Source organism: Eutrigla gurnardus, assembly GCF_963514095.1.
Source record: "Eutrigla gurnardus genome assembly, chromosome: 6".
Lineage (NCBI taxonomy): Eukaryota > Metazoa > Chordata > Actinopteri > Perciformes > Triglidae > Eutrigla > Eutrigla gurnardus.
The window spans coordinates 9,714,973-9,842,965 of NC_139920.1; the positions used below are offsets into that span (position 1 = coordinate 9,714,973).

The following is a 127,993-nucleotide window of genomic DNA, read 5'->3' on the forward strand; positions in this document are numbered from 1 at the left end:
TTTAAAAATGGTTATAATGAAAGTTTCACTGCATGGTAAAAGGAAAAAAATGCTACTGTTGTATATTTAATGTTCAGCTTTAACCCTCATTTAAATGGTGGAATAATGATGCAGAATGCTTGCTAGAAATGCATTATTAATACTGTCACATGTTTTTTCTTGCACAAGTGTTATTTCCATGAATCCGCAGGAAAACCATCAGGCGTTTTGAATCTCATCAGTCAGGGGGGAGAAAACTCATGTCAGCATGAATATGTTTTCATCTCTTGGAACGTTTCTTCTTAAAGTTGTTGGTATTTTCTTTGCTTATAACTCAACATGATTCCCCCTGAACAACTGTACACGCATGGTTAACTTAATTCCAATCACAATGATGAACTGACATGTTTCCTGTCATGCCTAACTGACCCTCCATCTCATTAGAAGACATTCACATAGATACATTTTCATGAAACTGACTGGAAAGTGGAAGCATTGAAGTATAGAAATATTGCAATTTTGCTCGGTGCATCGAGGAAACATTGTGTACGTGTGTCTGTAGTGGTTGATTGGACTTGTAATTCTCATATACATATGAAATATTGATCGGATTAAGAAAACAACTAACACATCTTTGAATGTACATTGCTCCAGTGACTGCTATTATCAACAAGAGATATTCTGCAAGACAACTCTCCAAATCTGTTGAATATTTATAGAGTGGGCAAAATATGACTTATTTATTTTTGCTAAATTATTTAATGTGTGGAATGCAGATCATTAATCATTAATATTGATGTATTGAGAAACTGTAAGACATAAATATTTGTGCATTAATATTAATCCACTCCATGCCAGTGTGTATTAACCATCGGTTTGGTTCCTTATTCAACAGAGATCTGTTTCTTTCAAAGCTATTTCCAAGTCACTTACTGTATTTGTGCTTGCCTCGCTGTGATCTGAGCTCATCATTGCACCCACCCAGATGGCAGAAAACACAAAGCAATCCCGAGGAGTGCGTTGTCTTTTTTCTGTGAGATATAGGGATTGACACAAGCCCTCTGTTTTCAGAGCATGAAGTAATTCTTTTAATGGCCTGCCAACAGTGCACTCCAAAGTTTGATTTTGCTCTGCAAAATGAGAGCAAAAATCTCGAACAATTTATTATGCTGTTTGTGCCTCGCTTCACTAGTTATCGTCTGCAATTTATTTCCTACCTTGGGGTACTGCAAGCCATTTTTCTCCATTTTCAGTGGCTCACTTTTTTTTTCTTGATCGTGCATGCTGCTGACTAAACTCCTGCCTCCAGCCATGATGTTGGAACATCACAGAAAACTACATCATTATACTGAAGCTAGTTAACAAAGAGAGGCAGAGAACCAGTTTAAATCACGGGGGCACAAGACACTATGAGGAATTACCGAGTTCACTAACTCAGACGTGGCTCTCCATGGCTGTCTCTCTTCGCTTTCACAGGTGAAATGGCTCGCTAATGAAGGCTGTTTCAGACCTCGGCTGGAATTCAAGGTCGCCAGGACCACTCTTCGCTATTTGAAATTCAGTTTTTTTTCTCCTACAATAAATTATGCCTCAGTTCAAACGTGAGTGCCATGTCTGCATCAGCTGAGCACCAGCGATGACCTTTTTACATTTCCATCCATTGACATGTGATTTATAATACATTATTTACACCTAGTGTGACATGTCCTCATGTCCGTCCCTACTTTAAAGATGATAGACATGTTTTATTTCAAGGTGATGAAGTCAAAGACTTGAGAATAAGCAGAGTAGCTGTGGCTGCATATTAACACACAAGATGATATACCTAGTAGTGAAATCTAATTATTGATTCTACAACTGAAATCAAGCAAAGAACTTGTGCACCTCAGAAAATATAACCAGTATCCTTCATTCAATAAGTTGCATTGGTGGAAAAAAAGTATTCAGTCTGTTTACTTAAATGAGACATATCATCATGTTTACAGGTTTTTATGTTAAAAAAACACATTATTTTTCTCAAACTGTCTGATTATACCTGTATTCACCTTCTATCTGAAACGCTTTGTTTTAGCCCCTGTCTCTTTAAGAAAAGTCCAGTCCGCCCTGATTGGCTCGTGAGAGTGCACCTGCAAAGGTAGGCCTATTAATTGAGCCTTGGGGGGGACACTCAGATGTGGGGGCGGTTTTATTCTAATGAAACAAGTGGCCGCCATGATAAGAGCTGTTCGGATTCTCTAAATTTGAAGGAAAGGAGCTCCAATGCTTCCTTTCAGAGCTCCTTTAGCATAGGATGCAACGGACCTTCCTATACGAAAGGAAAGGAGATTACGCCGACCCACAATTCTTTGCGAGAGCAACATTTAAAGTGCCGCACACCTCGGCCGTTCATGAAAACAAACGATATGTGCATTTGCATATTTAACAGTTACTTTCATGCAGACATATAGTCATTGGAATAGTGTTGATAAATGTGTGTGGACAGTGATAATAATTGAATGGTATTTTTTATTTATTTAAATCATGTTACAAACTTGACAAAAACAAAAAATAAAACCACAAATGAAATGTAAATACAGCAAACAGGAAGGAAGAGCTGCTTGAAGCCGGTCGGTGAACGAGCTAAAACCAACAACATGGGGAGAAGTGGACGACATGCTTTTTGTAGTCCATTATTGTAGTTTCTCCAGCACTGGTGTCTATCATCAGCTGTCAATCATCAGCAGCATTATAATGATGTAGCTTAGTGAAAGTCTGGTCTGATTCTCTGATAATAACGCTCTAAACTGTCCTCCTGAAAGCAGCTTCTGCCAACATTAGTGTGTTATAGGGATATCCAGTTATGTGCCTACTGTGGTTGCTAAAAGATTTCTCCTCCGGAGCCACAGAGACGCTATAATGACTCCTCATGCGTTTAATTATGACTTTAATTATGAGTTTAATAATGCAACTATAACATGAGCCAGATCAAGTATCTAGTGTGTCAAAAATACGAGATGTTTTGAACTCCCCTTCACCCCTGCAGAAACACAAGCTGACCACAAGGTGGCAGACGGAAGCCTGCTGTGTCCATTCCTGCTCTGCCTTTTGAAATGAGCCTTAGTAACTACCATTTAATCACTGCTCACAAATTGTATTTTGATATGCAAAACGCTTTTTAAACGCATATTATATGCTGTTTTAATCCTTAATATCAGTAAATATGGCATATTAGGGCTTTTAATATTCTTAAGAGATTACCAGGCACTCATTGCCTGTGTGCTTTATGCCGGGTTTCAGCATTATCAAATATTAATTCTTCTAAACTTGCTCTTTTAAGAGGACTTCTTTGATGTTGATGTAATTTTTCATCAGCTAAGCAGATCTCACACAGTGGTATCTTTTGGAAAGCAGCGGGCCATAATTCATTGATGAGCCACGTGGAGTGCAGATATTCACATCCTCATGCTTATGCAAGATGTTAAGCAGCTCTGGAATGGATACAACAGAGCGGTTTGCCGCATATTTAAGGGCTAAGTAGAGGGCGAGGAAAACTAATCTGTCTGTAACTTTGTATCCTGTTAAAATGCTTGAAAATCGACGTTGGGAAAGATTCACTGTGGCCTCACTGACAGGAAGCTTCCTTTGCAAATCTGTTAACAGCTAAAGGTCAACGTCATTAAAAACAACACTTTTTTTGTCATCACTATGAGATAAACAAGCACTACTTTGATTCCAGTCATGCGTCTTTGGCAGAGAGAAAAAAATCAGGAAGAATATTACAGAGGCAATTATGGCAAAACAGAAAGTTTAAGGTTATCGTTATTAAATTATTCATTTTCGACAATGTCGGCCCTCAGAGTTTGGGAATTGATCTCTCTGTAAACACGCTAAAGCAAGCGAGATTGACATAAATTGCAGAGACGAAGCCCTCTGCTTTTCTCTTTCATGTTGCCTCACTGTGGGGGCCGAACACTGCTAATAATAAAAAAAAAAGGAGCGGGAAGACCTTGGGGCGAGTAACACGGGCTGATTAGTTTTGTACACTGGAGACGAGAAGTGCTTTGGAGTCTGCGATGATATTTGTTTGCTTTTCACAACATATCTGAGGAAAAGAGAAATAAAGAGAATGCTTAAAAGTTTCACCGACGCGTTTGTTCTCTTCAAAGCGGCGAGAAATCTTTGTGCGTCCGTGTCAGATGTTGGATGCGCTCGCTCATTATTGCAATAAGCCCATTTTGCCTCCCGTGATTGCTCTATAAAGAGAATAGGGGATGACCCCGACTCTGTTGTTAAGTTAATGCTTTAGCACACACACACACACACACACACACACACACACACACACACACAAAAGAGTGGTTTGGGGGAACAGTGAGGTCTGCCTCGTTATCCTGGACTAGATGAGAATGTGGCCCCTTGGAAACGTGCTAGTCTGCTCGAGTCGGTAATCACACAAGAAAAACAAGGCCCTGTTTGTAAAGTTTCTCCACTAATGGGATAATTGATTGACAGTCTTTGAGCTTTCATGCAGCCGATTTATTTGCTGTTACACTTGCATGCCGCAACACTTTCAGTTTAATTGAGAAGCATTTGGGTATAAGGGGCAACACCGCCATGGGGGCAAATCAAGTGATGGGGCTGTTTTTAATGATTCCCGCCCCGTCCTCGGTCTCTTTGCACTCTGATCTCACAGTGACAGCACGTTGCCAGTTGTTCATAGCCATATCCCTGTTGGATATAGATTTATATTTATATATGTTGGCATCCAGCCGGCCGCTTCATGTCAATTTCAATATCAAAGATTAACTCTTCGGTTTTCAAGACAGTTGTGGTGCACTTGTTTTTAGCGTGGCAGCATCTGATGTCCTTTCTTTTCGCTTCGAGGCCTCGGACAGATATTCCCCAACACTTTGGCATGATGAAGCGCCACGAACGAGCCAAGCAGCTTCCTGTACATCCAGCTGCTGTAAAAAATGTGCTACAGTACTACGGACTGCACTAGCGCTGCCACGGAATGCAGACATTGGCTCCGAGTCGCAGTCTGCTCTCCTTCCTCACATCCCTCATCTTCTCTCTCTGCACAAGTGTCTGTCTGCGCTGGAGGGCTTCCATCAAGTTCAAAATGCATCTCAAAGTACACAACTGGTTTTAAAGCAGTCAGTCAGAGACGGCTGGGTACACGGATTCAAAGGGTACAACCATGGTGAAGGCACAACCGCCTCATTTACTGTTTGTTGGCTAAAAGAGAAAAAGTTTGACTTTCAAACAGAATTACATATCATAATTTGTAACTTTTCCAAGTTCTAAATTTAAACCATATATATATATATATATATATATATATATATATATATATATATGAAGTGGACTTAGTCATCATGTCGTCACCCATTGGTTTATGGACTACAGTTTTGAAGCTTTGAGTTCGGTATTTTGGCCGTCACCATTTTGGATTGTTGACCATATTTGGACTGTGGAGGAGCGACGGGTGGATCTGACGAACACAAGCTGCAGAGCGGCAACCTTACTGGATCCATCTGGATTCTGGTGTGAAGCTACTAACAAAGTTAGCTTCATAATTCAAGTTCAACTCTACAGCTACGTTTTTAAATCATTTTAGTCTAATTGCATTGATGGTGTGGTAGCAACGGTAGCGAGGCCGCGGTAGCAACCTGTCAATCACAAGGTAGCCCCGCCCTAAAGCATCCCCTGCTATTTGACCCTAAATGCGCCATAACTTACTAAATGAACATCATGCCGTATTGAAGAAGATTTGAAAGTTTAAGGGACTTCAGAATTGTCTTCACGTTTCAGAACCAGAGGTTTGAATGGACGTCTTTTTTTTTACCAGATTTGTGACACAAATAATATCTTGACACAAGGTCATATATAATATAATTATGTAATGAAATTTGAGATGAGGCCACCATAACAGAAACCCACTATAACTACGAACACTATCATTATGTATTTACTTGTTTTTCATTAGTCTGTTGTTGTTCATTGCTTTGTATTTATGTTTGGTCTTTTGTTTATCTGGTTTTATTCTTTTTTTTTGTACATGTAAGGTGTCCTTGAGAGTCCAGAAAGCCACCCACAAATAAAATGTATTATTATCCATCCATCCATCCATCGTCCCGCTTATCCTGTATTCAGGGTCGTGGGGGCTGGAGCCGATCTGACATTGGGCGAAGGCAGGGTTCACCCTGGACAGGACGCCAGTCTATCGCAGGGCTTGTATTATTATTATTATTATTATTATTATTATTATTATTATTATTATTATTATTATTATTATTATTATTATTATTATTATTATTATTATTATTATTATTATTATTATTATTATTATTATTATTTCTTTGTGGGGCTGCACGGTGGTGTAGTGGGTAGCACTCTCGCCTCACAGCAAGAGGGTCCTGGGTTCGATTCCCGGGTCGGCCCGGGTTCCTTCTGTGTGGAGTTTGCATGTTCTCCCCGTGTAAGCGTGGGTTCTCTCCGGGTTCTCCGGCTTCCTCCCACAGTCCAAAGACATGCAGGATGGGGATAGGTTAATTGGTGACTCTAAATTGCCCGTAGGTGTGAATGTGAGAGTGAATAGTTGTCTGTCTCTACATGTCAGCCCTGTGATAGACTGGCGTCCTGTCCAGAGTGTACCCTGCCTTCGCCCAATGACAGCTGGGATTGGCTCCAGCCCCCCCGTGACCCTAAATACAGGATAAGCGGTAGAAAATGGATGGATGGATGGATTTCTTTGTGGCTCTTTCATCAGGTATTATTTTGACCATCCATGCAATAGATGCGTATACGCGCTATTTTTACTCATACAAATATATTTACACAAACACATTTTACATCTTCATTGTTATCAGAAAATGTAATCCTCAGTGATATGTTCATATGTTGAATAACTGTTGTCTTCTTTGAGTAATAATAAATAAGTTATGTATAATTTCCCACAGCTGAAGAATTTCCTGTTGTCCTGCTGTAAACGCTATTGGCGTTGTATCTCCACTAGAGGGTGCTGCAGATGAGCAAATTCCTCGCAGTGACTTCTCTCTGCTGCCCTTCCATTTAATGGTTACCTGAGCAATAGATGAGACATATAGAGCTGACCTTCTATGACGTCACTAATAAACGTGACATGTATTTTCTAGACAGTTTATAATATATAATAACTTGTGCATCTTTGAATTATGTCTGCACACAACCAAGTCTGTTGTTTCAGTGTTTGCATACGTGCACAAATGTACTGTATGCTTTATGGTATGTGCATCTGGAAAACATGTGTGTGTGTGTGCAACTACAAAGAGTGGGCTTGGTGCCAGTGTGTGTGTGTGTGTGTGTGTGTGTGTGTGTGTGTGTGTGTGTGTGAGAGTGAATCTTTTGGATTTATAGTGTAACTACTCTGACCTCAAAGAGAAATATTACGTTGTGTGTTGTCTCATCTCACACTTTGTCCCGAAGATGAGCTCATTGTTATAGTTCCACCTCTGAACAATCCCTCCTACTCTCTTGTAAGCATCCACACGTGTGTCCTCCAGTTCCAGCTCCTTCTGACAAAGTCTCTATGACAAAGTCGGAGTTGCACTCCACTCATCTCCTTGTATTAGACGAAGAGTTGGACCCGTCGTCATCTGGGATATCTTGGCTCCCCTTCCCGTCCATTCCTTTCGAGCTCCACTTTGGTTGTTTGCCTGCGGCTCCCCAGTCCAGATATTACGCAGGGTGAGCTCAGCCTAGTGTTGTGCAACCCTCTCTGCTGGTTCCTGTCCAACACAAACCTTTTCTGCCTCTACATTGTGTGGCCGCGGCCCAACGTGGTGCCAACCAACACATCTCGGGCAGCAGCAGAAACTACACTGTGTGCCGTGTGTAATCCCGAGGAGGGTTCCTCTGAGCAAGCAAGAACAAGCGATGGCTTCACTGCCCCGATATAATTAGCAGATTTAAATGATCAATAAACAGGACTTGGATTTGTTTGTGTTGGAATCTGAGCCGTGCTCCTCCACGGCCCTTCATTATGTGCTGAGTAGTGGACACCAGCTGTAGGCTTATTAAGAGTTATGGGATCATTTGAGGTGTTGAATGACACCACACCTCTTTTTGGAGGTTGACCAAGCACAACTGGCCTGATGGAAATGTTGGTCCTGAGCCAGGACTCAGTCAGAGGACTACATCTCCCAGCTGGCCTCTGGGAGCAGCTGCAGGACGCTGCAGGAGAAATATTGTAGGTCCACATATTAATCAGATAAGAGCTTATTCCCGTTTTCAGATACCTGGATACACTTTTATTTATTCTGATGTTGGAACATGAGACAGTTTCCTTCGCCTCCCTTTAGTGCTTCTGACGGCATTTACAAGCTTCCACTGCGCCCAAAGGAAACGACCAATCAGAGGCAAGGATGAGTGTCAAACGCAGCTATCGATTACTGCTTGTCAAGCTTGTGAACATTGATCATACTGTCAAAATGTGAATCCAAAGTCTGCTTCTGCATTGCTTATTCCTCACCTCAAATGTTTTCAGGAACATATTTTAGTGAACTGTTTTGAGTCACAAAATATTGAGTCAAAAAGAAGTAATATGATCTTCGTTCATATTTGATCAGCACGGCCTAGTTTGATTGGACCTAATCTCGGAAGGAAAATACGTATGGTAGACGGAGATCCCGTTTGAATTTTACCACAAATTACACAAAGTCTCACTTTGTGGTAGGTTTGTAGTATTTGTAGTATTTTATTTACACACAGACATATCCAGAAACATAATTGCAGATTTTCCTTTGGGGTGATTTCCCTTCTTTCCTAGCTGTGGAATAATAAAACACATTTATTTCGTACTTTGCCACTCATGGAAGTCATTCAGGCAATTTGTTATTCTCTTAATCAATTTCCTGTTTACTGGGCTGAATGTGAGGATACATGTGACAGTAGTCTGCCTGTGAAACTGAAGACAGCTGAGGTAACTTCCTTAACTTAACACCCTTTAAGTCACATGAATGAAAAATGGACTCAACCTGGAAACATCTGGCTCAGATAAGACGGACTACACGTGCACGTTCAAATCACAGCAAGCAGTAGACACAACTTACTGTGAAATCACAACTGCAAAATGTGCTGTGAGAGCACGTCACTGCCACGTCAGTTAGCTTGGTTTGCTAGCTAGCCAGCTAACTTAGCTACGCTCCATCACTTTTATCCAGCAACTCTTTTTATCAGCCGGGGAGAGAAAGAAGGAGCGAGACCCGTCGTCACTTATGCAACTTTTGGTAATAATATATACCTTTTTGTAATATTTCTAATGATATATTTTCTGGTTGTATCATAACGTATCCTCTTATACACAGTTACCTGACAAAATGCAACTTTTTTGCGTGTAAAATTATCTTAGCATCATATACTTAAAGGCAGAGTAGGTAATTTGGAAAAACCACAGAGACTTTGATTTTGAACGCATCGCTGAACCGAAAAGTCCCGCCCCCTTGGTTCAGACCTGTTTAAAGCCGCTCCCCCAGAACAACGAGTGCTTGAGATCAACAGAGTGCAATCAGGAAGTAAGCGTTGACAGACAAGCAGGCCGTCCAGTTATTTTCTCCGGCCTGACATTTTTGATTGGACGTGGTTTTTACAGTCAGAGCATTTAATTTATTCATTGCTATCAGTGTTTTACGAGGATTTCAAGTAATATACCAGTAAGTGTTTCTGAATAGAATCACCTACTCAACCTTTAATTCATGGCACACTTAAAACGGAATAAAAACGTTGTTTTCTCTTGTCGTTAACGACCATGTACACACTTTTTCCAAAATAAGGTCCCATGGGAGACACTGGAATGGGCGGGATCTCTTAAGAGAACTGAAAGGAGGCATAGGAAGCAGGTTTCTTTCTCATATTATGTCTCACACACTACTGTCAGGATATAGTAAATAAGAGTTTGATCCAAAGATGACAAAAGGTTATATTATTTGAATAAAAGTTGCCAACAGCAGCTTTACTGTGCTCTTTGGCTTCGGACATCTTCTAACTGCAGTGAGGTAGTCAGCAAGACGTGCTAATAACTGCACTTTACATTGGAGCAAATAAACACGATTAAAGTTTTGCTCTTGTGGTTTTGATTTAAGAAATTTGGGAAATGATTCCCTTCAGCTCCTCCCGTTGTTTCTTGATGGATGCAGCTCGCTGTGTCTGAGGCTGACACCAGACAACGTCCTCAGCAACTCTTTGGCCCAAAACGCGAGCAGAGTCTGCAGTGCGCACGCAAGGATGAATTATTCCCCTCCGTCCCGACACCACTCCTCTGGGAGTCGCTTCCTCCACACATCTGGATCCCTGAGCATTTCCTTCTCCTCCTTGTCCTTGTGCTAGGGTTATTAGCATCAATCTGCAAAGCAACATCTGTGAGTGCCTCTTTATTCTCTTTCCCTCCCGCTGCCCTCTATGATTTGGTGTCTGCTCACTGGGCTTACTCCAGGCAGCCACGTCTCTCCAGGTCCCAGATGTTTTTGCTGCTCTGTGGTGAAGAGCAGGTGGCTGCCGGACCGCAGGTATATATATGACCACAGCTCCGAGAAGAGGAGCAGTCTGGGGAAACATAGATCTCAACAGACATTTACAAAAATACAGAAACGTACACAGAGAAATGCTTTTGTGGTGATTTTCCTCACACTTTTTTTAATCGTCCCAGTTAGTTGTGGAATAATAAAACACATGTATTTCATACTTTGCCACTCATGGAAGTCATTCAGGCAATTTGTTATTCTCTTAATCAATTTCCTGTTTACTGGGCTGAATGTGAGGATACATGTGACAGTAGTCTGCCTGTGAAACTGAAGACAGCTGAGGTAACTTCCTTAACTTAACACCCTTTAAGTCACATGAATGAAAAATGGCCTCAACCTGGAAACATCTGGCTCAGATAAGACGGACTACACGTGCACGTTCAAATCACAGCAAGCAGTAGACACAGAATCAACGTTTTTAACAGCTACAAAAGCTGAAGGACTCTGATAAGGCAGACACTTGCTCAATCTGTATGTTGAATGTGAACCAGGCCGAGGAAAACATGTGGGAAAGCTAGCCAACATCCTAATTGCCAGTTGTGGCTTATCTAATGGTCTAAATATGCTTTATAAGAGCAGGGCGAGCTTTTTTGTGTGCACGCTGCATTTTTTCATCGCAACAGAGCCTGAATCTTAATGATTGGCCCATTTCCCCCTGGGAACGGAGATTTGGTGGGCCAGCTACCACACCAGCCGTCATTAACCCCGCACTTTATAGCAGAGAAGGTCCCAATCCGCCACAAGCACGCGGTCGGCATTTTTACACAACATTTCCTTGGCACCACAGCGTATCAGATGCTGAAATCAGTCTGTGATGCAGGCTTGGAATAAACTGGCATAATGGGAGCGTTTTTTAGGCCAAATCCTGTTAATGGTTAGTTTTATCAGTATCCCACTTAAATATATCAACCAAAGGCTATTTATTTTAGAACCTGAGCAGATAGCATCAAATGTCTTTTCTGAGCTCAGTGCCCTGCAGGCATGCATGTACATAGAGAAGAAAGAAAGATTTTTTCAAGTCCTCGGGGTTGAATTATTGGTGGTTGGCACTGCAGAGATTACTATAATTATGCAATATGCACATCAAGACCTTTATTTCTGCAGTTTGTGTAAAGAAATGTTTTAAAGCGGCCACTTTTAAGGTCCAACAACAAAAAGTGTTTGATCCAGGCCATGACAGAGGGCTAACATCAGTGAGTGAAGTGACCGCTGGAGTCTGTGGATCAACAGAGTGAGAGATGAAGAGCAGGAGTGATGCATTTAGCTCCTGCAGGGCACCGATGGAGCTCTTGAAGGACTGGACTGTCCAGGTCCCCGCTGACGTGGACAACAGAGACCAGCTCGCCACAGCCTCAAAGGCTGCTTTGAATTCTCAGACAGTAGTCGTGTTTTAAAGAAATCCAAGAAGATAAAAGGAATAAAAAGAGAGATACAAATAAAAATGTGTACCACTCAATAATTCCTTATGTTTTTTAATGGAAAAACAAATGTATTTACAGTATAAATTCAATTAATACCAAGTTGATAGAGAATATTTAATTGAAGGAATCGTGGTTTTGCTTTAGGATAGTCAATGCTGTCTGTTGGCAGATTAAGGAGTTCCAGATCAATCTTTGACAACAGAAGAGAATGAACATTTTATGTAATAATTCCTAATTTCACTCTTTAAAGGTGCAGTGTGAGGTGAGATTGCAACCAACGGAAACATGTAGGTCGACGGTGGATGAAAACACAAACGACTCTCTGGAGCCGGTGTTTGGTTTGTCCCTTCTGGGCTACTGTAGAAACATGGTGGCTGGCTCCGTATGTAAATATGATCAACTCATTTTAAGGTTAAGCAAAACAACGATTCTTATTTTCAGGTGATTAAACACTAAAGGAAAGACTTATATTCCATTTGTGCCAACTGATGCCACACTTGGTCATTTAATAATCAAACAAAGGCGGTTTAACTTGAAACATGCATGCCACAATAAATAACAACACTGTGAGAATGTGTACATTTAACTATTAAATATTGATTATATGCCTGTTCTCTTGTATAGACACAATCATTATTGACAATAAAAACAGTAATAATCGTATTTTTATACTTTATTTATCCTTATCTAAGGACCGTCTGGCAGTCCGTCGCATGCAACACTAAGGGTGTTGTAATGACCGTCATGTGAGATAAATGGCTGTTGAGCCATTAATTGGGTTTCTTTTAGAGAAAGCTCTGACTGAATTACAGTTCACTCTGGTAAGCAGTTACACATTGTATATGTCTCAGGCTTTTATTGTGAAAGGTAAGAACAGAAGGAGAAGATCTGGCCCGCTCTTCCTTTGTCAAGGTTGAAAGAGTAATACAGTTTCTCATATTGGTTCAGACGATTGAGCTGACATGTTTTGGTTACCATGTCAGCGATGTGAAAGCTCAAAAATATCGACCTTGTTCAAAGACTCTAAAACTACTCTGCAGTATTATTTTGAAAGAAATGAAGCATCTTTACATATGATTATTGAATGGTTGCAGGGCTTAATCCCTTACACACTGCAGGAGAACTAACAGTCAAATGTAATAGTGTTACATAATGATATTGCTGCATGCAAAAGCTAATTATGTTGGGCTCTTTTTGTGGCTGCATGTTTACAGGAAATAGGCCAATTTAAAATGAGACTCATTGTGGCTTTAACGTCATCAGTAACACCAGAGTTTTACTGTTTCACGGCAGCATCTGGAGATAGACATCACACACATTGGTAATGGAGGTAATCATTAAATAAACGGCCACATTAAATACAATCAGATCCAGTTGAGTTCTGTACAAACAGAACGAATACAAGAGACGTCTGTGGTCACATGACATGTCTATATTAACAATCATGGAAAAATGAGGAGCTCGAGCACGTCGGCCAACAGGAAGTTAACAGGAGTCCTTCCTGACAACGCTTGTGGTCCCTTTACGGAGGAACAGCTGGAACAGATGCTGAGGGCTGAGCGTGATGAGTGCAGCACCGACAACAGCAGGAAAACTGTGGAGCGAGGCAGTCAGCACTCACACAGCAGGAACAGTCGGACAGAACACATGAAGGCAGGCTCCGGCATTAAATACATGACAGAGGAAGCACCAAGGCTGCACGTTGACAAGAGCGGTGTGAGGGAAACTGAGTGTCCTTCATTGTGGACGTATCGCTGTGGCCCTGAATAGAGGCATACAGGCTAATATGACCTGGTTGTTGACCTCGTTTCTGTGGAATCAGGAGGTTGAAGGTCACAAAGGCAACTTTACAACGAGAATGACACCTTTCATGGATGAAGGTGAAAACAAGCGGTACAGCTGCTGTGTCTGGCTGAAGAAGAAGGCCCTCCCTCTTCCTTATGACCAGAGCAGTGGTTATACAGTAAAGCTTGGGTGGGCAAGCATAAAGCCTTCCGTACCATATGAATAATTATGAAACACGAGTTGACTTTACTTTTTGTTATTTAAACATCATTTTGTATCATCATTTCCTGCCAGTGGGCGAACCCTTGCTGCTTGGTAAGCAGAACAGTATATATATATATATATGTATATAAATATATATATATGGGTTTTTTTGTACATCTAGCTTGAGCTTTTGAATAGTTTTACTTTGTGTTATAGCACAGTTGATCATTACATGCCAAGCAGATGACCGCAATGCAACAATGGAGGTGGGATGAGGTACAGGTGGCAGGAAAGCAAGGTGGGCTGGGCTCATTATGAACCACAGGGCTGATGAAGGGAAGTGGAAACAGGTGAGCAGCCATGAGAGTCAGACAGTAACTGTTGTTATTGTTGTTTGTTTTAAAATGACCCTATCCAAAACTAGGACTTGCAGTTAATTCCCACTGCATGAAGGGTTATCAAGCTGAATGTATTAATCCTTCATGTATTATATATCTCATTTTGGCTCCATCCGGTGGTCGTATAATGAATGACATGATGGCAAATAAAAGGTATGCCATCATAATAAACTTAAATATAGAAAATTAAAGGTTGAAGTTCTACACATTCTACACATATAACAGCATATGAAACCTGAAGCCTCTATATGAACTACAGAAGCTAACGAGACCATTCTTGGTTATTCTTACCGCTTGGCATCACCAGGTCCAGTTCTAGAGAAATCAGACGAAATCATGCATGTTCACCAGAGACCCAGATCCAGCTCTGCTGCCTGGAGGAGGTGGAGAGCTCCATGCCTGGCAGCTCTCTCTCCGGCCGGGAGCAGAGCTTCACCTAGCTGCACCGCCGGTCCCCGGTGGGGGTCGACACCACACTGAAAGGAGGCCATGGTTGCATTGCACGGCCAGCTGGAGGGGAAAGGAGGCATGGGAGAACCAGAACCAAGACTCCTCCAGGCAGACCTGCAGCAGTAAATGGGAGGAAACACTATCACTTTTGTTGACAGGGACCGCCAACATCAGCACAAAATGAAAGTTCCTCATAGTCGCATTAACTTTAATATATTTCAAAAACAGAATATGATATGTGAAAGTATTCACTGGATACTTACTTCACAGTAGCAACTTTAATAAGGCCAACCCTCCAAGGCCACTTATACAAGACATCCATAATAAGAGAAGGGGGTGGGACCAGCTGGGGAACCCATTAGCAGATCTACCCAAACACCGTCTGTGTGTCCAGCAGCTCCCAGAGATCACAACTCTGACCTATTGATGAACCATCGATGATAATGGATTTGTGACATTGAGACACGCTGTTGAATGTGAATGCACCCTTACTACCGTACAGGAGGTTAACGTTTCCCTTTCCTCTGTTTTCAGGGTGAACTTTTGAACAGCTGGTCTCCAGCAGACGACAGGGACCTTCACAAAAAATGTGAAACCTCAAGACGGTGACACTTCCATAAACAGAGGTCCCCGTGAGTAATTTGTTTTAGGGCCTAACCCTGAGTGTTTTTACTATGCTGACCATGTAGGGTGCAGACTCTCTCTGCAGGGCAGCGGAGCGTGGCTGGGTCTGCAGAGCGGGGACACCACTGTTTACACCAGAGCAATCAGGCCAGCAGGACTTTTCGAAGAATCAGTGGCTTTCTTTGATACATCAGCGTGCCTGCCGCCCCTCCACTCCCGACAGCTTCCAGAGTTAAAGAAGCAGATCTCTGGGCGTGAAGGGTGCCGTGGCTGCAAAGCTTGCAGAGTTGTGATGCTGTCTATCGGGGGCCTCATCACAAGAGCTGTTTATGTAACACCATTACTGTTTGCAGGGTGTTTTTGATCCTCAGGGGAACTCAAGAGCAAGTCCTACTGTCAGAATGGATGAATTCACCAGAAGGCGCTCTTCGGATTGCACGACTCAAAACACCCACAGTCCTAGAAAACAAACGGCAGCCGGCTGGAGATTGTGTTTGGTAGGAGGAGGGCTTGCAGACGTCAGGAGAGAGGAAGAGACAAACCATAGCCAGGTCTGACCTGACTGTGACTGGGCTGCATGGAAGAGTCTGCTATTAAGATTGAGATGAAAACTCCTCGGGGAGTCTTTATGGTAACGTGTCTGTGGAATGTAGTTCACTTGAGCCAACATGGAGGCCCCTTTAAGGGATACCTTTGACGGTTGTACTCTCATATTTTTCTTTGCCGGGCATGTGACCAACATTAGGAAAAAAAAAAGTCTCCACGTTTGTCCTTGAGCTACCCTAAAAACAGACGTCAGCTTCTACCTTTGGGGCTGATCGGCACCACTTGCTGCAGGCTCCTGCCAACTGCTTTTAAGGCCAAATATGAGCGATACAATTCAGAGAAATGACAAAACAGAGCCCCTCTCCCCCAGATATTATATCATCCTCCCCCCCAGCTATTATATCATCCTCCAGTGGGGCAAAGTCACAGCTTTGGAAGTCTTGGCAATCAGGTCCCAAGCCGCTCCGCTTACAGTTATATGCAGTTGGTCAGACCCGAAAAGAGAATTCAAAACCTTAACTTTTGCCTCTTAAACAAAGGCAACACAAATACAAACACATTGTCTGCTTTGCATGTCGGCCCTGTGATAGACTGGTTATCTGTCTGTCTCTACATGTCTCCCTGTGATAGACTGGTTATCTGTCCAGGGTGAACCCTGCCTTCGCCCAATGATAGCTGGGATCGGCTCCAGCCCCCCCGTGACCCTGAATACAGGATAAGCAGATGGATGGTCAATTCCAGAATCAGTAATTTGTATGAAACAGCCGTTTAAAAACAGCGAAAAAAGAAGAGTGTGGATAGCAGGCAGAAGACATGAGCTGTATGAAAATTCATGGTTATTCTGATAATCATCAAAATATGCTTGAAATGACAACAAAACATCCTGGTATCACTTTACATTCAGTTAAGAAACGACTACATCACAAGTATAAGTCACCTATTTTTTATTATGAACATCCTTTTTAGCAAAAAATAGTTAAATAATTTTAAATGAGATAACCATAAATAAGGTCTTCCTTCATAAGGATCAATCATAAAAATGTATTTTCTGTATTTTTCTATTTTCCACTTCTCTCTGACAGCGAGTTAGACAGCTTTTCAAGTCACTTGTGACCATATTTATGATTATCACGATCATTCACAATAACAATAACATCCTATATTGTCCCTAGTTGGTAGTTTCAGGCCTCACATTTACACATAATATGTTGAATACTCTGTATAATGATTGAAAGCCACTTGTGTGGGCTCTGGGCTCAGTGAGGCTCCAACAGTAGTCCGGATCAGTTCAGGTCAATTAAACCTAAAGAGGATTCTTGATCCAAGAAACGTTTTCTTGTTGACAGATCCATCAGTTCATGACTTTTCTAACCAAACCTGTTTCCTCCACCTTTCTGGTCCTCTTCTCCCAATATCCGCTGCAGACTTTTTGCTTTAGCTTCCCTTTCCACACTATATTTGACTATTTTCTTTAACTACACATCCATTCACCTTTCAGTGCCGCCTCCGGCTGCGAGCGTAATTTCTATGCACATCTGGTTTTTGGGTGACAGCGCTCACTGATCAGCTGGGGCTTTCTCTGGACCAATAGTAGGAAAGGTCTGTATTTTTCTCTGGTTATTAGTTGAGGGCAGACATCTGGTTATGTTTAGGAGTGGGTACTTGGAGCTGGCTTATTTGGTTTGGTTGCAGTGCAGATTTGCACTCTGGAGGCCTGGAGCGGTGGTTCTCCATGCAGGATTCTGGATGGAAAAACAAGTCTAATGAAGTCTGCCCTCCTCCTGCCTCTTGTGCTGTGTGTCGCTGTGACGCCAGAGAGAGTTGTGCTTTCATCAGGAAGGTCGGAGCAAAATCCAACAGTAATGCAATCGTGTGTGATACTACAGGCAAAATCATCACCGGTCAGATTTTGGGTTATTCTGCCTCCAGAACATGGAAAAAACATCCAAAATACACATTTTACTACTTTGACTCTTTGTTTCTGTGGATTTCTATTATATTAACCAAAATATTGTGTTAGATAATGCCTCATTATCAAGACTTTTTTATTATATGGCACTATAAATAACATTGAATTAAATATTTTTAAAGGCCGTTTCTCAGAACAATTTTTTTTTCTCAGATGAAACTTTCATTTTTCATTCCTATTTCTGATTTATATAGCATTTTACTCCTAAAAACATGGGAAATTATGTTATGTTATTAAGTAAGGGGTACTTTTATTGTGAAGAATTTATAGGAAAAACATTTTTTTAATCGCGGTACAGGAATCCTTCCTAGCTGATGACAAGCGATAACAACTGCTATACCTTTGATTATTATTATTATTATTATTATCATTATTATTATTAATAATAATAATAATAATAATAATAATAATATTAATAATAATAATAATAATTAAGGCCCCCTGCTTAAACAGTGGCCTGGCTGGGGTTATATTTTGCGTTATATTTCCCCGACTGAATGATTGTCCAAGTCCGGCCCTTTTTCACATGACATGTTAATTTACTGAATATCCTTCAACGACTTACTTTCTTACATTCAAAATGCTTGTAAAATGTTAAAGTAGCAAGCCGTCTGCTGGAAGTCATCTGCTCCCCAGCTGATGTGCTTGTGTTGGCACTCGTCCAAATGAGCGCTGCAAATGTTCCTTCTCTTACAAATAAACATCGTCCGTCCTTCTCTCTGTGTTTGGAGTCATGACAATCACTCAGAATGCTTAAAAGGACAGTTCACTCCCAAATCAAAAACACTATTCTTCTTATTTTCTTAACCATATTTCCATGAAACTGCTCACAACGAGCTCTATGGATAATCATAACTAACTTGACTTCTGGAAAGAGGCATAACTGTGTAGTTTATCACCACAAGCCGAGTACTAGTTATCTGAAGCACACAATAGTACATTGGTAGTTTTCAGGGCTAATTCATACTATTTAGTCGTATGTTTGCTATTTTCACAGGAGGAATATTTATTTGCAAACTAATAATTCCATTCTGATTCATGTGTTTATGATGACATTGCGATTATACCTGGTGTGTTCAGGAGGGCCGAGGTACAGTGTCGGGTCCATGGGTTCACAATTCTTTGAACAGTCCCAGAAACACATGGGGAGCTCACATTGTAAACATCAAGGGGCCCATGGCCCTCTTAGTGTAACTGCGAGGGGTCTAGGGCCCCTAGTGGTCAGCTCACGCTATAAGAACCCAAGGTCAAGAGGGCAGCTTTTGCTATGCACACTTAGGGCCCTGGCATTCAACTTCCTTAGGAAGTCTTGGGCCACACACCAAGCGTAACCTGAGGCTTGGGAGGCCCACTGCATTCCCTGGCCCTGGGGCCCTGGGGCCCTGGCCCCCCGCTGGCCCCACTGGCCCACTCCATAGTCCAGACCTGGGAAATATTCTAACTGACCTTTTCTACAACAGGTCGAACTTTATATAGTAGTAGAAGTAAATAAAACAACTTTAACAAGGTGACTTTTAATTGAAATCTTTACACTTTAGTTTACAGCGTTCACGACATCACAACACTCACCTGAGCTAAACAGCAAACACCTGCAGAACAATCGTCATGGCGACAACACCGTCACTCAGAACACACTGAGGGAAAACACTACCATCACACCAAAACACAAGTTAGACACTTTTCAACTTTACAGTTTGAATCAGTTCAGGTAGTTCACACAAATCAGTGTTTTCTATAAAGAAAAGAGTGAAATTCTTTCACATGAACATTTTTATTTTATAACATACCAGTTTTTTAGGTAAACAAGATGGAATGGAAATCAGCAGTTCGCTTCAATAGATAAATATTTTTATTTTGTTTGTAATATAATAATGCTGTTGTTGACAACAACCATGTCAACACCAGTCCCCTTCATCTGAACATCTTCCTCCTGTTACCTTTGGGTCAGATTGAAAAAATATATTTTACAGTTCTGATCTTATATATCTGTGTAAATATTTTATAATTGCAATACAGAAATCAATTCCTGTAAAGTTTTCATTTATTGTAAGGATGCAACTCTCGCCTTACAGATGCAACTCTAAATATCTGCAGATTGGGTTGCACCTCAATCCTCTCTCACTTGACAGCACGGTCGAGAAGTTCAGCCCATATTTCATCGGCAGTTACAGCTCTTTGTCTTCTTAGGTCTTCCATCAACCTGTCTCCCTAACAGCTCCATCTCACCTGTGTTGGAGGTAGACGGCTCCATCTCACCTGTGTTGGAGGTAGACATCTCCATCTCACCTGTGTTGGAGGTAGACGGCTCCATCTCACCTGTGTTGGAGGTAGACATCTCCATCACCTGTGTTGGAGGTAGACATCTCCATCACCTGTGTTTGAGGTAGACGGCTCCATCTCACCTGTGTTGGAGGTAGACATCTCCATCTCACCTGTGTTGGAGGTAGACGTCTCCATCTCACCTGTGTTGGAGGTAGACATCTCCATCTCACCTGTGTTGGAGGTAGACATCTCCATCTCACCTGTGTTGGAGGTAGACATCTCCATCTCACCTGTGTTGGAGGTAGATGGCTCCATCTCACCTGTGTTGGAGGTAGACGGCTCCATCTCACCTGTGTTGGAGGTAGACATCTCCATCTCACCTGTGTTGGAGGTAGATGGCTCCATCTCACCTGTGTTGGAGGTAGACATCTCCATCTCACCTGTGTTGGAGGTAGACGGCTCCATCTCACCTGTGTTGGAGGTAGACATCTCCATCTCACCTGTGTTGGAGGTAGACGGCTCCATCTCACCTGCGTTCTGGGGTCACACACAGTTTCTTGGCAGGCTGACCTCTTCAGATGTAGATGCATATATGAGTTATTGAAAGAGCGCTACAAAAATGAAATGAAAACATTCAGTTTAATTAGAAGGTGAACTAGAGCTCAGCCTGACAACTGTCACTCTGACTGTTCATACATTGTTAATTCATCCTAATAAAATAATTCATATGAGCTACAAGACTGTCCAGCCTCGTCTTCTAAATACTTCTAAAATGTGTAATTTTTCTATTGGAGTTTTGAACTGGAACAGCAGGGGAACTGCTGGCTGCTGCACTCGGGACCTGAAACCCGACTGGCAGGTTCTGTGAAGACACAGGGACGGTCAGCCAGCCATAAAACACCAACACTCATTTGTTGTGTGTTCTGTGTTCAATGATTTCTGCCATTCCTCTGGGACAGATATGCTCTAATTCCATATATATGATTTGATTTGAATTATTGTTTTGCATGAATAATATGCTCAGCCAAAACACATTCATAAGACACTGGTATTGATAAAAAGAGACCAAAAACCAGAGTAGTAACATCACTTACATATAATATAAAAGAAACAAAACCTGACATTTCTTGGGCGGCTGTGTCTCAGAGGTAGAACGAGTCGTCCTCCAATCGGAAGATTGGCGGTTCGAATCCTGGCTCCTCCAGTCTGCATGCCCAAGTGTCCTTGGGCCAGATACTAAACCCCCAATTGCCCCCGATGCTGTGTGTGAATGTGCATGAATGAGTTTGATAATGTTAGTTCCTGATGTGCAGGCGGCTCGTCTGCCATCAGTGTGAATGTGTGAGTGAAAGGGTAAAAGTGGTCCACTTACCATTTCCTAAACTTTAGAAACAACGTATAAGCATTACAATCAAACAACCACTCTGTCATGTTGTGGAAATTAACTATGAAAGTTTGACATTTAGAATAAATCTCATTTCAGAGAACATTTTCTTTTCCCCTAATTTAAAATCACAGTGGGGATTTCCAAGTATAATGGAATCTTTTTTTATTTCCACTGAACAGCTTCACTAGTGAGCACTCTTGGATTACTTATGATTATATATAATATACAATTCAATATGTAATTATGACTAATAGGCAGTTATTAAGCTAATTAATAATGTTATTATCGATTCGGCCAATGAGTGAATCTTTGGACCTTGTCAACCTTTCATTGGTGCCTTAAATCCTCTATCTGAGAAGCAGATGTATAAACAGCCAACGCAGATAAGACCGTTGTCCAAACAGTACACCCAGTGACTGCTGGCTAATTTCTTCCAGTTTGTTTTTGTTTTCACTTTGGATTTTGTGGCTTGGGCATTAAATCAGTCAGTACAATTAAATGGCCCGAGGAATCTGTTTGGTGTGTGAATGTGCATGCAAAGACCCGGCTTAGAAATGAAGGAAAAAGCTGCACAGAGAAAAAAAGAGGTTCACATTAATTGAGTGGGAAATGTTTGTGGTATAAAGCTAGTTATGATTGCACTTTTTCATTATGAGAAATGTAATTTTAGGCTCCAGATTTTTCTTCCCTCCTTCCTGCTGGAAACACTTTTCCAGAAGTAACGACGAAGGCCTCAGATGTCTAAAAAAATAAATAAAAATACAGACGTTGCACGCATGTGCCATGATGAAAACAGAGTTTGCAATTCAGCAAAATGAGACTGTTTTATGGATTCTGGCAGCAACATGAAGACATGTCATATTTTGGTGCAGCATAGGAACCAGCTGTGTGAAGCTAAAGTTAGCTCAGGGGCTACAGATTCAGCATGAAACAGACACCCCAAACAGGAAAAGAGATGCTAACTGGATCCCATCAGATAAGCAGATACGCTTAATAGGTAGTTGAAACTCAAATTTGAGGAAAATCCCCAGGGAGCAGTGTGCCTGCACTGTTTCTTGTTCCTTTGGCTTAAGCCACAAAAACAGATAGCCGGGTTAGACAGACTAGCGTTCAATCAATCCAGCCAGTGAGAGAAGAAATCTGTCATACCTTTGGAGTGCTAAACAAATGCTGCGGTTCTGTTCATACATGTTATTTCCTTTTGGAATACACAGTCCTTTTATTGAGGACTATAAAGTGAGCTCAGCTGTAAAATGAAAACACACTTTCGGTAAATCTTGGAATTGCAAATGCAGAAATATACACAAATATATAGAAATATACACAAATATAACAGTTTGCATTTTGCAAAGCATTAGTGTGATTTCTTATTGGGCCTCAGCATAAGGCCTTTCTGCTTGATCAGGCCAGAGGACCCTTCAGGGAACGGGAGGAACAGGCCTCTGGTGGGCCTGATCCGGCCCTGCTAGACTCGACACTTATGTCGTCACAGGCCGATTCCTTGGAGTTCCCAAGAGTTTCCCTGGGTCAGTGTTGTCGGCCGTAGACCCCCCACCGCCATGCAGAGTCAAACACCGTCAATCAGGTTGAGCAAAGGAGAGAATGGTGGAAGTACATTTACATTAGGAATTGCTGACTCATGTTGAACCAGTCCCACACCAGCACCCATTTACATGTACATTTAGGTCATTTAGCAGACGCTTTTGTCCAAAGCGACTTACAATAAGTACATTTGTCAAAAGAAGGAAACAAAGAAACCACAACGTATCATTGCCAGCACCCTCCTACAAAACGGACGCTGTCGCAAACAACGGCAGACAGGAAGCTCTGCCCGCTCGCTATCCTGCTGTCCACGCCCAAACAACACGTCCCGAACACCAGCCAGGAATGTGAGGAGATGTTGTGTGCTGCATTGCCCGAGGCAGCATGATGGTGGAGAACTCCTTGATTACCTAAAGCAGCAGCACAGTGTTAAATTACCACCATGCTGGCCAGAGACTTGGACTATGGTCTGCCGGCCAACTATGTTCCTGCCTCCCTTCTCCTCTTTGCCAGATTCATTTCAGCTTCGTTCACAAAAACGTTCTTCATCACTCCTTTTTTTCCGCCCTGTCGTCTTTGTAAACTCTACCGAGACAGAAAGGCGTGATAGAATATTACTCCTCTGAGGCGGCAACGGAGGTCGTCACAGAGCCGCATCAGAGGCATCAGCAAAGTGCCAAACAAGGTAAAGTTGTTTAAGCTTTTACCAAAAGATCAATTCAATAAATGGTTTAGGCCACATGACCGTTTGTTCAGAGACTGGGATTTAGTGTTTCAGAACTGTAATGAAGAAATTCAGTACTTTATGCCGCTCTGCTCACATTAAATATATTATTTATTGTGGATTTTTCTCATGCACTCTCAACCATCGTCCTTATGTAATTTTTCCTTCAGTGCAATGCATGATGGTATACAATGACCCTTGGTTTTACTCTACGTTTCAAGATGAATTGTGGGAGTCCACTGTATCTTGTATATTAATTCTCACGTTCAACATGGAGAACTTTCTATATAGTCAGTGGTTTCTGACACTGGCAGAGAGACTTTAGAAGCAAATACACATAAGCATCAAAAACTTGGCCGCCAACGTTCAGCATGAGGACTTAGGCCTGAAAGCTCCCACTGAAGGTTGTCAGCAGTCTGGCAGCGCGCATGGAGCCGGGGTTTATATACTGTTGTTGATGAGGCTGATGGAAGGCAGGTGTGCTGACTGGGTGGAGGGAGGGGCTGACGAACCACAGGTGAGCTGAGCGAGGAAAACCACACACACACACACACACACACACACACACACACACACACACACACACACACACACACACACACACACACACACACACACACACACACACAGGAGAGGGTGAAAACAAAGGAGAACACCAGGAAACCTCCTTCCGGACAGTTCTGAGATTTCTGTTTCACAACTGAGAACACTACATAGAATAAAGCTCATTTTGGTGTTTAAAAAAGGCTGCTGTTATGGAAACATGTATGTTAATAATGTGAAAGAGGATGATCCTGGCCTATCCCACCAATGGACACTTTTGGCCATTTTGACATGTCGGTATCGTTTAATATCGTTAGTATAGAAAGTAGACGAGAGTAGTTTCAAACAGCCTTCAAAGAATTTACAGGAAGTCATATAAATAGTTACATCCTGTTAGATGTGATCTGTAGGCGAGCTGCAGTTTGCACCCGCTCAGATTTATTTATATTCGTTCGTAAATCCATGTGGAAATGTGTCTCTGGCATGATATTCTCCCCTTTGATCTTTTCTGCCTCATAAAGCACGTTGTGATCACTCGTTTTGAGCAGCTTTTTGAATAACCTAATATTTGAACACGTTTGTTAACAGATTAACAACAATAAAAGTGCTAAATATTAGAATTACATCGAAAAGATAGCATTTTCTACTTAACCTGGTATTTGATGTCAAAACTTAGAGCCAATCAGCTCTTAGATGAGGCGACTGCCAGGCGTTTCCCATCATGCCCTGCTCTTGCAGTCGGTGGAGAGCAACTGCGGCGCCTGGCTCCGAAAACTGCGGCCCCTTTGATGTCGTGAATTTATTGTTGCCCACGTGTGCATGACGTCAGAGCAAGCCGGACACAAATCTAACCAGCATGCATTGCGTGGCGGTCTGTGGTGGCCTGGCCTGGCTGAGAAAAGGGCCTATTAGAGCTGTAACTCAAAACACTGCATTGTTGTTGTTGAGAACGAAACAGTCGTCAATAAGTGCATTTTGCTTTATCAGTTTCCTCAACAGGGGCATAAAACATAGCCTGTAAATCGCAAGTGTTTTTCTTCAACATCCCCAGGTCAAGACTTTTAACGGTCTATATACAGTCTATCATATATATTTTATATATATATATATATACATACTGTATATTGGGTGTGAATAGTGTGAGTTCATCATGCTGTTAATGTTCTGACTTCGTTACAGTTGATGTGGTCTCATCCCGTTCTGATGTTGTAAAAGAGCCAGAAAGAAAAACGTCTCTATGAACATAATTCAAGTCATCAGGTTTAGGAGCAACGGTCTGGTCTAAATTAGTCCGGCCTCCCCAGCGTTGCTGTCCCGTCAGCTAAACAAAAAAGCACTTTTTAATTTGATCCTGTATTTGTCATGCACTATTGTCTGGGACACATGCAATCAGTGACTAAACGGATTAGCTGCAGAGTGTAAAAGCCGAACACTAAATCTGTGTCCCAGGTACCCGAAAGGGGGGATGCTGGAAATGAAAACAGTGACATCACAGCCTCCTCTGTGGCTCTTTGAGGTGCGTGAGCATTCCTCAAGAATTCAAGATTAGTCATCCGTTTGGTCGCAGCGTGAGGAGGGTTGAGGGCAGTGTGGGAAAAAGAGATGTGACATCACAAGGGTCTCAAAGGGCCGACCCAAGCTGGATTCTCCCTCATCTATGATAATCACACTCCTTACTCAGGCACGCCGCGAACAGGCGTCTCCAAGGAGCTCTAATCAAAAACAAAGATGGAACAAATGACGGGAGGGAGGGGAGGGAGGTAAGGACTCATTGCACTCCTCTCATCTCAGCTCCCCCACAACAACAAAAAGCCTCCAGCCAGCGGTCCACACGGTCTGTATCTTGTTATGAGCTCACCAGAGACGAGTCATGACTTCACCGCAACAGAGCCAAGACCTAGCACATCATTATTACAGCTCATTGTTCCAAACCAAACCCACTCAGGAGGAATCCACACGGTTCCCCCGCTCACCTCAAGGCCAGAGAAATCACCCAACAACACGCGTGTTCATAATTAGACATTTTATTGGACATATTGGGTATACAGTTATCATGCGTATTTACAGCATATAAAAAGTTTCAAAACCGAAGGACATAATAACGCCTTACCCAAGTTTTACACATTTACAACAAAAGAAAAGGGGGGGGAAGGGAATCTTGGCACCATGCGGAAGTTCAAACTCTTCATCGTTTGCTTTGAGATTTGAAAAATTAATGTGAAACTGCAATAAAACCACGCAGGGGCCCCAAATCCTCCAGCTGCAGTAAAATCTACGAGCATTTTGAGTTCAAACATACGTCGGCACAGAAAACACGCACACACACACACACACACACACACACACACACACACCATCACACACATAAAACACAAATTACACATTCATAGAAAAACATGAGGTAGTCAAATGGTTAAAAAAATACAATCAATAACTACTATATGGATTTGTGCTCCAATTACATCTGTTGTCAGTTCAGCATTAACTACAAGTCTTATAGTGATTTACTACTATAATAACGCTCTTATTATATTGCATTTACCTATACACATTCGCGGTCATGAGAGGAGCTTTCTCCCCCAGCATGCACTGGGGCACAAGGGGGCATGGAGGACTGTTGATATTTTGAACAACAATCCTCATGAATTTTCTTTGGTTCGTTTGCGTGAAAGAATATCCCCAAATGATGTCCAATGAGAAGATTAGATCGGGAACATAACTTGAGGCTGATCCATTTCCCAGCGTGACACGGGGGGGTGGAGGAGATAATTACACCTGGGAGACGGATTCACCACGGTCGATAACAGAAACTAGGAATGTCAGAAAGCCGTAATCCCAGAATGACCGCTGATTATAGGCCACGCATTTCCACTCAGCAAGACCCCCATCTTTACTACAGGGATGCAGCGTTTGAGGGTTTGGCAGCGGGACAGATAAAACAAACGAGTTGTAAGGTTGCTCTCAAAACAAGTGGTTGTAATCCTCAATAACAATTATTCCTCAGGTGTTACTGAAAAACAAAACAACCCCTCCATTCCAACACAATACACACACACTCATTACACGTTCATTTGGGTTGATTTCACTTTACAGGGGTTCACCTCACTGTTTTGTTATATGACACTATAACTGAGGAGGACTTTTAAAAGGGAAAATGTGCCATCCTTTATGTAGATGTACACATGTAGCTGAATGGAGCAGGCAGTTGTGTGGAATTAACTCATTAACTGTGTTACAAATATAGTTTAATACTACAGCTTCTCTCCAATGATGTGACATTTGTATTTACAATATATTAATTCTGCAAGGTTCTGTAATGCGTGATTTCTTTACTTCATATGAAAATATTTGAGTAAAAACATTATCTATACAATATAGTAATCACATGATGACTATAATAATGTTTAAACAAAAGATACAGACTTGAAAACCTGCAGGTAATGCTTTTCTTTAAAAAGCATTCATATATCATAATTATTACAAATGTTTTATGACACATTCTTGAAATTAATCTTTAAAATGTCCACTGGATGTTTTCAAATGTATGTGTATATAATAATAATTATTATTATTATTATTTTATTTTCATCAGTTAACGTGTCACAAAACACGAGGCTTTTATGAACAGCACAAATCACCCACAGACGTGTGTTATGAGCACAAACACAATTCACAGTACTTACACACATAGAAGACAATAAATTTCTCTTGGTAAATATATTCCAAAATATAATTTTATACACAAATATATATATTTAGACTCTGTTCCCTCTGTAGAAAGCTTTACACATGTTTACATAAGAAAGTAAAAAGAAAGCAAAAGCTTTGAGATCATATACATTCTGTTTTTCTTATTGTGGTTTAAAACGTTACGGGGAAAGTTCCCTTCTCAATTTCAAAAGGCAAAGTTAGTCCCACGCGGTCTGATAGAAACCTACAGCTCAAAGGAAGGCACTGCAGCAAACATTCATATTATTCTGAGACGGTGGGGAAGTCATGGAGTTGCAGGTTAAAAAAAAAAACAAACAATGGGAAAATATAAATGTAACAATGAGCTTCGGCTACAGCTTATTCAACACCCTGTCAGTGCCAAGATTTATACAAAAAGATAATAAAATCCAAACACTGTCTGGCTTTACAATGTAACACGTCTTCTCTGTCTGATAAGAGCACAATCAGCTGAGTGTGTAGAGAAATAATCATCATTTACAGCTGGGGCTGGAGTACGGAGGAACGAGCAAGAGCATGCTAGCTCAGGTTTCCAATTAAAGTAGCTGCTCGCTACCAACGTGGCTAAAGCTAGCGAGGAACACTGACAGCATTTTGATCATAAAAAAACAACTATTGTTGGTGCTCACAAATGTTACAGATACGGGATCCTTTCAGTTTGATTTGTCAGAACATTTGATTTGATTTATTGATTGCAGATATACTGAAAAGGACGGACCGTAAACTACACCAGCTATACTTGGTCATGATTTAGAAGATTTGCCTTTAAATTATAGTCTAAATTGAACACCATTAAACACCATGATTCTTATTTTGTATTTTAAAATGATAAACTGATAAACTTGGTGTAATCCAGAAGTACAAGAACAGCATTTGAACAGTCTCTGCCTCATAACATTCGAGTATTTACAATATTAACAAAAATATACAGATGTTAAAAGAATTCACTTAGTTTATATGTGATGACTGATCGCACTATGAGGTCTGTATGTGGAGTATGGAGCGAGAGCCAGAAGAAGATTAGCCTAGCTTAGCATGAAACAGGCTACGCTTCTAGTCTGCATGCTAAGCTACTGTGATTGGCTGCTGGGCCGGCTGTTGTCTTTTAGCTCTGTGTTGCAGATTCCATTTTGGCAATTGACATTTTTAGTTGTTTTGCGTTAGTTTCCAATATAATAATGGTTTTATGGTCACCGCCTACGTTATTTGTCATGACGTTCACCTCCTGTGTCAAGCTCAGTACTTAAAGCACAGACATGAGAGAGGCATCGATCTCCTGGTCTAACATTTCCTAAAGTTTTGACCTATTCCATTAACAACGACTGGTAAGCGGGAACCCATAATGCCCCTGTGAAGTTGTAACAAGTAAAACTCAGACCCCCCAGATCGACTGAAATGCATAACTACAACTGTCGTATAGAAAGCACTGATAAAATATGTTTTACCTCCCTGTGTGTTATAAATCTATTATGAGGGAAGTATGAGTACATTACAAAACGTGGCATTTTATCAGCATGTCTTTCACATTTTTCTTTCACATTTTTTGGCGTTTACTCTTCTGTATACATTCAATACCTACACTGTCTGGCATGTTTAAAAGGCCATTATATCTCTCTGTGTGTCAAGATGGTGACTTGCGTTCACACTGCACTTTTGTCCGCATGTTAATAGTGGTTGCGTTGCTCCTTTGCCACCTTCAGGGTTGCATGTTGTGAAGTGTTACAGTCCAGCCATTAACATCTCACTTACTAATACTGACATCACTGCCGCCAGATTGCGCTCCGCGCTGTCGGAGGACACCTGTTGTTGTTACGTACAGCCTAAATCAAAACAAGAAGCAACACTTGGTTTGGAAAGAGATGCCTGGTTTGAACTCACTTTTGTAGTTTTTTTTTTTTTTTTTATAAAATATGAGGTGAGGCTGCCAAGCTAGGTCTCACTGACTACTACAGACCAGTAACACCAGGACAGATTATTTGTTTGCACGCACTTGAAGTAGCACAAAAGGAATTTACACAAGGACCAAAGGTGTAACTGTGTTTTTTTCAAATCATGCGTTTTTCTTCCTATCACACCCCCCAAAATAGTTCCTTTCATGGAAGAAGATCAACAAACCGGTCCCTGTGAACCGCCGGGTTCTTCCTGTGCCACGGCAGGGCTTTGCCTCCCGCCGGGTTGCGTCCTGGGCTACGCCGTGCTGCTGCTGGAGCAGGGTGTGCTTTGTGTGCTGCCGATGCTGTGGGCCGCGCTGCTGTTCTCCGAGGCCGGCTGGGACTTCTGGACCTGCTGTGTGCCAGCTGTCTCACCTAGACAGAGAGAGACAGACAGAGAGAGAGAGAGAGAGAGAGAGAGGGCAGGAGGGGGAGTGGAGAGAGAGGGAAGACGGTATTGGACAAAAAGGAGAATGAAAAAATGTATATATATTACAGAATGCCAGAGGTCGGCAGGAACATGACACACTGATTTGGTTACAGCTACATTTTGCTGAATCCTCCTTTTGTGCTCCTCTGTGCTCTACAGTTGAATATCCTAGTGTTTACTATGCCTGCCACTATATAAACCTTACACTTTAGTTGACATAGATTCACACATTGTTAATCTCAAGGAGACACCATCTCGTTTTCAGTACAAACCACTGGACGTGCAAAGTCATGCAAGAAGAACTCTGGACTTCATATGCGCTAACTGTTACCATCTTCCATCATAATCTAACACAGATTCACAAAGTGTTTTTCAAACGCTGGGGACGAGAGAAACTTCTCCTTAGAGAGTCCAGAAACAACCAGCCACATCCTATCTGACAAATGGCAGTTTGAACCAAAAGAGACGAGGAGGCTTCCCGTCCATGGAGTTCATTTCTTTAGTTATCTGGATTCAATTAGCCTGGCTTTAGCAGATACAGCAGAACAAACATAAGACAGGACCTTCTGACTGGAGCTCGAACCACTGACGGGTTTATTGCTCTATGTCTAAATAAGCATTTCAATTGGTAGACTCTCAGGATCCAATGCATCAAATGAAGAGGGAAATAAAAATGCTTACATCTGTTTACAAAAACAACCCTGACAGACAATGAACAGCTTTGTAATAAAGCCAAGTCTGTGTTTAATTTGAGTGTTTGTTAAAGTTATTACTGCAGTCTATTCCCTCCTTACTTTACTTCAACCTGAAAAATGAAGAGCACACAATAAAAAGTTGTCTCTTAGATAACGGTTTTCCAATCCATAGTTTGTTTTTTTACTAAAAGTTGTGTGTGTATGTATGACAGGCATATGTGTCTCCCGGCGGTCCAACTTCCCGCTCCCTCTTTGGGGCCCCTTAGTTCTGCTAATGTTTACCAGAGCAGAGCTGCCAGCAGTCTTTCCCTCGCAGGACCAAGAGCTCTACAAAACAATGGGACTTGTATTCACCTCATCGGTCTGAAGAAACACAAAGCCTCAAGTCCAATATGATCTTTCAAGACAGGAGAGATAAATGCTGTTCTTGTGTCACAGAGACACGCTGTGTATGAAAACTCTGCATCCAGTTGTTGCAAAAGATGTCTGACTCAGGGACAATTTCCCTTCACCTCAATCACAAACACGATCTCAGTATCTATTGGCACAGTCAACGCTCCAAACATACAAAGTCTTAAACAAAGTGTCCAAACAGAAACCTCCTTCAGAGGCATGGACTGAAAAAAACACAAATGTAGGTTTCTGGCCATTGCCATCTTGGTAGTTACGACAACAGCTAATCCAACAGCCTGGCAGGAAGCCTGGTTGCTGAAACCACCTAGCTCCAAGCTACCAACCTGAATCTAGCTTGTATGCTACTCTGTGTTGCTTACCGGCTAAAGTTAACCCTGTGGACTTGTTGCTAACGTTAACCCTGTGGACTTGTTGCTTAGGTTAACCCTGTGGACTTGTTGCTAATGCTAACCCTGTGGACTTGTTGCTAACGCTAACCCTGTGGACTTGTTGCTAATGCTAACCCTGTGGACTTTTTGCTAACGCTAACCCTGTGGACTTGTTGCTAATAAATGTACAAATGTCAATCAAAAAATAATTTGCATAAGAAATTAAGAATTAGAAAAACAATTTGGTTATAACACCCGTGTATAGTAATGAATTTGACCAAGACAGACGTAACACAGGTTTCCATTTGCTAAGTAGCACTAAAGAAAAAGTGCAGCTGAGGCTGGAATGTGGTGAGTTTTGCAGGTCATAAAATAAAGTATTGAACAAACTGTAGTTTTGACCCGATAGATAGACCATAGAACATAGATTTAAATGGTAAAACATTCAAGTTAATCCATCAAATAGCAGTTGAGATAGTTTAGTTTGAAACCGAATGGAGGAACGACCAACCGACATTAGCCGCTAGCATGGCTTATAATTGTAGCACTATTGTGCAGCGTGCCATCATCATTATTTTATAATCTTGCAGCGTATGTTAGCATTTAAGTGCAGGTAACATGAGTTGATCAGCTTCTTTCACAACTTTTCATTGGTGTTATTTGATCAGAGGTGAAGAGCAGATCTCTTGGCAGCCATGACGGCAGCCCTGGCAGAACACAGACCCACTCTGCGTGCCAACATAATGAGCAAAATGTCAAATAATATATTGTGGGCTGGTTTTTAAAGCATTTACACTTCTAATTGCCTTATATGGAATGAAGCTGTAATAGAGACAAAACCTCAAATATAATGCCAATGAGTATGTATCTTAAAAAAGATTATTTCCCAAGAGACTACAAACATTGTCCTCGACCCAGAGGGGATGTACCGAAATCTGTTTTCATGTTTCATCCCTCTGTACACCAGTTTAAAATACACTCTTACATGATATTTTTGGTGGTTGTTTTAGGGGATCTACATTCTTGGGGTTTACATGGAACTGCCAATATTGCCATGTAAGGTCATTTCAGCCAAGAGAGTTTAACACGCCCACCTAAGGCCTATTTTAATAACATCAACAGAAACAATATTTTTCCAGAACTACACCTGTTTCTCTGTACATGTTTACTTCTAATATCTTTAGAAAACCAGCCGAGAAGGAAACCTGTGAAGCTTACATTTCTAAAAAGGACTCAATACCAATATTGTGATAAAGATAAGCACTAAAATCTGACAGCTGATCTTTTCTGCTACATGAACACTTGTTCCTTAAACACTAAAATATGTGACTTAATGACTGGGACAGTTTAGTTCTGAAGTGTCAGGATCTTTGCTACATTCACAAATATCATTTACTGATCACACCATTGAACACTGGCCAACTGTGAGCTTCTTCCAAACATTCAACTAAGCGTAAACTTAAACACTCACATTGTACTTTCTAAAAGCCCCGACTTCCAAACTGAAACATCCTGAGCCCGTTTATGAAAGACCAACACATCAGCGACAGGGCACCGGGTCAACGGCATGGCGGATCACCAGTCAAGCAGTGAGGCCAATGAGAACAGGGCAGCTTTATGCAACGGTGAACTGAGAGGGCTGCTGGGAGCACACTTCCTCCCAGGGGTCGGCTTGGGTCGGCAGGCTAGGGACGATGGGGAAGATCTTGGCATCTAATGGACAGATTGTGTGTCTTTTCCTGTGAGGGGCTGCTCAACCCAACAAGGGGAATTTCCAACTCGTCTCCAGCCATTGTCCTGAGAATATTCGCTGACCACCCCGCAGCTCCCAAAACACTCAAAGGCAGGAAAGAGAAGAGCCCTTGCTGCTGACCAACAGGATATATTTACAGTAGAGGAGTCAATCTGTTATTGTGAACTGGCCTCTGTCAGCAGCAGGATGTTTGGCATTCCCAGCGGCACATTTCTGGCACTGAGACACTCGGACATTCCTCTGCATCTTATCCTTTCATTAATGCAGAGGGGTGAGTTGGGGCTGCGGAGCAGCAGGTGAAGCACCTACCTGTGCGTGAGTAGATGAACCACAGGGCTCCGGTCAACAGGGCCCCGATCACAAAGGCTGCAAAGGCGATCCCCACCACTGTCGGGGTGTCCAGCACATACAGCGTTTCTGGGGAACAAAGCGGCACTCGGTTCATTCAAGGTGACTTCATGATAACTTTGAAAAGCTTTCAAGCACAAGTCTAGAGAGCCCAAACCAAAAGACACTATTAATAAATAATAACCGTAATAAATTGTGCAACGAGCTAATAATAAATGGTTAAATAATAATAATAAAATAATTAAAACTTACATCCTTTCTTTAATAATTTCAGAATGTATTGGTTCATCTTTAGCCATGTTTCCATTCAACTGTCAAGTGAATTTTAAGCAAATTATACAAGGCTGCGTCGTTTTGTCAGTATTTGGCACTCTAGGCTACACTTTACATGTGGCTGTAATCTGCCAGTAAACCGAGTATAAGAAGAAGTCGAGACTGAACTGGAAATAAAACAAGTTGACTTGGCTGATCTATGAGAGAAAAATTAGGTCTTCAGGAATTTGTTTCAAATCGGAACGTTGATTATATTAAAATCAATCAAAAATCAAAGTTAAAATCATAAGACAATATAAACCCATGAAGACGTTGAATAGCATCGATTTGACGAAGGCCAGATTCCATTTAGCGCATCAACAAAGCGAGCGTAAAAACTGCACAATTGAGGAAGTTTTCTGAAATTTTGCCGTTTTCATACAGCTAATCTAATGTGATACTTCAAAATGTGTATAAAAACACAAAAAAACATATACATGTAAAGAACAGTGAGAATAATGTAGCATGAAACTTACCGTCAACAGGAGGAACTTCTGGCTTTTCGGGTACATAGTGAGGAGTAACTGCAAAACAAAAACAAATAATGTCATTTTAATTTGTTGACCATCATACTGTATATAGGGATGCCCAGTGTACATTATTCATTTTGACCATCCAACAAGTCAGCCTGTCAGCTCCGGTTCAGAGGACCAGCAGATTACTGGTATTGTCCTGTGTTGATAAGCAACGTGAGGAATGTGAGACAGAAACCTGAACCAGGAAAATGTTGGAAGAGTGGTAGTTATTCTGTAAGTCCACAATGATGAACCCACTGCAGTATTTCAAGCCATCTGGAAGACTTTCAAAAGTGAACTTAGATGTAATGATGACTTAACAAACAATACAAAGGCGCTTGTGTACGGGAAAACTCAAGAGGCGAGCCTGGTACAGGTCCAAGACTCTGGCACAATGGGTGCTATTCTTGGACGGAACACCTTTGAGTTCTCTATTTCGCATAATGGGTGATGACAGGTCATCAGAGAGGACTTTAATTTCAGAGGGGACGATGGCCAGAGGACGTCCTCTGTGCCACCCTGCACCCCCACCACATCGCTGCAGTGTTATCGGCCCCGTGTGACTTGTGCCAGGACTGCAGAGACCAGTCAGTATTATCGGCCTGAAAACCCGGTGTGGCTTTTCAAAAAAGCCTCGATGTCAGTGGAGAACAACACTCTGTAACAAACGTGTGTCAGGTCCTCACTTTAGTTCACCATTGTAACAGAAACAGCATCTCAGAAGTTAAACTCCTGACTTATGTGTGCAGCTTTAAGCCGTAGCCAGAGTTGGAGCGGTCTGATATCTCTATGAACGTCATTGTTTATGTACGGTTTTCTTGCTATGGAATGAGAGAGCATGTTTTTGTTCAACTCTGACCTCTCCTCCCACTGATGCAGCCTGCTTGTTCATACTTATAAAGCTTATTACTGCAGGAATGAGTCCCAGAACACAGACATTTTCACTTTTTTGTCAATGGGTTTTTTGAATGGGTTCTTGGTGAGATGCCTGAACTGTGGTTAAAACGAGCCGAGGAGATTCAAACGTTTTGTTCTACGATATAAAAGACGTCAGTAAACACCCCACTAGTGATTGAAGCTTTGAAGTGTCTTTAAAACGGCTAACAAGTGGCTAAATGAGACTACAAAATGCCGAACACTAGTCCGCCTTTAGCTTTGTGGTGATGTGAAGTCACGTGACCGTGATGTTGTTCATTTATAGCCTAACGTTATCTTTTCACTCTTGGCCAAGCATCACAAATCATAAAAGTGGTTTTCTTTTCTGAAGATTATTGCTGAACAAAATGTTTAAGTATCCACAAACATTTTTTTGCCAAAGAGCTTTTTTATCTATAATCCAAAAGCCAATGGAATAATCCTCTTGGCTTTTTTGTCAGAACCAGTAACTTGCAGCTCTCTCTCAGCGGGGTCCATGAGGCCAATAGCACCACGCACAACTGATAATATACAGTTGTTTAAAGGATTCTCATCATGCTCTGTTCTCACACATCTCTCTCTCTCTTCATAATACACTCTCAGTGAATAAGGTAGAAAAATACTTTTCTTTTGTTTTAAAAAGATAGATTGTGAGTTTTAGAATACATCTCTAATATTAAGAAGAAGCCCACAGGGAAAACAAAAAGACCTCATTCGACATATATCTATCACAGAAATCATATTTAAACACTGCAGTTTCAAGCTGTCCAACAGACCCTGATATTGAAAGTTTTCTTTTGAAGCAGATTAGAATCTAGTCATTGCAGTATAAATAAACCAAACTTATTAAAGATGTTCTTGCTTTGCTCTTTGCACACTAAAAGTGAAGCAATACTGCTTGTGCTGGTGCAATAAGATAAACTACACTGCCAACCGCTCGGATAAATGATACTTTTCAACTTTTCCTGAACATTACCAGATCCAGTAAAATTTATTGTGAAGCAGTAAATCTACTTCTGATGGCAGGGCTTTTGAGGCTGTTATGTTTTTCCATGCACCATGTTGGCCACAAGTGGCCCTCTTTGATTTGTAGATCAAGTGGAGCTCTTTGGGATACTGTCCAGTGCTGAACTGTGGCCCTTGAAAAGGCTGCTTGTTTTGTTTGCCATCCTAGCATAAGAGATGCCTTTGTGTTATAAAACACGGCCTTTGAAATGGAGATTTTGTTTTTTCACTGTGTTTATTGCATATTTGTGTTTACTCGATCTGTTCCATGGAAAATAAACCCGCTGCACTGGCTGAGTGGTGAGGGCACAGCCTACTCTGGACTAGAGCTCACTCACTCATCACTGTAAGTTTCACCAATAGCTTCAGCAGCTTCTCTAACATCAACACTGCAACGATGTGCTAAACAGTGACTACATCTCTAACTCTGCCCAGCCGTGGAACCCTATGTCCAATTAAAATGTAATAAATCCACCCACGTCTGTTCAATTTGTCTGAAAGACTCCTTCACTACCGACGCCAGAGCCCGACTGAATTCTTGATGTCGATACTAGAGTATTAACATGTTTTAAAGAAAAAACAAAAAGACAACACATTTTTAAAAAGATCTTGCAAGCATTACACAGTTGGGTGTACACAATACGTAGATATGGCTGACATTAAAACAAATTCTGGGTCGTGTAAAAAAAAATGGTGGTCATTATTGTCGGTAGCTATTACTATTTAAAAATGGCGTTTGTGCCAGTTGTGCCGTTTCCTGTTCTATCGGACCAATCAGCGGTCTGCAGCGTTTTAACTTTCACCTTCTAATATCGGCTGAGCTCGCTTGGGACCTCGACTGAAGTTGTACCAAAAAAAGTACCAGTTACCAGGTAGCTGATGGAAAACCCATGGAGAGCGAGTCCAGTTGAGTCGAGCCGTGTCATTCTCTTCACATGTGGCAAGAGAGTACCAGTATTTTATTTATTTATTTTTACAATTAAGCATTATTTCTTAATTGCTGCCAATTACCTTCCAGTCAACTGACTAATAGCTGTTGCTGAGCGAGATGTTTCATAGATGAAAAATAAACATGTCAGCAAGGCTGGCTCCAAGGGGCCAACTGTGGATCGGTCATCCCAAATCCCAGAAAATTGGCTTCTGCCTCCTTGGTTTGGTGTTCAGCCCCACAAGTTGTTCCTTAGTAGGAATGTTATTTAATCAGGATTAAATAATAAAAACAATCCTGGAACCGCCACGGTTTCTCAGTGATGTCTGAGGGGCCATACTATGCGTTAAACTTTATAGTTTTGTAATTTCTTGACCCATACAGTATATCCACAAATAAGCCGAGATCATGGCCAGTATCGGCCATGCTGATATATCAGTCAGGCCCCAGCTCACATGGTTAAATGATGATGATTTATATTAAAGCAATGAGTCAATGAAGTTGACTCAAACTGACCATAGGTCTCTTATTGACGTCATTGCTCAGAGGGGATGCTGATTTGAAAGGTTCTGGCAGTACAACAAGTATCGGGCACTCATGATATCACCCCATCTCAGTTTAGGTCATAATTAGTAAAATGTGACCTCAGGCCTCCCCCCCACATCTGCAGGCTGCCTCCTCCCTCCGATCACACTCACAAGCCCCGAGACTGCGCAATACAGCGAGTGAATGAATGAGCGCCTCAACAAGTGATGATCGATGGGACTTTGGGGTCTGGCTGGACTCCCAAAGCCAACGAGAGGACCTCCACTTCCCTCACGCACACACCCTCTCCCTCTCCAGTGGAAAGGGGAGGCCACAGAGAAGGCACTAAGTGAAAACAACTGGAGCTTGGTGCTGTATGACTCCTCTTTTTCCACCTCTTCCTCAGCATGGACCGATCCAGAGCAACCGAACTGGGCCTCAGTGTTTGCACACTCCCCTTTACTGGAAGCATGTCAACCACATGCCAGTACACACACACACACACACACACACACACACACACACACACTCACACACACACACACACACTCTCTCTCTTGTGTACAGATGTTACAGACACGTGCACGTAAAGGCAAAATGTGCATTCACACACACCTGCACACACAATCACACACACCGCAGTTAATGATGACCAGATGTGGGGAAGTGATGTGCAGTGTTTTGTGGTTTTGGTCTAATCTCCAAGAATCGCACTGAGCTTTCTCTGGCAGCTTCGTCCCCAGTGCTGCTTCTCCCTTTACTCCAGTTTCCTTATCACACTTTATACTCAAAACAATGCGAGTCAGAGCTTCATTCATCATGTGTAGCGCTAATACAGCCAAACTATGGACGAGAGCAACAAGAGCTTCTAGGATCTACGTGCATGTTATTCTGATTGACCTTGTAAAATTGGTTTTTTTTACCTGTTTCCTGACCAGGTCCATCCACCACGACCAGCGGCTTGGTAGACGTCTTGGTGTTCATCATCATCGCTATGATGTTGTCCAAACTAAGAGAATCGCAGGTCTCACCGGGTCGTAAGCACTGTGTGGACAGAAAGGTCACTCTGTAAAAAGGCATTAACGACCATTTTTAAAAGCACATACAAACATTCACATGTCTCAACCTCAATTAAATGTCTTCTGTCATAACTAACCCAAAGTATAAACTTGGAAATCAAACAAATGACAAACTAGTTAGCCGACACCACACCCTGATCGGAATCACAATATAACAATTAGCTTCAATGCCACAAGTCAGAAACAACTTTGTTAAGATGAAAAGAGGTAAAAAAAACAGAAAAGAAAAAGTGGAGAAAAAGCCTGCAAGAGATTGTTTGAGTTGGACAAGTAACACAGTAAGATAACAATAAAACTGTGGCTTGGATGGATGCTTATTTTATTCTGCAGCTGGATACTTGGCAAACATTGCGTTGATTCATGTTTCCTGCTTAGCTTTGGGTGCAGAGCTGATACCGAACGGCTCAGCCAGCATCAAGACGGTGCACCACTACACCAACTTAAAATCCTCTCAAACAAAAACACGGCTCTCAGTATGTACCTCAAGAGAAAATCATTGCACATGCAAAAGACAAAAGTCATATGGACTGCATACCGGCGGCCTCTGGTTGCTCTGGGATGTCTTGGAGCACAGAGACATCTCACAGTGCAGGAAAAGCAGGGACATGTTGAACTTTGAGTCGAAGGTGAAGCTGAAACTTTTCTTCTGCGCCTGTGTGTGAGGATAGTACTTGACGGAGTCGTCTGTGGGGCAGACTGTCTCAATGAGGGTGTAGTCTGAAGCCACACTGGGCTTGGAGTTGGGAGAAATGAAGCACGATACGATGGTGAAGCCCAGCTCGGGATCTGATGCGGCTGAGGTGACCTGGAGCGCGTGAGAGAGAAGCATTTATTCTTTAAACACATGGTTCACTTGTCATTTGCAATGATAAGCTGCTTTGTTTAAGTGAGACCAAGTCATGACCGATAAGTGAAATTGTTTCTTAATGACAAAGTTGAAGAGGAATGCAATACTACGCTGATAAACACGACCACCATCATTTCTGCAAGGAGGTCATCTGCGAGTGAATGAGTGTGCACCTCAGTGTCTGTCCACAGCTAATCTGGAATTAGGCTGCAGCAAACTGCATTATATTTTTTGAGTTCAGTAACGGCTGCATGCTCAAGGATCTCCCGTGGACATACCAGTATACACACTGCTGAGTACCTCACATCCTACATTTAGCCGCTGCAACGCCGACAGACACCTTGGTGTTGGAGTTCAGTTTGTAAGATTGTATGAAATGTCTTATACGACGACTTCTAACTGATTGCCTGCACACATTGCCGCTTGTTTTTGAGTTTGAATGAAGTGTATTTTACAGGGTGCATTCATTTAATCCCACAATACAGCAGTGGTTGTTGCAGAAACACCGAGGGGAGAGAGGGAGATCTGCACTCTACAAAGGGCATCCTTCTATTTTATACTGCTCTCATACTGTTGCTATTTTATAAACACATGTCGTACTGAACTGTATTGATCATCTAAATCTTAGCAAGAAAGCGCACTAATTCATCCCAAAAAATGCTTTTAAGCATCTTCCAGCTCATCGTTTTGGTTTTACAGCCACAATTTAAGCACTTGGTTCACTCCCATGAACCCACTGCACACTACCTGTGCAACACCTTTCCAGCATCAAACAGTAGACAGACAACCATAACAGACTGGCTGGTGAAGATAGTGAAGCATTTAGCAGCTAAAGAGCCAGATATTTGCCTCAGGGGTTGGTAGAAACCAGACCTGAGCTTAAAAGAGAGTGAATGCTAATGTCTGTTTGATGGGTTACGACTGTTTGCTAACACATGTATCTATTTCAACTGCAACGCATTTCGTCGAGTATTATTTCAGTTCAGATGTTCGTCATATCTTTCCATCCACAACCATCCCTTGAGCTTTCTTCTTTTGGATCGTCCGTGATGTTTCCTCATTTAAATGGTCTTGCATATGCATTCACAAAAACCCTTTGTAACCAACTGGCTCTGCGTCAGTGCTCCCAGCCAAGCACCTCCCGCTGATTTCATCATAAATCATTTTATCAAATGACCTCAGTCTAGGAGTCTGCCATCTCTTACATGATCTCCATAATCGTGTTGTGAAACAACGATTTTGAGGCATCCAGACAGGATACACAGACACATACAGGAGATACAAATAGAACGAAGGGGTGAAAGTGAGTGTGAGCTCTTTAGCCCCAACTAGACTAAATACTAATTGACCTCGTGGATGCCACACTAAGAGATCAAAGCAGGAAGAGCTAAAGTCCCAGACAGAGAGCAAACAGAGCAGGGTTCTTTCTAAAGTTTTCATTTAGCAACAAAAACACACGTTACATAAGACACTGCATTAAACTGCTAAACACACGACATGAACTCTGAAATAAATGATTCATGAGACATGCAAAGCATACCTCCACAAAGACTTGCTGCTTTTGTGAGACAGTGTAGAAGGCCTGGCGTGAAGGGTTGCTGAAGGGCCGTGTGTTGTACAAATCCATGCTAAACGTCATGTTGCTGACCGGTTGCCTTCCCGGTCCTGGTACAATCCTGGGAATTGTTGCTGAGGTTTCCTGGTTCTTTCGGTACGTGCAATTGAACTGGGAGGAGAATAAGACGAAGCCAACACAAATATCAGCACGGATCTGACATCTGATTCCCCTGCTAAGCAGTTTCCCTCTTCATGACTGCGTGTCAGTGTTTGACCACATTAATATGGATCATAAAATGGGAACATAAGAGATGCTGTATGAACAAGAACAATAAGTGGGAGATGAGGAATGGATGAGACAAAGGGAAAATAAGTCTGTATGGGGATGAAGATGGAGAAACTTTAAAATGGAAAGAGGTCAGGTTGAGTTTATAAAACAGACATCATGGAAAGATAGAGACATTGAAGGAAGAGTCTTTACGTGCACCAGGGGACTATGGGAAATGGAGTTTCATCCAACTCAACATGATTTACATAGAGATGTTGATGAGCATTGGTCTTCACTTGCCAACTTTTGCCCTGAGATAACATGCATGGACCCACAACGGCTCCACTGTCTTACCATGACGACGGACTGGTGCTCCGTGGGCTCCATAAACGTCCTCTCTAAATCCACTGGGTCTCTTGGGAACTGCACTTCTCCAGATTCCAGATCCTCGTACTCCAGCGGCCTACCACTCCCATCCTTAGTCTCGGCATGACTTATCAAAACCTGAAAGCCACAAAGGCATACATTACTCACAGCACCGAAGCAACATCAGTTAGTAAGTGGAAGGAAAACGTTCACAAAGTCCTTCCAGATCCAGTTGTGAGTAGTGTTGCTTAAATTAGGATGTTCAGTAAGCCAAAGGCACAGAGATTCAAATGTATGAGAGGAGTTGCCAAGAAAACATTCTGCAACCAATAAGTTGGATTTAAAATGTGGGAATGTCCTGTGGCTTCAGCAGTGGGACTCATCCTGGACAAAAACATGAAACATACTTTTCATTTCTCAGTAGAGCAGAAGAAAAGAGGACGCCCATCTTCAAGAAAATTCAGATTTAATGAGGTGTGAGGACAATCTCAATGACATCAACTGTGTTTTTCTTCAGGCCGAACCAAATTAGTTTGTTGACCTGCCAGTTGGTGCCACTGCTGAATGGAATCAACATGCCACAGAACAGCAGAAACAACAGCCAAAACACACTATCAACGATGTGTAGGAACCGAGACAATGAAATTAGATTTCAGAGGTCAGAGGTTAACCCTGCATCCAAGAGCAAACACAAAAGACAACCTTGGACGTGTGCCCAGGTTTTCAATCTGCATTGGACAGAAAATGTGTTGTTCCAGATTTCCCCCACAAAAGATCTCAGAAGGTTGGGGAGGAAGTGATTCATTCTTGCTTGTTAGAACAAACACGCTTCATGAATGCATTCCATAATAATGAAGACAACTGGAGATGTCAGATGTCAGTGCTGAATCCCATAAAAGACTCCCACACTGTACACCATTACATGAGAGAGTGTATTTTAATTTGGTCACATTTTTCATTTTCTATTCATCCAAAATAAAGAGGATAAAACGATTTGTGGAAAAGGCATTTAAGCCTCAAGGCTCTGAGGAGGCGTTTCATATCAGCTGTTGACATCTGATAACCGATGTTTCGAGGAAACATGTGGTCAACTTGCGATGCTCTGCTGACTGCCGATGTCTTTTCCAAGCCCACATAGCCTTGGTTATGTACCATCAGACGTTTAAAACATTTGTATTTCACTCAGAAAGAGTTTCCATCTTGTTGTTCTAGTAAAGCAATGGCTGAAAAAAACGCTGGTCGAACTGCTTGTGTTGGGATTAAGGTGATATTAGGGACTTTAATTTGTGGGTAATTAAAATGTTGCCCCAATAGCTACAGAAATGGAAGAGGACAAGGGACACACAATTAAATGAATATATTATATTACATTCTGCCAATAGATCCTCTAAATCCCACACACTGGCCCTTTAAAACACTTTCTCTGTGTTTACATTATAAACTAGGAGTTCACTTTTCATGGTTCAGGTAAAGCAGCTGTGTTGTGATGACTACTAAGATGTAATAATAGGTGCAGTACTCACAGAGTTGATGTGGAGGGCCATCGGGCTTCCCTGCATAGGATATATGGTGGTCAAGCAGCCAGTCAGAGGAGTTTCCAGCATGTAGTGGGTGGCATTGACGGTTGCTTTGCAAGCTGGGTCTTGAAGTGTGAGGTTGGCATGAGTAAAACCATTCGCCTGAGGAAATAAAAAAATGGCAACTGAATGAAGATTAAAAAAAAACTTTTCCTTTATTAACTCACTTTCAGAATAAAAAAAAAGCTAAGCGGTTACGTGAGACTTTGAGTTCCCAGGAATAAACAAATCCCACAAGGTGGTCTAGCTCCAGCCCCAGCTTATCCTAATTACAGTCAGTGCCAGTTTCCATTCTGTGATGTGGGCTGACAGAGCCAGGCCCGCATCCAGACGCCAAATGTTGGGAAACGTGCTGCTTGCTTCAGTGTCAGCCTGTGTACGAAAGGCGTTTTCATCCAAACGAAGAGAATAATGGCAACATTTCTCTTTGTCGTTACTTCTACTTCTTTTTATTTTCCTTTTATTTGACTTGAAAACCTCTCGTCTCTATTTGCTATGATTACAACACCATATCAAAGGATTTGATTTCAAAATCTAGCAATGTGGAGGTTTGTGTTGGTATTTTCTAATCACATCGGCATTCATTCAGCCCCCTAATTGGTCCTGACACTGGCATTCTTCTTGGGTGTCCTTGTGTTTATTGTTTTCTGTTTTTCATGTCACACTTTGTCACATCAAGTCGTGTCGCAAGAGCAGAGATGAAAAACACCTGAATGCATGAAAGTGATTGATCAGACCCTGAAACATTTTTCCGATATGCGACTTGAATTCATTTTAAAATCATCGATGACACTGGATTACGTTTCTTTAGTTTCGGGGGTTATTAAACATTCAATATGCGACACACTGATCTGTCGGTCTATTTCACAATCGAGGGGAGCGTTCCTCAACTGCTTCTGTGCTGTAACAATTTGTTGTTTAATTGATTAGCTGAGAAAATGTATTTATTTAATTAATTTTTTTCCCCGATAAAATACCTATAATTTGCTCTTAATACTTTTGGAAGTAAACTTTTTTTTTTGCCGGGCACTATATGTTATATTCTATTTACCAAATGTTGTCTTTCTGATTTTAAGTTCTGCTGTGTATATTTGTACGTGTGTTATACTCATTGCACATCATAAAATCAAACTCAGCTGGTACAGTATATGATCATTAGTTGTTCTCACTCACTTGCAGGCTTTTTTTATCGATGCTGACCACCATCCTCGTGTCCTCACACTGCACACTGAGGCCAACACTCAGAACGCCCTGAGGCTCCTCGGGCTCGGCGTTCTCCCAGGGCCGCTCGTCGGGGGACGAGGGCAGACGCAGGTAGGGCAGGTCGTCGGACGCCGGGGGAGGGAACAGGAAGGGCAGGCCGGAGCGTCGGGCTGTAGTTCCCGGTCTGGGGTAAGGACTGGAGTCACGCAAGATGGAGAGCTCTGGAGGCAGCATGCTCTCCAGAGGATCCACCACATCTGGAAATCACACAGTCAGAACCTCATGAGGCTGTTTTTACAGGTGAGGAAATACACAGGGCTACGACTACAAAACAATTTCAGGGTTTCTCTATTAAGACTCTAAAATCTGCATTATTGTCTTGCGTGTGGTGTTGGAGCTGGAATTTCACTGAACACAGCATTTCTACTTCTGCTTCAGTATAATTGAATGATGTTACTTCGGTTTACCTGGCTCTCTGAGTCGGATGTTGAAGTGGTTGGCCACAGGAGTGCTGGTGTACGACGTGACGGGACTGTAGCCATGCTCCCCCGCCCACTTGATCAAGGCTTGTGACCCAGATGGCAACGGTTGCTTGGGGGATTTTGACACTTGCAGTCTCTCCGTATTTGAACTGACACTCACAGTATCAGAGGCCTGTGGAAAAGAAAGCAGAGGTGTAACTTATCTTATTGTGATTTCCATTAGAGAGGAAAGAATGCATCATTTCTCAAAGACCATATCTTTACATAGGCTCCTTTAGGATCCTCAGAAACAAAAGATTGTTCTGAAAAGATGATTTACGGCGCCACAGGTATCCAACTTCAAGTACAGTCCTGCTCTCATTCTGTGTCAAGTGTGAATCATGGGTGTGAGGTCATGGGCTTGTCACCACTCAATCAGTGCTGAGGAACCGACATGTTAGTTTGCTCCAAGGATTCATGTCCCATCCTGCTGCATACCCTCCCTGCGTGAGGGATTAAACATTCGTTCTCACAGTCGTTTCCCACACATTCAACACTCTTGAGCAACGCTGTGGAGAACCCGGTTCCTGACAGAAGGAAGGCCTCGGATTTACGATGTGATCATATCACAGAAATTGTTGTCACTCTCCCAAACATTGGTTGCACAAGCTCAGCATCCTGTGTGCCACTGCTATGAAATTAAGGTCAAAATGTCAGCAGGAACATTTCTGAGCTAAAAATATAGATAGATAGTGATCAGCTTTCATATTGTGTCTATTTTTTCCACGAAGAACACCGTCTTCCTTTGTTAATGTGCTTGTACCAGACTAAATGCTGCGATGGCCGGTACTCTCAGCACGTTGCTAGGCATTATGGTCTTTGTAGTGTACAACTACTGATGCCACTGTTTGTTTTCTTTACATAACATGGAAATATTGTTAAAATACAAGCTTATAACATTGTCCACTCCATAGGACCGTGCTAAGAATGATCCTCATTCCTAACCCAAACTATTTGTTGTATGAAGTCAAAGTGTTAATTGGGTATAAAAACACACAAATCTGTTGGGAACCTCCACCGGTGATATTAGTATCAGTTTGTGCTGACGTACGTACCGCAGGCTTTGACCTGGCGTCACACACACAACCTGAGGGAGGCAGCTGTACAAACACACTGCGCCTGGCAAAACTGCAGCGTCATGGCTGCAGACGCCCTGCCGGAGTGTCAGCATTAGACGGTGGAAACAGAGAACCACATGTGCACCTCCAGTGAGATCCGTTGAGGGCGAGCAACACTGAAGTGACGGGGAACGAGAGTCCATCACTATGCCGTGAATACCAAACGTCACAAGACAAATTAGTGCACAACATTAGTGAGACTCAGCCTCAGTTTCAAAACGCTGAAGACAGATGTGGTTTAAAATTCCATCCCTGGAGCAGTTATGGCAGTCGGATGACATGATCTACAGTCAAACTATTCTCCCAAAGTGTACATAGGTGTCAAAATATTATAGCTCCTAAGGGTTGGGAGAGACTTGAGTCACAATAATGAAGATTTAATATCAAACCTGTATACTTATACTCACTGACATGTATAAAACCACATTTCTACGTAAAGGGCATTCTGAAATATTGCAGTAATTTGCCACTAAGTTTGTCTTCTGTGTGTGGCAGCAGGTCCTCACAGCTCGAAGCTTCAGAAAGAGCCCGAAGCAAGCACTGCTCATATTTCAGGTTGCGACTGATGGAAAGCAGCTTAGGCTCTATGTGCAGCTGAAGCACTGCAGTAGCCTTGGCTCTGAAAAATATGTGTGATGCCCCCACCACTCCAACTCCCGTCCCTGGTGCTTTGAATGTGATGACAAGGCCTGGAGCTGCCACAATGAAAGTTCACAGTTCCTCCGGACCCGTTATCCCCACCCTCTCCTGCAGCAGGGAACGGGCGCCAATTCAAAACACGTTCTGGTGTGACAGATTCTTTAGTCATCGGTGCAAAGTGGTGACATCTGTGTCTGCGACACGTCTTGGTGTGTGATAAGACCACATTAAATCTCAGTGGTGCAGTCCGTTAAGGGAAAGAAAGGAAGATGTTCCTGAATGGAGAGATGTTGGGTGTGGTCATGCTAGCTCACCACTACATCCAGCTTGCCGATCACACTGTGCGCCTTGATGACCCAGTTGACAGACTTGGTGCACTTAAGCACCAAGACGACGTCACGATGCAGAGGACCATCGTCGTCCAAAGGTCGTAGATCTACGATGACATCCACCTGGAAAGCACTGCACCGAGGGAGGGAGAGAACAAGATTTTAGCAAGGTTGTGTCTCCGTGGTGTTATCGGGCAGCCTGCGTCTGGCCAACTCATTAAAAAGCTGGAAGCCTTCCTAGGAAAAGACATATGAACTACAGAGCAGATAGCTGGAGTGAGATACAGTGGCGTTACCAACACATTCCCAGATTTGCAGCCTTTGTGGGCAAACAGAATTATCACTCCACAAGGGGAATGAGGAGATTATCTGGCAACCTGGACTTTTAGACACAGTTTTGAGATATCTTTCTAAAAGGAAAAACCACTAAGTGAACAGCAAACCCCACCCACCTGCCTTCATGGGAGTTTCTATCCAAAACAAAGTCTACAGAGATTAGTGAGAGCATCTTGACCTCAAAAATAAACTATGACAACATGTTTTCTTGGCTTCGCTCACCTGCTGGAGTTGGGGGCTTGCAGCTCGATGATGTGGACTTCTTGGTCTTTGTCAGGTCCAGACAGGATGCAACCCTTTGACGTCTGAGGCTCCACGTAGCCGCCCAGGTAGTTCAGAGACAGGAACTTGGTATCAATCTGGCAGGTGTCAGAAAACAGTGGATCTGAAAGTGGAGAGATGTTTGCGTTACTGGTTGGGGGTTCAGTAAGGAAATACGGCTTCTTGTTAACTCTACTGCTGGTGGGTCAGAGCACCAGGTCGGTGACAGAACAGCACCCGTGATCCGCTCCCGGGAGGAATTAAATGTCTCCGGGAGACTCCAGTACGGTGGATGTTTGCTTTGATTGACCCAGCTGCTGCAGCTGAACCACAGGCTCCTTGCTCACTTTACCACACAGCCCTGCAGCCGGTATTCCCATTGTCTCAGCACTAACTAGGCCCAGACCAGCGCTGGATGAGGTCTGGCGTGCTCCCATTGGCATGGTCTTCTTTTGTATTTGTATTTTACGTGAGAAAACTAACCAATGGTTTTCACCATAATTCTTTCATCATAACAGGACAATAATAGCCCTAAACACATTTTTATCGAACCTCCTGCTGCTTTTTCCTGCAAACTTCGCAGTTTGCTAAGAAAGTTCTTTTAGAAAATGAAAAGCACTCAACACTCAGAGAAAACACGAGACAGCTGCTTCCTTATTTGGCAAACAGAGCCTCGGACAAAGTGAGAACTGAAGGTTGGCACCTTCCTTTCCGGAGCCCTTGTGGCACTTTAAAGAGATGAGGGGAGACCTTGAGTGAGAGCCTGGTTAGGAAGCACAGTGAGGATCTGTCCGTCTTCATGAAACACTACTGACGATGTGAAGGAGTGGAAAACTACAGCTCTTTGCTTGAAGTAAACATCATGGCACTCTGGGCTTTTGCCAAGCCACAGCCCCCTAATGACACAAGCCAAGCGCTTGCAGGCTGAGCAACCACTCTGTTCTCCACGGCAACTAACAGAGACACAAGAGAGAGAGCTTATCGGGGACCGTAGTGGAGACATTACTTCTCTCCAGACGTGAGCCATGTATTTTACTGCCGTGTGGTGAGAGATGCTCATTAAAGTCAAGATGTCCTGTGTGAGAGCTGATGCATTGTGAAGTTGGACGTGCTGTCGCTTCACTTCGTGGGCCGGCCAGTGGCCAGATGCAGAATTGAAAGTCCACGGCTCAAACATGTGTGAGGTTCAACCCCCGGCTCCCGTGAGAATACAGCAGCGCTTCATCACTTCACCCACACTCCCCCCTCACCTAACTTTATGGGAACAATGTGAAGTGATGATCTATCGATAGATCATCGCTTTCACATTGTTCCAATAAATCTCCTCCTAACCTTTGATTTTTTTCCATCTGACATTTGATCAGCATATGTAAGCCCTCCAGCAGATTTGTACATTTCTTATCATATCAGTGAAAACTATGATGGTAAAAGATACAAATCATATATTTATCAGATAAGTATTGATATCAAGGTTACTAAACCACATTATCACGCATACATAATAATGAAAAAACAAAATCTAACTTCTCTAAAGACAGCATTGGACAGTTGGTCAATCAATTACAGATTACAAATGATGTTGAACAATTAGTTAACTAGATCCAGGACAGACGAGGACAGAAATAGCAGAAGATCCTGCTCCTCTGGGACACTGCAGCTTGGCTATTTTTAGCATCGTGCTTGAAAAATGAGTTTAACGATCAATTATGTGGCACTGGGGGCCTAAAGGCTTGTGACCTGCAGTCAGTCAGTTCAACTCAACAAGGCCCTTTACCCCAACCGCTCAGATCCTGGTTGTACCAGACAGCTTCCAGGTCAGACTGTGTAACGGTGTGAATGTTGAGAAAGAGAGGCTTCCCTAAAAAAATTAAACTAATAATTTAGTTGCAGATACATTTTCCATCAATTAAAAATTAAATCAACTAATTGAGCTCTGATAAAAAGACTACGAGGTGTCTCAAAAAGAAAAAGTATCCATCAAGACATTCAATTCAGCCAAAATAAATAAATAAATAGTTATATAACATATAAATAGTTTTTTATATTTGTGGGCTCCAGTAATTGTTAAGGCTGTAAGCAGCTCAGTTACCACGGGCAGCCTGTTAAACAGTGAAAGGGTGAATGCCCGTTGAGGGAAGGAGAGTCTTTTCCCAGAGTAGTGCATGTAAACCTCCTGTCAGGGTTCAAACACAATAGCTAAGTAAAGTAAGGAGCTGAAGGGGAATGGGGAGGAATGCCTCAGGGCAAAGAGCTATGTTGGGAATTTTAGGCATCTAGCTCACACCTTCTCCGACTTTGATGTAGATGTCTTGAGTCATCCTGAGCTCAGAGAAGGAGGTGACTGCCCTGTACTTCTTCTGGGCCCAGCTGAGGAGGTGCTCGTTGCCATGGGGAAGGGTCTCCTTCTGGATCTGGCAGGAGAGGGAGAAGTTTCCCGGCTGAAAGTGGACCTCTGAGCCCTCGGGTACCTTGAGGAGGGGAAAACACAAGCATTAGAGGGCAAAAGAGCTGCTGTTATCTCAGTTCTACACGATGGGATAGTAAACGATAACTGCATGTTGTCTTTTCAGTTTAAGTAATGTAGTAAAACAATGTTGGTCATGTAAAGTAAAAAAAGTATTCTGTATTTCACAGCTACACATTTCAAGAAGTCAGTGGACTCTCTGTTGAGGAGGATATGCACATAAAAGTCAACTGAAGAAGAAGAAGAAGAACCTGCAGGCGGAATGAAAAAAGGAGGAGCTCGGCCCTTCCCAAATTAAACGTGCTCTCTAAACATTGGTGAAAGCCATCCTTTACACTCAGTCCCAAAGCGTTATTTCAAAGCTTTATACAAATATGCTCTGCGTATTTTTACACATGTTCCTCTGCACAATAAGGTGTCTGGTTTCCAGTGTTTAGACAGCGTACCGCGTTTGTAGTGCGTCATCACAAATGTGTAGCGCTGCTGCTTCAAAATGGCCACGAGGGGATAACAGAGAAGACCCGACATAGACACACAGGACAAGTAGGTGGGCGCGCACACACACACACACACACACACACTCACACACACACACACACACACACACACACACTCATGAATATAAACAGTCAAAAGGGAGGGAGAAATCTTAAAAATATGGAGGGCACACGAGTGTTGATTGACAGGGAAACTGAAGAGGGACCACCCCTTTAGCACTTAATGGAGCTCGGCCCATACGCTTCATTTCAGAGGGATAAACATTCACATGTGTTGAAAAACCTACCGAACCACCAAAATGAGAAGCAAACGGTCTAGACAGCCTACCTCATTTTATCTCCGTGCTTGTTTTTCTTCCTCCCTAGGTATCCTATCTGTATGCGTGAGCTGAGACAGAGCTGGCAGGCCCAATTAAAACATCAAATCCATTTGAATCCAAGAGGAATACGTCAGACCACTTCCTTGTCGTGATGTTATGAAGTTGTCCCCAAAATGATAATGGAATAATATGCCTTTGGGGTGTTTAGGTCTTTTTAGACATAACTCTTCGAATCTCATCATGTGCAACATCTGTCTGACCTCTGGATGGTCCTCTCCATATTCCTGGCATCGTCACCAGAGGCCGTAAATACTGAGGCCTAGGAGACAAGACTCTGTCGAAGAAACCGGGTTGATTTTATTTTTAGTGTGCTCACTAAGGCGAGATGCAGCAGAGAGGAAGATGGCAGAGAGGTGGTACCCTGAGCCAGGGAGGAGGGTGTTTTGTTTACCCTTGCCAAGCTCAGCAGAGTTGATCAGTTTAATTGCAGGAATACGACCGTAATTAGTCGCAAAGAATTAGAGGGGAAAGCCTGAAAGCCAAATTAGCTCCAGGCCTTCCAGAGCACTGAAAACCTCAGGAATTTGAAACAGGGAAGTGCGGGACCCACTGTGGGCTTTAACAAAGTCTCTCCCCCTCCTCTCTCTCCCCGACTCCCTTGTTGCATGCACAGTTGACAGGCCCAAAATACTCTGGGATCTATTTTCCTGGAGGGGCAAAGCTAGCGTGAGGGCATGTGCGGTTTTTATGCAATTTTCCTCTGACTCAAATCAATATTTTTTGTGTCTGTGCCTGTTGGGTAGTTTCCTGGCACCAAACGAACATGTTTGCGCCGAAGTGGGAGGAGAGACACGAAGCTAGTTATGCTGATTAATTGCCATTAAAGCTGCGTCTGCGTTGGAACCTGTTCAGACCACCTCTTTGCAGATGCGGGAGGGTTGAGGTGGCTTGAGTTGGCAGAGGCTCCCACGAGTTCATCTCGATCAAACACGCTCCATGTTCGCTGTGGATGAAGCTCACTTGTGTTTCCTTCTGCTCACAGCTCCATGGCAGAGGATCACATTCACACCCCTTTAAAACACAATGTTGACCAACCTTGTGATTTTTTTTTAACACTGACCAATTCATCTCAAACCCTAATTTCCATGTGTTTGTTTTAGGATATGATGCCTGTTCAATTCTTTCCCACAATGGATAAATGGACGGCTATTTTGTGAAAAGACTTCATGTTTATGTTCATGTTTATTGGACTAAAGACATCTGGATTGAGAGGAGGGGAAGAACCACATATTATAAATGTATTTATGAGCCTTTATTACGGTTTGAACAACTATTATCCACGCCCATATTCTTTAATACAGCATGATGTCAATTTAGTAAATTGTGGTCCATTTAGAGTCAAATAGATGAGAAAGCAGGGGATGTATTAGGGCGGGGCTACCTTGTGATTGACAGGTCACTACCATGGTGTTGTCTGGTCTGGGAGTAGACCATGTTTTCGTCTTACAACTTTAACCCTTTAATAGTGTGTTTCTGTCACCTGACTTAGGTAATATTTAGCCCCACCCTCTCGTGTAACTTCTGTTTTGCTTACATGGTGATGGGTCATTCCTCAAACCTTCCCTGACTCCACCTTCATTCAGTATTCCTACTAATAATGTATTCAGCCTCTTTTCCATGTTGCATCCAGCTGGTTGCGCCTGATTTGCGCCAACGTCTGTGGTCAACAAAATTACAAAAATTTGCTGGTCCCACCCTACTTCGGAAAAATAGAGCCCTTAATGTGCACGAAAGGAATCATTCCTTTCATGGGCTTAAGTGGAATACATAGTGTAAATATTACTATTTACATATGCTTTAACTCACCCAATACTGTTACTTTTGTTGCTGATGCATTCACATTAAGCCAAAAGCTCCAAGAGCTGAGAGCAGAGTTCTTCTGAACTGCAGAAAGCAGCCGACCGCCAACTAAAGCATAACAGCATAATATGAAAATAGAGCTCATCTCTTATGAAGCAATCTGTTGCTATTACTGCCAGAAAGTGTCTACAATGTCGATCCTGTTGGCTGTGAATGGCTTGTAATGTGTTCTGAAGTTGAAAAACATGAAATCGGGATCTAACCTCAATGTAAGAGGAATTCCTTGGACTTGGCAGTTGAGTGCAAACAAAGAATGTGGAGGAGAAGTTAGTTATGTACCATGGGGACCGAGACTTTCATGTTCCTAATGGTAGAAACCTGCGTGCTTGTGTTTGTAATGGCAGTTGCAGACAGGCATGTTGTCTCCACTAAAAGAATAATCACTGTTATATCAGTTTAAAGTACTTTTGTACTATCATTAAAACTGCAAGATAACACCTCCTTCTTTATTGTGATAGAAGCTCATCTACCAGTACTGAGATCCCTGCATGAATACAATATTAACAGTATATTTCCTGCCATTTCTGCCTCCAAGCATCAACATATTACGGCCATATGAGCAGTTAAATGGAGAAGGCATGCCAAATGTTTGAGCTCAATTATCATAGAGCTGTAATCCTCCACGGAGCAACACCCTGAGTCTGGGAAATGGCAACAGGCTGTTTGGAAATTAAGAGGTGTTGCAAGCATATGATGGGGGTGCAAAGTGCACGAGGGGTTGATAATATGAGCGTGCAATAACTCTCTGGTGATATTAATGTGATAAATGCTTTTGCTTTTCATTTGATCTGTGCTGATTTGAATTTGCTCCCTGTGTGTGTGTGTGTGTGTGTGTGTGTGTGTGTGTGTGTGTGTGTGTGTGTGTGTGTGTGTGTGTGTGTGTGTGTGTGTGTGTGGAGAAAACAATACCATATGTCTCAGCGCCACTCAGGAGCGTTCGTCTGCTATAGCTGTCTCCAAATACAAACCAATAGTGGCTGCCCATGGTTTCCATTAACAGTTATGCGGAGGAGAGAGCTCGTGCCTGACAGCGAGGAGAACTCGTGCTACGGACATTAAACTAATGAAGGAAACACGGAAGCCAAACGGCAAAGAGCTTGGCAAACAAACAATAGGCAACCAAAGCCAACAGCATAGACTTTACAGTCTTGTTCCATCCAGAGTCACAAAGATCCAGATCGAACCTTTCAAGCAGAGATGCAACACGACCAACCATCAAAAAATAAATATTCCGTTGGCCAAAAAGGTCAACAAAGCTACTCTGCACGTGCATCTCACTTGGAATCTATGTGTCTGTTGGTAAAATCAAATTTGGCATGTTGTCAAAATTCTTACTAAATGTCATTTAGTATAATGTTGATGATTCCTGCCTGCTGCTGATTGACAAGCAGTGCCGTGGAGAACATGTTTTACAACAAAAGTCTGGATTCTGGCACTTTAAAAGGTGGCAGGGTCCAGTGACCAACAGCAACAGTGTGCTCAGCGACTCTGAAGCTTTTCCAGGCAGCCCATCTGTGACCACGGAGCCCAGAGGACTGGGACCAGGAAATAAGGACTGGCAGGCCCGAATCAGGGTCCAATTAGCCCCAGGAAACAGCCTCTCCAATGGAAAGGCAGAGTGAGGGAGGTCTGGCAGAGGGTTTCTGTTCTGAAGTGTTAAGCTCAAAACCAGTTCCTCTTGACTCTGTTACTCTACGATCTCACCACAGCGGCTTCTCCACCTGAGACGGGGAAGTGTGGGAATTGGACATGGTCACTAATACACGCAGACTTTTTTCATCTGTGGTCATGGTACATATATACCTTTGTAGCCCGATGTAAGTTTTTAATTTAATTGGCTGAGATTCCGCTACAGCCCTCCCAAAGAAGATTGTCCAATCACAGTTCGTAGTGAATGTGACTGCGTGCTGCTGTGCTGCCAAGCTTTGGATTTGACCATATGTTGGAGTGTTCTGCTTAGACTGTAGAGACTCGGTGGTGGTTTTAGGTTGAGGAAGGAATACCAGTGTGTTTACTGGTCCAAATGTAACATCATTAAGCAACTGTGTTAGTTTGTAGGGTTAGAGGTGACAATAAATAAACAATTATTGTGTTATCAGAGTTCAGACTAACAGCTCTGTCCTGCTCTTTATTGGATTTGGGTAAGTTTACACTTCCAGCCAACCCCAAAAAGCGTTAATTTGCAAAAAACTCACGTTTTCTCTCATAAAAAAAAAAAAAAAAACATACTGTTTAAAAATATGAGTATGTAAGCTCAGCAGCCAAACATTTTCTTTGGGCCTAACTAGCTCTACAGTGCAATACAATAATCAATGTTTCTTCTACGTCGATCATTGATTATCAGTCAGCATCCTTACCAGTCATAAGGATGATGACTACATAGCCTTAAGCCACAGACTCAGTGCGATATAATGACTGTAGTCATCAAGTGCATATTTTAGACTCCTTTTACACAGTTCTCATTATGAAAGAAGACAGGAAACACTTACAAAGTCACCCAGAGATGTTGTTTGCAACCAACTCGTGGAGCTAACGCTAGCTTAATAGGCGGGCGGTGGTGATGGTGGCGGGGGGGGGGGGGGGGGGGGGAGACGTGTTCAGGCTACGCTAACAGTGTACACACAGTTGTTTATGCTCAATGTGTTGTTCCTTGCAGTGTCCCTATTAAACACCAGGGGGCGTACAACTAAATATGAAGCGGGATGTCAATGAGTGTTAGCGGAAGCCACAGACCAAACATGCAACTGCTCATATCGCATATCAAATATTCATGGAATACTTTATTGCCTTCATACAATCAATAAAGGTAAAATATTATTGCTCAAATGTCGATTTTTAAGATCTTCTGTTTTTGAGCTTTTAAAAATGAGTCGACCATCTTTCTAATTCAAGTGATTTGCTTTTATCAGTATTTCAGTCATGTCCAAAAAGCCTGGCACTAGTTGCAAAAAGTCATAATTGCATGAGAAAGCGGCGTGACAACTTGCGGACCCTTTGCGCAAAATACGTGATGACATCATTGTTGGCTCGGTGGCTGTTCTCCTGGCAGGATGTTGTGTGGTATTTGAGCTGTGTGGCATGTTAAGGAGGTGTCACTGTGGAGCGAACCTGAGAACCAGGGACTCCTCTGGGTTACGGCCATGTGCAGTCAGGCTGGAGGATAAGATACGGACAGCCCGTACCGCCAGAAAGCTCAGGGCTGTCACTCAAACACAAAATACTTAACACCTTGTTCAGCGGGGGCCTCTGCAGTCAGTCACAGTTATTAGCTCAGCTTTGTCTGACTGCAGAAGCCCTCCTTCTTCACCGTTAACGTTCCCTTTATCTCTCCTCTCCCCACTTGAATATCATCATGTGTCAGACACGTATCACACTGACGAGCCAACAGAGGAAGCTAATACCTCAGTTTTGTCTGAGAAAACATAGTTTTGTTTCAGCAAGATAAACATCTGAGCATGTGTTGCTACTGTAAATTATTACATCCCCCTTATACAGAGATGTAACGTGTATTCAGGGCAGCCTTCAGGAAGTTAAAACTCCTTGCTCTGCAAAAGCACTGATGTTCCACATCATTAGACAAACAGCAACAGCTCTGTCTGGACTTCTGGACAGGCTTTCATGATGGCTGTCAGCTGTTTTCTGTCTGCCACCACTGACAAGGGGAGGCATTTGCTGTGATGCTGACCTGCTGGTCTCCACAGAAACACCCATCTCACTGGCCACACACTATCACAGCTTAGGAAAACACAAACAGGCCAGACACACATCCATCTGCATGAAACGCAGCCATTTCCTTTGACATGAGAGCATTTATTTCCATTAGTACGGGATATAATAATTGAAAGGAGTACTTAGGCCTCATGTCTTCATGTAGTTGTCTATAGTTGAAGTTATCTTGAAGATTTTCTTCTCTTAAAAATAGAAATTTGCTTTCAAGATGAGTGAAAGTCAGAAGCCTATGCATATTTTTAGTGTAATCCCAATGCAGAGGTGATTATTCACTAATGTATCCACTTGAAGTCACATGTCAGATAAGCTCTGTGGTCTCAAAGACATATTATTAAGCTATGACAAATAAGGATTTCAGAATCCATAAATGTTTTTCTCCGACTCACATTGGCTTTCACGACGGGACGCTTTGCACGTGAGAGGTAAGCAGGAAAACACTGCAGCGCATATGGGAATCATTCGTGCACCTGATACCGCATTCTTCGAGAATGCTGTGGTGTTAACATACAATTGAAAATGATTACTTCTGGGAAGCCAAAAATACAGAAAAACCTTCGGAGCATATAAAGGCTTAGAAAAAAAGTTTTCATTACAATATAGTATAGTTAAGCCAAGGCTGAGGCTTCTGGGTCTTATTTTGGCACGATTTTCTCATGTGATACACAGGCTTTGAACATGTGCACTGAAGGAGTCCGGTTTTACATTTTTTATTAAGTTTCCCAGCGAGGCCCCCTGGTACCTTTACTAAAAAAGGCTGGCTCTCCAGGGGACCGGGCTCCAATCACAGATATGCCTCTTCCTCCCACATGTGTACTCTGGTTCTAACTCTGTTGAGCTCTGCTGGTATTGCTGACAACTTTAACATGAGACAATGTCATTTATAAAAGAACTAGTAAACACCCGGTTTCTCTTATAAATTAAAAGTTGAATTTGTTGACAAAAGACACTTTTTTTATCAATTTAATACTGCTACAGCCCTTTTTGGTCTAGTGTAGCTTATGATGGCTAATATTAGCAAACTTGACCTTAATGGGTCGTATTGCTAGATGTTATACTTATTCTATCCATGTGCTCCTGTTACATTATATATTAGCATCACAGAAAAGTCCCATGAAGAGAATTAAGGCAGATTGAATGTGCCATTTTCCTGTAACTACCATGTGTGGCCACAACGGCTGCTGTTTTGCAGAAGCTACGTAGTCTCACTTTAAGTCAGCGATGACAATTCCTTTTTCCAATGAGTGTCTAGCTCAGTTTCAAATTGGACATCAAATGTAGCTATTAAGATTATCATTATTTACAAAAAAAATTGGCAATACAATTGTGGATTTCAGCAAATATCGGAGGGTGAGGGATCGACACCTTACTCAGCATTGCTTCAGTGGTTTAGTGTTTGCTACCACACATTCCCCGTTGTTAGGGTTTTCGTGGTGTACGGATACGCCCTGTCTGATTTGAACAGCTGCCAAGCTATCAACAGGACTGTTAACAGGCGGGAGGCAGGGAGGCGGCGGGGATACGGCCCTGTGGTTATATCGTGTGAATAAAGCTGACCGAGCACATAACATTTTTTTTTACATCAATTCATTTCACGCCACAATGCGAGGGACTGGTATTGGTTTGAGTTTGGCAAAATAATGATAGAAAGAAGAAGAAAATGAAAGCAAATGCTAGCAGAAAACTGCCGTGGCTAAATAAGAATGCACTGATGAAACCTTGTGAACCACTGTATGTGCATGCACATTATTCACCACAAAGACCGTGAATGCATGCACCCTCATCACGGAGAGACTTCTTGTGAGGAGGCTACTGAAATGGAAATACGCTCTCGCCTGTGAGGAAATGAAGGCACCGTTTTAGGAAGTAGGATTTCAAGGCTTTTAGTGATGCTGGACTCACATGAAAGGTGCGTTTAATGCCCAGGGCCAGGTTCTCGTTCTTGATCTTCCAGATCAGTGGCTGGGGGGAGTTGAGCACTAAGACCAGTGGCTTCTGGTGACGCAGCAAAGACTGGATCGGCTTCAGATGCAGCTCAACCTGGTGAGGCAAAAAGGAGGGGGATTGAAGTCACAAAAAGGGATAAAACAGCGGTTAAGGTTCGATAGGGTGAGGAAGAGATTAAGGCAGAAACAGAGAATTCACAGAACATCACATGACTGCATTTCACACAGCTACACTGCCGATGCCAAAGCTTTGATTTCCTCATGTTCGCTGACACATATCTAAAAATACGGTTACTATCCTGGTGGAATTGCAGTGCTATATTGTTGAGGATTGTTCTTCTTTATCAGGCTTTGTGGTTGTTTATGTACTCGCTTTGCTGATAAACTCACAAAGGCGGCCTGCTGTGTTCTCCCTAAAAGGCACTTGCATAGCTCTGATATGTAGCCTCAGCGGGATCTGAACTTTCACACAGTGGAGTCTTTGTTAGTGGAGGAAAAAAGAGTAAGTGGCGGTTCTCTGTTACCATCTCTACAGCATGCAACTATGCCTTTGGTTTTCAGACTGCTATTAGAATTGATTTTCACAGTCTGGTAGTGAGACGGCGGAAAACAAACTTGATGTTTTGGGAAACTTGTTTTCTTGTTGCCAGTGTTAGACGTGTGTGGACCATTTGGAACAAATCTAGTCAAGGTGGGTCATGGCCTGAGCATGCTCTGAACTCAGAGCAAGGATCCTGCTTTCCATCACCCTGCAGATGAGCACAACTTTTAAACAGAACTTCTTAATTGGTAACATTGCCATTTACGTAGAAGTTGTTAAAAATTCTCAATTGTTCTCTCTCGCTTTGATGAGACGTGATTCTCCGGAGGGTTCAGTGATCTGTGTGACACTCTTCTTCAAACTTCCTCCCATCTGTATTCCCAGACTAATCATATTAGCCCCGTCCTGTGTGTCACCAGTAAAAGCCTGCACATCACTAATTCAACCCATAAGGATTCAAATGATATGATAAAACAAACCCTATGGTAACTTAATCAGTCACAGCTCGTGAAAACATTAGCCCTTCCCCTTTCCCAATACATACAGCCTTTGGCCTTCCAAGCTAATAATGAAACCAATGATCTGGAATGATCATGATGGTGATTGTAAAAATGTGTCGACAGTTTCACATTAAGAGTATCTGAACCATGAAAAACCGTAGAGAACATTTACACTGATACATTTTTGGATGTGTATGAGGGGTGATTATGACCAAGATGAAGATCTACGGCGTTAATAGAAACCATAACCATGTTTCTGTTACAAGGAATTACTGATTGTATAGAAGTTTATGAGAAAATGACCCTAGTTCTCACTAGTAATAATTAATAATATCATTAAACATTGTTAACATGAGTTAATGGTCTCAATCTCTAGTTTCAAGTCTTCTTACAGCATTCAGTTAGTCAGACAGACCAAAAGCCCAGCACCTGCGTGAAGTCGATCGGATTGATGTTGCTGACTTCTGTCACCAGCAAATAGCAAATGTAGCCACTGAAGTTCATTATTATTAATTCCTGCAGATGATGAATGACATTCCTGACTGTTGCCGTAGATACAGCGATAATGCCTAGTGACTCTTTGTTGGAATAATATGTTCTTGTGTTATTATTTACACCACAGAATGTGAATCCATTCTGTATCAGTACGATGTTTAAAAGAGACAAAGACCAACAGATTGGTGAGTCGTTACCAAGATAAAGTACATGACCTGCTCGTTAAGTAGTTCATAATGTGGCTCATAATGTTGATAATGCTGCTGGACAGTAGTCTGAATCTTCCAGTCAATTGTTTTAAGTATATCATATCATTTTCGGAACTTGTAACATTAAAATCTCTTGCATCCAGGTTTTGGTGACGCACCTCATCCTGTTAGTGTGTGAAGCTCAAGCAGCTGCAGAGCAGAGCTGTAAATGGTATTAATAGCCATCTTCAGATATACATACATACATTTTATAAAATAGGTTTATTATAGATTATCTTTAATCTACCTATTGTGGGGTTGCTAAGAAAGAAGCAGAAACCCCTGGAGTCTGTGGCTGGTAATTCCCTACAAAAACCATAAATCGAGAGACATTATGTTATTCATGTTAATGTGTGAGTTTCAGAGGTGCTGGTTGGGCAGGTGGACTGAGCCAGGTGAGCTGTTTGACCCTATTTCCAGTCTTTATGCTAAGATAACTGCCTGCGGCTTCATAGGAATAATCCATCTCCAAAAAAAGCAAACAACCATGCTTTCTAAAATTAACATTTAATTGCTTATAGAATAAAAAATTCTAAATTATGTACAAAAATGACAACTGCTGCTGCTGATGTGATACGACTGGACGCTCCATCAAAGCTACCAAATGAACCTTCAGGTGAGAGTTTTTCTTTCAACTACTGTTCCAAGGTTAAGAATGCACTTCAGACCTGAACATGCCCACAGTACTCTGAGCTACACAGAGCATAAACACAGGCCTGCAGTTTGATTCTTAGACAATAGCTATAATTCAAAAGAAAAAAATGCAATTATGTTGTCAGTCAGAAAGATATGAAAAAATATTGCTCAGTGTCTCTCTCACACACTCCCTCCAAGCCAACTATATGCCAGACTCCCATCCATTCTTTTCAGCAGATTGTCTGAGTTCAAAGACTTGTCACTATTGATTCTGCATGAAGCCATTTAACCAGAGACAGGCAACATAGACAGAGAGAACATGAAGCATCAAAGCCTAATTAACAGGCCTCCACAGATGTAAGCCCCGGAGGAGAGCATCACAAACGAGTGTTTAGTGATGAACCCATGAAAGCCATTAAAAAATCCCTCTGAGAGAATAAAAGTGGAAGAAATTACTCAATAGGTATTCATGAAGCAAACTGGATGGTGATCCAAACAAACAGAATGATTGCTTTCTCTCTTTTCTTTTTTTTTTTTAGCATATTTGCTTCCTCCTTAGTCCAGACTGGAAAAAGCATGTTCATCGCTCCTCTGAGAATAACAACAACCAAGATATAATCATACCTGGCTTGGCTTTGAGGCCCTGGCTTTGAGTGAAGGGAGAGAGAGGCTGAAGAAGAATGAGACGGAGGGAGAGAGTTGTAAAAGTAGAGGAATTTTAAAACCAGACAGAAACATTTCCAGAAGACGTGAGTCACCTGAAAACACAGGAGTAAACAGAGTGCAGAGAAGAGGAAGCGCCAAGAGGCACTGATGGCCAAAAAGAGAATTACTATGGTAATTATCTGCTGTTATTCAAGGTTTTAGCCAGTAAACAGTGATAACCCGAAGCTAGATCAGGTCTGACCGGAGCTACGTTGCACAATGTGAGCGGGGGTCAGGACTCAGCAGCTGGTGTGCATCTCTGCCCACGGAGATGCCGTCATGGTAAGAATGGCAACAGACCACGGCCATTGTTACACTTGCCTTTTCAATGTTGATTCTGAGATGAGCCAGATCAGAGGTGAGCTGTGCCCGCATATGTTCACACTTCAGTGCAATCTGATGGTGATTGACTATGTTACATTGACAACAGTGGGGCATTGTCATGACGGCATCATTCAGCCAATAAACATATTTTTCTCTAACTTATTCAGAATAAAAGTCCCCAATTATTTTGCTATTTAAGATCTTTTATTTTGAGGCAACAAAATCAGGAAATCTAGGGTTTTCATCCGTAGTAACTTAACAGGACTCAGGCTGTAGGTCTCAGCTGTGCTCCAGCCCCGGTTTTCTTCATCTCTTCCCTTTGCTCTCATTCCTCTGAGTGTGTGTGTGTGTGTGTGTGTGTGTGTGGGGAGGGGGGGTGATGCAATAGTCCTGATCGTGCACAGGCTGTCCACACTTCAATGAGATACAAACTCAATGCGAGCCAGACCACCTCCACATGCAGCCTGGCTGATTGGATCCCAATGTGAGCAAAAGCCGATGTTGGAGCACACAGACAGTGAGGCCTGGCGTGATCAGAAGACAAAAGTTGCATTGTAAAGACAAGTGTAACCACGGTCTCCCTCACACAGCCATGGTGTGGAGAGAAGAGGTGCAGGAACACCAGGCATCCAAGTGCCTCTAATGGGGTTTGCTGGGATCAGGTTGTCCCTCTTCTAGCTACCTTCATGGGACCCTGCGGAGACGGACTGCTGGGACCAGGAGGCCACGCCTGATTGATTATCAGAAGGCTGGCACAGGGATTTGAGGGTCCAGTGTCCATTACAGTTGTGGGGTGCATTTACCAGCAGCCACGGATGGAGGCTTGTCTAGACCTATCACGTTACTGGAATTACACTCCACACAAGGGACGACAGCTGTAGCAGGATAAGCGAGACCCGTCACAGAGCATACCATTAGTATTGGAAGCATGTGTAAACAATGGAAATGTTCAAAAAGAAACAATACTGCCTCAACTTTAAGCTCTAAATCAGCTTCAGAGTCAACTGGAAAGACAGCCCAAATGATGAATCACACACAAGCGTAATTGTACAACAGATGGTTAGCTGTATAAAGTACTGATGCCCATGACACTATAATTGCAATGCTTGATTTGTTTGTCCTGCCTTGAGCATGTGGTGGCAATTTCATGACCTTTCAAGTCAACTAAATCACGCTCAGGTTTTGCATGCGCTTCATAAACAGCGTGCATACACATTGTAATGCAACACTTTCACAATATTGCTGCCCGACAGTATAACCAGCAGACGTCATGCAGTCAGTGCTCAGTATCAGCGCTGCTCTGTGTCCTTGCAGCTTCCTTTATTGACAGAGCTGATTAAGAGCCTGATGATCCCTGTTGATTCAGAGAAAACCCAAAACATCCTTTAATTAGCCAACAAAGTAGGACCAATCTAGGAGCACGCTCTCCCTCCCAGGAAATAATAATCACAGAAAGGGCAATGTTATTCTATGGCATGAAAAACAGCAATGTCTGAATAACAAAAACGGGCTTGCATGTTTTAAATAGGACAAAGTTAAAATAGTTCTTGATATCCAAGATTGTAAAATTTGAGAACAAAGCGGGCCGGCTGAGAGCTGAGAAGTCATGGCTCCAGGAGGAGAACGGCTCGCGGCCTGGGACCAATCACACGGTGTTATCTGATGTGCACGTATGTGCGTACGTCTTGTCTGTCTGTCTGGATCTTGGTTCTTTCTGGATCACTGAGGGTGTACATAGGGGAGCCGGACCAAAACCCTGTTGGCCGCTCTTATCAGTGCCACCCACATATTTGAGTGCGATGGGGATGCTACCTGGAGCCTTTCCACTGTGATGGTAATCAGTCTGCACTCGGCTCAACGCCATACTGCAAGAAAAGAGGCCTGGAAAGACGTCAAAGTGAGACGGGAGCTCTGGATAGCAATCTTTGAGTGTTATGGCAGAATGGCAGGACATGCTGAGGAAAATAACACGGCATGGAGGCGGGGTGACGGGGTGACGGGGTCGCGAGGACGGACACAGATAACACTGATGAAATGAACAGAACAGAAATGCAAATACATTTTTGCAAACATAAATGTAAGTTTTACTCACTTATTTGGATTTTATTTTAGATTCATTGATATACTAATGTTATGTTAGGGTATGAATTTGGTTTGAACTGATGATGCAATGTCATTGGTAATATTTGTGTAGGCAGGTACAAGTAATGGTTTGTAATATCACTTCAATTTCACTGAGCAAGGGCCGATGTTTTTGACTTCTGATGTTCTACCTTTATTATGAAATGTATTTACACACCAGGAGAACCAGAAGAAGAAAGAAATGTCCTGCTGAGCAATAACAGTCTTGTGTGTGAGCTCCACTCTTATCTGACACTGTGCTCTCGCCAGCTGTTTGTGCCCAGTGAGCTCCTCCAGCTAGTCACTCATACAGCGAAAGATATCCACGAATTCCAGCTGATAAAACAATCATCTGCTCTGCCTCACCCTGATTCGGAGCCAGTGGCTGTGTTTGATGTTTGCCTTTAGTAAGCTGATTAGAGAAAGATGGCAGATTTGGGATATCACCGTCCCCGTATGTTTATTTTCTACCCTATCACCCGACTGTTTCCCCAGACAGGCCTCTTGTTTCCAGCTGCTTACTTTTGCTCTGCGGTTTGCAGTGGCTGGGGAACTAGGTGTCTTCCATAATGCCAAGCTCTGCGTCAATGCACATGTGTAGGTGGTGGTTTGTTATCACGGTGCAAAAGCCACTTCAGCATGTGACAGAAGGAACATATGGAAAACTGTTCAAACTTGATACCTACACCAGTGAACCAAAGCTGGGGGAACAGCAGAGAACACTTTGGGATGAGGTCATTGTTTTGGTAGAGCTTAAGTGGCAAAACACCAACACCTTCAGGTCAATAGCCAACCGACAGAGAGATATTTTGCCTTAAAACCCCAAGGGGTTTAAAGCTTGGATGAAATTTGAGCAGCAAGGCTGGTCTACAGCACAGCTCCCTCTGACTGCAACTCTCATTTGTTCTCTTGCTCGTCAAATTTTTTTTTTATATTGAATTTTGTGAAAATGATTCTACCATTCTACCTGAAGAAATCACTACCAGACACACAAAGCCCCAACCTGGCACTCCAGGATTTACTATGACCTGCCAGCCCAGAACAGTCCGTTTACTAGTCCTAATCCAGCATCGGCTGTCTTTTATTTAGAGGCCCAGCTGGGTAAAAGAGAGAAAAGTGCTTTTGTTGCTTTGATCAGGACTACGGGAGCTGAGGAAATCATCACTCTATTGTTCAGGCAAATGTGAATAACATAAGGAATAAATTATATATATTGTTCATGTGAGCGGTGGAATGAAAGTGGAATGCAGTTATTGTTTAAGACATTAAATCCATCTGTGCTTTTCTAACAGTTATTTGCCGTTAAGAGTGCCTATGCACCAGTGACTAGGAGAAAAACTACCCCGGAAACATTATACTCACTGATCAGACGTTTCTAACAATGACACAGCAATGAGAAACCCTCTGATGTTAAGCAAATATAATTTTTATCACGTACGCTATCTTAGTTGACCGTGTTGGCACGCTAACATTTGCTACGGCTGAGGCTGATTGGAGTGACATATGTGCATTATTTGGTCGTAAAACAAAGTATTGCAATAATTGAATTTCTAACCTGAGGAGGACCTGAGTGAATGTGGAAAATGTCATAACACGTCATTCAACAGCCTCGTGGTGGAACTAGAGCAAAAGTCAGGGGATCGCCAAAGTCATTATGACACATCATCTGGGAAGCATAAATGTCAGTACAGCATTTAATCACAATCACTCCAATAGTTTTTGAGCTATTTCAGTCTGGACCAGAATGGTGGACTGATCAACCAACTGACCAAGAAACAAACTAACCAACCAAACATAGCAATCCCTTGACTTCAGTAAAAACTAAGCTGTATGTTTGTGGCTGCCGTTGCCAGCTTTATCATTTTCAAATATATAAAATAAACTGACTTGATTAGACTCTTAAGTCTCTTTCAAAGCTTGCAGCTTAACATGTGCAACCTTTAAAACGAAATTAAACTTTAGGTTGAAGTAATGCGAGTTGAGAAATTGGTCAAATGTACATGAAATAACAGCAAAATGTACCGTAGAGGGGGAAGTAAAATGAGACTGAAGGATGATGTGATTTTCTGACTTCATCAGGGTGTTGCATCAAAACATAATTTGCTTTCCTACAACAATGTTTCAGTGCTGCAATAATAAAGGCGGAATCGCTCGCTAATTGGCTGCAATTACCGTAATACTCTATTTGAGCCCAGTTGTTGGGAAACTGTACTTTAGTCATTTCATTTCTGTTGAGGAATGCTTGCCAAAGAAGTCTGAACCCGTTTCCAAATTCAATATTTCATGTTGATCCAAGAGACTGACAGCTGTTTCTCATTCAATTAAATCAGCAACACCTTTATTTAATAAAAGTGGTACTAAAGGTCATACTTTAATTAGGGGTGCATCAAGAACAATAAAATGAAATTACACTTTTCCAGGACTCCGTGTTAGCCTCAACCATACAGCATTAAACACAGACTGACTTTCACCTCAGCAGTTTTGAGCACATGGCTTGTACATCACTAGAGTAATGTCCAAAATATTATTGTAGGTATTTCTAGGTTAAGGCTACTTGAATGACTAATTATCATATTTTCTCCTTCTGTCGTATTATTCTACGGTGACTGCGAGCCCTCTAAATGTGAGCACATCCCAGGCGTAGCTCCATGCACAGTCACTACTGAGGTGTTCTGTTGCACTTAATAACTCAGCTGTGCTGTGTAGATTGGCCGGGAGCCAGAGTGTGTATTCTGAGTCAGGTCCAGCTGTGCATTTCTTTCTGTGGATAACAGCTCGTACCCCTTAGTTAATACCCACACTGAATGGGTTCACTGGTGCAGACAGGAAACAATTAATTGCTCTCACGTCTTCACTGGAAATACGGACTTTCACACATGGATGTGAAGGAGATGTGAAGCAGCCCTCACAAGTCGTAGCTGCAGGATATTTGTGTGTACGAAGTCTGAAATAGAGCATGTGATCCCCTTTGTCCGCATTAGTCCATGTTCACAACATGTGCGATGGCAGATTGATGCTCCTACCTGGTCAAGGCTTGTGCTTCCAGATCCTGAGTAGGGAGTCACTGGTTGGTTAACCATGTCGGTTATTTTAGCAAAGATATGAGTGATTGGTATAAAATGGGAGAGGAGAAATGGATTATGATTTTATGTGAATGTTTTATGAAACTGGGATGCATCCACTCCTGTGAATCTAAACTGACTACTCATATTTTCCTTTGCAAAGCAGCAGGATATAAAGTTTTCAGAGCCAACAGTGTCGCTGAGTGTGAAACTCATTTTAGTGGAATATCATTTAAAGAGAAGTATAGCTGTCAAGTTTCATAGTTTGTTTTTAGAAGGTACGTTCAAGAAACCTTCCACTGGAAGAGATAAACCCTCCTTACTTTCAACTTTACTTGCTTTCAATTTGTTCAGTTTCATCCTTTAGACTCACATTGGTCAAGGATAAATGGTTGAGCACTATGTACCTTTTTCACAGCCTGTTGCCCAAATGTGCCCAAGGATGTTAAACGTTTTCACTGGATTATCACCTCCTGCTGATGAAAGACGATCAGGAGCAGGATGTGTCAACGAGGCCACCGTCTGACGCGCTGCTTGGCCTCCAACAGTCTCGTTGAAGGGTAAGGGCTTACTAAGAGGAAGTCAGAACAGGCCGATCTGTGCCCACGACCCAGGTGGGACACAATCAAGGACCAGCGTGGGGATCTTATCTTATCACAACCTGCACTCATGGAACGGTTGCTAATCTCAACCAGAGCGAGAGTGACCTTCAGCAGCCGAGGCTGTAGGCAGCCGAACAGACAGCTGGATGTCTGCCTCCTCCGCAAAAGTCCTCACTTGACCATTGAGGTGATGGGTTACCAACAGCTGGATAAATTGACGTGGAGAGATGGATTTCACAGAAGGTTTTACAGGACTATCTATTACAGTTATGTTGTGAGTTGTCATTTACGGAGCTAATTATTCCAGACATCTGGTAAGACGGAATACGATTAACAATGTAAAAAATTCAGATCCAAAGTCCAATTATTTTACTAAAATCCAGAAATATAAACAAACTTTACAAAATGTAAAAAGCATTAAAAAAACAGTTTTGACCCATTGACTGTATTCTTGAACCATTATTTGGTCCACAAATACCAGCAGAACGGTCTTTTGAGGGAAGTGAAAATAAGATTGAGACAGCCAGTTTCAAGGGTTGAGACAGCTTCAACAGTAGTATAAATCTGGTCCAGATTGTATGACTTCCTCTGGCGCCCAGTGGAGCGCATACCATTAAGGCTGAGTCCTTTCTGCAGCGTGTCGGGTTCAAGTCCAGCCCAGGGACCTTTGGTGCAAGTTATCCCCTCTCACCTGCCTTTTCAGTCAGTCTCGTAAAGCAGAAATGTCAAAATAATAATAATAATAATAATTGTTTGACTTTCTGAAGCGTCATTTCTAAGTGTCAAAAACAGAAAAAGATCCCTAATGTATAGACTGTATTGTCTTTCACTTGGTGATCCGTCCCATAACTGGCCACTCCATTGGTCTGAAAATAAAACCCAATTCAGTTTGTATGTAGCTACTTACTGTCGATGAAACACAACGAAACCTTCCGACATGGCAGGAGTTTGCAAGTAGTACGTTGGGCTCAGAGGGACTGAAAACATGCAGTGATGTCATACACATTAGCCCTGAATAGGAATAAAAACATAACTTTTTCCTCTGATAAATTCCGTGGGTCCAATTGAAAATAAAGAGTCCCTGTTTTATTGTTCCAAATCATCTATAAAACTAAAATATTTTTCAGTTACATGCAGAATATAATAGATGCATAACTGTATGATTTTTTCCCTTGTGTGTGAAACAAATCACTACGTGTCTGTCAGACAATGGAAAGTAAACTTTTACTTTACATCAAAGAGGAAAAACAACTTAAAAGTGGTTACATGTACGTTCCTTTTACAATGCATCTTTTGCATTGTGTCTTCTGCTCTCTGCAGTGTCAATGCTGAAATAACCTCCAGTCCTATTTGATGCCAAAGATTGTAATCAAATCTGTAATCACATCTGTCAAATCTCAAATGTAAAACGGCTTCAACCCCTCGACAGTGGATTAAACAAGACGGATTAACAACAACAGAAGACAAATCCTTCTCATTGTTTTGATCCCAAAAATCTATCATTTAAGTTGAGAACAAGCAGAGCCACTGAAACCAGAGAGTCTCTCTGTATTTACCTGCTGATGCAGCATACTCACTGTGTTTCTGTATATTTGGCCTTGGCAACGTTTAAGCCTACATCAGCAGCAAAATTGCAATGGCAAGTTCATACATGCGGCTTTTCACACTGCTGTGACTGAGGGAGATGGGAACATGGGACAGTTTAAAATCCAGATACAGCGTTTTTGAAGGCCGTGGGCCCATGATTCATCTTCCAACTATGGCTATAACTCAGAGGAGTCCTGCTCTGAGACGTGCTCTGTAATACCTGAAGACAGGGAGCGGTTTCAAAACTGACATCAACCTTTGGAACACTATCTGGAGATGTGCTGACAGTTTAAATGAGCGCTCTGAAGAGACCTGCTCAAAACAAATAAGTGGTAGGAAACACCTCTCTAAACGACCGACTAATCACCGCCTTGTTTTTCACCCTCTAGAGAGTTGTGTGTCAAGTAAGGTAAGCCTGTCTGATCAAGAGGTTTGAAACAGTTTGATTTTACTGCAACTAGTGGAGAATCCGAAGTGTTGCAAAAATTGCAAAAAAAAAAAAGTGAATTAGTCATATTTCCATCAGCTGGTTTGGAACGACTAAACTAGGTTGTGTGATTTGGAAAGAAGTTGTAACTAAAGGCTCCACATGTCTGTTATCTGCCATAAAACGTGTGGAAGAAGTAAGGGTTGGGAGCCTGAAAGAAAATAATAATCTTAACTAAACCCTCTGAAAGAGAAAAATGGAGAGGTCTTGTGAAAAGCAATCCAGTGACAGACATCTCAAAGGGAAATCCAACTTATATTTATGCTGTGTTAAAGCTCGGACACATAAGCATTTAAAATGGCAAGGTTTGCTCTCTAAATGAATGCACTTTATGCTTGCAGGATAAAGTAAATCTGCATATTTTTCACACCGAGTTAAAATTTGGTGAATTTTGATGGGCAAATGTGCACTGTTGACCATCAGCAAGCCGTCCTGACAATGCTTACCTTTAAGGGAACGGAGAATTGTCGAAAATGGACCCGTAGCATGTTAGCTGTGTTGCACCATTCTCTTTTATTTATAACCCTCATCTGAGTATCAACCGCTCCACACAAGAGGCATGTATTTTAGACAGGAGTTCATGGTGCAAATACTTCTCTTGAATGAACGATGAAAACTCTTGCAAAAACTTGCTCGCTGGGAGAGGGTTTTTTCAACGATTTACAATACTGAAAACAAAATGCCAGGGGCAAGTAAAAGGTGCAGCACAGAGAAAGCAGAAAGAACCTTGAAACAAATATGAACATGTTCCTGCCTTGTAGTTTACCAACCAGCCATGTCATAATCCATAGTCAAAAAGCCTCTGGTGCCGTCTATTTTGTGCCAATCTAGTGTAAACAGGGGAAGGGACTGGCAGCCATTATCAGTCACTGGTTAAAAATAGTGCAAGAGGGCGGTGGAAATATCTACTGCAGCAGATCTCACACTCTTGATCAGACAGAGCAATAAAGAAGATGAAACGACGTGGAAGGACTGGACTGTATTCTTATTGTTGATGAAACAATACTTAACTCTCCGTCTGTAATGATGGCTGAATTCTTCATTTGTTGTTTCAAAGTCTAATCCTGAGGGTTTTATTGAAGAGTTCACTATGGTGGTAGTATTTAACTCCAGGTTAGTTTATTCTACTGAGGGTGACTCACTTCAGCCGGGGTGTTGTCTGGACCCTCTGGACCATGTCCTCTCAGGTTGATGATGTGGACCTCCTGAGGGAGGCTTGTGGTGCTCCTGCTCGCGCAGCCTGACAGGGCGGTGAAGCTCCTCAACGTGGCCTGCACCGGGTGTCCAACCCCCACCGGCAGCAGCTCACATGGGCTGCGAAACAATGGCCCTGCAGCAGAGAGAAGAACACTGTGTGATTCATGTGCTGCGATACGTGCAGGGATGAAAACCATGACGTCGATTTGTGGATGTGAATTATGTCTGAGCACTAGTGTTCACGGTAATATCCGATGGCTGAAATAATCGACTCCAGTATACGGCCATTTGATGGGAATTTACATTTATTTTGATATCGGTATTGTTATTGTGCATGAACTTAATGATTCAGCAAATGCACCTTTTCTCCTCTTCATGTAGGTTCTTCCTCTGGACAATGAAGCGTCTCTCAGTCTGACCAAGCTGGTTTGACATGTGTGATATAATAAACACACTGCATTCCAATTATTATTCTCTAAAGGCAATTTCAACCATTTTTTATTTTCCTTTTATGGTCAAATCTGACCTTCTTTAAATCACTAAGGAGGGGAACCAGACTTCACACTCAAAGTGCACTCTGTCTTGTAAAGTCTGTAACTAAACATTAGCTGTTGGCTTCATTGGTCCCCTTGGAGATGTGACAAGATCCTGGACAAAGCATGGTCTACACTGCAGTACAGTGGGAAGAGTACAGTACACTTCCTGCCCACCTTTCTTTGGGTCTCACTATACAAGATATCTGAACTGGAACCAGATCTTAACAAATGAGGAAACTGCTGTTATGTCTAAAAACAACACGTCAGAGGATTTACGCAGTTTTTCATGCATTTAATACATTCTTTGTTGCCACAAATGTCAAGTTAACGGTTATCAAATCTGCTAACTGTTCGTTATCTGTATTTGCCATGAAATTCCATATTGGTTCCACACTAGAAAAACTCATAGGGATGGACGCCTATTATCCCATTTGCTCTCTAGCAGGTGCTCTCATTTCAGTCAGTGACATCACAGCAGCCACGACTACAAAAACAGTAACTGAGCTCGGTCGATCAGGCAAAGCAGCACTCAGCAGGGAGCACGGACGCTGCAGTTCAGTCGGTTGGCTCTCTATCAGTGTTTTGTCTACTTCACAGTCAGCTGGAATGAACAGGTCAGTGATCTGTGAACGTCTGGGCTACTTGACTCAAACAAAGATTCACTCATGTTTACAGGATGGCACTTAACACCCACAGTTGCTCTTGCATGATATGGAACTTCCTCTTCAGCCACAAGCTTTTAGATGCTTAATATGCTTCGCCACATCCTGACATCTCGCTATTGTCAACTTTTTTTAAAGTTTTTACATCTGTATGACCCACTTACTCACATTCAGGGTGTAACTTGCAAACACACACAAGTATCCACCCATCTCAAGTGAAGCCAGGGTGGCACATTAGCACAGCGCTGAGGTTCGAGTGAGGCACCGAACAGCTCGCTCCCATTACAGCGTTGTGTAAACCATGAGGGCGTCCGTGGCCGGGTTTTCTTTCACTGGGTCAGACCTTGTGTTTTAACCCCACCGCCTGGTGCCAGCCAAGGCCCCGCTCACATTTCAAACACTTCACCTTAAACACGCAAGTGTTGCCAATAGCAATCAGATGGAACATTTGGAAATCATTAGTCCGGGTGAAAGACAGTTAGATAACAACGCTCCATTCTCCCCCGTCTGACTCCAAAAACACGGTGCCTCAACAGCGGGGTACAGCTAGGGGGAAACCTTTTTTGTTGTCGCTGAGAACACATCGCTATTGTTTTCTCTTTGTTTTCTCCGTGCTGTGTAATAAACCTATGGTACATGAGCGTAAAGCCAGAGATTATATATGGCATAGCTCCCCTCTCCTTGTTCTCAGAAAAAAAACAGAGGCATTATTGTTACCTTATTTGTCTCTTGAGACAAACCCAAGCCCTTGACAGATGTCTCAACCTGAACTTTGTGCTGTCTCTCGCTGCTTGTGAATCACTCCAAGCCCAGATAGATTAACTCTTATTGGGGACATACATATATTAAAAGAATGGCAAGGTCTTTTTATGGTGATAAAAGGACGAGGCTTAATGGCAAAAACCTGTGGTGCATCAATATTTCAACCCCTGCTCAACCCCCCCTCCCTTTTCCTCCCAGAGGACCGAAGTCTAACCATGTCATCAAGCCTCACTCCCACAAGCATGTCGAAGGGCACTCCAACTCACTTTTCCCCCCTCACATATGGAGAATAACAAACAACTGCCAGACAAACAAAGAAAAAGCAGTTCTTTCTGGGAGACTGCCAAAACATTACAATACGTGTGGGGCAATGATCTGAGTTTTTTATTGCTTAAAGACACAGCAGAAAAGGGAGGTATGTGGGAGAAAAAGGTACCACATGGATAGAAAAGTAGGGCATTCAAAGTTTCATGTTGTTACTAAACTGAACAAAGGAAAGTATCAATAATTTGCAAAAATCTCAACAAATACAGGCTTGGGTTTTTATGACAATCCTTTTATAGAAAATCATTGTCCCCAGAAGATGATTCCTGAGGATTTTTGTGACTTCCCTGATATGGCCACCACTGAGGGTGCACTGGTCTATCTGTTGATATTCATTCGGAGTAGTTTGATCAGTGGTTTCTATAAAGGCCGATCAAAAGAGCAAATCTGATTACGCAAAACAAGCCAAAAATATGTATATGTGCTGCTAAAATGGCTTTACCTGAGCTGTAAGTTATGTCTCCATGAGCGAGATTGACATATGTTGCACATGATATCTTCCAATAAATAATTTTAATACTCGATACATTATTATAAATAATAGTTAATTCGATGAATAATGCTCTCTCACATTGCTGATCGGCATCGGATGGTATGGCTTCCAGCGATAGTAGATGTGCCTCAAAAATCCTAATTAGAGCACCCGTACTTTGTTTTTTTTTTATGCTGTAGTCATTCAGTCTCATGACAAACCGAAACTGACAAATAGTTGTGGTTTTTTACTACTGGTGGTTCAATCGATACTTCAGGATTGTGGGGTGTTTATTGAAGACTGCAGCCTCTAGGGACAACTAGTGGGGATTTAGAATTATATACCGATATATATATATATATTTATATAAATACACTATATTGCCAAAGGTATTCTCTCACCTGCCTTGACTCGTGTATGAACTTAAGTGACTTCCATTCTTAATCCATAGGGTTTAATATGACGTCAGTCCACCCTTTGCAGCTATAACAGCTTCAACTCTTCTGGAAGTCTTTCCACAGGGTTTAGGAGTGTGTTTATGGGACTTTTTGACCATTCTTCCAGAAGAGTATTTGTGAGGTCACACACTGATGTTGGAGGGAAGGCCTGGCTCTCAGTCTCCACTCTAATTCATCCCAAAGGTGTTCTATCAGGTTGAGGTCAGGACTCTGTGCAGGCCAGTCAAGACAATTCCTATTATATTTAAATCCAAAATCCAAAATGCATTGTGATGCATCGATAATCGTTTAATAATCAAATCTTGACCCTCTGAATCGGAATAATAAATGGTATAAACCATTATAATAAAGATGTTACAAAGCTGATTAAATTGATATAACTCTCCATCACATGTGCTCTTATCATCAGCCTCAACAGTTCCAGAGGAGGAGAACGTTTGGCCTTGCCACAGCTTTGTGTCTTCTATCAGCTTGTCTGTCTGCCTGTCTCTCCCATTCCTGTCTCCCCCTCCTCTCCCGCCATATTCCCTCAGTCATCGATGGAGTACAGAGTATGTCCTGTCCAGCTGCTACTAGTGCCTTTAGCTTGCCAGGCCAAACGCCCACAGCGGGGGAATGAGAGACGCTGTTGTTCAATGCGCCTGAAAAACAAGTCCAGCCAGACACTCTGCAGACTCGGCCACAAATACCGCCTTAACCCAACAGATACAGCAAGATCTGGTGTTAAATCTGATCCTCCAGCTGTAACAGTAATCTCTCAAACGTCGAGAGATGACAGTACCAACTGTAGAAAAGATGAACGGCCGAGAGCGTAACCTTAACTACGATGATATAACAATGAAATATGCAAAAACTATCTGGACTCCATTGTAGCTTGCAGCTCACCGCTTTTAGTACCTCAGTACTAAATTATTGCGGTAGATTTATTGAACAACTCCATTGTGGTAAGCTACAGACAAACCTCAGCTGATTACATTTAAATGATGTATTAGGAAAAGGTAATTGCAGTGTACTTTCTGGGTTTAATATTCATTTACAACCAACAACAAATGCAGATGGAACCAGGAGCCTGGTCTGCTGCAGATTTCTGCCTAAAAGCCACTGTCATGCTGCAATGCTTGCTCCTGGGTGATGATGGGACTGCTTTTCATCATCTCTGAAAGGCATGAGGGTGTTATAGTCCTGCTCTATGTGTAAAGTGTCCTGAGATAACATTTGTTATGTGACACTATAAATAAAATTGAATTCGAAACACTGGAATTGAGTGGTGAGATGAGATTTCCCAAGATTGGGGAAAAACTGATGCATGATTTTCAACTGTATCATCTGTTTTTTTTTATTATTGTATTTTAAAGTTATAAACATTTCAATTTGGGTAATTTCAAATTTCTTGTGGAGAGTCAACACACTTGTCTCACATGTTCAAATCTGCTTTTTCGGCTCAGCATGCTGGGAGCTGTGACATTGTTTTAATCGGGGAAAGATCTGAAACTCTTAAAGATGATAAACCCAACGTGAACTCGACTGGGTGCTGCCCCAATAGAGTGGTATGCGTTGGAAGATGTAACAGTTTCTGACAGCTGGCATCGAGCAAACAAACAAAGGATCAGATTTAATTTAGACAATGGGTTAAATTTAAAAAGATGCGTGTTATCGACCACTATCCAGAATCCTGCAGATCAGATGGGGACATCTCTGTATGTCCACAATCCAACTATAAGGTGCTTCAAACAGTAAATGCTCTTCTTGTAAAGAGTGAAGTGCAGAGTTTCAACAACTCTCTGACAAATGTCACAGGTGTAAAACCACATCTGGTGTTAAAGGGGTCTGCGGCTTTGGCTGTGAAAGTGAGAAGCTGGAGGGAGATTTCTGGGTGGAAGATTTGACACATGCTGCTGAAAATTTTCAGCTAAAAGATTTGAAAAAGTTGAAATACTGGAGTGGGAATGGCAGTCAAACTAGGCTTACTGAAGTGAAGCGAAGCGCTGAAAGAAGATAAGCTCTGAATAAAGTTGGCACAGTGACACTTTTTTATTGCTGGACCGTTCCTACACAGTTCACGACCTGGCTTCCCCGCAGTGTGACTCATTCTATACAAGAGGAAAAGGACATGAAAGACTTGTTGCTGACACGCACCTTGATCACCCTCTTTTTCTCCGAACCACCCCCACTTACAGGTTTATTTCTTCAGTTATGCCTTGGGGGGGGATTAGCAATAAATATACAGACTGATTCTAAGGGCAACACTGGATATGGTATTACAAGAGAGGAGTTTATTTTCTGTAACACGATATTAATGATAGTTTTGTATTATTATTTACTTTGCCTAAGATGCATGAAGGCTTGACTGTGATATTGTTAGAGGTAAGACAGGAAGTGAACATAGTAAATCCAAACTAACGCGGGAGAGACTGTATAAATACTCACTTTTGATATATTTAAACAATGTGAGGTCCAGACAGACACTTCACACAATTGGCAGCCTCCTTTTGGACTATAGCCTCTTCTATGATTTAAGTACTAATATTTCTTTTGTGTCTGTTGTATTCCAGACTATTACAGCATGTGATATATGGACGGTGATTGGCAGTGCTTTTATTTTTACACCTTACACAAGACTATAAGCTTTTCAAAGTGCAACTTCATCGTATTTCAACATTCTGCAGACTAGTGGTCGTCAAGAAGTTTTCCAAAGGGTTTCTGTCTGGTCGGTTGTTGACAAGGGGTAGAGAAACAGTGGAATTGGAAGAGATAAGAATTAAAGGAACAAAATTAAAGAAACAAAAGGAAAATAAATAATGCCAATGCATTTGTTCTGCTCCAAAGTGTTCTGTGTTTGTGTTTCTGCTGGATTTATCCTTATGAGCACCAACATTATGAAGTGAAGAGCTGATGTCATATTGTCACACATTTTACATTAGTCACGCAGTATCTATGATTACTCCGCCATTATGGATGGAACAATAATTATTCACTAAGAATTTGAACATCAAAAAAAAACTGAAGAATGTATGTACTGCTATCAGCATCAGATAATAAAAATATTTGTCTCGATGTCTAAATATTAATAGACAAATATTATCAAAATGAGGGTTGCAACCAGCAAGCAAAATACAGACGTCTGAGACCCCCTGAAAGCCTCGAATGTTGAGGGTTCTCTGAAAAAATCTTTAAAATATTATTTGTGATTTAAAATCTTGTTATGTCCAGTAGTATTCAAATTGCATTTGTTCACAAATATCAATACAGACAACCGCGGGGTCTGTGGTGTTTCTGCGGTGTTTCCTCTTATTTTACCCAGTTATTTCTGGTAAGGCCTTCTTCTATAGGTGGCGCTGTTGCAAATGGGCCGCAATGTTGTGCAAATGTTGTGTAGTTTAGAAAACCTAACTAAGTTTTTTCCATCTCTGCTTCGACATCATGGTTTCACTCAGTTCAAACTCTGGACTCAATATGCATCAATTCTGGGAAAGATGTCAGAGAGAAAGCATATGGTATTTCACACACTGGGTGCAACTGTTTCATTTGATCTATAACATGTCATAAAATACAGAAGAATGCCTTTAAAGTCTCTTAAGGCCAGGGTGACATCTTCAAATGCCTTGGTTTGACTGAACAATAGTTAAAAACAATAGTTTACACCTCAGACAAGAAAAAAAATACAATACATTAAAACATTTTAAATATTTTAAATATAAAAGTAGAAATAGAATAAATCACTTATGATCTAGACAAAATAATTATTCTCAAAGTTCTGGTCTACGACAAACCTCCTTTTTCAGCACATAAAAGTTGAAAGTGAACCATGTATTTTTATCTTTACATTTTAAACTGAAAGACTTCCAAAAGGAGCATTCATCAACACAGTGTTCTGCTATCGTAGCAGAGATAAACACCTCTGTTTCCAAAGAAGGTTGTGGCCAATGCGGCAGGGAGCCAAGATTTGGGTACAGGAAGTGATGTCAGTCTGTGTGCCAGTTAGGGACAAATCTGATATTCCCACAAAGCCATTTCCGACGATAAACAAACAGAGCCTCTCCACTGTGTGTGTATACACATCCTTACTTGTCGAGTTCCCAGTATTAGCATGCAGGACAATTGTGTTTCTCCAGAAGCAGGAGAAAGTAAAAGCAATGAAGTTTACCTCACACATGTCAACGTATAAAAGTCAAAGTCCCCCATTAGATTAAAAAATGGAGCAGAGGAAGACAATAATGAAACTTAATGCATGTTCAATACAGTTGTCCAATAAATACAAAGCAGTGGCCTCTTTGTTTCTATATATCCCCTCCCTATATCTGAGATATCCCACTTTCCATATGAACTACAGGATTAAATGAATCCTCTGGTCTGCTTTCTGTTTTACTGCAGGGTATGATTCCCATGGACCATGAACCATCCAGTTTAGCGAATGTAATATTCTGCCCGCTGTTGTTTTCCTAAGGGGCTTTGGACTAAAGAATCACTAGCTCTGCAGTGTTGACATTAGCGCAGCCCACTCACCCCTGAACCTTGAGCCACTACTACAGGAAGTGAGTAAAGCCTTTCATAAGGGTGTAGGTTCACTTCATTGGCCTGCCTATGAAAAGGATTTATCTCTTGGAGGCATAAGAGGACAATGCTGGAATGGGATGAAGGGAGGAGGGTAGGGGAAGAGCACGAACTCCACAAGGGATGTCGTAAACTCCCCCATCAAATCGTGAAATCTGAAGTCACATATCCCGCAAGACTGCCTAGAACTTAATATCACTCAAATGCACTTGAATCGTCATCGGCCATAATCTCGTTACCTGGGATATAATTGAAAAAACATCTAAAAGACAGTTTGAATGGATAATCTTTTTTCTGTATGGGAGATGTGGAGCAAATGCAGTATGAAGTTTTAAAGTATATTAACGGGTGTTCAGGCAAAACATTACATCCCTGTGCATGTAAACACATCAGCAACAGTGAAGGCACAGAATGTGAATGAAATATATATATATATCTCTCATTGCGAAGGCGTAGGTTTGGGAGGGGCCACAATAAAGGAAACAGGTGACGGCTCTTTCCTGCATTTGAAGTGGTTATCGTACTTTCCATGAAGACAATAGCTTCCAAAAACAAGGCTAAGCATCTACAGACAAGCTAGTAGCTCTCTGCATGCTAACATGCTCACAACCACAGTGCTAACATGCAGGATACATAGCAGGCATGTTTACCATATTAGTACATCTTAGCTTTGCATGTTAGCATACCAACATTTAATAAGTAGCATCAAACACAAACTACAACTGAGCTTGATGGGAATGTCATTATTATTGTGTCTTTTGGGAAACGTTTAAAAGTGAAAGGATCAAAAAAGGTGTGAGGATTAACTCAGTGGGTGTACTTTATTCTAATATAATATGACATTACTCTGGCTGCAATGACAAGTAGTTGAAGTACTGTTCTGCTACTGACAGTGAGCCTGGTTATTATTCATCAGCCCTGACAGATGATGTGAGCACCTGTTGGTAAACCATCACCATTAGTGGAAAAGAAATACTTGACCAATTACAAGCGGCATAAGAAGCCACGGGCAAGTGGAGGAGCTGGAAGTGGGTCCATTTCTCTCCACCTCTAAATGGAGACATAAATCAGAGGGGCTTTGAAGAGATGGATGACGAGGCTCATTCCCAGAGGAACACAGGAGCCACTGTGTAAAGTGAGACAGCTGAGCATGTGTGTGCATACGACTAAAGACTTTACTAGCTGTGCTGCCACTGTATGCCTTTACTGATGGGTGCTGACATGTGCTGTCTGGAACCATAATATCAAAGAACAAAAAAGTTGTCAGCACAGTCATGAAGCAAGAACTGGCTGTTTGTGTGTCTTAAAAAGAGAGTCAAACGTAGCACCAACAGCAGGGCTGGGTACGATGCCAGTACCAATACCAGTACCCTTAAAGGGATACTGATAAAGTGGCAGAGTGCTTAACATAACCATCATGTGAATGGAAGCTTCGTGTGTGTCCCTCTAGCTGGCTTATCGCCTTATCGCCATCATACAGTGGTTTTAGAATGAGACTTTTTTTGCCTTTTATAAAGGGAATTTGCTTTAAAAGTCTGTTGACAATCAGACATTCGAGTAGCACTCTGAAAGAGCTTATCAACAAATAGGAACATCACAACAACACCACAAAAACATCAGTCTGTTTCCAATATGATCGATACCTTGAAGGTTCTCGTTACAATATTCAGAGCATTAATATAGCAGCAAACAACTATTAGCTATCTAAAGATACAGTGGAATAATATCTAATACGGCAGATCATAAAGTTACTTTCCCTCTGTGTGTGTTGTTAGACATGAGACAAATAGACTTTTTTTTTTATTAAAACAGCATAAAAAATACACTTTTAATTTATGTATCCTGTATTTATGCAGGGAGCCCTTATGATTCATGATCATCTCATTTAAGATTATTTGATTATTTTGCACTAAAAAGGGTGTTCATTTAACTCATCTGTGACACAATAAAACTATTTGTTTCTTAAAAAATGTAAAAAGATTAAACTATGAGTTCCAGAGTTTTGGTCATATTTTGATGATTATCGGGATAATATTGTGAATCACAATTATTTTGGCCAGACATGTTATATTCATATCATCTGATGCCGAGTTGAGAGGCAATCAAAATACTCCTAATCTGGTATTATGCCCTCTTAAAGATACTGAGATTGAATACCCAGTCCTAACCAGCAGCATTATTACAGAGTGGTTATGTGAGAAGGTTTCAGTCACATATGACTTTGTTGAGATACCGTAAGTAGACTCCATCAGCCACCAGTGCATTAACTGGTTAAACAGGGCAATGGAGAGAATAAGTCTGACCTGCTGCTCCGAGGGCAACTCACTCATCAATCATAGATGCCTGCAAAAGCCACATTCTCTGACAGCAGCTCGGTGGGGGTTCAGGAGCAGCCACTTCATCTGCATTCACAAAGATTCAGAGCCAGCGGGTGTGGGGAGCCGTGCCCTCAGGTCACTTGTGTTTCCCAACTTGATATCAGCCTCTTTCCATTTGCTTCGTCAGAGATCCTCAACATACGGTGTTTAATATCATCCACCAGGAGTGATGGAAAGTCAATATGTCAGACGGGCTGAGCTAAAATGTTGGAAGCTTGAAGGACGTTTGAGAAGTTACTGTCTTTATGTCCGGAAATTCCAAAAGTCACAGAATGGAAATACGCTTGAAAACATGTTGTAGACACAACGCCGTAAATCACAATGCCTCATAACGTCATGTCAACTAGATGATCTAGATCAGAATGATCGAGAAAACAGAATACTGTTTCTGGGTATCAACAATTCAACATGCAAGCTGACACAAACTGACACACACCCTTCCATACCAAAGGACTGCTTCGCCAGTGGCATGTGAAGAAGATTTAGCTAAATCAATATCACCAAGCACATTTGGTGCACGTTTTTGTGTTAAACATCAATCGCACAGCAGTCCAAAAAGATGTCCTTCCTGTGATATTTTACAAAAAACATCATCACTCAGACGCCATAACGGGGGCATTGAGAAGCAGCAGGTTGCCGTCAAGAGAAAGCAAAGAGTGAAACAATGGCGGGCCTATGAGCCCAGTGTGAAGGAACCAGAGAGGTGAGAAAGGGCAAGGCGGACAGCGATTTCACACAAGCTGGAGGCGACTACATTCCTCTGGGGTTCTTCATCTTCAGGAAAGGGAGGGCAAACAAAGAAGAATGACTTGTCAAATGCCATGCTGCCTCGTGTTTTAACACGTACAGCGGACGCTGGGAAGGCCTCTTTACTGGACAGTTCACAAACGGAAAGTGTGATGAGTGTATATATAGAATGGGTTTGTTTGAACAGTCACCAGACAATAAATACACTATGAATAGAAGCTCAGAGAAAAAAATACAAAGATATTAGATCATAACATGATGTTGACGGAATGCTATAAATGTTAGGGGTATGTGATACCAAATTGTCACTTATATAACTGTTTGGGTTTTTTTTTTATTGTGCAGATGCTTCAAATAATGATGGGGCTATATTCCAGCTACTATAACAGCTCGTACTTTTTAATGGGTATACCACTGCAGCTAATAGACACTTAATTCCTCCAACAAACACGCCACAACTACTGTCACTGCTGAAATCAAATTAAACTGAATAGAATGTTGAAAAGCAAGTGGAAAAAGAGAGTATTTCCAAGGTTGTGAGTGTTTGTGATCTAACCAAAAATGTTTGTCAGGTCAAAGTAAAGGGCCTGCTGTCATTTTTTGGACAGACACTCCTGTTTTCCGAAAGGCCATTCCAAAATTGGGACATGGACTTTCAGCAGGACTCATCTGGTGGAAAAGCAGTGAGGAAGGTGAGGCCCCAAGAGGGGCTGGACTGATGAAAGACACCACCTGGAAGCCTTCAGCTAGAATCCCATATTAGGACTTATTTTCAGATAAAGAGTCATGCACTGAAAAGTTGGCACCTTTGCAACATAATTATGCAACTGAGGTTGTGTAAACACACACTGGGTTATTGCTAAAAGGAAATTAAAATTACACCTCAACCAATAACACGGGATAGAAACACATTTCTTTATTTCACGCTGCTTCCGAAGGTTATCTGAATAGGGGGAGTCCAATTTTGTACAATTACTCTCTCTTTCTTCAATGAAGTCACACTGTGCGTAACTCTCTTACTCTAACTCTCCCCAGCTCCAGTAGCTTTTTTTTCATATGGATTTGAAACACAATGGAAAACGCACAAATGCCCCAGCTGTCTCCCATTACTGGCTTTGACCGAAATTATTTATACGCCTGCTTACTGGAACTATGAAGAGAGAGGGGAGGGTTGGGGGCGGGATTCGGTTTACTCCTGCAGATTTGCGTAAGCGTCCTCTTAATGGGAGGCTGGCCAGATATGATGGAGCGGGACGAAGATATGAGTCTATCTGAGGTCTAAGAGCTGTCTGCTGTCTGAGAGGGAGAGCCTCAGGCAAACACAGAGAGCAAGTAAATCAAAGTGCATATTCCACAAACTAATTTATACACCAATTAAAGTGGGTAATATTAGGGTGACCTTTATTCAGAAAGCAACAGATATAAACAGGGCCCCTCCTTGACGGCGCTGTTAAGATAAAGGCCTCACCGTGGGGCAGAGCAGACCTGTAATTAGACACACACGGGACTCCCGTTGCTATGTAAACATCCCAACCACTGTGCCTAGCAGCGCTCTGCCTCTGTGCTGTGCTGCTCCTCGCATGAATCACAGGGCAACATCTGGTTTAGCACGCTGGAAGGGACTTTGTCGGTTTGGCACGCTGTATGTGTGTGGAGTGTGTCGATCTGGACCAGGCGACCCACGCCTGCCTCTCTCCTCCCCCTGGCTACCCCACCGCTCACATTACAGCGGTTGCACAATGCATTTTGGCAGTCCCCCTCCTCGCTGGCCCTGTGAAAGCAGTGTGGACATAGAGGCGAAGATTTTGCTCGGCTGTGGGGGGGGGGGCAAACGACTTTAAAACCACTTTTGGCATCACGTTGACTATTGTCTGCCAAGAGAATATAAAAACGCAGACAGAGAAAGTTGTTTACTTTACTGTAAAAAGTTGAACGTATGTGCTGTGAATACAAGCACAATTCAATTCGCCCCTTTTTCCAGTTATTGTTTTATTAACAATCCCGTTGTAAGACTATTTAGTCTCACAATGAGTAGCTGAAGACATATTTGCAGTAAAAGGTCCATTATTCATCAAGTAAAATCCATAAGTAAAATCAGGGAAGGATATGGGAGGAGGAGGAGGAGGAGGAGAAATTATTCTGCAATCATTGATGCTGGTGTGTTTTTCAGTGAGTCACCATCCAGGCGCAGTGCCTCCAGTATAACCAGCATCCTGCCGGCGCTGTTTCTGGCGAGTGCCTCAAATTAATACCTGGCGTGGCTCCTGCAAGACTGTATTTCACAGCGAAACCCAAACTCGGCCCAAATGTCCGTCATATATCCCTCACAAAACAGACGTTTGGCAAGCCGGGGAGAGGTAACCACAAAATGGTTGTAAGGATATGGAAGAAAAAGTTATAAACAGCAAAATAAAAAAATAAAAAATAGCAGAGCAGAGCCTTGAAATATGGATGTCAAGGTGCTCTCAGTCTGCCTTTATAAAAGTTATGGGAGGCCCAGTTCCTGGATAGCATTACGCTGAGAGAAGACTCATTGCAGACTAATCTAAACATTACGTAAGAGCTCTCCTGACTAGTTTAGAGGGCAGATGTGACTGTTTACACAGATGCTGCAAGATGAGAGAAAAAGAGAGAAAAAGAGAGATATAGAGGTGAAAGATAGGCTGGAGTAGGGGGTAAATAAGTTTGATAAGTTTACAACTGAAAGTCTAAGTTAATTTGGCCAAATGGAGGTAAAAGAATGTCTTTTAAAGCTGGAAATGTGTTTATTGGACTTTCTTTTACCTGATCAAAACTCAACTCAACACAATGTGTAGACTTGTCCACGAATCACTGATTGCGCTTGCTGCCAGTACACTTTAGGGGAAAGGCCACTCGGTTGTCCAACTGTAAATATCTGTCCCTTGTGACACAGTGCAACAATGCGTTGTGTTGCATGAGGAAGAATTTAGAGGAAAACTTCATACGTGACTGCATTGTGTTGGAGATCCTGGCATTGTGGGAAAAATGATGTTTGCTCTGCCCACAGCGCATGCTGACTACTCTGTTATTGTTTGCGTAGAAGTCAACCCTCTGGAGTGCGGTTCAAACCTCCGGAGAATAGAGAAGAACTTTTGAAATAATGACCTATGGCGGCAATCAGACTGAGAGCACGAGAAAGGCGAAGACTTTTTTGGAGCGCTCGGCTGTGTGGCGAGCCTCCTACGGGGTAATTATTCCTGTGCTACCACAGAAAACACAACACGGGGATGTTGCAGATTAAAACTCAAGAGTTCAAGTCTGAAGCCGTACGTTGTGAAACCGGCCTCTGTCAACAAGACGTCTCAGGCTGAGAAGGAGGAATGTTCACCAGATTCTCAGTGTGGTTCGTGCCAGACTGTTGCCAACTTTTCTCATCATCACACAGCGGGACTTAGGTCACTAAATTGAATATTTTGGTCAAGCGACGAAAACCACTGTTGAATTTTGAAGCCAATGTGGACAACAGCAAAAATTCCACCAATAAACATCGGCCAACAACTTGGAACTCCACCTACTTCTCACCAGTAGATATTACTAGAGGTACTCATATCGGATAGCAGTGTGATGCTGACTCAAATAGCTGGACTGGGTGTCAGTGACAACGGGCCGATCTGCTTTTGGAAACCACTATCAGTAAATATTTATTTGTATTTATTTGTTATATTTTGTTTAACAGGGTTAAGAAGTAATGTTTAAAGCAGGTCATGTTTTGATTCAGAGTGAAATGTCTCCATAAATACTGCAAGGCTAGCCTTAGATTTTTCTATAAACATTCATGGTCCTCAGATCTGGTGCCGTCATCAGGTCAAAAGGTCAATCCGACTTTTGGTGTGTCCCACATTCATAGGAGATACTAACCATCATATGCTATATACAAATTTAGAATTTACTATTATTAGTAAGCAAAAATGAACACTATTTACTGCTTTATGCTAACTGATACGACACAATATGTGTGCCGTGGTACGTTAACGGCAACTTTAAAATGCTCCACTAATAAAGGCATTTAACACACACTCAAAAAACAAATGAGGTATACACATTTTGACACTTTTCTATAATGGACAATCTACATCCACAAACATGTTCAGATGAACTATGGAGGACCGTATGGAACTGGGTCACAGCTTTTGTGTTAAGTGCCAATTACTAAATGTTCAGATGTTAAAAGGGTGGTGAATATGGTCCAAAATGATACCTGCTGAACATCGGTATGTTCGCTTCGCGTCACTGTGGTGATGTTAGCATTTCACTGAAAGCTCCACACGCCTCAGGGCAACCACACCGACTGGTGCCGCTGCAGACTCTTAAGTCGTGACTTCCTTTGTGGCAGCAGATGTCTCTAGGTGTAATAGTCCTACAGCAGGTGTTAGAGGCAGCAATTTTAAAAAGCTAGAATAAAGTGAGTGAAATTACTAGTTAATGATGCGAATCAACAAATTAATAACAAAACTGAGAGAGGGTTATTATTAGATTAGATGATTTTTTCCCCCTATATTTTAGCGCAGCGACTACAAAGTGACTGCGCCAGAAATAATGACAGCAATGAACAGAAACAAGGAGAGCAATCTAAAGTAGCTAGAGGTGACTGCAACGAGGTAAAGTAAGTCAGACACAAGTCTCAGTGCTGTTGTTGAAACTGTTGGTTAAATTAGCATGCACATTCCTCAAAGAGAGAGGTACAGCGTTTCTCATCGTTAGATGAAGGTCATGTGGGTTGAGTTGTGTCATCATACGTCATTGATATGACACACTGATATCGTGCATACTTTTCCTGCATTCACCTTTGTAGCAGTTTATTTGGTTATTTTCTCTCACAATTTGCTTTGCCAGTTTAACGCCTGTACGTACCGAGGTGTTTGGCAGTCCGAGCCTCATTCCCATCACTCTGACGGATACGGGTGTTTGTATTCAGTGTGAGGCTGCCTGCTGACTTGTCAGCACTTTCTTGAATGTAAATCCCCCTGACTCACGACTCTGACAAGCACTGTCTAGAAAGGCATGCTGGGAGAAACCGTGGAAAATCCCACTGTATTGGCAAAGACAACACAGCACTGTAAGGCTTGGTGCATAGTCAATAGCTGTGTCCCAATTCAGAGCAGCTGCATCCTTCGGAGGCTGCATTTGAAGAATGAATGCGGGAGATACATTAGAATACACTCTCCTGAAATATATCATACGCGGTGCTGAAGTATATCCTCTGTCATATAAAATAAATGCAACCAAATATGATATCTGGCTCCATTTTAATCATATAACGTTAGTTACCTATTCTACACTCTTACTTATCAACCGCATCTGGTTGCTAGGTAACGGGAGCAGCAAAGGGGGGGCTGGGATAACTGTGTGACGCAAACAGAAAATCCACCGTAGACCAGACAGTTTCATTTCGGTTCAGCCTTCGCAGTCTTCAAGGACTCGGTTGATGTAAACCACGAAGGCCGCATCCTCCGAAAGATGCACCGCTGACGGGGACACAACTGACATCTGTAACTCCTGATATGGGTTGAATTTGGCTCCTACCATTGAGAATGTGTGTGTTCGTGTGTGTGTGTGTGTGTGTGTGTGTGTGTGTATCTGCTAACTTTATTAGCGTCACATGAAGCTATGCAATGAGAGAATCTTACCTGCAGATGCCAGGCAGCATATTGCAAGAAGCAACAAGGGAACGGGGAGTCTTCTCGCCATCCTGCAGCTTCCAGTGTGAAGAAGGTGGATGAACAGGCAACTTTCTCCTGCTTTTCACAAAGGCTTCCCTCTCTATGAAGCGGTCTTCAGGAAGTCAGCCTCGAGCCCCAGCTGCAAAGTGAACAAAAGTAGAGAAAGTCAACCAGAAGAAGCGTGGACAAACAGCAGGGAACGAGGCTCTACTTAATAACCCCTTTGGGTGTGATGAGATGAGACAAGAGCAGCAGCGGTTTGGAGACCAGGGCATTAATCCAGGAGGGTTAATTGGGGGGGTCATTGCACGCTGCACCCACCTTCCCATGCTCATGGCCAGTCAGAGTGTGTGAGGAGTGTGGGACGGCTGACTGGCTCGCTGGGTGTGAAACTATTTTGAACACGCCACAGGTTATTAAAGCACTTTAATTGAGAGCGCCAGGAAATGCTGACTGCTCCAGTGGGGTCTTGAGTAAGCAGCTTAGTACGACCAAGCAAGCTAATCAGCATGACCTCGCCTACAGCTGTAACTTTAGTCATCTAACCTCAAACACCACATGACGCGTCCATGTACTACTAAAGTCTAAGTATGTCCAACATGTTTACACACTAAACAGAGTTCCTCTTAAAAAAAAAGTAAATAAGTAAATATTTGAAATAATGCTTCATTTTATTGCTAAGAAATTAGGGAATGAATGATTCTGCATTCACAATGTTACATTTCCAGTTCAATTGGAATGCAGATCATTCCACAAAATAAATTCAGTGGCAAACAAACGTTTATGACACTTACCTGATTTGTTCAGCAAGATCAACTTCACAAATTAACTCTTTTATTATTTTTGAAGGGTGAATGCAATCGACAGATATAATAAGATAAAATAATTGGCTAAAAACCAACTACACCATGGTCGCATGAGTAAACAGAACCAAGTTGTAAAGGTGGACTATTTGGTGTGGTATCATTAAGTAGGCTAATATAGCCACTTGTTAGCCACCGCCTTTATAGTACACAAAAGCTTCAAAATTATTGTCGTTATAGCCTAGAAACATTAAAATGTGTCAACCTTGTGTTAACCACTGACCTTATTTTAGGCATCTAACCAAAAACCCACTGACTGCATGACGAGTCATCCCATAACTGTCTCTCTGAGGCTACGATGCTTGTGTTTCGCACGGTGATGTACTCACACTAACGACAGGTCACACTCATTCTTCTAGCCGGCTAAAGAAAGAGTCGCTGGATGAAACACCAATGGGAAGATAATGTTACATTAGTGATGGAATGTAGCTAAGTTAGCTAGCTAGCCAGCAAGCCAAGCTAAGGGCTGTGTTGATGACGTACATTGTGTGAGACAAGAGATGTAGTTCACTGAGCGTTTTCACATGAAACTAAATGATACTACGAGGAAAGTCTTCATCTTCTTTTTAAAAATGTGCACAAATCTATAGTATCATTATCATTTCTATTTCCTTATATTAAATTTTTACCTCAACTTCAATAGTAACTTTTTTAAACACAAGTTTATTATCTGTATTGCACTTGAGCTGAATCCTGCACAATCCCCTGAATCAAGCCAGGAAAGAGGCTTATTGAAAGATTCATTTGGTAAAATGCTCCTCTGGATAATAATTTCAAACAGTATCTTCTAGGTTCTGACTTGTTACACAGCATGATGTATTTTAGAATAATGTGGTGCACTGGGAAAGTTATGCAAACTACTTCGCTGTGTGATATCCGATTCTCACGATTGTTACTGTCGTATGTCAAACCCGTGTGGTAAAGGTGCTGTGACAGGAATTGCACCCGTTCACGCTTTAAAGGCAGCATCTGTCACTAGTACAGTGCCGCGTGGAAGAAAAAACAGATGTGCACCTCTCTGACCCGTGGTGAACCATAGAGAGTGCATGGGAAGTGATGCACAAAGCACTTAGGTGCATCGCTCTGCAGCGCAAGCAGCTTGCTCAGGACAAAAGGGCCTTTCACTGCACGGCAGCTGCCGGGGCAGGGAAGTCATTTTGGAAGATCATGACAAATATTACACGTTCAGCTCCTCAAGGAGAGCCAGTACCCTCTGTTTGATTTATGCCTCTCCTTGACCTTCATCTCCACACCAACGCAGCAAAGGTAAACTGTGCTGTTAGTGTGAGGCAAAGATCAAATCAAAGGAAAGCGGCACTCGAGGCTGAGCGAAAGCAGTATCTGTATTGTTGGTTCAACTGGGGTTGAAGATCCTGATGCAAAATGAGTTCTCACTATATTGAAAGATCACATTGGATTTTTAAAAGATTTTATCACAGTTTGAACTCTTACATTCAGGGCATCAAAGCTTACCTTATTCTTTCGGGATGAGCGTACGGATTTTAACACAGTGCTGAGTTTTGTTGCAGCAACAACTCAAATCACCTCATGTGACTTCTCTTCAACTCTGACCGTCTAAGCCGAGCAACTATTTCACCCAGAAGGAAGATCTGGAAAGTTCATCAGAACATGCAGACCCCAGACCGAACGTACTGCACATTACCGAAACCGAGCAACATACTTGTGGTCGCTTCCATGTGGAAGGCCTGGAGTGTATCTGTGTCATCATGTATGCATTGCATTTAAATGTTGTTAGGTCCAGAGGGCACACGCTATGTTCCCGTAATCACTAAGCCATGAAGAGAGCAGCAGCACAAGAAGCTGAGGCGGTGTGTGTGTGTGTGTGTGTGTGTGTGTGTGTGTGTGTTACATGCTGCATCTTGTGGTTCATGAGCAAGATATTAAGACTCAATAATCTGACACCAGTTTGCGTCATAAACCATCTAGAAGTTCATGTGGTGAATGAAGATTAAATGAGCTCTTCTCTTATGGGCTCAGGACTAACAAACCACCAGAACTCCCACTCCTTCCATCACAAAAGCACCACTCCGACTGATTACAAGCCTTTATCACGGGCTGATTCCTAACAGAGCTGGGTTCCCTGGAACAACATGTTGGACCATAGTTCACAGCATGGTCAACTGTCAGTCACCATGGAGACGGATCCTTGTCATCGAGTATAAAACAAGTAATAAGTCGGCCTTGAAGTATTCATAATACTTATGTGACGTTGAAGTATCCGTATTGACGTCTTTAATTAGAGATGAAACAATTAGTCGACTGAGAGAAAATACATATGCAATTCAGAATTAAAAAAAAAAATGTCATGCAAAAAATGATCAACATGTGTTTCTTTTGGCTTCTCAAATAGTGAGGACATGCTGCAAAAAAGGTGCGTGGGCTTTTCTGACACTTCGATCAACAATTCATTGATTGGTGAGGAATGAGGATGCATGCATGTGGTGGACACTCCGATGTGATACAAACCCGCAAGCACGCATTGTAACCTACAGTAAAGGTGAGTGTCAGTTCCTCACAGCAGCACAGATAGTTGTCATTGTTAAGAGATGTTAACTCACTAGATTCACCTACACGGTGCTGTTTCTGCCAGGTCTAAGAGCAACAGTATCCTGTCACAGCGACGCTGACAGACGTTCATCTGTAATACGCGGGCAGTCACGTTTATCCCACAGGAGCAGCTGGAGCCTGAAGGCAACACCTCTGATAAACACTCCGTTTACCGGTGTGCCGTGTTTTTAGTCTAGAAGATATCAACGTGACTAACTTTCAGCTAACAGCCTGTAGCTTCAAGAAGGAGAGCCGCGCCGTGAACGCATTCAAGAGACAGATGTTCAGCTGGATTTACGGGCGGTGAAGCAAAACAGCTCGCTGGAAAAGATGGTATCTTTCTTTTTCTTTTTTAAAGACAGTATTCACAGACACCGCGTACAATGACAGTCTTTCAAGAAACCATGCTTTTCTAGAAACAAGCTACGTCTTCAAAGCGCCAGCCCCTGAGAACATACCATGCAGAGGCTCCAGAAAATCTCCCAACTTGGTTGAAGTTGAAGTCGCTCCGGTTTGACGCGGATGTTAAAAGTTGTTGTTTTTCCCCCTCGGCTGAACGTTCACAACATCCCGTCGTCACGGCGCGGACGAGGCGATATAACAGCAAAGTGTGGACAAACGGCCGCTCTCGCTCCAAGTTTTAAACACTTCACTACTATCTATCTGTCTATCTGCCCTCTGCGAGGGGCTTCTTCTGGGGGGCGGGGCCTGGAAGGAGGAGGCTGAGCTGTGCGCGAGATGGGCTGCTCGAGCTTCCCAAAGCGGGGTGCGCGAGACGAATCCCCTGCACGAGTGTCACGAGGTCACCTCTTCTCACTGCTCGTGTGATACGCTTTACTCCAAAGTGCGGAATGCACGAGCGTGTGCTGAAACGCCTCGGTCCTCATTCAATGCAATACACAACTGTACACATGTTATTGTGCAGGGTGGCTGGAGGTCACTGTTATCACAAGAGGGCCCCTGCAGAGATCTGTATCTGTATGGGGGTCCTCGATGCCAGATTGTGGGGCTGTCTGGCTAAGCAAGACCCTTATATGTCTCAGCTGGGCACTTAAGCATCTATTGTTGCAGAAAGAGGGCTTAAATATCAGCTTATGGTTGAAAAAAAGATATAGGGCGAGAAATCTGCACGGAAAATATAGAATTCTGGTCTTCATTTTAAATAATATTAACACTGATGTAGCCTTAAGTACAAATACATGGTGCTTTTGGTGGTTTATGCTACAACATTTGAAAGGAAACTATTGTACTTCACCACATTAAATCAACCGCAATAGTTAGTTAGTTTATAACATACAATACATTGCCATTGATTAAAGTGATGTTTTCCAAAGGGGATGCCCTGACAAACAATATGTTTTTCATTTCTTTACTGTATGTTTTTGATCATGTTTGGCCAAAAATCATTATTATTACATCTCCAGAAAATGAAAACGAAACATCCAAATCTCCATGTTGAAAACCTTGTTGGGTTGGTAGGGAGATAAAAAAAAACAATAAGGAATAATGCTCTTAAATGAGACTAAAGGAACCATTCGTGTATATGACATTGTTAAAATGAGTACCACATGCCATATTCAACATTAAAATACTGGGTGTGCACTAATGAATCTGTAATAATATAATGATTCTGGCAATATAACGGAGCCATTCGGAATAATGACTCCTTTTGATACTTGAGTCCGTTTTTCTGATAAATGGGAATTAAAATGCAGACGTTTTGCTTATTGTAGAATGGTTTACCTTGTGGTTTTATTTGATACAAAATACAACAATGTTTTAAAATTAACTCACTTGTGCCTTCTTGACATTTAAGAAATCTGATTTTGGACCACCAAACTTCTGCTTTTCATAGTTGTATTTCTTTTGCATCCTGGTTGTCCTGATCTGTTTATCAAATTGTTTTTCCATTTTGCCTGTCTGTTTTTATGATGGGGTTGTTTTCTTTTCTCTGTGGTTTTCTTTGTCCCTGTAACTTGATTTCTTTGAAAATAAGGGCCGCCCCTCAATGATCTCTCGAGTATAAATAAAGGTTGAATGAATGTTTATTATATAGGCTACGTATATGACATATATGGCAATTATCAATATCATTACTCAATAGTACATTTTGGGCACTTCATGTGTGGTTAGGATGAATGGAAAAACCTAGACCTTTAACCCTTTTGTTGATGAAGAAACCACACTTGAAAACTTCTCTTGGATCATTGGTTTAATCATCTGCTTGGTTGTTGGGTGCTGTTGGTCCATAAAGCTCCGCCCCCCAGCACAGAGGGCGGGGTCAAACTGGGTATGGAAGTTGACACAAGACAGTCACTGTCATGGCTAACTGGACTCCTTGCATACAACAGAGCCATCGTTAACGTTATCAGCAACGCCTGTGCTTTTTCTAATATGACAAGTGAAGATGTCTGCTGTGCTAAAGGCCTTTATACACACAGATATGCTCCAGAACTGTGGCTTACATTTACCATCAATGGAGATGTGCACATACAACATCATCATACGACATACGCACCAACAACATCTGCATGAAGACCACTGCGATGAAATACTTAACAATCATATCTTAAACCAGGAAGTGATCTTAACAAGTAATATACATGATATGAAGGTGACAGTGAAAGCCCTTTAATCTAGTTTCAGACATGAAAATGTTTTGTTCAAATTATCCACAATATTACCAATTGAATGGACTACCTAGCACATGCCACTTGATTACTTTATTTTGGCAGTGATACACAAAGAACGAGGCTGACAGTGACATAAATAAAGTTTCCTTCGAATGCTAATGAAAATACGGCATAATTCCCCAACATGAAACGGCTGAACTCAGTGAATCACTATCATGCAGGTAAGCTCTCCTGACCAGTAAATCATGACATGACACTTTCAAATGTGATAACTCAGATGTGTGTTGTTGTTTGTTTATTGAATAATCCGTCTGATTTATTCTCCTTTTTTAGGGGTAATGAGAGAATATGGTAATGGTCAAAGGCGGAGATACAGTCACCAAACCATCAGGACAGAAAGACGGCTTCTAATCCAGCTGATCTGAATAAGCTTCCGAAGAAGGTTCCTCCTCTAAGACACCAACAACAACACATAAAGACATATTTCATTGGAAATGCCTGCACTGGGGCTTCTGGAACCGCATTCATCAGGCATCACGACTCTCTCATTAGGATGTAAAATATAGCTCTCTCACATTTTTGTCACACACTTAAAACTCAGCAGCCCACAACCCCAATCACAGGCACTAAACTGTACGCAGAGGGATTTCAGTGTGCGAACGCTCTCCTGAACACCGCGTCGCTGTGATGTCAGACTTCCAGTGAGAAGAAGACGCCGTGTGACTGGATACAACATAAATGTCAGTTTAGTGATTTACCACTAACGAGATGGCACCTGTGACAAGGAAGGAAGGAAACTGTTGCCGTGGGAAACGCTCACACACACACTCACACACACACTCACACACACACACACACTCACACACACACACACACTCACACACACACACACACACACACACACGTGGATGCTTTTGAGAGCTGACAAGGAAGACGCTCAAAGGGATCAAGTTATTTCACATCTCATACATATGCATGTCTCCGTTAAAGTGTTCCACTTTGTTTGTTTGCACTGTGTTGAGGTTGTGAAAACAGCTGAGAGGAAGGGGGATCGGAAACTTAACAGTGCATCAAAGATAGGCTCAATCTGAAGCATCTTCACTTCCCATTCATGTAACCGGAGGTGTTGAGTTTGTTATTGACCCAGTTGATTGTACTCGCTGTCAGGACCAATGACGCTGCGAGGCATCGTGCTGCACGCAACCAAGTATGCTAACGAGTGATTAGAGGGATTGTATTACAGCCAAAAAAGACAATTTAGGCTTATCAAAGAGTCATGTCCTTAAAATGTGTTTATCTCTGTATATGTTATTGGCATGCAGGCATGGCTATCATACAAAATAATATTTTGTTGTTTGCTAAATATTGCTAATTTTGCAAACTATTTCTGTGTAATATAATTTACTCATACAATCCATCTCCACTGATGTTAACCATGTTGTAAATAGATGTATATTTTATACTGTGTATTGATATATTTGAATTATTTTATTCTTTTGACCTATCTTATTTTTATTTTGCTCCTTAATACCTCTTTTTGACTCTTGAGATGCAGTAACATGTGAATTTTCCCATCACAGGATCAATAAAGTTGATCTTATTCCACAGATTATTATGGAAAGTATTGAGGAAATCAAACTGCAACGTTATCCTAGCTCTCTACAAGCAGAAACCGTATGCTGAAATTTCATTTGGCTCTTGCTTCGTCAGAATTTATATAAAAAGGTAGTTTGTATGTAAATGAAGAATTCAGCGCATTCTCCTATTCTCATATTGTCTGGGTCATTTTATTTAAATAGCACTTTCAAGCACAGAGCAAGTATTTTACATAAGGAAGAAACATTTATTAAAAACCACATTGAAGCCACAATAAAGAGAAGAATAAGATCAAAGTAGAATAAAATGTTTTACTACAAGTTCGGAGCAGTCTCATATCGCCATCCAAAGTGAGTGGAAAACAGGGGAACAGTAGTAAGTTACAACATAGATAGAGGCAGAATCAAATAAATAGAAGGGAAAAATCAAACATCTTGTCACCAGTGTGAGAATCCCCTTGTCTTTGTCTCTTTAGGACACTCTAACTATTTGATTTGGGCAGAGGTTGTCATTGGACTGCAGCTGACTGCAGCTGTGAACGTCACTCCAGCTGGCTGCACCGTGACTTTGAATGTTTCTGTTGTCACTCGCATTTTAAAAACCTATCAGTAGCAGGAAGGATGGGATGATTTCCATCGGTGCTCTTTTTTCATTTGTAATACCGCAGCTTATATAATCCTAAATCAAAGCAGAAACACAGCTGGAATCGAGTGCAATGTGGCCTTTTAATTAATTTAAAAACCAAACCACATGCTTTTATATATGAGACCATGCCAAGCATCTTTAGTTATTTGAACAGACTGTCCAGCTCCTACCAGAAACATATGGGGCACATATGAATAAACCTTTATAGAAAGGTAATGCTGCCCATATCTATCTATCTATCTATCTATCTATCTATCTATCTATCTATCTATCTATCTATCTATCTATCTATCTATCTGTCTGTCTGTCTGTCTGTCTGTCTGTCTGTCTATCTATCTATATATACATATATATATATATATATATATCTGCCTGTCTGTCCGTCTGTCTGTCTGTCTGTCCAAACCACTGGCCTCTGGTTCTATCACAACAGATTACTGTAGTGTACAGTTTTTCTCAGTTGCTTTGGTGCTTTTCTCACATCACTATTAACATTTGCACAGCAGTTAGTGCATTTCTCAAAACAATTAGTGCAAACTGCAAAACCTAGTGGATGACCTGCAAAAGCATGTCACCTGCTCAAAATAGTCCATTCCTCAAAAGCAAGTATTCATGTCAATGAAACTGCCAGAGTCATCAAAATGAGAAGTCTTGACACCATCAGTTAGAACAAGATAGTCAAATGGCTTTGTCATGTTTTCATTATGACAGTTTATTCTCTCAATGTTTTCCAATGAAAAAAAAGGTCAGAACTCAGAGACACGACCTGAAAATGCTCAAGACAGCACTAAACACTACTAGTACAGCCATTTGAAAACTACAGTAAAGTTACACATTGCTGTAGTTAGGGGAGTAAGTGAGTACAAGACACTGAATACGTACGTTTCACATTTTTACTGTATCTGCTCTTAGCAATTCTACAGCATTGTGCAAAAGAAAAATACACTACAGTCACTTATTTAGAACAAACATAAGAAACACCCTTTTGGTAGAGCTTCAATTCACAGTGGTTCTTCCAACATGTGGTTGCACCCTCCGACCAGCCTCAGCCATCGTGAGGCCGTGAATGACAACATGGTCCACAACTGTAGCCCTCATTTCATTAGGAACCTGCCGATGTATTTGGCCTCTTCTCCCTCTTCCTCTGTTCTGTAGAAATGGTCCACATTATGTCCTGCTCGGTTCATTATGCTTGCCAAGTGAACCAGTGGCTTGTCATTGGTTACAACTAATACTTCACACACCTCCTCCTGAGTGAAAGCTGAAGTTCACCTGAGAATAACTGTTCAATTTAGGAGACATTTCCAGGAAAAAATTATAAAGAAAGGTATAAAATTTGACAACTAGTTCAACAGTTTTGTATGTAATGACTCAAGCAATGAAATGAAGACTATTAGTTTTATTGGGAACGACTATTCAGCATTCATTACTATAGTTAATTTTGACTGACATGACATAAGCAAATGATAATGTTATAAAACAGCAGAGAATTGTATAAAAGCAACTGATACGTGTCCAAATGCATTTGCAATTTGTTCAGAGGAAGGAAACATTGCTACTATGATGTGCACAAATGACTAAACGTTGTGTAGGTTGAACTAATAGTGATGAGAATTTTCATTCTGATCTGAGAAAAGCACCAAAGCGACAGAGAAAAACTGTAATTATTATTTTAATCAAATGGCAAATGTTTTAGCACATATATGCAATTGAGTAAGTACAATTATCTACAATCTGCACAAATACGGATGGAATATACGATATTGCTGATCAAAACTTATTATGAGGCTTCTCAACTGAATGATTTCTTTGTGTAAGTCATCACATGCACAATAGTCATTCAAGTATCTAAATCTGTCAGGCATACATGATTATCATTACTGTACTATGGAGTATTTTGTAATGTAGGGCAACTGCCTGCTGGAAGAGGAGGAAGAGGAGGAAGTACCCGATGGTTGCTTTATGTAAATAAAAATACAATAACAGTTGCCATGGAAATGTGAGCTCCAGTAAAAAATTGACTTGTACTGTTGAAATGGGCATCTGGATACTATTCAGTTTGATACACAATAACATTCAGTTCACTGGACAAACACAACGTTCTCATACAGTAAACATTCAGGGTCAATTAAAAAAACCTGAAATGTGGATACAAGGAACATTTCCAGGCTCCACCGCCATCCTGAGTAAACATCTCAACGTTCTGACCACCATTGTTTACACCATGCCAAAGGAAATTTTCATTTTGAGCGCAGTGACTTTTTATATGAGAATATAAATAACTTTGTTTTGAAGCATGAGTTAAATGTTTTGGGTGAGTTATGACCTCCTGCAGGGGAGTTGTGGTGTTGTGTTGGACCATAGAAGCTATTTTGACAAATGCCCCTCAGACTTTGAGAATGTTAACAATGTTTCAAGAAATGAGCCAAAGCAATTACGGCATGCCATAATTGCAAAAGCATAAACTTGACAAACATTGGGGTATTCAAGGAGAGACAGTACATAATAATTGGTTACATTTTACCACTGAGTAGTAGAATGTGTAAACTCTGCTCTGGCGTTTATATTTATGTGTTGTAAGTCCTCACATGTGAAACATCAGGGGGCAGAGCCTTTTCCTCTATGACCTCCTCCCTCCTCAACAAGCTTCCTGTCATTGTCAGAAGAGCAGACACTGTGTCACTATTTATCGTCAGATTCAAAACTCATTTAGGAAATCTGACAATGTGACTGACCACCTTATTCCTTTCACTTTCTAAATCTCCCTGCACTCCGTCTATTTACGGTGCCGGTCGAGGAGAGTCAGAGTGGGGATTTCTGGCACAGCTTCACCTGGCCTCCTTCCAAGGTGCATGGGGAGGGGAGAAGTCTGTAGTGGCGCTGGAGGTTTGACCTCTCGAGTGTTGTCGACTGACCTTGCGGTGCCTCTCCTCCTCAAATGCATCTTTACTGCTCTCCACTTCCTCTACTGCATGAATGGTTCAACTGTTTTGCTACAACAGTAAAGTTGACAAACATCTCATTGGTTATCCGGGTGAGTTATTGGGTCAATCTGTGACTGACTGGAGCAAAAAGAATGACTGTTTACAAAGCCTATAATAAATGAATTACATAATTTCCTTTGAATGTGCAAAGATGTGGGAGGACAGGGGACAATGGTCACAGGAGGCAATTAAGGCACAATCTATTCCTCCAATCAGAAACAGTATCATTACTGTCCTTACTCTGCACATGCTCAGTAGGTCTCTCTCTCTCTCCTGTGGAAAACGGGCAAGGAAATCTGATTTTGAGGCATGAAAGTACTTTTTGGGATGCATTTCTCTTTTGCAGTCTAAAGTTTTTATCAATAGGTTACTGGTGACAAATAATGAACAACCGTTGCTCATATAGGTTTGTTTATCTGTAAACTTTTCTGTTAGCAAATGTTCATATTTCACTATTTTTAATGTTGTATTACATTTGAAAAGGGTGTATTATAAAAACGGGTAAGTTCTGATAAAATACAGAATTGTATATACATATACAATTGTATGTATATGTTTACAAATGCATACAATTATAATGTATATGTATGCAATTATAATGTGTATGTATGTATGTATGTATGTATGTATGTATGTATGTATCTATCTATCTATCTATCTATCTATCTATCTATCTATCTATCTATCTATCTGTATGTATGTGTGTGTGTGTGTGTGTGTGTGTGTGTGTGTGTGCGTGCGTGTGTGTGTGTGTGTGTGTGTGTATTATAATTACGGCTTTGGTTTTCAAACCATGAAGTCTCTAAGGGAATTCATACAGAAGGCAGAAGGTTTGTCTTTTTGGATAGATAGTTCCTATGACTTGTTGTTATCTAGTTTATGATCTGATTCTTGGCTTATTTCAGTGAGATAAGAAAAAAAACATGTTGACACAAAAAATGTCTGAGTTTTTATCAGTGGAAGTGGTGGAGATGTGAATATAATTGTTGGTATTTCAACTATTCTGTAAGGAAAGTGTAAAAATGTTTTTACAATTGCCCCCAGTCTCCCCAGTCAGTCCTTGGATATATAACAGACTAAATCCTTCACAGAAGAGTTTGTTCAACTTCCTGTGTTTGATTTTGGGTGAAATAACATTACGCCGCATCACAATTTAGCAAATATTTTCAACCGCATTTGGGTATCAGAAACACGAACCACAACCACATTCCGCAGGCTTCTGCAAAACAAAACTCTTCTTCAGGAAAGATTAAACTTGCCCATGGCTCCATCTTGTGGACAAAGGGTGTAAATGATCGAGATAGCTACACCAGCAGCAGGCTGAGGCATGCAGGCTTTCTTCCGTATTTCCAGCTCACAGGAAGTAAACTGGTGTCTAGTTCGTGTTACCCTGGTAAACTCCAACACGTCCCACTCATTCTAATACTCTGAACTCTCCATTCAATACTGAGAAAAGGTATTCTAAATGTATGTGATACTACGCCTCGGCAGCGTTCATTCTACCGTTTGGAATGTTCCATCTTTCCAATTACCCACAGTCCCGGGGAAAAGAACCTCTTTAAAATGCAGATGTATTTTAGGCATGGGGAGTGTTACAAAAGTGGTTTTCATCCCTTACAATGTGTGGGTTTCTGTAACATACAACGAGAAAACACAGTCGACGCATTTCGCGTAATCAATAGAGCGATTTTATTGGTAGAAATGGGCCGGTATTATTTTATGTGTTCATCGAGCCGTGTTTTCCTGTTCTGGGTGAGACCCTGAAAGCACCACTCCGCCCACGTCCCAGTTTTCTGTTCCTGTCAGTGCGCTCTCACCCGACACATCGTCCCTCCGCAGGCAGTCGGAGAACCACCACACCACACCGACTGCCTGCAAGGAGGGACACCCACACGAGTGACACTATTTACTGGTGACTTTTCACCGATCAGTCAGCATTCGTATCAATCGATAATCCTCCAGGATCCTTCCATGACAACGAGTTGCCATTTTGTGTGGAACTACTTAACAAAAATGTTCACTTAATGCTTAAAAACCCGGATAGCTACACATTTTGTGGGAGAAACGTTGGTTGTAATTGTTGCATGGAAGTAAATGTTTCCAGCGCCTTTTTGTGCAGGAAGGCGAGGTGCAGCACGTGTAGTTGGTGTTTGGACCAATCAGTTCTAGCAGCTCGAGCAGCGGGGTATAAATGTGAGGCAGTTGCTGTAGAGACGTCTGCAACTGAAGAGTTGAACGCAAGAACCCGTGAGATCTTGTAAGGTAATGCTAGCACGGTGACGTTAATGCTTAATGAATGCCATGTTTTCCAAACGCGAATTTCTAATATAGTTGCCGGTGTAACCCTACTGCCGGGGGAAACCTTAGTAAAGCTGTCACTAGCTGGCAAGAGCCGCTAAGGTTAACTCGCCCACGTCTTAGCAGCTAAGATAACGCTGCCTAGCCGTTAGCTGATGCTACTAGAGGCTGCGTAAAGTGACGAGTGTGTGAAACTGCTCCCCCACAAGTCATACCGGCCTTACTGCTATACATAAGACAAAGCGGTTCAAATGGTGGAAAGTGAAAATACCTTATTGTTAACTTGTTATCAATAATACAAATGTATATTGCAGTACTGAATATCAGTTAGTTAGCAAGGAGGCTAAATGACAGTCGCCTGGCAACGTTAGCACTGTTCGGAAACCTAAAGCGTCTCTAAGGTAACGCAACTACGTACATTGCCACTGCGTCTTTCGCCGAATGACATTAAAATGTACAGACTTTGTTTTTAAAAGAAGCGACGCGTTGAAAACTAGCTATATTTCCCGGTCATTGTTGCATGTTCAGTCAGTAGTGTGTGGAAGTTAGCTAACGCAGGCTGCTAAACTAACCGGTGGGCGTGGTGGTGCTTTCACGTGTCTTTAGCCTGACAACAGCGCAGCACGCAGCCATGCGCCAAGCTGCACCTTACGCATGCTATTCATTGCCAACATTCGCGCTAGTTAAAGTGTTTAAGAGACTGGAATCGCAAATTGCCTTAAATGTGTCCATGGTGGACCTAAATGCAACTGGGTGGGTGGGTGGGTTAGTGTGCGTGTGTCTGTGTGTGTGATGGTATTCTGATGATTTGATGGGAAGCTGGATAAAACGGCCTCATTTTTTCTCACTTGTCTCCCTCAACCTAGTTTGTCCTTTAAATATTATTCCAGATCAGTACATTTGTGTTGGCATGCAGTGTGTTTGTTTGATGACAGAATGCAACAGTTTATACTTTTGTTTTTCCTCATAGCCGAACAACTGAACCAGACTCCATGGAGTGTTAATTAGTGTAATTAAATGTTTACTCTGGAATGGTTGTCTGGTGGGGTCAAGACAGTTTCCACAGCCTTTTTCACATCTTTGGCATTTGATCATATTCAATGGCAGATCTGATGACATTTCCATTTTCTTTGCTTGCTTTGTGCATCGCTCAAAGTACTCATGTTCATGTCTCCCAATATCTGTGATGAAGTCACTGATTTAAGTGTGCTTAAGCTTTCTGCTTGTGGGTCTATGATTGATGATTTTTTTTTTTTCATATCAAAGCTTTTTCAAAACTACTTTCATATACTAATTGGAATTTTAAATTGTCCAGAGTCTGCCAAAGCCTACCTCTGGACTACAACATACATTTTGTGTCAGCCACCATGATGTGTACCAAAAGAGATGACCATGATCCATCAGACTGTTTTTTGTATTATTATTTTTAGGTTGACCAAATCACGACAGTGTATTTTTGCAATTACACCATCTTTGTGCGGTTGGTATGTTGACTATTCTTTGACTGGAAGTGGAGTTGAACACCATTTCTATTTACCAAGTTGCATTCTGTTACTTTTGATTATTGGACAGTGCTTTTTCAGATGATTTGTTTGATCTAGATTTATCTCTAGAAAACTCTTTGCATGCGATGCATTACAGTAGGATAGTGTCCCATCTTAAAATTGTTGTCATAACTTTTTAAGCTGTGTAAAAAACTAACGGACTCATCATTTAGTCTATGCCTTTCAGATTTATTTGGTTTGGTGCCCCAAATTATGAAAAATTGCGACCAACAGTCAGGATGTTTCCTTTATCGTGATAGGAAAATATATTTTATTGTTAAAAGCAATGAATGCATGGTTATACCTGATACTTTAAACTTATTATATGTTTCAGCTGTATTTCCAAAGCCTTCAACACCCAGTCTTGCAACTGAATGACAAACTCATCACAGGGAGGAGCTCATCATTTAGTTGATGTGTGGGTTAATGCTACTTGAAATTCACCTTGCATTCACATCCACACCCAACAAAAGGGGGGGAAATGGATTTATTCATGTATGGAAAATATTGTATTCATTTTTTGTTTTTAAAAAAATAATAAAATTCGAATAAGCAACAGACCGTGCAATGTAAAATTATTTTGGATGGGTTTCAAAGGACATTTAAACATTTTCAACTTGCAGATTGAGAGCCGTGATTTCTAAGTTCTCAGAATGGGTCGTCAGTCTTCAGTACGAATAATTTGTAAAAATGTGTTAAATATGATTTAGACATGAGAACAAACTCTTGTTTTTAAAGCTTCTATGTTGAACAGTAAACCTCAATTTCCACAAGGCAGAAGGGCACTTTTTATTACAAGGTTATTATGTTATGTTTGCTCTTGTAACTGTTCAGCGAGGTTTTGCTGAAGCTAAAATGCTGCATGGATCAGAGAGCTGCTGTAGGTGGCAGTATTACCCATATTTAGCTGGTCGTACTCTTGTCAGTGATGCTGCCTGCTGGCATTTTAAATATACTGTTAGCTTGCTCTTTGTTTTTTCACAGGGAACGTTTAAGTGCACAAGCATAATTAAGTCAACAAAATGTGTTGAGATTAAATTAATGAGAGGTCTTCATCAGTATGTTGATACTTGTTATGTTTTACTTTAACCAAGCATTGCAGTGTCTGTCTTCTGCCTTTCTGCCATAAATCAAACATCGCTGTGAGTGAATAATTAATATTGACTGTTTCATTCCATAGCCAGTAAGCAGTTTTGAGCATGCTGTAATCAATAAGCTATTTTCTGAGCACATCATGTTGGAGAGGTGGAGATGATGCTGACAGTTTTGTATTTCATGGCAGCCTTTTTTCTTTTTTCAGTAGATTTAAATCTACCAGTAGTGATCACGTCCTCTGGCCCGCAGCCTCATTGATCCTCATTCTTGTTTCTTGTTTGACTGGATATGGATCAGACTTTTTTTTTTTGAGAGATGGCTCCTAAACTTGTGCCTAACTGTAATCCTGAGCTGCGATATGAGTGAAAAACAGTAAACACAGTTTTACATCAAATGAAACAAAAGGACTATTTTAGGATACGGTGGACTTTTTAATGTCAAACTTAGAACAAACTTGAAGCAGTGGCTTAGAAACTCAAAATAACTTCCTAGTATTCCTAGTAAAGCGGCACTTTTTAAAAATATTTTCCATATTGTCAACAAACAAACCCTTCTGCGGTACTCACCCTAATGAAACTGGCTCCTACTTGGAAGCTGTAAAGGAAATGGGCCACAAATCAAGCTTTACTATGGCTCCGTGCCGGTGACGGCCATGACCGGAGGCATTTTCAGGCTGTTCATCCGTCTGTCATGTCCATTCTCGTGAACATGATATCTCAGGGATGCCTGGAGGGAATTTCTTCAAATTTGGCACAAACATCTACCTGTGCTCAGGGATGAACTAATTAGATTTTGGAGGTCAAAGGTCAAGGTGATTGTTAATTCACTTCTGTCCCTTTCTTGTGATATCTGAGGAAAACCTTTTTTATGAATTTCTTCAAATTTGGCACAAACATCCCGTATCCCTCGAGGATGAACTGATTTTAGATTTTAGTGGTCAAGGCCACTGTGTCCTCACGCCTGTCCCATTCATCTGAATTAGATCATCCTTGCACAATTTTCCTTAAATTTGGCACAAATGTCCACTTGCACTTAAAGTGTTTGATCATAAATCAATAATTCATATGCTAATTATGAAAATTCCACACAGATGTCCAATAGGATAACTTGAAGGGCCTTCCTGTGGATTATTTGGCAATAAAACAATATGATTGCTGTAACAGCCAAATGTTGGACTGAAGTGCCAACAGTCGTGTTGCATTGTGGGTAATGAGACGCCATGTTTAAGGATGTCATATTAAGGCAGAACAGGTTTCAGCACTGATGTAGTACCAAAAAGAGACAGTGGCTGATTGAATAACCTCTTCTGTTGTGTTTTTCTTGCATTTTTACTGAAGCACTGGAAACTTCTCTTCACTCCTGTTTAGGAAAACGTGTGATGAACACTAAGTTGCAGCAAAGCGTACAAGTCACTGTTTCCCCTTCATGGCCTTTGGACAACACGATGGCTGATGTGAAAGTCTGTCCCACTGTGAGTGGAAATCCTCCTCCGCCGGAGGTCATAAATCCCAAGAGCCCCGGACGTGTAACCAATCAGCTGCAGTTCCTGGAGAAGGTGGTGATCAAATCTTTATGGAGGCATAACTTCTCGTGGCCATTCCGTCAGCCAGTTGACGCAGTGGCACTGCATCTCCCAGTAAGTAATGAGATTGTTATTGTGGCGTCTCTAATATGTGGTGTGGAGCTTTTTCTTACTCTCGGTTAAACTGGTAATTCAGTGCTGGAACCGACAGACTTTGTCTTGTTGGAAAAGTTCAATTAGACCGCCATCTGAGAAGGAAAGCTATTTGTGTGTTCATGCCAGTGTATTATTGTCTTTCAGGATTATTATACAATTATTACAAAACCTATGGATCTGAGCACTATTAAGAAGCGTCTTCAGAACAAATACTACTGGCAAGCACTTCAGTGTATACAAGACTTCAATACCATGTTCACCAACTGCTATGTGTACAATCGGGTAAGAGAATACTATATGTGGTGCTCTCTAACTCACTGACATGTATGTCCATCTGTAAAGGGCAATTTAAGATGCCCACACAGAAATGATGAAAGTTCTCTAATCTTTAAGTAGGTCTGAACTGACATAATGTTCACTAATGTCATTCTGTAATGCAAATGAAGCTCACACTCACTCGCCCAGAAGGTTTTAGATTATTTCTGCAGTTGAAATGAGATTGGCATAAGGATACATACTATATTGAGTGCTTTATCTTTTCACAGCCTGGAGATGACATTGTTTTCATGGCACAGACGTTGGAGAAGCTCTTTTTGCAGAGCTTGTCCAAAATGCCTAAGGAAGAGTGTGACATTACAGCAATCACTGCAAAGGAACCAGTGAAAGGGAGAAAGACAAATGCAGGTATATTGTACATAATCAGTCCCTAAAGGTATGTTCCAATAACTGCATGTGTATTTGAAGGGGTGGTTTGCATTTGTTTGAAGGAAATAATCTATAGTCGCTGTATATAATTTTATTTATAGTGTTGTATCACAACAAAAGTTATCTCAGGACACTTAACACATTGAGCAGGACGTTGATACATTTTCAAAGTCCCAACATCACCCAGGAGCAAGCGTTAAAAACTGCCTTAAAATACTTTTAGGTACTTTTATTAGTATTAACAGTAGTAGTAGTATCAGCATTGGTAGTCCATGGTTGCAGGAACAGCCCCCCCAAGATGGATCTATCTCTAACAAGCAGTAGTAGTTGTGCAGCCTCACAGCAGGCAGGTGGAGCTACAATGTGGTGTTTCCAACACCTGGCCAGTTAGCAGTCTGCGTCGGTCAGGACCTCAACGGACTCTGCTGGACCAGAATAGAACAGATAGCCAGACTCCCAGGAGTAATCCTGGGAGTTAGGAACGGTAGAGATGCAGATTTTAGTCAATTTTTTAATCAATAGTCAGCTGCCTTTAATAATACTAGCAGTAAATCAAACAAGACAGTGTTGGTGCAGTCCGGATCAGGTTCCACCATGGTCCAGAGAGACCTGCTAGGAGAGAAAACACAGGGACTCCGGGGAACATACAGAGAGAGAGGCTCCCCCTAAAAAAGGCTCAGTGTGTCATTATATACCCTCGGCAGTCTGGCCTATAGTAGCATGACTAAGAGCTGGGATAAGTCAAACCTGAGCCAGCCTGAACTATCAGCCTTGTCAAAGAGGAACGCTTTAAGCCTAGACTTAAAAGTGGGAACGGGATCCCCCTCCCTAACCAGAACCGGAACACGGTTCCACAGAAGAGGAGCTTGATGGCTGAAGTCCTCAAGTAGACTGTTGTTATTTAGAAAGGCACAATGGCTGGTTAGAGACTACTTCCTCAAGGATCTTGGAGAGAAAAGGACGATTTGATATAGGTCTGTTTGCTAAAACCCCTGGATCAATACTAGGCGTTTTAAGAAGAGGTTAAATTACAGCTACTTTAAAGGACTGTGGCACAGTTGTGGCCTGTTAATAAAGACACAGATCGGTGGAATCACTTCTTTAAACTTAGCTACAGCACTGTCCGATAGACAGAGAGTAGTATGTTTTCCTTGGTCCAGTAGGAATAATTCAAAAGTTCTGGTAAGTAATGGTCAGATAAAGAAGAATCTTGAGGAAAGATTAAGTCTTCGATTTCAACACTATAAGATAAGTCAAGGTCGGTGGTGTGGTTATGACACTTTGTTTATGTTCACTCTGACTGAAGAGAATCAAATCTATTAATGAGGTAAATGTCCACATGGACATTACAATCTCCCATAAGAATGACTTTATCTGATTTAAGGGCTAAACTTGATAGACTTCATGTGGACCAGGAGCCCGATCCACTATAACAAATGGAATTGTCTGCGTTGTTTTCCAGTTTGGGTGTGAAAGACTAAGAATAAGGCTCTCAAATGAGCTATAAATAGATGGTGGTTGGCACGCGTCCAGCACAGGAGCAAAGCAATATGCAGCCGTGAACTGGGGCAGCACCTGGAAAGAGAGGCTCGCCTAGTAATATCAATATCAGCTTCAGTGTACACTATATTTAGAATAGTTTGGCCGATTTCAATTCATTTTCGATTCGAACAGGCCTTTCCATTGGGGAACGGGACAACGTGAAACGTATATATGCTCTCTTCAAAACCATCAGGCTTGGTTGACAAAAACACTATAGATAAGTTCCCAGTGGTACATATTGTAAATATAGTGTATGCTTTTTCTTGTAGATGAGCCTTTCTTTTAGGTGGCTGATTGATTGATTGATTGATTGATTGATTGATTGATTGATTGATTGATTGATTGATTGATTGATGGCTAAGTACATCATACAACACTTTAAACTCAACATCCTCCTGACCGTAATTGTGCTGCTTAATTTAAAAGAAACTTAAACTCTTATCTGTTTCCTCATTCAGGTGCAATTAAGCAGAGGTCCGTTGTGTCAGAAGTTGTTCTCCAGCAGACTGTGACAGTCATTCCAACTAATGTGCCTCCATTCGTCCAACCCACCCAGCTCTCTGCACAAATCGATGCAACAGTAAGTATTTTATTAGTTTGCAAGCTACTTTTTATGCAGTATACAGAGTGACTTTAAACCATGAAATTGACTGCACATGCAGAAAAGAGGTTGTTTGTCTTTTTGGCTAGATTGTTACTATGCTTATTCCAGTAAGATAACAAAATGCATTCATAACACAGCATTAAACATGTTTTATCTTCTTATATAATTTATTCACATTCAATTAGTGAAAGTATAAGCGTCATACTTGAATCATATGGCCAAATACTAAACTTTTAAATGTCAAAATTCAAAACAACACTGTTTTTAACTTATGAAGAGGTTTACTGTTTATATGCAACCTATGTTTTGTAAATGTGCAGATGAATCAAGGGTTTAAGAGGAAAGCAGACCCCACAACCTCCACCAGCTCAGTCCTCGCCAGCAGTGAGCCGCCCTGCACATTACTCTGCAGGAGAGGCAGCGGACGGCCCATCAAGCCTCCACAGAAAGACTTACCTGCCTTTGAGGGCAAGAAGGTCCGACTGTCTGAGCAGCTCCGGTGCTGCAATGACATCCTGAAGGAAATGCTCTCCAAGAGACACTATGCATGTGCATGGCCCTTCTACACCCCTGTGGATGCCGTTGCTTTTGGCTTGCACGACTACCATGACGTCGTCAAGCAGCCTATGGATCTGAGCAGCATCAGGGTAAGATGGTTATTTATAGACACTTATTGCCAATATAAGTCCAAACAGTTTTTCATAAAGTGTAATTTCCTCAGAAAAAAATGGACCAGCGAGAGTACGTCAATGCAAAGGAATTTGCCGCTGATGTCAGACTGATGTTCTCCAACTGCTACAAATACAATCCACCAGCACATGAGGTGGTCCACATGGCAAGACAACTGCAGGTATTTATTGTATATTCCCCCCACAAAATGCCGACTGTAGATCCTCAAAGTCTGATGTGCAGAGTGTATGTTCCTCTTCATAAATCTCTTGCTGATCCAATGTTTGGAACATTTGAATGTAAATCGTTTACACCTTGCTAGCAGGCTCTTTTCCTCACTTGCCTTTGTTGGCATATTGCTCCATCTCCTGGCATGTTACCACCACCAACGGTTGGAACAGTGTGTGAGACCATCTGCAGGGTTGATCTCAAATGACCCACATGCATGAAACACCCTTAAAGGTGCAATGTGTTTAAAGCATTCAACTCATGAATTAACATCATGGTAAATGGTCCTCATTTATATAGTGCTTTTATCCAAAGCGCTTTACAGGAATGACTGACATTCACCCATTCATACACACACGCATTCACACACCGACGACCACGCAGGGCGACAGTCAGCTCGTCAGGAGCAATTGGGGTGAGGTGTCTTGCTCAGGGACACCAGGCACTCAGCTAGGAGGAGCCGGGGATCGAACCGGCAATCTTGCGGTTACCAGCCGACCCGCTCTACCTCCTGAGCTAATGCCCCCCCACAGCATCAGCAGAATGTGAAGAGGTTACAGTGCTGACATTTTGTTAAAGGTGCATTTGTTTTATGTTTCAGAGATATTGCTGAAATTAACATGCTCTGTGCTTTAGCGCTCATATAGATGCATAATTATTTAGCTATAGCACAGAATTACACAATATTTTATTAACACCATTAAAAATGCTTTAGATGTTGAAAAAACATCTAGGCTAAGACTACTACTAAACTTTCACTTTTCAACCCCGCATTACCCAATTTTACATCTATAGACATCTATTAAACTTATATCAGATGTCAATTTTAATCTTAACTCATTTGGATCGTATGGATCCAATACAAGAGATAAAATGCTTTGTTTGGAGCATGTGGCTTCATGTTACATATTGCACTTTTTAAAATCACTGCTACTACATACTGCTACTAATGGTCAAAAACATGCTGTCAAATGTTTTTTGGGGGTGGGTGTCTCCCTCCCTATACAGGCTGTGAATATAGATATCATTCAGTGAATGGTCACTGTTTATTTGTTCACAACGGTGTGCCGTGAGGATTGAGCTTCGTTGCCATCCCTAAGTTGAAGCATCAGCATCCCTAAGAACAATATCATAACTTGTGTTACGGCTGATAAAAACATTACAACATGAGTGTTTGTATCAACAGGAGGTTTTTGAGGCCCGATATCTGAAGGTTCCCCAAGAAGAGGCATGTCCCATCCCTCCTCAGAGAGTTGACAAGGGAAAAGCAGACCAAGTTCAGAGTTCCACCTCGGCATGTTCTGAAAGTGAAAGCTCATCAGAAGAGATGGCCGTGCAGCTGGTCAATCTAGAGGAGCAGGTTGGTGTGTGTATACGTATACATATATATATATATATATATATATATATATATATATATATATACATGCCAGACACCGTTCAAAAGGCTTTTGTGAAGTTATTCATTTCAGTGCATTTTACCTAATCAGCTCATGAATGGCTGACTTTTCAGTTGAGAGCTGTCCGTGACGGGCTGAAGAGACTTTCCCAAGAGCCGCTGATGAAATCTAAGAAGAAAGACAAGTTGAAAAAGGAAAAAAGAGCCAAAAAAAAGGATCTCGCTAGAATAAAGCACAACTCCTCAAAATACAAATCTATTGTAGAAAAAATGGCCAAACGCAAGAGCTCTACTGTGTGAGTGATCATTTTAACGTGGTTCATATTGTATACTTGTGGCATTCGTGTTCAACTGACTCTTCCACATGATGAAGCTAACATTAGATGTTCTGTATTTGTGCGTAGGCATGGCAACAGACACAATATTCACGGGGTAGCTTTAACGTGTGAGGATGAGGTCCCATCAATACCCATCACTTACCAGGAAAAGAAACAGTTGAAAGCGGACATTGACAAGCTGCCTGGTGACAAACTGGGCAAGTTGGTGAACATCATTCATGCCAGGGAGACCTGCCTGCGAGATTCCACTCCAGAGGAGATTGAGGTTGACTTTGAAATGCTCAAGTCCTCCACACTCAGAGCCCTGCAGAGGTTTGTTTCAGTGTGTCTGAGGAAATGCAACAAGAAGGTTCGCAGTAAGTACAGCTCTATCCTGCTATGGCCAAGCCTTCCCCTGTCAGAAAATATACCTTATTTATTAGTTTTAATTTGTGGTTTTAAAATGTGCAATTAGGAGGGTTGTTATCTTTTCTGTCCTGCAGAAAAAAACCTGAATCCCACACAAGGAAAGCCAACTGGAAAATCAAAGGATGCCCAGATACCGCTGCTTGCCAGTAAAGGGCAGCAGTTGATTAAGAAAAAAAAGCCATTAGGTAAGATTTGAATTTGATTAACCATGTGATCATCACAGTTGTGCTTCCACCTGTTATATGTTAGTGTGAAAATCACGTTTTTTTTTTGTGTACAGCTAACCTCATAGCAGCCCCTGACCTTGGCTGCCCTTCACACCTCAGTGAAAGCAGCAGCAGCAGCTCGTCATCCAGCTCTGACAGCAGTAGCAGCTGGAGTCATTCTGATAGCAGTGACTCTGAATCAGGTTAGCTACTCCCCACTTAGCATTCTGCCCTCACCTACAGTACCTTTGGTTTGATCTTAAAATAAGAGCTAAGCCGTGGGCATAATTCCCCTGGGTGCGACCCTCCTCTCTGTTGCACACCACATATTTAATAATTTTGTATTTTTTGCTCATTCGTGAAACGTTTGCTTGTCGTGTTTATTTCACTCACACTTGTGGAAATGAGCAAGCTCAGTTCATTATTTGACATTGTTGTTTAGTCTCTCTGGGATAAGTACCACACCTCCTAGTGGCGTTTCTTGCTCACTGCTAACGTTGCTGAGTATTCTGTACTGACCTTGAGGCCTTGTATGGGAAGTTTGATCCCTCTCTGCTCTGTTTACCTAATGTATTCTGGCTTGTGTTGAAATGGTTGAAGATTCCTTATTTACTTTCAACTAATATGAAAAGTTAATAGTTTAAGTAATGTGGATATCTTGTGAATGGATGTTACAATGTACATTAGAATTGTCATGTCATGCATCCTTCCACATCACTAAAGAGAAACATTATACATGTGTTGATCATGTCTTTCAGTGCCAAAAACAAAGAAGCCAAAAAGTGAAGACTCTTGCCATAAGGTTAAGACGAAGGTAAATATAATCCAGTATTTGTTTACCGTCATTAAGTTTCATGGTAAGATAGCCTTGCTGCTTAGAATGTAAAGTAACGGTGTCATTTTCTTCCAAGTCGAAGGTGGCTCTTGCTGCCAATGACGAGCAGATATCGGAGACATTAGATCTGAAAAAAGCCTTGGTAGCAGAAGCCAAAGACCACCAAACACCCTGTAGTCCACACCAGACCTGTGATGAGCTGGCTTTATCACCTCCAGGTACTTCCGCTCAAGATTTGTCAAAATATTAAGAGAATCTTTCTTTTTTAAATCGCAAATTTCCTTCAGAAAATGGAAATCATTAAGCCTTGGGAATTTGAGAACTGTGTCCTTCAATGCGTTCTCAATTCAAATGACTATACTTGTTTGCCTTTATGATGCTGAAGTGTAAACCTTTGAGACCATTTAAATGGACATTTGCTGTCATTTATATTTATGATGATTGTTCTTTAAATTCGGCACTATCCTCCCATTGTTTCCAAGCCTTTCTAAAGCCTAATACCTCCCTAAAACCCTGCACTCCCACATCAGCCAGGTTACATTTACATTACATTTAGAGCATTTAGCAGTACCTCATTGAGATTCCTTATTGCTCCCTCACTGATGTGGCTCCACATCAGTGAGCCATCCTCCTCAAAAGGCTGTTGACCTCAGGCTGCCTGTTCCCCTCTAATGGTCCCGTATGCTCAGTGTCCTCCAGAAACAGAAGTTCGGGAAGCTTCTCTTGGCTCACTTACACTCAGTTCTAATAAGACTGAACAGGGACGTAATGACCCAGTCACTTACCAGCCATATTGAATTCCATCTCATGCTGCTTCTCGCTGCCTTCTGTGCGTTTAACTGTTCACTAGTTCTTACTTTTAGTTTTGTATGAACGAACAGCAGCTCGTTGCTGCTCACATAATGTGCTGAAGATGTGTCCTTTACTGTGCGACAGATCTGTCTGCCCTCTTATCCCCCATGGCATCTCCAGGAGTTTTACTGGACTGGACTGCCACCAGATTTGAGGTACTTCTGATGAAACGGCAACACTTCACAAAAACTGTTGGCTTCCGTCGATAAAACAACAACATTTTTAATCTTGTGACACACTTTTCTTTAATAACCAGTGTATCAATAAGATCCCACAGCTCAATTAATTTAGCGGTAAAGGTTTGTAATTTCTGCCTCGCTGCTGATACTGTATCGGTTTGCTGTGTGATTGATCAAAAATCAGCACATGGCTATTAAGGTCATGTCATGTCATACGCTACACTGAGTTGCATTTACAGAGGACTCAAGGCCTCCCAGCTGTATGTGGAAGAGCAATTTTAGCCCATCAGCCCATTCTTTTTCCTTTTTTTTAAGTTGCTCAGCAGACCTCCAGATCGGGTTCATCAGAGTTGCCTCATTTCAAGTCTGAATCCAAAGTGTTGCTGGTTGCTCAAGTAGCACAACCAAACTAAATGACTTATTGCAAATATGTCTACAAACCCTTTTACAGCATTTCTACTACAGTGATTAAGTTGGCATGTTTCTGGGTATTCACTCTGCAACATTACTCACTCATTTGTAACAAAACATTCTAAGCAATTGTACATGTTCAATGCTCACTAGTGGGTTTGTTTGTAGACTCATACTTGTAAAAATGAGGTCTATCAAACAGCAAAGGATCCCAAAGCAACATGACTTATGGAAACTGATCCTGATGCAAAGCTATCCTCACAATTTCATATCGGGGATATTTGTATTTGTTTTATATGATAACCATAATGTTTCTGTCTGTTGGAAATATTGGCTGCTTTGCTGTAAAGATTTTGAATGTTGAACTAAATCTCCCCTTTCAGCAGGTCCCAGTGCTGTCCCCTCTGAGAGACAGCCCACTGCAGTCCAAAGATGAGAGCAGGTCCAGTAAGTCACGAGAAGACTCTTATTCTGACATCACTGTTTTTGACTACTTTTCTAGCAGAACTCTGATGTGTAAAGTGATTGTGCCAGATTCCAGATACCCTGAGGATTTCCCTGACTGTCAGCTGGCTAATGTGCCTTACAGCAACACAGCAAGTAAATCTGCTGAAGAGGAAAAAAATCCCAAAAAGGTTAGCAGTTGGTTAACGGAGTTTACTATTACAAACACGTGTTGACATCGTGTTGGTCCCATTTCCTGAGTTGGAACGGCGTTCTTCCAACTTCAGTGTGTTCCTTAAGTCTCGATGTGCAAACAACATCGAGGCTACTAAGAGAAAGATCTTGTATTTTATTGCTCCGAGCATTTAAATAACATGTTGATAGCTGTTTCCAGTATCGCTGAAAAAAGGAAATGGATCTGCAGTAGTACATCCCCTGTTACCTGACATACCTGTTACCTGTTACTAGGGTTCATGCCAATAACATTTCTAACTAATGTAGGTCGTTGTACGTGGACAGCAAATAAGGGTTATAATATTACAAATGACAAAAGTAATTATATGCAATACGTGAATTAATAGAAGCGGAAACGTTTACTTTCCCACTGAAAGGAAATGTGAATTTTCCCAGTCAGGAACAAATGTTTTCAATTATCCCAACACCAAACAAATGCAGCATTTTTCCCCAACTGTTGAAGAAGAATTCTGCAGACCGGGAGACGGAGGACGGGTTGCAGAGTCCTTAAGACATTAGATTAGTTTGACGTTTTTATCTATTGATACAGTTTTAAGCCTGATCCTTGTTGGCGCCACCCATTCCCACCACTTTTGAAATATAGAAACAGACATGGTGATTTGTCTTGTTTAGGACATTGTTCTGAAAAATGCTGAGTCTTGGGCAAAACTGGTGAGGCAGTCGGCCCCTGCGACTCTGATTAAATCCTCCAAGGAGAGCTTCCAGCAGTTCCGCGAGGCTGCCATAAAGAAGGAAGAACGTGAAAAGGCACTGAAGAAGAAACAGATGGGGGACACCAAGGAGAGGGAGGCTCCTGAAAAGAGCAGGTATTCATTATTTTGCCCGGGATAATCGTGACATCAAATGTTCATATCGTCCCATGCCTCGTCCAAATCGCGGTTTCTGAAAGAGTGCCGATAAAGCAACACAGTACGTTCCTGTAACGGCTCGGTGGCTGATTTCCATTCTCCTTCTAGATTACCCGGCCCATGTCAAGCAGAAACAAGTCCACAACCTACCAATGAGGATTCACCAGAGAGCGTTTGTACAGAAGCTACTCTGGATGCTCCGACAGATGTTGAGTCTCCCATAGAAACCCTGTCCTCGATGATTGAGGAAAGAGAGATGGCCCGCAGGAAGGAGCAAGAACGTCGCAGGCGAGAGGCTGTGAGTACCTCTTAGTTTTATGTTGATGTTCTCGTATTGGTAAATGCCATTTTAATAACTGTTCTGTGCTTTGTTTTTCTCTTTATAGATGTCGGGTATTGATATGAACATGCAGCGGGACATCATGACTAAATTTGAACTTTACTTGGACTGAAAAGAAGCTGGAATTTCCTTGGGGGAAAAAAACTATCCCTCTGTGCAAGACGTCTGTTTGTCGTCTTAGGGAATCACTTGAGCTGTTGGTTCAACACAACTTCACATCGTGTGTGTGTTCATGAGGCCAGAATGCAAAATGTTAATGTGAGGAAAAACATTCAATACAATATAAAAGGCCCTTTAGTTTGCATTTGAAATGAATGATAAATATCTGCACTGTTGAATTTGAGATGATTGGGGCGAGGCAGTGTTAAAATCCGAACCTCGAGTTAATCTTTCATGCATGTTTTTCTGTTCTTTTTTCACATTTGTTTGAGTCCTGCTGAAAATTGTGTATGACAAGCTAATTCATACATTTCAGCAAACGCCACGTTGTCTTGTTTGCTGAAATGTGCAGTGTTGTTTGGTTCTTCTCCACGTTATCACATTTGATGAACCCTTGCCACCATGTTTCAGTTTGTCTTCACTCAAAGAATATGCTAAATGTAGATAAAACACTCGTTTATATGTTTATGTTACATGCACAAGTGACTTTTTTTGGTTTAGAAATGAACGTTTGCACAAAAGTAGAACATTTTGAACAAAGGTTGGTAGGTCCTTGTCAAAGTTTCCAGTCTGGAATTGAGGTTGATCTCGGTTCCTTATTGGCGTGACTACTTGAAAAAGCCGTACATGTGTTGCGTGTACACACTGCACTTTGTTCTTCACAGGTCTGCCTGTTCCAAAGTTGCTTTTGGAGATGATCAACATGTTCTGTATGTTACAGTTTATATATGCTAAATAAATAAGAATTTCTTTCTTTTTTCTTTTTTTTTTACTCAAAACAATAAAGCTATTTTCACTAAGCAATCTTCATCACTTCATCAATACATCCATTTAATAATTGGTGCCAAGCAACACATCTGATGCAAGTATATTCTGGTGTATGTGTAGCCAATATATATATATATGTTATATTTTTTTATTTAATTTTTTTTGCCAAATTGTTGGTACACTGAGTTTTAATAATTTAAGTACTGCATTACTTATTCATGAATTCAGCTTCTGGGCTCCAGATTTCTGCCGAAGAGCACAAAGGTCTTTATCTCTTATCGATCACGTGAGGGATTAAGGGATCCTAAAATTGGTTAACTGGTTTATTTTGTGTGTGGGGGGGGGGGGGGGGGCACGCAAAGACATTGTTCTTCATGCACTGGTCAATTTTGTAGTCAGTTCATTTTTCATATTTAAACATTAATTTGCAGAAAATAATGAGACTGGGAAAGTGTCATGGTTGGTAGGTGTCTGCCCGTAAAATATGAATACGCCTCCAAAGCACCAGTCGCATTATTATTATTTATTTGTTTAAGCATGATGTAATAAGTCGCGTATCAGCCAGTTATTGTTCAAGAAGACAATAAACCAGAAATATTTCACCGGTTAACAGCGGAATAAGGAGCACGCACGCTGTGTGTTGTTGCCATAACAGCGGCGTGACGCCCCGGTGCTTTGCGGTGATTCAGTCCTCCTCGCAGCGCCGCATCCACGGGCTTCCTGCCTGATTTCGGACTCGCCTTGTATAGTCAACAATAAACAACCGCCGCTGTCACACGCAAGCGTGAATCTGACGCGATGCTCTCGCCACCTTCCCATTCAGCGTGTGTCGGGATCCTCCCTTCAGACGCTCGTGCGCGCGCCGCCAGCCACACAGCGGCATTGTCGGAGCGGCGTCTGGACGCTCAGCACCTATATCAATCAATAGCTCACTTGATCCGGATCGATTCCCCGCGGCGATGTAAAGATGGCGAGAGTGCTCCACAACTTGCTGTTATTCCTCATCAGACTTGCGCTGAGAATCCGAGTTTGGGGGTATTGGTCACTGATTTACGGTTATTGTGCGCTCTGCAGCGTCGTAGCGCTGCTGAAACTTTGGTGGAGCGTCGTGCTGAGGCCGACGGCAACCTTCCAATGGGCGGTTCGAGAAACTCCCCCGGCTTGTCTGAGCGACACGTCGCTGGGAACCCACTGTTATGTTCGGATCAAGGTAAGACCCGCACGCACCTGGACGTGAGGAGTCTGGCGGCTGTAAGGGGGGAGAGCCCACTGTGTGTGTGTGTGTGTGTGTGTGTGTGTGTGTGTGTGTGTGTGTGTGTGTGTGTGTACACCTCACTCTCTTGCATGCTACGGTGTTCACATGCAGAATGCTGCAACACCTTGTCTGTGGTGTCGCGTCGTGCCATGAAAGCAGGCCTGATCCCTGAGCGGATCATGAGGCGTCTGTTGATTTCTGAGACGGGCTGCGCTGCGTTCAGGTGCTGAAAGAACAGCTCCTGCTGAAAGAACAGCACATCACAGCCAACGTGTTCACCGTTATGTAATTAAGTACCACGGCGTGTCAGTCCCGGAGACACGAAGCCTGCTGTCAGCGAGTCACTCATATCAGTGACTATTCAGTCTATATCAGCTGCCTTTGTTCCTGTTGATTATCGATGCAGTGACGCTAAGCGTCTTTTAATGTTGCTGCTCGTTCTAATTACAAAAGTGCATCATATCTAATCAGCTAATCATAGGTAAAATCTTAATCTGAAACTTTACTAAAGCTGTTCATATTAAAATGTAATGCAGGCATAAGTGAAGTTTCTCCCTCTAACATAGCTGTTGAAGTAGAAGAACAAAGTAGCCGACTATTGAAATATTTCAGTTTGTACAAAAAGGCAGTACTAACTCTCCATCTTTTAAGTCTTAAACCAAAGTGGTCCTAAGATCAATAATCCATGTATGTGTTTGATACAAGCAGAGGAAACAAAGACAGAGATGACTTGTAGAAAAAAGAGGAGCAAATATGTATCCATGCAAGACGAGATGTGCTGCGTTTCTAGTGTATCGGCCATCATGCAGGCTGTAACACGGTCTGGGGATGTCCAACGATTTAAAAGAGCCAGAGCACTTCATATAAACTGTTGATGCAGCCTGCCTTCAGCTCATAAATAAACATATGCAACTAAGTTACGTCTGATTCTATTTGCTTTATGATATTATCCGTGAAGGGACCCCAGATCTTAAACATTTACAGCACGACAGACAAATAATTGTTTCACTGAGCCGCTTCTTAAAAGCAATAAGACCAATTATTTTGTATAGGATTTGTTTATAAATGGAACTACACCAATCCAACACAATCATCTTTACCCATTGTTTGTGTGTAACATTTTTTTATTAAAGACACATTTCATAGCAGGTTTTTTTTTAATGTAAACACTTCTGGAAGCCAGCGACACATCTAACATTTGCAAGGTTGTGATTCACTTACGTGTTTAGCAGTAAATAAGCGATGTATTGTTTTCCTGTCGATATGAGAGTCATTTAAAAGTGCTGACGTGTTTCCTGCTGTGTCCACTAAGTAGCTATCCATGTTGTTTATGTGTCTTCTCTCCACCAGGAGTCTGGCCTTAGGTTTCACTATGTTGCAGCTGGAGAGAGAGGAAAGCCACTCATGCTGTTTCTACATGGCTTCCCTGAGTTCTGGTAGGTCAAACAAAGGGGGGGGGGGGGGGGGGGTTGCGGCAACAGTAGCAGTCTCCCTTCACTGAGCAGCAGCAGACAAGTCGATTGTATGATTCTGTTTGTTCGGTCGCTCGGTGTTTGTTACTACGGTCACCTCTCTGAAATGTCCCCTGACTGTGAGAATTCCTCGCCTCTCACGTTACAGTCTACTGTTAAATCTCTGCAGCCTTTCTCTGACTCTCCACGCCAGCGAAGGAGTCCCCATTCACGGAGATGAATGGCCATCAGGGGAGGGAAGGGTCCAAAGCACTTTCGAGATCTCTTCCCCCTGATATGAAATGAAAAGAAAAATGGTGTAGAGCGTCGCTCTTGGATGGAGGCCAAAGAGGTTGTCAAGAGCTATAAGCCTGTCCATATCTCTCCCATACTATCTAAGCTGCTGACAGGACGGGGATTAATTAGGGGAGGATGGGAGCGCTTTCTGCTTCACTTTCTGCATTCTTCACAGGAATGATGGACTGTGCCGAGAGTGACACGGCTGCAGGGAACTCTTCTCACTTTCTGAAAATGTGCTAATTCCCGCTCAGAAACGAGAAGCGGGAGTGTGTGTCGGAGGGAGGGTGGGGGAGTCCAAGGGGCTTACTTCACTTTAAACCTCATCTGTATTCTAAGATCTGAGGGTTCAGTGGCGGGATCTGATACTGACTCATCAGAATCACAGTCAGGGCTCTGCATGTTGCCTCCCCTCGCTCAGTGGAGGATGAGGAGGAGGAGGATTTCGGTCCTGATGAGGAGCCCAGCAGACAGGCTCTCCTGTTAGGAAGTCATCCAGTCCACATGATCGGTGGGCGTATATTATATATAAAAACCTATATTATGGCGGGTTGACCTTTGCTCAGGAAGGAAAGTTAGATGCTAGCTTTAAAAGAAGTTGGTGAGGCTGGTTTGTATGGTGTCAGAGGGGCACTCCATCCATTTGGACAATTGCTTTATAATCGGTCTTCTGCAAGGTTCCCCTAATTTATAGTGCAATAAAGAAAAGCTGGAGTCCTTTAAAAGGACAAGCAGCGGTGAAAGAAACAAACTGTCTGTTCAAGCGTGAAAGTAATTAAATGAAAATGAAATGCATGGTCTTTGCCTGTGTTTGTGTGCGGCAGGTTCTCCTGGCGCTACCAGCTGCGTGAGTTCAAGAGTGAATTCCGTGTGGTGGCCGTCGACATGCGAGGCTACGGGGAGTCCGACCTGCCGCTCTCCGCTGAAAGTTACCGCTTCGACTCCCTGGTCACCGACGTCAAGGACATTGTGGAGTATTTAGGTGAGGGAACACAGGCATCTGTAACCCTAAAATAACTCCAGGCAGCGGACACTGCTTTGACAGCGTGTTGAGTCAGAAATAAACTTGTTTATGGGTGTTAAAGTGTGGATGGCCCTCGGGCCTGCAGCATGACATGACAGACTTCCTGTGACTCATTCTCCCTGAACATGGGACGTCGTGCAGATGCAGCCTGCTGACTGCGTGCTAACACTGGCAGCAAGCTATAGCCGGAGGTTAATCATTATCTGGCCAGAGTGACAGTTTTTGCTCTTTTCCTGGCCAACATATCACAGTTTTACAACGGCAACATGATGTATAAATAGCATTAACCTTAGCATTGACATGTCAGTAAAGCTTCTCTGATGACTCCAAGGAGAGAAGATGATCCGTCACCTCACATTCATGTAGAGCTAGGCTATTGTTTTAGTGCCCATTACAAATTTGACTCTTGATTTTGCTTCACATTCACAGCGTCCTCACTAAATTATAATAAACTTCCTAAGTTTGGAGAAACAGATCCCCGTTTCCCCCTGCCACCATCCACAGCATTGCTTTGCCCCAGTGCTGTTACTCCTCCTGTCTGTTTCTGAAAATCGGCAATAGACTGACTATGCCTCATGCCTAAGTACCTCATACAGTATACAACCTCACTTAGAAAAACAAATCCAAAGCATCCCTTTAATGGCAGTGTTCCATACATTCTTCATACATGTTTCTTGGAGGCAGTGGAACGAGCTGCACACACAACATAGCGGCTGCATCTGGAAACGGGAACCATGAGCTGAAAGATGCTAAAACTCTCTGTGGAGCTGAGGGCCAGGTGATACTTCTCTGTGGGTTCAACGCAAACGCCATTCTGTCCATTTGTATTATAAAAATACTTGATGTGCAGCTTTAAATATTGCGGTGACAAGTCTATGTTTCACAATTTGAACCTAGTTAAAGTGCAGCTCAGAGGAACGTAGTGTCCTGTAAAACACATCCCTCACATCTTATTTACACTCTCCTTGGAAGTGCTCTTCAGAGAGGTCTACAGTTAATGTTGTGTAGCTCCTTACGTGGTTCAAGCGGCCTGTTGTTAATTTCTTAACAGGCTTCCAGGAGCTAAGCACTCAATAATGCATATTGCCGTGCTAATGATTCACTTAATGGTCATTTGAATGGAAGCGGAAGTCTTGCTTTGACCATATGATAACTGATTTACTCTCATCTGTGATTGGACTACGGAGCTCTTTTAACAACAGCGATTAGAGCCCACATGGTCCAAATTACAGTCAGCTAATGGGCAGTCAGAGGTTTGGCCTTTAACCATGCATCGCCCCATGCATCGCCCCAGCAACGGCAGCCATGGCCCTCTTACACGTCCAAAAGTGACTTGCCTGTGCATCAATCCCTATTTAAGTGCACGTGATCACCGTGGGGATGAGGCTTGCTGGTGTGATTCACGCTACAGATGTAAATGCTGCTAGCAAAGGTAAGAGGATTAGTTTGCAGGCATCGGAACAGTAATGTGATCAGAATCCCTCAGACGGACGCCCTGACCTTGATCTGCGTTTGGCTGTATGTCATGAAATACATTCATTTGATGGGTGTAAATGTCCTGAACAGTATTGATTTTCAGGCACTGACGTGATGCGATAAGTCGCATGACACAATGTCGTCTTCTGCTCCAATCACAAAGCTTTGTCTCGTGTTCATTTGCTTTTCCCCCAAGGTTACAACAGATGTTGCCTGGTTGGCCACGACTGGGGCGGCACCGTGGCGTGGCTGTTCGCCATTCACTACCCAGAGATGGTGACCAAACTCATCGTCCTGAACAGCCCCCACCCTTCTGTGTTCACAGGTACCAGTTCAACGACGTGCAAACCAATTTTCTTCATAATTGGAGAGAATCTGGTTTGGCTCTTGGATTATGAGCGTAATTACCATCGTTAATTAGGAAGTTATCGTTGCTACAATTCCATGTTCGCATCCATCTGGCAAATCCTCTCCTGCCTTAAGGGGGAAGGATGAGGAGAAGCTAATTACGGGAGGCTAATGTGAAGCTGGAACAGCTGGTTAAACTGCAGAGTCGTTGTGGTGACCTCACAGCCAGCGTGTGCAAACTTGGCCTTCGAGTATCGTGAACGACTGAACTTCTCTCGTCCCCTTTCCTCCAGATTACGCTCTGCGTCACCCGAGCCAGCTGCTGAAATCCAGCCATTTCTTCTTGTTCCAGCTTCCCCGCTTCCCGGAGCTCATGCTCTCCATCAATGATTTCAAGGTGGTCTGTTATGTGTGGGCTTAAGCGCTTTCAAGGTCAAGGTTGTGTGTGTGTGTGTGTGTGTGTGTGTGTGTGTGTGTGTGTGTGTGTGTGTGTGTGTGTGTGTGTGTGTGTGTGTGTGTTGGTGTATGTTGCATGTTATTACAGCATCTATTTTTAGGGTTTGCATCAGTGGCTAAAAATATCCTGCTGTTGAACAAGGTTAGACGTGAATGCTTCTATTTTGATCTTATATTTAGATTCACAGTGAAATGTGCACCGAATTTAGTGATATAATTGCTATATTATTTGAAAATATTGAAACATAATCATCAGTTTTGTCAACATGTTAGAAGTGCACAGAGCAGGCTAACTAAACAGCTTTGGTTTTGAAATGCAAAGTTTAGTCATTTAATGTATTTATTTTGTTTTTTAGGACCTTTTGGTCAATATGTCCTAAAATATAAAGCGATAACCATTAGCCGGTAGCTTAGCTGCGCGCAGGGGTAAACGGCTAATTCAAATGTTATATCTCAGTTATTGCAGTAGGTTCATATTTATAGTTTCAGTTTAAAGGCATGATGAGTAGGATTTGATGGTTGCGGTTTGTAAACATTTGATATCTGCCCCTCCTCCCCGGCTCAACAAGGGTTGGGATACTCACCAGCAGGTGAAAGTTGACCCCACATTCACTCTGGAAAGACCTCTGTTTGGCGTTTCACCTAAACATTATTATTTTTTTCTGAAAATGTTACTCATTGTACTTTTTCTTTAGTGTATATAACCTGAAAATAAGACCAGAAAATGAATTGTTTATCTCGACATACGGAGCAGGTCCTCCTCACCGCCATGTTTCTATGGTAGCCAAGAACAGACAAACCAAACTTACTATTGGATTATGTTCCTTTATGCCTGTGTTGGACTTTTCCAAAGTAAAAAAGCACTGCGTTTCCATCACTGAAGCACCGTTCCTGACTCATAGTAGTGTCTCTGCCATCTCTGCTGCAGGCTCTGAAGGACTTGTTCACCAGCCGCAGCACCGGGATCGGAAGGAAAGGCCGATGGCTCACTGCAGAGGACATGGAGGCCTATCTGTATGCGCTCTCACAGCCTGGAGCTCTGACTGGAGCCCTCAACTATTACAGGAATGTCTTCAGGTAATCGTTCACTCACCGAAAGATGGGTCAGAAATTTAACAGAGATTTGAAGAAGAATTCAAAGCTTTACTCGTCCTCTCCATCTGTCAAGGCCTCAAAGCTCTCAGATATTTACATTTACATACGTCGGACTTTCTTACATGTGAGACCAACTGGCGATGAGTGATCGGCATGTATCAGATCAGAGGAAAAATATCAGCGCATGCATTTTTGACATGTGAACTGTACATGCATGGCTGAGCTCGCCATCTGCTCCCTTCTCAAGCAACGAGTTATCTCAGAATAGCTTTTATATGCTTACGTAAAAGAGATATCACTGACCCATGCCCAATTAGTCTCTCTACAAGCGCATACAGTAGCTAATCACTAGGGACACGTGAACATCCATCCATCCATTCATTCATTTTATATACAGCATATATCCACTTGGGGGTGGGCGGGCTGGATCCTATTTCAGCACATTTGGAGAAACAAATCAAGCAGTTCATTATATATAATGGAACTCATTAAAGAGAGAATTCTGAAGATAACGTCTGAGAAATTTGCTTAAGATGTGTAGTAATCCAAGAAATACATCAATACAAACTAGAGACGCGTGTTATCAATGCAGTTGTTACTAATAATATTAGCACCACAGCGTTGCGACAGTGAAACAGCATGAACAGGACACTTTGCTTTTCAAGGTTCAATTTAAATCTATTGTCTTTATACAACGACTCAGTTTGTAGTCTCATCACTGCTACATAAGAAAATGCACACAAAAAACTATTTAATGTTATATTATTTGCCATTTAAACCATTTCAGATCACATCCCTGGTCATATTGTTCATCTATTTAACAAAATATGCTTAGAAACACAATTTATTTTTATATCAATCATATATCAATAAATCAATTCTTAATTCTTACTTGAAAAGAAAATATGACATCAGCTACCCTATTTCAAGCAACAATATCATGACATCATCCAACAATCTGCAACTGTGCAGCAAGAGAAGGTCATGAGCAAATCTTTCACATCAAGCTCCTGCTAGCGTTATGTCCCGCCTGCCTGTCCTGTTTCACTCAGAAATACGTCACTGCACGCAAACGGAATACTCTCAAAATGCCGTTTCATCTCAACTTTTCCTTTTAAACTCGCTCTTAAAATAGCATGTTTTCCTCTCTCTGCTCAGCTCCCTCCCCCTGAGCCAGAATCACGTCAGGTCTCCGGTGCTGCTGCTGTGGGGCGAGCGCGATGCCTTCATGGAGCAGGAAATGGCCGAAGCATGCCGCATCTACATCCGGAATCACTTCCGTCTCAACATCATCTCTGGGGCCAGTCACTGGCTGCAGCAGGACCAGCCTGACATTGTGAACACCCTCATATGGACCTTCCTCAAGGAGGGAGAGGGACGCAAAAGCTACAGGAACTAAACCCCCGGCGAGGCCTCCTCCTCCAGCCCCCCACCCTCCGCTTGTCACACCTGGAAGCCTGGAATATGCCTGTGATACCAAGCGACATCGTGATAATGCAACCATTCTTTAAATCGTTCACATTTCAAGTATTTTTTTAAAGCAGTAAAGGAAAGAGATCAAAGCACACCTCACTGGAGAGGACACCGAGCAGTACGTGTGACACATATTCAAGATGTTTTTTGCACATGATGTCCGCCTTAAAGTTTGTCAGTTACAGCGTTACAAATGTGTGGCAGAATCTCCTTGTGACTTGTATTGTGTGGTGCCTTTTAACTTTGGAGTTGTCGCGGTGTAAAGGCGTCCTGAGAGACCGGGACGCGGCGGCGTCTGCTCCACTTGTATGTTTCACCGGGTCGCTCCACTCTTCTTTGGGCACAGTCCTTTGGGGGCCATACCTCTCCCACTCCCTTTATCAGGTAGTGTTGTCTGGAGGAGTTTTCTTTTTTTTGTATTTTGTCCTCAGAGATACTCAAATGTAGAGAATGTTGTTATCTTGATCTTCCTGTATAGAAATGTCAGTGACGGTTGACTATTGTACTATTTTGTATCTATTCCTACACACTGCATTTTGGAATTCGCTGAGCCAAGACTACACCATTTGATTTTATAAATAAACTAAGTGTCAATCTGTCGGACTCGCTGCTCTTTATCATTTCCGGGGCTGTTTTAAGATAATAATACCAGTGTTGTGTTTGAAGCTGTGCGATGGGCCTAGTGCCCCCGCATCTTTGCTGCTGTCTAAGAACAGTCACACCGAGCTTTTACACGGAAGAGATGAAAAACACCAGAAATAGTCGTGGATGTGCTGTTAAATATAACACAGAGCTGAGTGACACAGCAGTTGACGTTGGTTATTCTGGGTCTCCTCTGTAGAACAAACAATAATCATTTTGTAGAATCATATTCCTTCTTCACGTGGTCATATGCCAACAGAAACGTTAATGTAGAGTTACACTGAGGTGTGTATTCATCAGTCGTACATAAACAGGTTTTAGTGCTGTGACAACACACAATGGCACACACACATTCACTGCTGAGCTATTTAGAGGAGCGATCATTCTGACACTGCATGATTATGGTGCTTCCAAACAGCAAAAACATTTTTATTATTTGTATTAACCTTTATTTATACAGGTAAAATCTCATTGAGACCCAGGGTCTCATTTACAAGAGAGACCTGTTCCATAAAACCATTATAGAATACTGTCCTTAATAGTGGCTTATTGTTATATCACTTTAATACATAATTAAACCTGATAAAGTATTTCTTTACAAAGCTATTCTACTATTGCACCAAATCCCTCTGCAGTATATCTGACTGTCCAACTAGCTTTGTCATCTTTTGTTTGTTTCTCTAACGCTGATTCAAACATTTACAGCTACATTGGCGCTGACATCATAGGTTAGCAGAAATGATGCAGGAGTGGCCAACGGCATCAGAGCCAGCCAAGGGCAAGGTCTTTTTGCTGCCTTCTCTGGTCGTCGGAAATATCATTACTAGCACATATTTTCCAGGTAACCTATTAATGACCTTTTTTTAAGAAAAAAAATGGAATGTGAAATGATCATCATCTTCATCATTATTATAGTGTCTGTTATGTTCCATTCAAAAATAAAGGAATGAGTGAAATGAGCTTTTGTGGCACTGCATACATCAAAAGATTACCCTATAGTGGCAATTTAACTGAAAAAATAGTCCTATAGTATTTAAATCCAAAATCAGATCCAGATCCAACTGGAATTGATGCCCAGATGAAGTCTATTCG

At 42.0% G+C, this 127,993-nt stretch overlaps 3 protein-coding genes across 7 annotated transcripts; 2 read left to right on the plus strand and 1 right to left on the minus strand.

Annotated features, from left to right (window-relative positions):
• Positions 1–26,380: 26,380 nt before the first annotated feature.
• On the minus strand, positions 26,381–88,394 carry tgfbr3 (transforming growth factor, beta receptor III). Of its 2 annotated transcripts, XM_084010677.1 has the most exons (17): positions 88,258–88,394; positions 71,665–71,852; positions 59,171–59,308; positions 50,626–50,809; positions 48,303–48,465; positions 47,730–47,877; positions 45,605–45,791; positions 45,108–45,394; positions 43,881–44,036; positions 42,346–42,495; positions 41,707–41,892; positions 39,855–40,124; positions 39,164–39,284; positions 34,829–34,876; positions 34,002–34,109; positions 30,269–30,407; positions 26,381–30,229 (listed from the first exon to the last, which is right to left on the minus strand). In XM_084010677.1, exons 1-16 carry the CDS (start codon positions 88,316–88,318, stop codon positions 30,289–30,291), a joined length of 2,514 nt encoding a protein of 837 aa, XP_083866803.1. In that variant the 5' UTR covers positions 88,319–88,394; the 3' UTR covers positions 26,381–30,229; positions 30,269–30,288. The 2 variants fall into 2 exon arrangements, with proteins under 2 accessions (XP_083866803.1, XP_083866802.1); XM_084010676.1 differs by having other exon boundaries at positions 26,381–30,407.
• A 13,024-nt stretch (positions 88,395–101,418) lies between these two features.
• brdt (bromodomain, testis-specific) lies at positions 101,419–117,364 on the plus strand. 4 transcript variants are annotated; one of them, XM_084011520.1, is made up of 20 exons: positions 101,419–101,841; positions 105,884–106,152; positions 106,339–106,476; positions 106,740–106,878; positions 108,900–109,021; positions 109,366–109,692; positions 109,767–109,895; positions 111,129–111,302; positions 111,456–111,637; positions 111,746–112,035; positions 112,162–112,272; positions 112,368–112,496; positions 113,052–113,107; positions 113,205–113,346; positions 114,065–114,135; positions 114,954–115,017; positions 115,105–115,205; positions 115,882–116,075; positions 116,226–116,415; positions 116,504–117,364. In XM_084011520.1, exons 2-20 carry the CDS (start codon positions 105,895–105,897, stop codon positions 116,567–116,569), a joined length of 2,883 nt encoding a protein of 960 aa, XP_083867646.1. In that variant the 5' UTR covers positions 101,419–101,841; positions 105,884–105,894; the 3' UTR covers positions 116,570–117,364. The 4 variants fall into 4 exon arrangements, with proteins under 4 accessions (XP_083867646.1, XP_083867647.1, XP_083867648.1 ...); XM_084011521.1 differs by having other exon boundaries at positions 114,954–115,000; positions 115,103–115,205; XM_084011522.1 differs by having other exon boundaries at positions 114,957–115,000; positions 115,103–115,205.
• An 813-nt stretch (positions 117,365–118,177) lies between these two features.
• Positions 118,178–126,854, plus strand: ephx4 (epoxide hydrolase 4). Its single transcript, XM_084012196.1, has 7 exons — positions 118,178–118,594; positions 119,990–120,075; positions 121,212–121,369; positions 123,084–123,212; positions 123,529–123,632; positions 124,620–124,768; positions 125,945–126,854. Exons 1-7 carry the CDS (start codon positions 118,352–118,354, stop codon positions 126,183–126,185), a joined length of 1,110 nt encoding a protein of 369 aa, XP_083868322.1. The 5' UTR covers positions 118,178–118,351; the 3' UTR covers positions 126,186–126,854.
• The last annotated feature ends 1,139 nt before the right edge of the window (positions 126,855–127,993 follow it).

Bases quoted from the DNA above. Each gene is read 5' to 3' on its own strand.
- ephx4 (XM_084012196.1), top strand. From the start codon at position 118,352: ATGGCGAGAGTGCTCCACAACTTGCTGTTATTCCTCATCAGACTTGCG. The intron at 120,076-121,211 runs GTAGGTCAAACA...TGTGTGCGGCAG, and splicing joins CATGGCTTCCCTGAGTTCTG to GTTCTCCTGGCGCTACCAGC. The intron at 123,633-124,619 runs GTGGTCTGTTAT...TCTCTGCTGCAG, and splicing joins TCTCCATCAATGATTTCAAG to GCTCTGAAGGACTTGTTCAC.
- tgfbr3 (XM_084010677.1), bottom strand. From the start codon at position 88,318: ATGGCGAGAAGACTCCCCGTTCCCTTGTTGCTTCTTGCAATATGCTGC. The intron at 48,466-50,625 runs GTGTGAGCTAGA...CTCCACTTTCAG, and splicing joins CTACATCAAAGTCGGAGAAG to ATCCACTGTTTTCTGACACC. The intron at 45,395-45,604 runs GTAAACCGAAGT...TGTGATTTCCAG, and splicing joins CATCCGACTCAGAGAGCCAG to ATGTGGTGGATCCTCTGGAG.
- brdt (XM_084011520.1), top strand. From the start codon at position 105,895: ATGAACACTAAGTTGCAGCAAAGCGTACAAGTCACTGTTTCCCCTTCA. The intron at 109,022-109,365 runs GTAAGTATTTTA...GTAAATGTGCAG, and splicing joins CTGCACAAATCGATGCAACA to ATGAATCAAGGGTTTAAGAG. The intron at 113,347-114,064 runs GTACTTCCGCTC...ACTGTGCGACAG, and splicing joins GCTGGCTTTATCACCTCCAG to ATCTGTCTGCCCTCTTATCC.